The sequence below is a fragment of the Acanthaster planci genome, linkage group LG05 (assembly GCF_054643075.1).
Source record: "Acanthaster planci isolate LZ-2023a linkage group LG05, COTS_SCS, whole genome shotgun sequence".
Classification (NCBI taxonomy): domain Eukaryota; kingdom Metazoa; phylum Echinodermata; class Asteroidea; order Valvatida; family Acanthasteridae; genus Acanthaster; species Acanthaster planci.
The window spans coordinates 1,867,580-1,979,889 of NC_141781.1; the positions used below are offsets into that span (position 1 = coordinate 1,867,580).

General features: G+C 40.7%; 7 protein-coding genes and 1 long non-coding RNA gene across 9 annotated transcripts; 5 read left to right on the plus strand and 3 right to left on the minus strand.

The window, feature by feature from the left end:
- Positions 1 to 1,077: 1,077 nt before the first annotated feature.
- LOC110985889 (RNA-binding protein 8A-like) lies at positions 1,078 to 9,385 on the plus strand. Its single transcript, XM_022247328.2, has 6 exons — positions 1,078 to 1,262; positions 3,522 to 3,581; positions 4,719 to 4,796; positions 5,664 to 5,800; positions 6,568 to 6,707; positions 8,382 to 9,385. The coding sequence occupies exons 1-6, from the start codon at positions 1,187 to 1,189 to the stop codon at positions 8,398 to 8,400; spliced, it is 510 nt and encodes a 169-aa protein (XP_022103020.1). The 5' UTR covers positions 1,078 to 1,186; the 3' UTR covers positions 8,401 to 9,385.
- A 1,635-nt stretch (positions 9,386 to 11,020) lies between these two features.
- Positions 11,021 to 13,406, plus strand: LOC147798988 (uncharacterized). Its single transcript, XR_015425253.1, has 2 exons — positions 11,021 to 11,579; positions 11,896 to 13,406. It is a non-coding gene; the product is annotated as an uncharacterized LOC147798988 (long non-coding RNA).
- On the minus strand, positions 13,212 to 30,514 carry LOC110985896 (uncharacterized). The gene is made up of 4 exons (XM_022247341.2): positions 30,151 to 30,514; positions 25,503 to 25,708; positions 23,313 to 23,435; positions 13,212 to 17,623 (listed from the first exon to the last, which is right to left on the minus strand). Exons 1-4 carry the CDS (start codon positions 30,354 to 30,356, stop codon positions 17,055 to 17,057), a joined length of 1,104 nt encoding a protein of 367 aa, XP_022103033.1. The 5' UTR covers positions 30,357 to 30,514; the 3' UTR covers positions 13,212 to 17,054.
- Positions 30,515 to 35,099: 4,585 nt separating this feature from the next.
- LOC110985865 (sorting nexin-2-like) lies at positions 35,100 to 56,026 on the plus strand. Its single transcript, XM_022247292.2, has 14 exons — positions 35,100 to 35,256; positions 36,534 to 36,591; positions 39,555 to 39,766; positions 41,011 to 41,122; positions 41,529 to 41,572; positions 42,021 to 42,162; positions 43,301 to 43,461; positions 44,468 to 44,581; positions 44,977 to 45,070; positions 46,570 to 46,775; positions 47,511 to 47,654; positions 49,085 to 49,165; positions 51,766 to 51,837; positions 53,148 to 56,026. The coding sequence occupies exons 1-14, from the start codon at positions 35,182 to 35,184 to the stop codon at positions 53,196 to 53,198; spliced, it is 1,566 nt and encodes a 521-aa protein (XP_022102984.2). The 5' UTR covers positions 35,100 to 35,181; the 3' UTR covers positions 53,199 to 56,026.
- Positions 55,005 to 63,396, minus strand: pggt1b (protein geranylgeranyltransferase type I subunit beta). The gene is made up of 9 exons (XM_022247293.2): positions 63,231 to 63,396; positions 60,520 to 60,650; positions 60,215 to 60,282; positions 59,022 to 59,176; positions 58,412 to 58,544; positions 58,268 to 58,313; positions 57,802 to 57,986; positions 57,260 to 57,368; positions 55,005 to 56,772 (listed from the first exon to the last, which is right to left on the minus strand). The coding sequence occupies exons 1-9, from the start codon at positions 63,368 to 63,370 to the stop codon at positions 56,621 to 56,623; spliced, it is 1,119 nt and encodes a 372-aa protein (XP_022102985.2). The 5' UTR covers positions 63,371 to 63,396; the 3' UTR covers positions 55,005 to 56,620.
- Positions 63,397 to 63,547: 151 nt separating this feature from the next.
- Positions 63,548 to 73,402, plus strand: pigo (phosphatidylinositol glycan anchor biosynthesis class O). Its single transcript, XM_022247284.2, has 5 exons — positions 63,548 to 64,411; positions 65,095 to 65,254; positions 66,978 to 68,823; positions 69,192 to 69,568; positions 70,540 to 73,402. The coding sequence occupies exons 1-5, from the start codon at positions 63,648 to 63,650 to the stop codon at positions 70,735 to 70,737; spliced, it is 3,345 nt and encodes a 1,114-aa protein (XP_022102976.2). The 5' UTR covers positions 63,548 to 63,647; the 3' UTR covers positions 70,738 to 73,402.
- Positions 70,781 to 97,125, plus strand: LOC110985862 (semaphorin-2A-like). 2 transcript variants are annotated; one of them, XM_087137206.1, is made up of 18 exons: positions 70,781 to 74,011; positions 77,873 to 78,028; positions 78,818 to 78,963; positions 79,323 to 79,367; positions 79,963 to 80,070; positions 81,769 to 81,865; positions 82,350 to 82,505; positions 85,397 to 85,530; positions 85,633 to 85,750; positions 86,420 to 86,468; positions 89,620 to 89,770; positions 90,694 to 90,907; positions 91,130 to 91,218; positions 92,055 to 92,236; positions 92,837 to 92,874; positions 93,881 to 93,934; positions 94,319 to 94,419; positions 95,106 to 97,125. In XM_087137206.1, exons 2-18 carry the CDS (start codon positions 77,890 to 77,892, stop codon positions 95,145 to 95,147), a joined length of 1,863 nt encoding a protein of 620 aa, XP_086993332.1. In that variant the 5' UTR covers positions 70,781 to 74,011; positions 77,873 to 77,889; the 3' UTR covers positions 95,148 to 97,125. The 2 variants fall into 2 exon arrangements, with proteins under 2 accessions (XP_086993332.1, XP_022102979.2); XM_022247287.2 differs by having other exon boundaries at positions 70,784 to 74,011; positions 93,605 to 93,934.
- Positions 97,126 to 97,970: 845 nt separating this feature from the next.
- On the minus strand, positions 97,971 to 99,284 carry LOC110985863 (muscarinic acetylcholine receptor M4-like). The gene has a single exon (XM_022247290.2). It carries the CDS (start codon positions 99,282 to 99,284, stop codon positions 97,971 to 97,973), a length of 1,314 nt encoding a protein of 437 aa, XP_022102982.2.
- Between the last annotated feature and the right edge of the window lie 13,026 nt (positions 99,285 to 112,310).

Below are 112,310 nucleotides of genomic sequence, written 5' to 3' on the forward strand. Positions count from 1 at the left end.
CCAGTTTAGCTGCACAAGATAAATCTCAAATCCTGGGTATGTAGAAATGTGAAATGGAAAATTATGAATAAATGAAATTTGTGACCACTTATTGATGATGAGAATGCCAAACAAAGACATATTTATGTCAGCGCTGTCTTTGTGGGTTTCCACATCCTCCGTGTTTTCCAGAAAACAACTCTCTGCAACCACACAGAACGGGAGTGGATTCCTCATTGAATCACACAATAGAGGCAATGCAATGGGAGATCATACCTAAGTACTTTGTATGAATATTGAGGCAACTGTACTCAGATTAAATTTCACGTCAAAAAATACAAGAGGGACGACAGTGATTTAAATTTGAAAGCTGGGGCATTCGCAGCTCGGGAAATTAATTTTTATACAAACAGGAATATTTTTTAGTGTGAGTAACCGTGTTTCATAAATTTCTCGTACCTATGGTAATTCTTGCCTAGTTTTTGACAATCCCCGCAAGAAATTTTACGTGCAGTGTACATACCTCCTTGCCTTTTAAAATATCATTCTCTCTTTCTTCATCCTTCTCATTTTGTTGCCTTTCCCGGGAATGATTTAAAATAGATGAGTGACATATTCCCACCCCAGGATCTGCGCTAGTTGAGTTCCATCACAACGCCTGACATGGGGCCGGCTTTTCCCACTGCAAGTGGCTGCTAAAACTGTAGTTGGTCATCGGTATAAAAGTAAAGAATAAGTTACAAAGTGTTAAAAATCCATGGCCGCTGTGAGAACACCAGATAATAATGCACGTACTGCTTCAAACTAAATGACTACAATCCTATTCAAAATTGTGACAAATGTCCATTTTGAACGAACTTGAGGTAAAATCGAAAAGCAACCAAAAGCTTTTCTGCCAACTCTGATAACCGGCCGTACAAGTCGTAGGCAAGATGAGCGTGGTCTTACTTAGCCACGCTTCCTTCATCAGAACCACTACCCGCCAATCGACAGCGGGCGTCCTTCTAAGAAGATGGAGTGTCGAATGTAAAATGCTGGGTACCAGTTAAACATAGGGACGTCACGCGTGTGACTTCAACCTCGTACAAATTTCTGTGGTTAACGTGTCAATTCAATTGTCATTGACATTGAGGCCCGGGAATGAGAGTAAAGACGTAAACCTCGAGTATTTTGAGGGCTGAATTTTGTTGGGAAGTTATCGTTAAAAATGGATGACCTTTTGGAGCTAGATGTGCACGAAGCTGAGGAGGACGAAGAGTTCAAAGTAGATGAAGAATCTGACCGTATGTAACCAAGTTGAGCAAATGATTAGGAAAACATGTTGCATGCTGACTCAAGTTCAGCAGTTGTGTACAAAGCCTATGGGGAGTGAAGAGAATTTTCTAAGTACTTCCCAACAACGTGTGTAAATGTTTCTCAGTCCAGAATTCGTGTCTTTCCAGCATTTCTTTGATGACTGACTTTTATTGAGATGATATATGATGAGAAAAGTGGAGTCAGGATGCAACATTTTTCCCAGTGGAATGATTAATTTATGAACGTAAACTTTAAGCCCTTGCTCAGCGGCATCAGGCCAGGAGAATTCCGAAGGCAGATATTTTGAGGCTGAGGGTAACATTATGTGGTACAGTACTAGTACTTTCACATTTCATGTGCACAAGCAAAGAACAGGGTCTTGCTACACAGTGTCAGCAAGCGTCAACAGTTTACACTCACTTTGCCCCATCCCCACATCGCCCCATCCCCACTTTGCCCCATTTCCACTTTGCCGCCCATGCTTGAGTCAAGTGTGTTACAAGCCTCTCCAAAAAATGTTAAAGAGGGGAGTTCCCTAAACGGCATGTAGATGTTATAGAAAACTTTACGGCATTAAATTAATGCAGACTGCGTTGTTCATCATTGTGAATTAATAGTACATATGGTTGGACTAGCATTGGGGTTATTTCTCATCACAGACATGCATGGTCGCCGGGCATGCATAGACTGGTTGCCACACTCCATCACGCATTCTCTTACACGGGTGCGGCGCGGCGGGAACCAGCGCTTTGCTCACTCAAACGTTGAATTTTTTACTTGTGGCATCTAGTCCTAGGCGTCTGTTACTAAAGAACAGAATGAAAGATAATCTATTGGGTGAAGTGGAAATGGAGCGAAGTTGGGATGGGACGAAGTGGAAATAGGGCGAAGTGACCGACACTTGCGTCAACGAGTGTCAACAAAGCGTCAACAAGTTATTCAAGAATATTTATGCAAAGATGTTTATATTAAATGTTAATTTGGATCCCACATATTGGTAATTCCATATGAACTCAACCAGAGGTCCTATGGTGACCCCTTCAGATTAAGCTCTTTTTTTGGGGGGGGAGACATCTACATGTACACGAACGAACGTATGCAAAATTTTAGGCTTCTATTCCTGACGGATCTTGAGATACACCCTCCCAAAAGTTCTGGCCACGCGCACTTTTTACACTCGCGAACCATAAATGTTAAATTGCTAGGGATTTTGGAGACCAATTTCTTAAAAACGAATAGGAATTACTGGCTGAATGAATGTATCCTGGGTAATTAGTGCCCAGACTTTCAGAATCAGAAATAGCTTATCTTGTATGGTTTCAGAGTTTTTGGCCCCTGAACTTTTAAATTATTGAAAATCGGGAAATAAAAAATTTTATTTTTGAGTGGCGCCTTTAGTCTGGCATGTGTTTTCTAGGGCTTATAATGCTGTATTCCTTTTATTTGGGGACATATCTGCTGGTAAAAAGAAAATTGACAACACAGAAGATTTATTTTAGAAGTTATGAGCCCTTGAAAAGTCTCCCAGTTGTAAAATGGGGACATTTTACCTATTTTCGGCTGGTAAATTCACCCTGTGGGCAATTACCCATGGAATTAAAATTTTTGCCACTTCAGTAAAGTCAAGAATTTTCTGCTTTCTGAAAGTCAAATTCTGCTTTCTTCCACTTTCTAAATTTTGTGTACAAAAACTGTATGTAACTTTACCTATATGTATGTACTGTAGGCCTGCATGTACATTTACCGTACAAATAGGGCCTACATGCACCATGCCACTGTGATCTTGGACTGGTCCCGTCCCTATTGATTTATTCATAAGCTGTGAAACATCTGGGCACTCATGCTGTTTTGGTGCCTTGTTAGGGGTACCAGACATGCCAAAAAAGTGGGAGGTCCTATTTTTACCGGTGAAAAAAAGGATGTCTGCTTTCAGAAATGGAATGTACCGGTAGGCGTAACTTCAAAATTACTCAAAGGAAGGGACCTCACCTATGCTTGATCCTAGCCTGAGTGACTAGGACTCTACAGACACCACCTGACGACTTGCCTCTTTTAACATGTTTAACATTTGGACATGGTCGGTGATAAAAAGAGACGATTCGTAGAGTCTTACCGGTACTTAGTAGTTACTCAGACTAAGCTATACTTACATGTAACTGATAAAAGGCTCTTGTTTTGAAAATCTTGTTATTCCTTTGCCCTGTTGTGATGGAGTGTTTCTTCATGCATTGTATTTTTACTTGCAGAGAATATCCAGAAACTGAAACAAAATGCCAGGAAGCGGAAAGGAAGAGGCTTTGTGGCAGGTCAGTGATAGCTTTGTGTTGAATGTCATTTCTTGAGAAGGTGGTATTTGCCGAACTGCCTGCCAGTGAACTGCATCGCTGACAAGAGTTCTACATGTACATGTACTGTAACTGAATGTTTGGCCCTTCCAAAAGGCAGACGGGCTTCACACTTGGATACAAAATGGTGTGTGAGTGCAAGGGAGACCCCCCCTCAAAGTCTCCAAAATTTGAGTCCTCACACTCCACTCAGATTTTGGGGTACAATATCAGCCCAAATACTACCCACTGAGTACCCAGTGGCCCTAAACATCTAAAGGCCCATTTACGCAGACAAACGATAATAGGAAGTGATGACTAAAAGTCGTGTATAGTACCAAAGTGAATACATGTATGTCACCTGCACAATTACGCATGTACAGGGGTTTCGATAATTTTCTTCAATACCCACTTCCTTGCTTAGAGGAGAGTACTGTTTGGCCCTTTGTGTTGTTTGGTATGGTACCCTTCTTCATCAGAGGGAGAGTACTGCACTCTCTAAGAGCTGGTTCCTCCAGCGAGTACCTGTATTATGCAAGTTAGCCCTTTTGCCTTAAAAATATAATAATACTTGTTATTTCTCTTAAAAAACCACAGTAAAAAAACAAAGAGCGCTTAGTGGTAACCATGAACTCATGACACCATAGACAAAATCACATCAGTCCCTATCCACCTGTGTACAGCGGCACGTGTGAGGCGGCACTTGTAAGGCTACCGCGTGTGAATGTCATGTTGTCTGTGTGCCAGTGGCATACATGTAACCATGGGGGGCCGCGGGGGGGGGGGCATGTGCCTCCTAGGTGCCCTCCCCTACTAAAAAACAGATGAAAGGATAACAAGGCTAACACAAGCTTGCCTCCAAAAAACCACAATCGCTGAAAGCTTTGTAAGATCGTTAGATTTCTGAATGCTGATCAAACAATTTATGCACACGCAGTGTCAACAGCCCCCTAGGAATCCACCCTGTTCTGCTTGATCGTTTCTCACAGCAGGGACCACCATTATCACCCATTAGTGTGAACGGGCCATAAGTAGTGCTTATTAGCCATTCAGAGAGTAAGAAATCTTTGGCAGTTAACTGACCAGCTATTCCGCCCTCCTTTCTGGTTTTTTTTTCAGATACTGCTGGTATTCGGACTGCGGATACCGACTTTGAAGCCATGGATATCGACACAGGAGAGAGTGGACCCCAACGATGTATGTAGGAATCATGATTAGTCAGGTTTATTAGACGTGTATATCCCAAGCTCTGAGTTAAGTTAGATCCATCAAAGCTTAATTTTATTTGCGAGAAGTCCCTGTTGAAGCTTGGAGAGTCTTCTGGATAAGCTCCCAAGATGTGTAAAACACAGTTCCATGCAGAAACTCTCTCTGTGACTCTGCATCAGCAAATAATGAAGGTCCATCTCAGTCTTAAAAGTTCAGGAACTTCAGAAACTGCGTAGATCAAGAGACAAAGTGAAAAATATGGCTGTTCTCTGGTGAAGAAATTTATGAAATGGATTTTTCTGGGCTGAGAAGTATTGAATAGGTTCCGTAGGTTTAAACGTGAGGAATTCTTAGTAGCTACATTCTTCCATTTTCCAAGGAATTTGCTGTGCCCTACCCTTGATAATTATCGTACATGTACATAACCATTGCGGACAGATATTTATGTCATGATGTGTCTGGCAGAAGGGCATGCAGGCATTTCTTTTTTAAACCTGACCCGTGTTGTAACAGCTTTCCTGATACGCCGTGTCCCAGGTAGGAGATGATGTGCAAAATAAGGCTTTGTGCATGTCACAGAGCTGGCAAAGTGGGTTGCACGGACTGTACACCAGTTGTGCCAGTAGCCGTGTCCAAACAGGTTTCCAGAGCTAGGTTTGTGTCTGTTATCAGCAGGTCCCTGTGTACTTGTACACATTTCCAGTTGGCAAAGATCTAGACCCAGGTCCTGACATCGGATTCAGATGCAGCCCTATGCATGAGGTTCAGTACCCCTTAAGCTCATTCAACTGTATAGCACTGTTTGTAGAAGGCGCACTGATTTGATACCGGTGGGTTTTTTGTTTTCTGTTGCAGCGGTGGAAGGCTGGATTCTGTTTGTTACAGGCGTCCACGAAGAGGGATCCGAGGAAGAAATCCGAGACAAGTTTGAGGAGTATGGCATTATCAAGAACATTCATGTCAATCTGGACAGGCGAACAGGCTATCTGAAGGTGATGTGAATCATGTGGCCCATTAACTTGGCATCAAAATAATGAAATTGGATGAAACTTGGCTTAAAATTGTCTAAATAAACATTGTAATCTGAAATCATGGATTGTCTTTGCAGATTGTTTTGTGAGATTCATTTTGGTTTGAGAAGACTACAGTGTCAGCCTTAGTTGACTATCTCCGTCGAATTTAAACTGAGAATTTCTGTATTGTTACTCTTTTGGCTTTGTTTGATAAGTGGATGAAATGAAGACAGATTGTAGGTTCAACGTTTTATTTGTGGAACTTTGCTTTTTTTCACTTTAGCATCAGTCGCACTGGTGAAAGTACTTTGATACTCATTTCTTTTAGTGGATCCATGAGAAATTAACCCGGAACGTTAAACTTAAAAAGCTTCACACCCGCAGCCTCATTCAGTTGACAAATAACGACTTGAACACTGAGATTATCAGGCTCTTCTGCTGGTTAAGATAAGATTTAGCAGCGTGAATGCAGTCAGTGATGGATAAGACATGTCTGTATCTAGATGATTCACAGGAAACAGAGGTTGGCCCCATCTGTTGGCCAGAATGGAAATCTTTGCACATTTCCAAGAACTCATGTGAAACAGACTTCTTGAAAATTTCTAAGTGCTTGGAAAGTAATGATGCTGCCCGCGCATCAAAGCAAACGGAAGCAAATTCTGTGCCCCTTGATTTGGTTCCCATAGTAACCGTGTTAGACTGACCCCTGCCCTTTTTCCTGTTCCCCGTCTTTGTCCACACCTCAGGGCTATGCTTTGGTGGAGTTTGAGACCTTCAAGGAGGCTCAGAAGGCGATGGATGCCCTCAACGGCAGCGAGATTCTGGGCCAGGAGATCACCGTGGACTGGGCCTTCGTCAAAGGACCCCACAAGGACCCCAAGAAGAGGTATGTTGGGGTACAAACCACAAAGACATACATGTAATTTGCAACGACTTATCTTTTGAGGGAAAGTCCCTGAAACGCTGAACCATTTCCCAGCCTGTTGGGACTGCCTTAAATTTTCAACAGCCCCTCAAGAAATCAAATTTAGTGTGTGTGTGATAGATCGTGTAAAAAAAATAGTAATGGACAGTGAATGTTTTCTGGGGCACAAGCAAAAATAGAGAGCATTTGACAGGATTTGATCTTTACAGCGGCCACTGCCACGATGCCCGAGTGAATTGCTGTGATGCCCTTTAAAAATCGTGCGTACCTTTCAGCCACTTGGCTGCCGTGCCCCTCTTCAATGATCAGTAGGCTTACACAACTTTCAAGTTACCGTTTAGCGCTAGCATTTCTGTCAAGGGCTGGCCAACCGCACTGCGCTGACCGAGCACTATTTTTTTCCCAGACTGGTTTTTGCATCGCCCCCGTAGACAACATGGTGTGGCAACCATATCAACTTGGTTGACTCGTGTTACTTTAAAAAGTGGCACCAGACTACTTTTATAAATAGACTTGTTTCAAGTCGCGGGAGAGAATTACACGATTGGATTCTGTACACAGCACATTGAGACCGAGTCACTATTATTTTGGGATCACGGATTGGAGTACGACCCAGTCTATTTTTTCCCTCGCTTTTTTATATTTTTATTTTATTTTTAAAAAATATTATTATTTTTATATTTTATATTCAAGCTGGTGCTGGGCATGTTCGTTACCCAGTGACTGACTTGCTTGAATTGCATTGTTTGTATTTACATTGATTTTCGAACTGCAGTGTTGCCTTTATGGCATCATGAAAAGAAATAAGACAAAAAACCAAATGGTAAATTAAAAGTTAGGACAGTATTATTTATTTTTATGTCTCTTTTTACCATTCAAGCAGACTGTTCAGCATGTCACAGTGATCAGAAACAATGAAATTTGTTGGTGGAAGGTTATAACACCATGTTGAAATTGAAGGAAAGTCTTTGAAAGTCACCAACAAGCATGATAAATAAAAGTTTCAAAGTGGCCCTGGTGCCCTTTCAGTTGGCCTTGGTGCCCATTGGTTTTTGGGAGCACTCAAGGCCAAGTGGCCTTGACCCCCCTTTCCCATCTTTGTGGGCATTCACAACACTCATGCTGGGATCCTCACTGAGTTCCGTAGTTTTCGCCATGTTCTCAACAACTGAGGAAGACTCCATGATTGCACTCTAGAAGAGAGTATTGACAATGACAGTCCACAAATCAATTGAAATAGATAAAATTTGTAACATATTCCTATAGAGGAATGCATATATTAAAAACGACATGTCTGGAGCAGGTGCATTTAGGAGGAATGTGGCCAAATACCATGACATGCAGAAGAGCATGAATAATTCTGAGCATGTCAGAATTTAATTGATGTAGTATTCTCTTTGTTATGTAAATGAGGTGAAACCAAAGCCTTTAGTCATTTATACCTGACAGCTAAAAGTATCTAATTATGCCCCAAATATTATTTGCCCACCTTTCATTCTTTAGAAAAACCCCCCAAAAACTAAAACTTACAAGGGGTATGAATAATTTTGTTGTTAACTATTTCCCGTTGTGAAATGATGTTTTGTGTCCTTAACTTTGTGATTTGGGTGAAATCTCTCTTGCCATTTCTTACAGGAGTGGTCGCAGAAGATGAGAAGGCTTAGTCCATTAGTTGTTAAAATCACGGTTCATCCTGTCCAAGATTTCAAGTCGCTGCCTCTCTCATGAAGGAGAGTCCTGAGTATTGGAAAACATACCCACGAGTGTCGGTGCACCAAAGCCATATTGTAGGATGTAACATTTGAAAGAGAACTTTTTTCCCCTTTTCTGCAAAGTTTGGTAGCATGTAGGTTTGCATTATAAGGTCGAATTACCAGTACACGCAATTTGTACCTAAAGAAAACACATGTAGCTGAAGTGAAGGTTTACTTGAAATGAAATGAAAGATGTTTTAAGATTATTCTTTCAAATCGCGGTAGGCCCTAATTCGGCCAAACAAGTATGTTGTCCCTGTTTGTACAAAGCGGTCTCATAACTCATAACAGAATGCCATGTACTCCAGTCTTCGAATCTGCAGTGCATCAGTTCCCGTATGTTGTGACACGTAAAAGTGTGCTCAGTTTTAAGCCCCAAAGTCAATAACATGAAAATGCCGAGCGTTTTCGAAGCGAGCGGCTTCGGCTTAGACTTCGGTTTCGCTGGTTCCAGTCAGAGCTTGAACATGTGGTTTTGAACGCTGCTTCAAGAAGGCTGGAGCAGCATAACCAAAGTCCACACGCCAAAAACGCTCTATGATTCACTCTGGCCTCCACCAGTTGATTGTTTGCACTTCAACCATTCTGTCACGGATAGGAATCTTGAAGGGGGTACTTAATGTCATCAGGACCATTGCTTATACATGTCTGAAGCTTCTTATTTTTCCTAGTTGGAATGTGTTTTAGTCTGTTGTTTTATGTTCCTCAAGTAGCAAGTTTGTTCTGGCACCCTAAGTTATACAATCTAAGAGCCATTTTCATGGAATTAGAAATCATTCTCTGGTTCTAGTTCGGAGTTTGAAAGGGGTTTTTGGAGAACTGTATTTGGGCAAATAGCTATGTAAATGTGGTCCGTTTTTATTAAAATCGTTGTTTGGACCAAAATTTCTGTGAAATTCTGCGTGTTTTTTTTTCGTCCAAGTCATATTTTCTGGCTTCTAGCAGCGCCCAGCCCAGGGAAATTATACGGAGCTTCGTGTCTAGCTGGGTGGAACATTTTCAACAGCGCCCCGATCTTGAAATCTGTGAAACGCAGGATTTATTTGTTTTTTGTTAGTAGTCAAGTACACACTGGGCCCAAATGACATGCGCCGATCAAAACACAACTTGCACCCTCAAATTTTCTGCTCTTAGTGCATTTTTGGTCAGTTGAGTGGATGGTTTGTTCCAAAGAGGGATGGGTATTTCTGAAAGAATCTGGACAAAAAGCCTTGCAAAAGTGACTTAAGTTTTTGATGAAGTGTAAAGGTATCAATTTTAAAGATCTTTTGGATTAAAAGTATGCATTATTTATGAAACGGGCAGCGTTATAAACGGAAGGAGTGCTGAATTTGAAAATCTCAATACAGAAACGAAGTATCTATGAACAAACTGCAGTAACCAAATGTAGACGTGTTAAATTTTATAGCGAGTTTATTCTGCGTATGTTGTGTTTTGAACTGGGATAGTGAGATAAGCACTATTTCATAATGCCAAATCTATGTATTACATAAGATCGACCTCACGCCCATTCGGATTTCATTTTTGTTTCATACAATCACCTCGTGCTCTTGGATTTTACAGCGCTTTAATATGAAACATTGACACGATGAAACATGGACCCGTGGCTGTCTTGCGCATGCCCATGGTGAACAAAATGAGAACCACTACCTTTCAGTCAGTCGTTCAACAACATTTATTTCCATAATGCCATATAGAAGAATAATATAAATTAATTATCATGAGATATATTTAGAACAATATTACTAGTATTTACACACAGAGAAAACTTGACAGGGGTATATACATAGATGGAATGAAGATGGCTATATGGGGGCATCTTAAGAAGCTGGAAGCTTATATATAAGATGCCCTGACAAAACAAAACAAGATCCAATCGACAAACTAATAGATTGACAAAAAAACACTCGGACTAAGACATACACGTGGGATGAATGTTAAAATAAAACGATGAATACGTTAAATGTTTCAAGATATGAGCGACAGAGTCCATGTAAAAGGAAGACTAGATATCATGGGGTCCCAGATTTCACGTGACACCGCACATAGATGGTACATGTTCATTGCATCAATTTTATACTTCGTCTTTTTTTGGCAGTGCATGGTCTTGGCGTTAATTAGGCCTATGTTCTGATGACGTCACTATTTATTTACACATGCATTTTTCTATGGAACTAGTGGGGCCCACAGTCCACTGCGTGCCTTAGGAAAGCACAAATATAAAGTGTGCCATCATCAGTACAGAGTGTACGGGCAAGGAGGCGATCACTTGCAACACTTTGAAGTTCAACGATCGCGACGACACGCAGTTTTGTGACATCCCGACCATCAGACCAATTCATATTTGCAAATACGATGAAACAACTTGGACCTCAAGAACGAGATGTTAAAATTTATCTTCAGGATAAAGCTGAAAGTCAATGGTAGATTCAGAGCAATATGAGCCGCTGGAGCTGGCCAGCTGTGGAACGTGCGCACACACGCAATGCAAAAACAGGAAAAACGCACGTGACTCACGTCAACCTGAGATCTGTTCGAGTTGGATGAGATTCAGAAGCACTCATCGGGTTTACTGACGACAAAAGTGAATTACTGATGACGAATCCAGACGCCATAACTGAGGTTGCATTGCATTCTTAGGCACGTTTTTCAGCTTGACGCGTGCGTGCATGTGGCAGATCGCGACACCCTATTGATCGAAGAGGCATGTAACGCGCGTACCACCCGTCCGTGAGTGTTGTGACGGCAAAGTATGGAGGTTTTTCACCTGACGTAACTTGACAGGCAAAAGCATTTCAGGGAGCGTACCATGTCCGTGAAGGCGCATGCATTTTGGAATCTGCGTATTTCCATTGGCAGTTTCATGTACGCCATAATGTTGAGAGTCTTGTCTTCGAAGCCGCGTGTTTCTGCGCACATCCGTGTAAATTGAACGCTAACCGTCAAAAATTACGTATTATAAATTTATATTCCTGTAATTCTGGTTATCGAATCATACTATAGTGAGACGTGTAACATCATTATTTTTTTGTTGAAGAGCTACGGGCCGCCTGCCCCCAACCGCCCTGTAGGCCCAGTGGTAAGGGCAAATCCTTTTTTTTCCATACCGAGGACGCAGTTTCAAGGCAGGGGAAACAAACGTGGTCGCAAGAGTTTATAATCACATCAGTTGAGCTCGAGAATGTTCGCATTATGCCCTGATTGAGGCATGGACATCAGACATGAGAGCATATTGAGTGGGGTGTTCGTGTCAAAGACCCCTCTTTTTCATCAAGTCTTTTTTTAGTCCCCGCAGCGGGGTTCGGGTAGGGGTGTCGGGGTGGGGATATAATTAACCCCTGTCTTCTCGCTCTAATCCATCGGGAGTGATCCCGGATCTTGTACTCCTTCCACAGGTGAAAACCAGCCAGCATTTGAATACACAACGGCCTGCCATTCTGCCATTCCCGTCATTGTTTGTAATCCCTCGCGCCAGCGGGTACCACCCCCTCCGATTTATTGGAGACCACCGCCAGCCCTGGCCGATGACTGACGCCGTGTCGGGGGACCAAGACATTGCCGGGAGTTCCCAGGCAAAGGAGTTCAAGTAACTAGGTCAGGACGGAAAACATGACAGGCTGTACACACGCACATGAGTCCACCGACTTCCATCCTTCGTCACTTCCGCGTCGCTGTGTGGTCACCGACGACAAGACGGCCCCCCAATGATGAACGCGCTGCGCATTCTCGTCAAATTACACCTCGTGTGCTACTGACAGACGAGATCTGAAGGGCGGTCAGTTCACAAAAAGTGCAATCTCGGCGTGTTGAGAGAGAAGATAAACTGGAATAATAAATAAAATTCAATATTTCACCCATGTCCGGCATTAAATTCCGATGGTGATGGAGAAACTGTTTTTCTAAAAGTTTCGTGAAGCGCAGGAAACCAGTTTTTCATTAAAAAAAAAAGTTTTCAGGTTATCGTTTAACATTCAAGGGCGGCTGTAGCGGTAAAGGAATCATATAATCCTACTTTGATGACATGAATACAATGAAGTAGGCCTACAACTTTATTCACGTGACGATAACTTTCCATCTATGAAGCAGTAAAAAGGGAGACTTGGTACTACGATCATGTCATACCATCAGTCGTTCTGGAATTGAAATTATTTGTCAACGGTTGAAGTGCGTTTTCAGTTTGTGTCTTCGTATAAGTTCTAAAACACCATGTCTGCTGAACGTGAAAAATCAGACTGATTCTCCTCCAAAATGGTTTCTAACTGAGACGTCAAGAGAGTGCTTTAGAGCAAACACGTGCGACCAATATATTTTAACCGACACGCCGATGCGCCGAGTCTGTGCCACTTTCCGTCCAGGAACGGAGCGAGACATTCGTCGTTTGGATTAAATTTGAGACCTTCGGTGAGGACAAAAAACGCAGAGCTCACGAGAGAGGTATGACAAAACTTGCTGTGAAGAGGCTGATCCGGGTTTTTTTGAAAGTTCGATTTTTTTCGATTGGGGGGGTTAATTAAATTTGTCGCCATTGTTGAAGCCATTTATTCTCTTTGTTTTGTTCTTAACCCAGCACTTAAACAAGGATCTGCACCTGCTTAGATATATGATATGGTGTTTTAACACCCCCAGGGACGCCACAATATAGCCAATAATTGTTAAATCTTACCTGCGCCAAATTCTGCCATCATAACAAATACACCAACCAACATCTGGGTGACTTGTGCATATCTTATTCAAGGTAACTTTATTCATTATAATACAGTTGTTTTGTACAAACATTACATAGTATCAAGATACTATACTTCATTCACAGTACGTTGTTTAGCTATATGGCTTACTTAAGTTATTTATACAACTTTGCAAAAATTTGGTCCCTTTATAAATTATGCAAAGGAGGTTTGAAACTCTTTGACATTTGCACAAAGTGGGACTTATTTTATTCGGAGCTTATAAGCAAAGTACGCAGATACAAAAATCATGAAAAATGTCAAAAACGTGACTTGAATTCTTCAAAATTTTAAGCTCTATCGAGTTAAATAAGGCAAAGCAAAAGCATATTTATTTTTGATCCAGCATTCATAGCACGGTCAAATCTGACCTCAAGAATATCTAAGAGCCGAACAATCGTGTCTTAGGCCTAAACACGACTGAGATTGTAACAATGACTGTTTTTTTGCTTGATTTCCTTTGAGGGTTTTCGTGATATAACGGGGGGGGGGTTTCATTAAAAAAAGAGGTATACTCATTTCCCGCGCCCTCGGGCACGTCCTTTCACAAAAATTCATCGAATGTAAGTTTTCCAAGCAACAAGTCAGTTGTGTTGCAGTTTTGACCTAATGCATGCGAGGCTCCGGTTACAACTTAACTTCACTCAGGTCAGAGGGTGGCTTTATTCAATGCGATCACTGGATCAAAAGTTGACATTCTCAGACCTGGAAGGGAGTCGGGAAACCAGTTCACCGACGGAGGAGTTCCAATTAGCTATATCCGTTTTTTCTTTGTCTAAACAGAGATCGGTGTTTGGCCGGGGACGGATTCCTCTGACGAATGTGCATTCTGTTGGTTTGGAAAGTTTAGTCTGGTCATGTGCGTCTTCCATCATTCGTTTGTGGTTATTATGAGGTCAGGCGGTAGACTCGTTAATAGCCTGACAAGGAACCGCAATTCCTCATTCGCTACTTTTGATCTCGGAATAGCGCACTCATAAACGAACGGTCGTCATGAAACAAAAAAACGAAACAATTAACGTGATCCAGTATGGCGCTCCATCACGAACTAACCACTTAGTCGCGCCTCGAGGCGCCAAATGGCATTCCTGGCACAACCGACGAGCACAGACCACGAGACAAACGTATAAGCAAGTCCGGTTTGTTTTTACATAAATCTGGCCTTAATGAACCCATCGGTGCAACCAGGGCGGGCGAAATGCATTCATTAAAACTTGCACGCACTCGACCCGTTCAGTGTCTCATTGCGTCAAACACTCCTACTCATTCAGAAATGTTATGCTTACATCCTCTCCCGCTGGCGTCATTTGGAGTAAGCCTTCATTAAACCGTCTAGCTGGAAGCTCAACAAGCCAATTTGTCAATTTCTGTATAATTATAACTTTGAAAAGCAGCATTTGTTTAGACACATTTAGCAAATTCTACAGTAATATATACAATGCTGTAATTTACATTTTGTTCATTTTACGAAATGCAATTTGGGACGCTTTTTGTCCAACTGACTACAAATGTCCATTCATTAGAAAAAAAATGGATTGTCTTTCAGTAAAAATAGAACATAAAAATTTCACTTCCCCAAACCGCAATTGTTAACTCTTAGCGAGGAGAATCGCTTTACCAATCAATGAAATAATATTTACACACAATCATATTCAACCAATCTACTCCATGTGGTTATAATTATGTGGATCAGAGAACAACTTCAAGTTACAAGTTATAAATAACTCCAGGTTTCGAATAATTTGTTCCAGCTGATGTTAATTTCATTTTCCCCCAACAAGACAAGCTACATCGGCATGCCCATTAATTTTGCAGCAGGCCGATTTCAAACGACTGGTTACGGGGGCTTCGAACATTACTCTTTATACTTAAAATTTTCAACTCCTTCCCCCGACAAACAAGGGGTTAGGATAGGAAATATTTCTCCCGTGTTAGGCATAATGGCTCCGCTTAGTTTGACATTTAATATTTGTCCTTTGCACACAGCAATAACTAAACGTCGATGGTCAATACTGGCCCGCCTTTTCAGAGAGGGAGGGTGGGGCGTGGTCTATCTTCAAAACTTTATTATGGACCAGGCCCTAAGAATCAAGTGATCCTACAGCGTTCGAACACTTCAGCATTTTTCCGCGGCTGAAATGCCACAACCACAAAACATCCCCGGAACACAAACTGGGCAACGGTTGTCATGTGACATTTTGAATTGTGACTCATTTGAACTCAATTCCCTTCTTCTAATACGGACCAGCCCCTGTCAATTCCCTACCCGCGCCTGGTTCCCGGCTCGCATTACAACATGATCTGGCCAGCCATGTTATCCGGAATCACACAAGAAGGATGTTCTTAATCACTGTCATGTGCATGTTCCGATTCTGCGGTCCCACACGAGACCCACAATCCAACTGCCCACATTTCCATAGCTGGAAACAAATGGCAGACAGCTAGGAATCTAGAAAATCTATTAATAGACTTGTTGCGGTTACGTAGAGGAGAAATTTGGAAAATATCACAGCCTTTTCCCTATCTTTTCAAATGCCTGCTTTAACTGGGCCGTGCTCTTTCCATGTTGCCAGACGCCTCTTGGTGTAAATACGAAATCATTCCATGGAATTCGGAAACAATAAATCTAATGCCAATGGCTATAATGATCTGTTAATAAATCAAGCAATCCTACGCTTCTGCAAAGGGATTGACCAAACGTGCCAGTTAATTTGCACTCTCGTGTAAAACCTGATCGGTTATGTCCGTTTCTCAACTGCCATTTTAGTAATGACGTTGTCAAGAAATAATACAAACTTTCGCTTGAAGTCGAAGCAATGCTGTAATTGGTGCCAAAACCAATAAAAATGCAAAAATCCTTTACCATTCAATTTCATAGCCCCCATTTGTAAATTGAAAGAAAATTTAGAAGTAATTTTCTCTAAAATGCATCGTTTGTATGAACTCATTAACTGTATACTCCTCTTTTTTCGGGGGTTGGACTTTATTTACGGTATACTGAAATGTTTGAATGTTTTCACGGGATTACAATCTTCAGGGTTCAAATCATTTTGCATCCAAAGGGCGTATACAGGTTCTACATTGTTATTGTCTGTAGGTTCCATTATGTTTTTAACACACTTTGACGTAAAGAACGACCAAACTACATCTATATAAATTCTCACTTATAATTAATAAATACCTTAGTGCCAGCAACCGAGCCAGACCAATAACCATTATGCTGTCTGCATAATTTTACAATCTTAAATGTGCTTAAAAATGTTCCAGATTTCGAATTAAAACTTCTTCATAAACCTCACAAAAGAAAGGACAGTACGCCCAGCTTGTCTCAGTTCTTAAATGCCTTTAAGCACCGCCAAGAAGTCTCTTTAATCCACTGTATCTTTCCGTTATAAAACGTATATATTAAGATTATTCGTTCGCCCAGTCACAACACCTTAAAATATGCGTAATCCATTCCAGTCAATTTGCAACCGATTAAAAAAAAGGATACCGCGGTAACTGTATAAATTCCAGTGTAATATAACCGTGCAGTGCTCATTAGCCCTAAAGGAAATTCGTGAAAGATACACTGACAACATTTTGTACTGTATAAAAGCTAAATGCAGTCAGAATTATCAAAATGGTCGGTGATACTGTTGTACAAAAAGATGAATGGAATTCTATACAAGTTGTAGAAATACACAATGTATCTTGTCCTACGATGTAAAGCAATCACTGCGTTTGTTTATTCTGTAAAAAAAACAATGAATACATTTCTCTTTCAGAAATGTCAAATTTTCAGTATGCTTACAACCTCCGCTGTGTTTATGTCCATCGAATTTATGAAGTCATTCAGTTTTCTTTTTAGCGACGTAAATCAGATTAAACTTATCTTTAGATGGCGTCATGGTGACGTCGGTAAAACCGACCTCTTCGAGCATTTTCACGGCCATTTCACGACCCCACATCGTGCCCAGTCCCGCCCCATCCTCGAAGCTCAGCGACACGGGCATGCAATGCATGAGGCTGATGACGTAACCGTCGATGGCTCGCGGGTTCCCGACGTTCTTGGAAGGGTGACTGTGCACGTTGAGCTCAAGCATGCAGTAGATACCGCCGGGTGCCAGTGCCCGGTGGGCCCCGTTCAGCACTATCCGTGGATGCGCCATGTCGTGCATGGCGTCGAAGCAGGTGATGAACCCGAATTGTTCCACCCACTGTCCCGGCAGTGACGCAGCATCTTTGATGATGAAGTGACAGTTGGACAGACTGAGTCGCTGGGCCTCGTTCCGGGCAAATGCAATGGCTTCATCCGAGATGTCAATGCCATAGAAGATACTTCGAGGGAACCTTTGTGCGAGAAGAAGTATCGCTCTTCCCCGACCACACCCAACGTCTAGGCATTCACACCCAGATTCTGAAAATGAAGGAAATTAACGATTAGCAAAAGGCCCTTCTGAAAATCCCCTCATCTGTGAGTAGTGTACATCGGTTGAACGGAGGCCTATCTCTTTATGTGCCCCGTCAGGCTTTTGAATAGCACTTTTGGTGCACGTAAACAATCCATACCCTTTTCCAACAAGGGACTTTGACAGCGTTGTTGTGGTGTCATTGGAACCTAACATCAACCAATCCAGCAACAAAATCCCGCGCTCTTTGAACTGTGTTCACAGTGATATTGGGTTATTAACAGGTATATCGCAAGCAGTATGATACATTGGCTAAATTATTATACACAAACTTATATTATCCAGAGTGGCGTCCTGCGCGCTCCCAGAATGCAACGCGGCGAGCAATGGTACATAAACTACAGGGCCGAAAAGGGTACACAAGAGAACTGTGCAAAACACCGGTTGGCTGAAGGCGCGAGCACGCCGTGGCCCTACTGCATTTTCTTGGCAGAGATGTGTCCCTTATTTTCTGTCACCCCTTTACACACTTCTCCTGTACCAGTTTGATTACACGGCACATTAAGTGCCTATGGCGTCAGGTCCAAACTAGGGCGTGACAGGCTTGACCATCAAGGTCGTTTGAGCTGGCAACCGTGCTAAGTAGGCTATGAACTGGACACATTTTAATACTTCACGCGTTGAACCGATGGAGCTCGGTCAACTACATCCAAAACACAGCTGGTTTTGCCATTTAGACTCAGCGTATTTTGTGAAAATTGTAAGTCTTTCGAGCGCGTATAGCATTTTGACTGGGTTATGTCAACAGCGCGCGTGCCTTCGGAATTGCACGCGATGGATTCATGGAATATACATCCTTCTCAACCCCACTCAATTTATTCAGAAAACTCACGGTGGAACAAATGTGGACCAAACTGGAGAAAATTAAAAAAAAAAAAACATGGTAGGAAATCAAGGAAAGAGGCTTTAAACCCTGCCGATAGAGCAAAGAAACCATAAAACAAAAACAGACGGTTTTAATTTCAATTTAAAGAAAAGAAGACACGACAATAGAAAACAGCTGGCATGAAAGGGTACGGACCTCTTTTCTTCTAGCACGTTACCTACCACTCTGTATAGGCAGGGGCAGGTAAACTCTTCGGTTTTTTTGTTTTTGTGTTTAAACACCCTGCGAATTATTCTTTTGATTTTTGTACTGACGGACAACCATGGTTGTCAAACGCTTTCAATTTGATTGGTGAATCGATCGCAAAAAGTTGTCATTTGTCATAAATACAGGCCCATAGGCCGAGTTTGCAGTCCATAGTTTCAAGAATTACTCCAAGAATTGTTGATAATCTGAAAAAGTTTACCCGTGGGTATCTGCAGACTACTGAGTTGAAATAAATTTAGTTCATAAAGGGAAAATGATCAAACCATTTTCTGAATGCTTTCGCAAACTCATGGCAGACAAATATGATTAAAAACGTGTATACATGTACAAACTTTTGTAATCAGCGGTAATGTAGGTGTGGATGCCACAAATCCTGACTCATGTGCATTTTGAACTTTTTATTAAACAAAAAAGCAAAGATGAGTCTAGTCTTAACCCCAGCATGCTAAGAAATTACCGTCTTATTACAAAACAGTACCTCAAGTATAAAACAAAACAATTTCGCGGTATAAAATTTCTGGGCTGATTGCCCCCAAGACTGCTTGTCCTACAACAGAAACCTATCGCAGTCCCACATTATAATGAAAACCACATATCTGATTCAGTAGCAGTGTTATACATTTCGGTTTTTACTGCTGAGGGCAGGATTTATTTGATTATTAAACATTGGAAAACGACAGTAAAACGCACAATCCAGGTCCCTAATTTCCAGCTTAACTTTCTAGCAAAAAATCATGCCCAGGACAAATGTTTAGCACTGATATCAAACATTCCGCAACGACGATCTCAAGAAAAAAAGTGTTATATTCTCGTGTTTCTTGACGTCCAGAGTTGGCAAGGAACTCGATAACTTAACATTTTTGAAATGTGCCGATGGCACTCCCAAGTTCTCGTCTAGAAACATGCCGATAAGCGTGACTACATGAAAAACATAACCGATATCACAGGGCCAATTCGGGACCGAAGTAGGTCGGTTCCAGAGACGAGACAAACCCAGTTTGAAAACATTAATTCCACTCCTCTTTCTTTGGAAAATGTTCAAATGTGATCAAGAGGAGATAAAAACGAAGAAAATGCCACCTTCAAAAAGAAAGTAGGTGGCAACGAACTGCTAAAGGTTCTTCAACTTTGAAGATCATAACAGCATCTCCGAGACAAAAGAAATGTATCTAAAACCACTCAAATTTTCACATTTATATGGCATCAATCCATAATCATATTTTCGACGAATACAAGCAGATGCCATTCGACTTCCGCTAATCAACTTTAATCTTTGCAGATAAATAAACCATGGATGTTTTCAAGGACGCTCTTGCCAAATTTCAAATCTCAGTAAAATCAACCTCTTATTCCATGGCTGGGGTTTGAGGGGACAGAATTACGGCTGTGAGATTGGTCATGTGCCCGGAGACGCACATCACACACAAGCAGAACTTACAAAAGAGGAAATATGTTACATGCCGGTAATAATGCTGGGAAGAATTATATTGCTTTGGAGTTTTGCTTCTCGTTTGAACTTGAATACCTTTCTTAAAAAAAAAACCCGAGAAAAATCACCTTAAAATAATTTCCCTGGCGCGATATTTAGATCACCAATGTGAGGCCAAAACAAGATAAGGGTTACAAACAAGGTCATTATGGCTAGTAATATGAGAACACTGTACAAAATTTATTACATAAAGGGAGAAGTCCTCGCTTACCGACACGTCCTCAACTGTCGGTGCAACTCAAAGTACGGATATAGAGGTGGGGGAAGAGGAGCCCATACCTCCCCTCCAATAAAAGAGCCAAAACTTTCTTTTTGAGAAATGGTGAGAGAAGGCGAATTTTTTAGTCTATCTCATGTCACTTCTTTTAAAAAGCGTGTAAAAAGCTTCTTAAGCAGCCTTTCCGCCTCATAAAGACCACAAAAAGCTAAACGGCTCCCCCAAACAAGTTTGGCCTTTCCCCAAAGTCTGGTTTTTGATGAGTGCTTGGAAGGCACAACCAAGTGAGGGAGCGACCATAGTTACCTTGGTAAGCCCCTGGGTTTTGGCCTTAAATAGACGAGTCCCGCAAGATTTTTTTAAAGAATGTCATGTTCCTTGAGGCCCAACCTCTGGGCAGTTTTCGCTCAGTAGTTTTCCATTCGCTCAACACAATTTGACGCTGACAAAACCCATTAATACGCAGAACGAAAAGTCTTAGCGATCATTTTTTCTAACTTTTGTGCAACCTTGTATACTCTTCTTCTTTGTATCTAAAATTATTCGTGCTTTTCTGTACAGCTGAGGGCGCTTTTGCTTTGATATCAGTTTGCGAAGACACTGTTCATTTTTAGGTTCTTCTTTCAGAATTGTGAATCAAAATTGCAATATTGCAAAATATTGGGAAAAATTCCAGCTTTTCATATTTGCACAAATCAGTGAACATGGACGTTTTCGTCCTGAATGACATCATCACATCGTTTCTCATCCCAATGTTTAAAATAGGAAGACAAAAATTGAACATAAGGTTAATTTGGAATCAGATGCATTTTCAAGAGTTGTATTAACCAAAGTACATTGCAAAGACCCTTTAAGGAGCGACCCTTCCACCACCGGTTCAAAGGGCCAACCCCTTCACCACATGATGTAAATTCAACATTACGAATTTTCGAGTGTAATTATTTCTTCCACAAATGACACCGGGCCCCGCACTAGCTTTGCCTGTAAGCAAGCTTGCCAACTACGCGGGGCAACTTTGCAGCAAAGACAGCCAGAAGACCCACTCGATTGATGTTGGACTGCTGGCATGCGGACGTTTACGTGCATTTCATTCTCACGAAATGATTTCACATCATGCAGCTCCATTTGCCGACCTCACAGGGCCTCATGTCATAGAGAATGGTTTCTTGCTAATAACGTATAAAGATACTTAATTTTTGAAGTTAGTCCATTTTTGATTAATTCGGTGTGTAATGTAATAACTACCACCATTATACACAGCATCCCGGATTTTTTCAGCTTTGATAATATATGTTTACCCCCAATATTTAGAACAGTTCTGAGTACTTTTGGAAATTATGGCTCAAGATAGACTTATCTCCACAGAAGAACTACCGTTGGTTCCGTGTTTGCAGCTTGGCAGAAGTTTTGTTTCCTTTTCAAACTTTTATTTCGAAATTTAAGATTAAATCCTTCAAAATGGTGCCAAACCCATCAACCCCATGCCAAGAAGGCAAGGGTTCTGATATTCTGTACTAATTTTTGAGCTGTAATTTTTTGGTAATTTAAACAGATTCCTAGTACTTAACGCTCATAAAGATCAGAAACAAACAATCGGAATTCCAGTGTTTGCTTTGCTCGTGTGCGATAATCCCAGAGTTATCTGTGAAGTTTTTCTGCCGACTTGGCCTCGTTCGTGGATACCGGGTCACAGTGTACCGTTCCCTCAGTAACAGCGCGCATGCATCTCTCTGACGTTCTGTCTGTGTGTGGCACACACCGACAGTCAGACACGTTCATCGGCACTTTATTTCTCAACCACTTAGATCGATTGCAGCTTCCGATGACAAACGGGGTCCAGCGTCAGCGCGTGTTGCCGAGCTTGTTAAGGTCGTCATTAGTTCCCCAACCGTGAATTACGGCTCGCCTGAAGCCGTACGACACGGACCATCTTTCACCAGAACCATCAGTTTGTATGCGAACACCCTCTACCGAAGCAAAACAAAGCGACGTGATTTGTATATAATTACCGACGTCAATGGGAGCTGTTAACCAGATTGATTTTATTTTGTCGATGTCCCGCGGGTGTCGTTCGTTAACAAGCCTGGCGTTTTCTACTGGCCGGTCACGCCTACTCCAGTTTATTGCCGACGTCCCCAAAACCCACACGCGAAAAACCTCAAATTGTGACGCGTTCAATTTTTCTTTGTACTTGTGCGTATGCCACAACGACTGTACATGTACATCGATCGTGCCGGGATAGTCGAAACGGGTTGGGTATACATGTACTTCAATGTAATTGGCCAGGGTTATAATTCTTCCGCAACAATTTCATTTTATGGAATGCTCACAAGTCCCCCTTTTTTCCATCTGGTTCAGGTCTACGTTGCAAACAGACGCCGATTAAAAAAATAGTTCAACTTAACTAGGTAAGATCAGGACAAACTGCAACTTTTTTTTCACTCAAAATTGTTCCACTCATAGTTGAATTTTCTTTCAAAATAACGTCGGGAAAGAATGCAAAATAAATGAAGCTACAACTCACTATGCGTCAATATTACGACACTTCTTATTTTCAAAACGTTTAATTAAATGCCTTACGACTAGTGCATGCTATACAAAAAAGGAAACCGAAATTAATTAATCTGTTTCTTGAACGTGACGAATTATTTTTGTAAATGGTATTTATAATGTGTTCAGTATGATGTCGTCTTTCGTACGACACCGAGAAATCTAAATTTCTGTCATTACAGGACTGAGTACAAAGGGGTTTAAGGGAAATGGCTTCGCACTAAATAGCTGTCGGGTGTTAAAATTCATACTGTCCAGAGATGGTGACAAATCAAGTGACATACTCACCGAGCTTTGGCATTAGACCTGGGATGGAGGGTACAACGTCAGGGATGAGCGTGGTATTGTGAAGCATGTTTGACATGTGATCCATAAACTGGTGAAATTTACCGTACTTGCTGTAGCTCACACCTGCGTGTATAAAGGACAGAAAACATATTAGGGACTGGATCGGCGGTGTCCGAAAAATTGGGCAAAATGTTGAGGTTGGAAAATCCGCGGTCAGAATTGTATTTTCTTGGTGTGAAAAGTTGGAAATGTCTCCTTATCATGCACGTGTACTTTCTTTTCAAACTGTCTTGACCTATGGTAAGAACCATTGGTGTCGTCAGCTTTCTCTTCTGGGGCAGGAGTTTTACCAGGGGGATGGGGCTGGGCAAAGCACTTATCAGCAGTAAATTGATGGTGATACATCAGTAACGATGGCAGGTGTCAATTCCCAGGTATTTTCAAACATACTGCTGGTACACGTATTCATTACAATTCTTATTTTTTCATTTCTGTCGCTTTTCTTTCTTTCTTTTTTTTTTTTTTAAATCTTTTGCTCCCGGGCCACCGGCGACGCCCGCAGCAGGAACTCATATCACTGACAGAAAAGAAAAATGATTCAATGAACAAAGACTCCGTAAATTGAAACCCAATTTTTCAGTTTTGAGACGTTCGACTTGTTCAATCAACCAAACTAAGATGGGTTCGGTTTGTTTGTTAAAACTGCATAAGTTGACCATTAAATCACAATAAAAGTTATGAGCCATTACTGATGAGCCACCCTGGTACAAACTTTGGAATACCCCAACAACAACAAAAATCGCCACGTTCTCATTTACTCTCGGCAAGGAAGTGGAATTTAAATCAATGCATGTTGCCTAATTAAGGACATAAACTCGCTATAACAGATTGCACCGGATGGAATTAAAACCAGACCCTGCTCTACAAACCACACACAAAAAGTAGAGTTACAGACAATGATTTTGAGTTTGACACATCGGAGCGTACGACAAAACCCGTAACGACGAAGTCTTCCCATCGACTCGTGCAGAAACAAACACGGACTATCACGGAAAAGGCCGTGCTTCTGTATTAAATTCCAGTCAAATTTCAAAAATAATTTGTTAAACAGGGATGTGTTCCTTGAGATTTCAATGGTTTGGCATCTGGAGTTCTGCTGACAAGCTGGGGAGGTCCATCTAAATTCCTCCCCCCCAAAAAATGCAGAAATAAAGCAACTTTACCGCGAATTTCGTTGAAAGGTACCACGGTGGGCTCTGCTGGCGCATTGTACTGTAAGCGCCCACCATGGAGGCGGACCCTCTTAATCCTCCGTCGACCCTCGGGGATGCGGAGGGTCTTAGTGGGGCGGACCAGGCTAATTCCGGGGGTTTATGTTCCCAATATTCGGCATCTGTTTGGAGGCTTTGTGCGAGTTGCACTATAGAAACCGCAGCAGGTCCCGCGGGGCCCTGGACCAAGGGTGTTGGGGATTGGCAGTAAGAGCGTTTGTCATCGGGCACGATGGTGTGGTAGGGTACGAATCAGGGCTGCGGGCGTTGCGCTGTGCTACTCCCAATAGCACAAACGTCGGCGAGTTTCTATATAAGTTGTTTACTAACACAAGTCTTTTATTCGCTCGTTGGTCTCCTGGTTTTCAATGCTAGAAGTGCAGCCACCCTCCATAATAACACAAAATTGTTGACTTAGAAAAATTGGGTTCTTTTCAGTCTGGACCATGCTTGAAAGAGCCATATTCAAGACAAGGATTTGGCGGTTGAGTCACCTGAGAATGTCCGCCCCGTGTTGTGGGATAGGGTGCCTTAATGAGGCGTGTAATGTGATCGGTCGGGATCAAGCTGGCTGGTTTAGGGGAAGTGAAACGCTTTGTGGCCGGCAATTGTAAGCATGCCGTGTGCGGTGTAAATACACCAGCTTAGTGTCCAGCGTTTAGTTCAGGTTAATAAGGTCAACAGGTGGATGACCGCTATTTAAAGCAAAGGCAGTCAAATTTCTTTCAAGCCTTACCGCCTTAAATTTTCAAATCATTCCCTGTTTCCTCCTATTTCCTTCTATTTCGATTCTTTCTTTTATGTTGAGTGGTTTTCGGAGATTCTGTCATAGAGAGACTTTTATTTTTCATGAATGTTCATTAAGGTTTTATTATTTTTGCCGCAATTACGATTGACGTTACGAAGAGGTCACACTTACCTGCGGGTCCGTCTCTTCGGAAACAGTCGGCAACGTCATCGTAGGCTTCGCACAACATCGGAATCAGTCGACTGAAGGCGACGACATTCATTGGGCCATCCACCAGAAAGGGACGTCGCTCTGGCGGTACATAGTACGTGTTCTCAGTTGGGTCAACATCCACAATGCGGCCGACGACCATCGCCCCTAACCACTCACGTACGTACCTGAGTGTGAAATCACATGGGCAAGGCATTATCAACACTCAACATTTTTCTGCACATGGGAATGATGTGACGTCCTACAAGGATGAAGGAACGGAGACGCTTCCTTCCATGAAGATTCGAACTTCTCCCAAGTGGCAAGATGCCAGGCTCGAGGAAATGACATGTCCAGCTACCCCACCCTATTTAGCTCTGAAAGCACCGTGCAAACAGGTCATTCATTTCCCCGTATAGGCACGGTTGTTGCCATTATATGCAAGCACAGGTAATTGGTTGTGACTTTAATGCATGATAAGGGGATGTTATACTAAAAACATATGTCCCAAAAGACAGCCCCATTAATGATCAACAGGATGGCCTATACATGTACATCACGTTTCTTTCTTCTTAGAGTGGGTGGGATGGGGGTAATTACGTATAACCTTGTGGGGTTATGGAGTAACAACCAACATGCTTCGTTTAGGTACCGTATAAAACAATGTCATGAATGGCTACCACCAAGTAAACATAACTGTTTTACCAAAGTACAGATTTGACATTCTGGCTAAACTTGCCGACTGCAGACGAAATTTAGGTCGATTTCATTTTGCTCATTTGCTAAAACTGTTCTGTACAAAATGAAACGACGCCCGGTGCAATTTTCAAGAAAGTGGAACTCCAACTGCCAACGTGAAAAGCAGATCGCCCCAGATACATGAATTCGCTATTGTACGTTTTGGTCATCGTGTATCAAAGCCATCTTAATAAAATAACGTACTGCTGTTTGGTTAAAAAAAATAATATGAACACCTCCAGCGTAACTCCCTTCTGCTGGCGGGGGAGGGGTACTCCCGCCCCCAGCCTGCGCCCTTGTAGAGGGGAGTGAAGACATTTTTTTCTAATCGGATTCATTATAGGCAGACCTCAAAAGGGAACATTAAGAACGCAACAGTATGACAATTTTGCCGAAAAAAGACAATTTAGCAAAAGATTTTTGACGTCACATTGTTTTGAAGTGGCACTCACCCGTTCAGACTTTCACGTATATCATAATATGGACGACATTTCTATGACGTCATAATCATCACGTCTTTCTTAACTGACTGACAGTACAATGAACCAGTAACGTATAACCAAGAATCAGCTCACCCGCTGCTGTCTTTTGTCAACAGGATTACATTAATCATAGATTTCCCTAAAACAATCGTCAAAGAACATTAACACCCGCCGTCAACTCTGTTAGCAAGGAGACTAGGACAAGGAGGGTGGATATCCGTATACTTTGCTTTGTTTGTTTTCTGTTTTTCTTTTTCCTGTCTCGTTTTCACGTTTTATGGATGTATAAGGTTAACTAAGAGAGAGATTCTTATTGGTGAAATTTCTACAATGAAGGTCGGAATACATGTTCTACTTCACTTAACACATTTTTCTTTGGTGGAGCTCTTGATCTCAGTTTCTTATTCCCACTATTATTTAAAAATCTTTCGGCGAGGTTCAACCAAGCGTTTTTATCCAGGTTGAGTCCGGTTCAAGTAGAGCTATAGTTTTCATCGGAAAAGCCGGCTTGTAATCGCGTTACATGCACTGCACGTTGCCCTACCTTCTTCGGGTGGTTGCAAGTGTAAGCGTTAAATCGGTCACCGAAACCTGATAGCCTGTTCGTGTTTATTACATCTGCACCGCGAAACCTGCATTACACTCTGTTTTTTTCGATTTGCACATAGAAAACTAAATATTAGTTCCATTCCCAAACCATCCTACAGACCTTCCACCGTTATCAACAGCGGCGGAACGGTTTTAAAAATGGGGGGGGGAGGCCCGGCTATTAGACCGAAAAAATATAATTATAAAGTTGGAAATGTACCTCCAATGGCAGGTAGGCCAATGGAGGGATAACTACCTTTCAAAGTTGGGGGAGGGGAACGGCACCCAGCCCCCCCGTTCCGCCGCTGTCGGTCATTATAAGTGTCCAGCGGCGTGGACCAGGGCTGGACTCGATACAGTTCGTATGGTCCGGTCCGTACGCCGGGGGGGGGGCTCACCCGCAATCCGTCCAGCCTGGTTTCCAAGATCGCTTATACCGTGTAGCGCGCCTGCCCCCGAGTCGGTAATGTGACGTGGTGGGCGTCTTGGTTTAAAGAATAGCTGATTGCTAAAATTACGGGAATTGACCGGAGACTCGAGTTCTCACTGACATGAAAAATGGTCGGACGGTCAAAATGATTTTAATTTGGGAAACCTTTGAATTAAAAGCAAACTAAGGGGGTAGTTTGTTCTCAGAGCGGATGCTTATTTTGCAGATTTTGGGCGATAATCGCCTGACTGGAAAGCATTGTTAAGTTTATGGTCAGAGATCAATATACAAGACATTCCGGTCATACAACATCAGCGCACCGTTTCTTTAGCATTTTGAATATTCACACATTACCTGTGTAATCATCGGTATTTAAAGTCATTACATTTTTATTCCAAGTTGCGTTTTCAGTGTTGAAAATGATGATTTATCATTTTCAAGAACTGGTTCTTGCACGATATACGTAAAATGGCTTCAGTGATAAATTGAGAGAACTGTGGAATCGTTAAGAATCCTGCAACACGCGTCGTATATTGTAATCAGAAGTTCAGACAGTGCCAGCAATAACCGAAGTGTCCTCCGCCACCCTCAAAATAGAACGAGGGCGAATCAAAAACCACATTTCAGGTTGGGGGTTAACCTGTTTTAGCCTTTCAGGTTGTTGAGGGTACATTTCTGTGCTTTTTAAATGGTTTTGGAAGGAAGGGAAAGGAAATACAACAAAACAAAATCGTCTTTCTCTCGTTGGTTAAAAAGGATTTAATCGTGGCCATTACTGTTCCGGAGTCGACCTTGGAAGGAAATATGGCTAAAACACCGCAGGTCAGATCGTTAACCTTTGTAGGTGTTCTTTGTTACGTCACTGTAGTCAGTATAGCAGTTTCAGAAGTTTTTGTATTATACATTTTGCTCATCTCGCGAAACATGAACAGAAAACGAAACGAACCTAAGAAACTATAGGTCTATTTTTTCATCGGTATACTGTGAAAAACTGTAAAATTAAAAGTCACAATCAAACAATTTTAATTTTTCGTGCTAAAACAACTAGCATCACAGAGAGTCATTCACAATTAGGGGTATCTATCTTTCTCGTGTCCCCGCTGCCAAACTTTGAAGATGTTCAAGAGAGAAGTTCAAGCTCACCGGTTTAAAAATCAAATTCTGACGAATTAAAACTCTAATGTAACTTGAAATACGCAGAAGGTATAGGCTGCAAAGGTTGCATAGGCTGCCTTCATTGTTTTGTCTTTCTTCAAACACCCTGAATATTGGAACAAAACGTCTCCATATAAATCAGACTTGCCTTTAGCTGTTACAAGTGATTAAGGATAAATTAATTGGGTCAACTCACGCTAAATCAATTTTGTATTGTTTCATTCCAATTCAGTTCAATGCTATTTGCGATATTTCTTGAATGCTAATGGTCTGCTTCACACGAACACACAAAGAAGGAATGTGATTCACCGCCCAACCACTCAAGTCTAATTTATTTCAGTGTTTGTTTAGACAATGAAGCCACGGATGTTTTGACTCAATCGCGAATTTATTTCTTTGCTTCGACATTTTGATCCGGTAACGAGAAGCGCTGCTAACTCCCGAAAATTGAGAACACAATAACAACAAACATTCGACGAAACAACAGAATTTATCACATTCGTAAAGGCCCCGAATGCCGATGGAGGTATTCGACGAACCGCGACCACAGTCTTCCCACCATGTCAAATATTTTCGTATTGGTGAATTGCAAAAATTTTTCGTTATGTCATTCAACGACAGTTTCGTTCTCGGCTGATTATTCACTCCATAATTTTTTCAGGCATCTTGCGATGCGGTCACTGCAGAATTACGGAAGTGCCTCACAACCAAACACCTTGACCTGTTGGTCAGGCAGATATAAAAAGATGCCTGAAGCAAATGTGTACTGTTATGTACCACCTCCTATGAAAAAACTCATAAAACAACCCAACTGCAAGCTGTTCCACCTTGCTTTGTTGAAGGATAGTACCGTAAATTCTTTGGCCGAGAGCGAAACTTCAAAGCTTGCGGAAAGACAGGAAGAAAGTGTCACCAACTGATGCAAACTCCCGACATTTGCGCCCTAAATGAGTATTTACATAACGTGCATTAATTTTAGCATCTCTTTAGGGTCTAATGTCTTGCAATACCGACCTAACTGTTCTGGCTTATTCGATACCCCCTTTTAATCTTTTTCTCACAGTTTGGAAGCAAAGACTGTTTCTCCACAATGACAGAAATTTTGTTTACCACTGACGGCGATCAGCGGCTTGACTAGGACAGAGCGAGACAGCAGTATGAAGTTGTTTAAAAGCAGGCGAATCTTACTGCACGCTCGATTCAACAACGCTGGGAAATAAAGACTTGAACTTTTTACCTTTCTTTGAGTCCTGCCATCTGCGCGATCTGTGAACTTGTCGAAGGTTCCTGTAAACCTCCCATGATCTTGAGTAAGCCTGTCTCAACCCCTAGGCTGAGGGCTACAGTCATGGTCGCCGAATTGATCATCTTCATGATCCTGTGGGCGAATTCCTGGGGACTCTCGAGTCCTTGATCGATCGTCTTACCCTTCAGGATGTCCATGGCAACTCCCCCGAAACAGGGACGATGTCTTTATCACCCAAGGATGGAAAGAGTTGTGGCGGTCCAGTGTTGCATCGGGTCCTTTTATAGGGTGGGCATGACAACTTTCGAAAGGAATTTCGGAGATTTCTTTATCCGGGGAAGTGTGACTTTGACTTTTGTAGAAGTGATTCCGGGCAGGCTTAATTATCCACTGGAAGAGAGACCTAGACTGTTTCATTGGTCTTGCTGGGTAAGACTCAGAACCGCTCAGTTACTTGGAGTTGCTTCTTTTATGTTCTTGAAGTGCTTTTTATTGTAGGTTTTTTCTCGAAGTGTTTTTCTTGTTCTAAGCAGGGTATTCGATGAGAAAAAAAATAAGTTCCATTTTAGCGGAAATTTTAATGCCTTGGTCTTGAGAGTGACGATTGTCTTGCCCTCCACCCCTCTCGCTTCAATGGAATCTTCTTAGAGTCACTCCCGTATACCGTGTGACGTAGCATTTGGCGCGTAACTTTGTGTCCCAGGATACACCTTGACATAGCTTCATGCGTAGCGCTAGAGTCATTATGGTCGCTCGCGCTGTTAATGAGATTGCCTGCAAGGCGTGTCATTCCGTCGTGCCGCTGTCGTTACTGGACCGTGACACTGCCTCTTCTGACCCGACGCACAGTGAGCGCCACCCGGCGTGTGGGAGGCACGCGTAGTGAAAAACACTCCTGGTACAGAACTTTGAATAATTCAAGCAGATAATTTACGATGAGTATTGCCCTTCACAGGCTGTCACGGCTGGCTAAGGAGTCAATCATAACCTCCAACTATCCCCTCCCGAAGTTCCAGTTCAAAATATCTCTCCCAGGGATTCCATTTCCCCTTTTTCTCAGACTGCCAGTTTGAAGTTAATTTCTCTGCACTGCAAAATTTTGAAGTTAAACCAAACAAAAGCTGATGTGCTGAACCAGTGCTCTTCTACATGTATAGTGTAGTGCATTTACACCATGCAGAGGTTTGAAATTGTGGATTTTAGTAAAATGGGCTATCCTGTCTATATTTTGGAGGACAATGTTATGATAGAAAGTTGAACAGGAAATAAGGACTGCACACTTTAACAGAAGAAAGGCGAAAAACCCTAAGGCGTGAAAATCACCAAGTTATGTGTTTCTGAGGGTTGTGCCTTGGTTGTGTCTTTGCCTAACGATCTTTTTAAAGACGTCATTGGTCTGTAGCTTTGCAAGGGGGCAATCAGTTCGAGCGGCTGGGATATCGTCACGTGGTCCTACTTCTTAATTTAATCTGGAGTTCATCGAATTCAGGTCCAGACAGTCTTATTATGATACATGAGTGCGACCGCCCAGCAAGGCTTTATCAGCAACTACAATACCCACATGATGACTTATAAAGATAAAAATGAACATGAAACAGTTCATGGGAATAAGTATGCTTGCCAACGATCGCCCCATGCGCAAAAGCATTCCTACATAATGGTTGAATAAGGCGACACAAAACGTGACTCGTGGAAAACGTGTTCACACTTTCGGGGGGGGAAGAGGACATGTTTTCGATTGATGGGGTGGGGGAATGGAACTTACCGATTTCATTTTGGATTAAACCAGGGATGCGTCAAGATTAAGTTTGAATGATTTCTGCACTTTCAAGATATGAACGTTGGCTGAGTCATTCGAGGAGGAATGGCGGGAAAGGATGAGTCAAAATAGGATGGAGTCATCAACTCTGATGATCACTGATGAGCTTCATGTTATCAACTCTCATGGGATGGAGGAGAAAATTGCCAGGCGTAGTGTGGCAGTTCATAAATTGTATTCTGTCTGCGGGGATTCACTCACAATTAACAGTGGTTTATTCGTGAAATCGTTTAATATCCTGTCCTCAAATTATTTGCAAAATTACACATTACATGCTCGATTTCATCGTTTGTATTTTGCGACAATCGTATTCAGAATGTAAAATTTATTTTTGACATTTATGATTGGAAGGTTTTGTACAGTGGACGCGGCAACGAGACGAAGGTTTGCGGTCGTATCATGTAAACATCTCTACTGTGGGTGAGTGACGTTGAAAGCGAACCAGTAGACAATTCAGGTAGTATTACCGCTGGACTGAGAAGGCATACCAACCGATCCTCCCGGTTTTAATTACTAATTTAGAAAAATATATGCAGGGTGATACCGCAAATCTTTGTCTCATTTTTCATTAGGTTTCTCGAAAGGCGTTCATTCTTCTCAAAATACCTATGCAATTTGAAATTTTCTTTCCAGCGTCGCTTCGCTGATAAATCGCTGCCACGGCAGGGTTTAACTTATCTGAGTTAATTAATGCAATAACGCACCATTGGGGAGGCTAACACGTTAATTGCCCCGAGCTCCGGATGAACTGAAGTGTGCTGTGGGAGTTCGACTTTCCTCGTGATGGACCAGCGTGACGTATTCACTTGTCAATTCATTATCAGTCATTTGTGCACATCTCAAGGTTTCTGTTTTGAGGTATTGACTTATGGGACTCAAATGTTAAATGTTTTCCATGAGTGGGTTTGGCGGGTCGGGTGCGTTGACTGCAAAATTGACCCTGCATGGCCTTGACTGAGGAAATGTTTCAGCGCAGTCAAGTGTCTTTTCTCCAATCAAATTTCATCCCAAACGTAGTTCGGGCAAGGGCATTGCTCTTTATGACTTAGTTCATCATATGTCAATACACCTGTAATGATATGAACACCTCCGCGCGCGGATAAGATATGAAGCTTTGAAGCTTTTCATGATGGTGGTAGCAAGTAAACTAGATAGGTTTGCGGTAGCACCGTGGATACTTCTGAGTATGTGGGGTTCTGAAAAGAACCGGTGGTACTCAACGTTTCGGGCAGTATGCTCTGTCCTGGCAGTCTCGATCTTGACGATGGACACAGCATACTGTCCGAAACGTTGAGTACCACCGGTTCTTTTCAGAACCCCACATCATGACTCAAAAAAAAAAATCTATCTATCTCCATGGTGCTACCGCAAACCTATCTAGTTTACTCAACGTACCTCTGCTATCCAGCAATGCGTTTCGTTGCGGTTACTTTATAGTTCCCCCTCCACACGCATCGGTTTGTGCATTGAGCATGCGTGGCCAAAAAGTGAACATTTTTGCCTATATCTTGGAAAAACTGAAATATGTTGCCGTAGCGATATGTCCATTTTTCATGAAATCAATGTCAACATAAACTCCTCTTGGCTCTATACCAACGGTGATTAAAATTCGTCACGATTAATGATATCAGGGAAAAGTTATTTAACAGTGTACATGTGTACGTATTCAAACATCAAATGTTTAACGTGTATAGGGACCGTAAAGGGTTCGCCACTGGATGTGAGTCCATGATTGGGAAAACCCGTTTACAAGTCCTACAAGTTCTTCAAAAAAGTTAAAGTCCAACAATAGGAGCTCATACCCTTTTTTAAAGGAGGAAGCAAAACTACGCCCACATCCTATAATTTCCTGCAGTCACAATGCATGTCATGGTTGAGTTTAACAGCGCTCAGAACTTGAATCCCTTTAATAGTCTTCGAGAAACCATGAATTATATAAAGAGAAAAGTGTACGATAAGTAGGTAGTTAGATGCCGAGCATTTTATATGTATATTATTTGTTTTTCAACCTAAGGATAAAATTGCTACTCACATCTTGATCACAAAGGCCTACATTTCCCCCTGAATTAGGGGCCTAAGTGACCTCCAACGGCGACATTTATCGGGGGGGGGGTGGTACGATCGCGAGGTGAATCCATGGATCCACTGCCATTACGCTAGCATCATGTAAATGGATTCCCTCTCTTACACTCGTCTCTGTTCCAGTTAGTCCGCTGAGGCATGCAGAAAACAGCCACTAAGTTCACATTTTCCAGCCCTAATTCCCTTGGCCTGCTCTACCTGCTTTCAAGTACTGAATGCCTCAACTCGAAAATTCAAAGGGTATCGGACAAATTTACAGACTAGAGCAATGGCTTCTTAGGCAGTGGCGTGGCAACGGGGGGGGGGGGCTGGGGCACTGATCTTAGTCTTACATGGTCTTACAGGCCAACTATTTTTCTCATGGGGCATAAAGCAGACCTTGAATTTAAAACTACATGATTTGATTTGCCCGATAACCAGAACTTGAAAACAGTCACTATCCTTGTTATAATTATTGCTGTCTGTAATGTTGCAAAAAATACATGGGATTATGGGTGCACTGAACTAATTCAAGCTCCATTGAAAATAGTGTAAAATCAACCAAGTTTGGAGCCCCATGGCAGGCAACTGAAGTCCCTGAGGCCTCTCAAACAAAAATCAATGTGTTGTTTGGTCCTTCAGATTTCATTTGATTTTCAATTTTTAGTAGGTTAACCCATGAATTTTTTAATTATCCGCCCAAAACAAACTCACCCCCCAAAAAGTGAATGTTGCCAAGCCCTCCCAGCGGACATTTTTCAAATGACATCCCTCACCTTCCTGAGCTCTTCTGACTAATTTTCAATCCCATTTTTGTCTGCTTTGCCCCCAGATGGGTGCCCCTGAATCTACAGAGTTGATTCTGGGCCATACTGACACAATTCCACCATTTCCTGGCCCAAACAGACCCCTATTTTTGAAACAATCTCTGGGGGGTACTTTTTCTGCGCCTCGGCCTGGCGGAGAATTTTCCTTGAATTGGAACACTGCACCCTTTAGCTCTCTGTCACTGATGTAGCGCCCTCAACATAGGAAAAGCATCAGTCTTTTTTCAGCCTCGCAAACATTCGTCTACCCATATCACATCAACGTGGCCCCTGCCGGCCGGATGTCAGACTAATTGAGAATCTCACGTGAACAAAATGGCTGACCGGGAGCCTCCGCCTCTTTTTGACGACGACGATCAAGATGAAATCCAAATCGACGACAAACCGGTGGTACGAACTGGGCCTTTTTTGAAGTTGTTAAAGATTGATACTCAGCCTCCACGTGTGGCTACTGTTTACTGAGATATTAGTTTTGTTCATAAATATACCACGTAGGCATGGTAGGCGTAGGCCCCGAATGTCTATGAAATCTGGATTGCTTCAGTTAGGGCTTAGTTGTCCAGATTTCGGACAATCAAGCCCAGCCCCATCACATGTGGCTTGGGCCACATGCTGTGTGATGTGTAGGTACGGGCAAAGAATCAAGTTGGCCAGGGGAAAAGTTTGTAAGGGGGCAAATTGGTAAGTTGCAAGTTTGTAGGGGTTGGATCAGGCCCACTTGTGTGGCACGGACTCTCTCTCCTGCTTCAGCCACACATCCTTATAAATATGCAATTTTGTGTCAGCTTACTGAAATCTTCGGTGTACCCTTTTATCATCGTGGCCGCAATTATTTTGCACACAGAGATGATCCTTAGCCTCTCCGCTTTGTTAGCGCCATTTATTGAATGATTTTACTCACATTGTTCTGGTATTTTCCAGTCTTTTTGACTTCACCCATTCAGTCTCACAGGCTCGCTCTCACAGTCGCCATCTTTAAAATAAGATCATTGAACGTTACGTCACTTGACCCCTCATCATCTTGAAAGCTGTTCCGTGTCAAGATATATCTAATACACGGACTGAGCGATAAGATACTACATGTGCCAATGGGCTCTTCCAAAACTTTGGCAGCAGTTTAGATTCTTGACATGGAACAGCTCCTTTTTCCTTCCCACAATGCCTTTCTACCATTGTGCGAAATCACCCATGCAGTTTTTGCAATAAGGCTTATTGGGTGGGGTAGAGGGAAGGTAAGCTTACAAGTTTCCTTAGCTTTCGAAGCTTGACACCCCCCCAAAAAAAATGGCTTCAGCTTCAGGTTTCCCAGCAGACCCAAATTTTGTAGCACAACCTTAAAACTTTGATCTGCAAGTTAGAAAAAAAAATCAGAAAAAAATTAAACAAAAATCACTCATTTTGATGTCAATTTTGTGTTACAATTGTTTCATGAAAGAATGGTATGCATGTGGACCATCTTACACTGTGAATATTGGTTCTTGTTACAAGTGATTCATGGAACAGCTGTTGGAGTTCACATTTTGCCATCAGAGGAGAAATACTGAGAAACTGGAAGAGAGACTAGCTCCCTTAATGCAATCATGTGCTCTGCCTGTAGTATCTGTCAGTCACTCAGCACGGTGTATATACGCGTACTGTGAACCTGTCTTTATCTTGGTTGTATTTAGGATAAACCTGACACGAAGACAGCTCCTGCAGAAGAGGAAGACGATGATCTGTTTGCAGGTATGCTTTCTGTAATTGGATCCAAAGTTGCAGCTGGAAAAATTTTTGTCAGCTGAACACACATTTTGGAATCATTGACTTTAGCATGCAGTGTTGAATACTTAGTAAAATGTTTTCTTGCTAGCTACTCAAGATAACAGCAAAAAGTTGTAAACATTTGCTATTTGGAAACAACATTGGCTGACAACTGGAAGCCAGTGTCCCTTGATTATTGTCTTTAATCACTTCAATTTTAGGGCGCCATCTAAACTAACCCTGACTCATTGTACTGCTGGGCAACCCTGTTATTCTTCCTTCAAATATCCATTCAGCTGAAGAGTTCCTGCCTGAAATCTTTCTGGAAGACAAGATTCTGCTCTTCCAAAACTGGGCAATTCCATGGAAATGTCAACCTGATGGCCAAAAATTGGTCAGTTTAAATAATTTACTATTCGAATATTTGACTGTCAATTGGATCAAATATTTGAATATTCAGTACTCACTGGCTGATTGTTGATGAACAATGCATATATGGATTTATACAAAATCAGTTTCAATAACATGCACAATTTAACATTATTATCATTATAATAGCTTCTTACGTCTAGGAATATCTCCAGCCTTGATTTAGCAAGATTTAGAGACAACCAGTACTTCTTGTAATTTGAAATATTTTGATAAATAATTTTTGAATTTTCATAAGATTTCTGTCACTTTCCTTTTGAATTTCTATTTGAATCTGCTTGAAACAAGCCTCCACAGTGCAATTTTCCCCATATAAAACAAAAGAAAATTCTCCCTTCATTTTCATGAATTTTGCATTCAAATATTCAAATTGGAAACTAGTATTCAAATATTCGATGCTCGATTGAATATCCAGATATTTGGCACAGCCCTAATTGCCTACCATTTTGAAGCTTATTAGCTGCAGATTTTAAAAATAATATTCAATTCAATACAAATGTGTTACAAGAAACATAGTAAAAAAAACAGTTATTGGTGGTTAAGCAAATTCTGCATAAATTGCCATTTCAGTGATATTTTACCTATTAATTAAAAGAATTTCGGAAAATTTATATTGAAATTCTTGAACAAAAAGCCTTGCTTTCAATAGCATTCTAATATTGAAAAATTTTAGCCCTCAACTCAAAATCCTGCTGGTTTCAAATTTTGCTGAAATGATGTGCCAATCGATTACCGAAATATCGGAAAACTTTTTCTGTGCCATTTGAATTCTGTAGATTCAATTTCTCTTTTTGGATTCTCTGTTGTCACCAGTCATTGAAAAAATATGGAAAACAGAATTTACACACCTGTTTTTATTTTTTAAATTAACCATGGTAACAGACTGACATAAATTAACCATGGTAACAGACTGACATAAATTAACCATGGTAACAGACTGACATAAATTAACCATGGTAACAGACTGACATAAATTAACCATGGTAACAGACTGACATAAATTAACCATGGTAACAGACTGACATAAATTAACCATGGTAACAGACTGACATACAAGTCTGTGGCTGTAAATGCAAAGTATTCTGGATAAAGTGTATGGTTCAGCTGTAATCCCAGATTCATTAATATATGGTACAAGCAATCTTTAGTTGACTAGAAATTCATCCAGACACCCTTTCCACCTTCAGACAATTATGGAGGTGCTATATCAACTTTTGGGGCAAATAAGCTATATTTTTTGCACATTTTCCGCCAAAGTTGATTTGTGCATGTAATTTCCCTTCTGCAGCACAAAGTGGTGTTGGTGTTTTAAAACACCAAAAGCTCAAGAATGCCATTCACACTGCCTCAACATAATGACAGGAATTGATGAAGGATGTTGAAGGATTGAGCCAGTAGGCACACCTCCAAGTAACATTTTCAAGAAAGTTTGGAGGATTTTGGAGGATCGAGGGACAATGCAATAATTTCACCCCCGAAATTGGAGGATTTTGGAGGATTGAGGCAGGTCCATAGCAAAAAGGGCCTAGGGGGTTAGGGTTAAGGATCAGAACTTGACGAAGAGTCTTGCATGTTTTAGGTTATGGATGCATGATGCACATAAATTAAGAGACGTCAGTCTGTTACAGAGCATATTTTTGTTCCTTCTATTTTACCCAATATTGATTGAGGGAAACCATCACCATGTATATGTACAGGAAGGACTTACCTTTATAATGTCTATAATGCATACCATTGCTTCGGATGCATCTTATGTGCAGACTTCAGAGAGTTTTGCCATTTAGCACTAATCTAATAAAAGCCAGGTTGTGAAAGTGTCAGTCTGTTACCATGGCAACACATAACCTAACATGACTTCTGGAAAAGACACATTTTGAGAGAGAAACTGCAGAATGTAGAGCTACTTGTGATGGATCCCAAAAAGTCACTTTACAGAAGGGAAACATTGTGGAAACCTCTATCAAGGTGTCAGTATGTTACCCATGGAATTGCCCCTCTATCTTTTAAAACTGATAGGTTTGGAATCTCAGAGTCCCAAGTTCTTTGTGAAGTCCATTAGTATACATGACTAAAGATGTGGTTCCATTCTCCCACAACGCCTTTGCGGAAACTTACTTCAACTCTTGGTAAACATTCCTGTGCTTAAATTGTCCATGCACTCCCTCTTGGGTTTTCTTTCACACTGTGGAATGCTCATTCTCCATGGGAGTTTGGCCATATGGGGTACACGGCTTGTATATTTGTGTGCCCCTGTAAAACAAAGGACAATACATCAGTCGTGTTGTGCTCAAAGCAAGTAAACTCGCAGAAACAAAACATTTGTCCAAAATTTCACAGACTACACTCAAAAAGTGTGACTGTCTGTAAATTTATTATTGATTGAAATGTGTACCAAGTTGGGAACATTTTCAGTTGGGCCAGGAAAGAAAAATTCCTAATCCACCTTTAACCCATTTTCATTTTAGCATGAATTGCTTTAAAGCGATCCTAATTTATGCATCATCCTCCAATAATTGTAGGGGGAGGAACTGAAGTTTCACTGGATGATGACAATCTGAAGGAGGCGGAGCCTGCTGAGGCCCCTCCTCCCAAGTCCGAACCTCCCAAATCGGAGCCACCTAAGGAAGATGCGCCTGCCGAGTTGGAGACGGAGCCAACATCGCCCGTGGCAACAGCACCCGCTGTGTCGGAGACAGTCACTCCGAAGAGTGTTGCCAAATCCAGGGTCACAGTAAGTATTACTCAGTCACAATCTTAAAGGTAGTGACTTTGTTGGCAAAGGAAAGGATGGGAGAGATGCCTGAATGCGGTCACTGCCATTGTTGTCATGGTCATCACTCGCCCAAGAAATCCCCTTTGTCTGTCATTCGTCATTCAGTCTTCACCTACTGGTTGTCATGTTACTTGCGACTGGACTTGTAAAACGTCTTGTGATGGGCTTGACCCAGTCCGTTTGAGTTGATCCCAAAGACAAGCTGTCAATAGACATAAGACAAAATGATGTCGCGTTTTGCTTAGACATTCACTTTCCAACAGCAGTCAAATGATGGCAAGATCCACCTATCTCCCATGAAAAAGTGTACATAAAAACAAAGCATGGTGTCAGTTTGTCTTTTAATGTAGTCTTGTCCAGGTTATTTGGTGAAACCGTAGAGGTTGAGCACAAAGAAATTAGGAGTCATGTGCCAGATGTGAGCAGTGAGAGTTTATTTGAGTTCTGCGCCAAATTTTGGCAGATCTAAAAACTTTCGTTGGTGATATGCTATTAACCACTTCGTGCCGAGGCATTTTCCAATGTTGATGATGCTGGGCCGGCATGACTATCATTTATTCCGTTTTCAAAATCCTTCAAAAATTCATCATTTCATTTAACGGTCGTTTATAGCCGCACGAAGTAATCTTCAGGCACTATTCTAAGTTGATAGGTGACCTTCATTGACGCCCGAGTATTTCAGCCAGGCCTGCAGCCTTGTAAACAGAGCCCAGATTGTGCGGTGTTATATAACTGTCTTTTGTTCACGAACCTGGCTCAGTGCACTGCTGACTTCTTTTCAATAGGGGCCAGATTAGCGTGCAGCGGTGCTGTGTGGCTCAACGGCAGCGATGGTGGAGCGCTTTTGTCCCCGGTGGTAATCTGCTTGCTCTCAATGCCCCAAACCCTGGTATAGGGTTTCAAAACAAGGCTGGATTATCACCACTTTTGAGAGTGAAAAATTCCAGTAATGCCCAGCAGCCTGGTCTTGTGTTCGGAGTACGGTCTTTTGTTACAGGGCCCTGTTTCCTTTGTCCGAGTTCGGAGACCCCGGCCACGGATATAAAGCATACGTCTCCGATCCCGGAGTCCCCGGCAGGAAGTGGTTAATGTGTAAGACTGAAAAAATTCTTTCTTAAATGCCAGTGTTTGTTAGATGTGATCTGTGTAACGTTTTGTTAACCTGCCAAGATTTACTTTTGCTTTTTCTGGTTTCGGTGAAGGACGAGCAGGACGAGGTGAATGAGAAAAAGGAAGCAGAGGTAGAAGAAGAAGAGGAGGAAGAGACTGATACCTTTGACATGGAGATCATGATTACAGAGCCCATCAAAAAAGGTAGCCATGATGTAAAATCGTCAACATTGTAAAATCTGTGGAGAGATTTCGGTACGATGTGGTGCTAGAGATGTTGACGGTTTGCTTCAACAAGATGGGGTCAGGGTCTACATTTAACAAGCTGTGGGGTCTTGTTGGGCCACACACAATATCTGGACTGGGTGGTCTGTAGTTGTCACAGAGTAAGTATCAGAGATTTTCATCAGAATGGGTACAAAACCGTGAGGTCATTGAGAAGGCACAGGGTACACTAATGGTGCATTGATGTGTCAACCCAGTCAGTGTCATTGATAAGTGAGTACTCGTTTAGGAAGACGACAGTGATATTTAAATTCAGATAGAGTTTCAGTTGCTAAGACATCACAATGCTAAGAATTGACTTATTGAATGTATTTTTGTTGTCCAGGGGAAGGAATGAGTGCCTACATGGCGTACAAAGTGTCTACCAAGGTACATGTATGTCTACAGTTGATTAATGTAAACTTTTCATGCCGGATGAAAAGTGAAGTTCACAAAGTGAAGTTCAATAAGCTTATTGAACTTCACTTTGTCTGATCCTTCAAAATCCACCAGGAGGGTTGGAAATGAAGGTGTATAATCAGTATTTAATATTCAGGAATCTCGTTAGTTCACTGCCAAGAACCTCACCAGTTTCGAAATATGTTCCTCAGCTTTTTTTGTTCTGTCCAGCTGACAAGACTTGTTAGACTCTAATTAAAACTTCACTAATTTTCCAAATTCTCACAGATCACCAAGCCACCATGTGTAATGTTGGTTTATCTTTTCTCTGTCTTTAATTTCTCACAGTTTGACTCCCTCGTCCAGAAAAAACATTTTGATAGAGTGCCTCTGTGTTTCTCCCAACTCAGCTAAAATTTCTCTCACCCTGATTTTTCAGACAAGCAACCCAGCCTTCAAGAAACCTGAGACGACGGTGTTCCGGCGGTTCAGTGACTTTCTAGGCTTGCATCAAAAACTTGTGGACAACCATACGGTGAAGGGCTTCATTGTACCACCAGCACCGGAGAAGAGTGTAGTAGGTAGGTAGATGGTGGGGTTAGGAGTCAGGGGTGGGGCACGGGGGAAGTGGGGGTGGGGACGTCACACCCTCTTTTGGAAAGGAGAGCTTTAGAGCTGTGAACAGTTAACATAAGCGGGGTTTGCCATGTTGATCTTCATTGAATCTGTAAAATTTATCAAAGGATTTCTTCACTCATTGGCTTTTACTTCATTTCTTATTGTGGAACAACTTTCAGACCTTTCATGTCCAGACCAAATGATAACACCTTATGTTTAGCTTTGTTGCTTAAGTTTTAACCCTAACGTTCCCCATCCGATCAATTTACAACAACAGAGTTTGTAGAAATTTGATGGGTTGAGTTCTGTGAACATATGAAACTTTACTATATGAAGTGTTGGGTTATGTCGGGATGAATAGTGTACAGATGCAGTAACAGTGTTGGGTTTTGACTGAGTGGGTACGGTTGGTATTTCCCAGTAGTTGCTGCAGGATGTTTTGATGAATAATGCTGCTGGCATGTATGTGCCTATAAACAGTGGTGGTCATTTGGTCATGTCCTTATACTTAAGGAGTAGAATAAATTGCTCCAGTTGTGTTCGGTGACCTTGCTTTTTAAGAGAAGTCAAAGATAAAAGCAAAGAAATCTGAGCCCCCCCCAAAAAAAAATTTGTATAGCCCTGCAGTCGTTGGATCTTGAAGGGATGAGTTCTACATAGTGTCCCCATTCCTTATACATAGTATATGACCAAGTATCTCCACCCAGCCAAAACTCAACAATTTACCGCTTGTTGGAGTTTGTTGGGCTCATGGGCTGAGTACCGACACAGCAAGTGGACTGTTGGAATCCGGGGGGGGGGTTGAGTACATACCTCCCACCCAGCAGCCACAGGGTGTTGGAATTTGACAGGATTAGTCAACCTTCAAGAAGAAGTGCTGAGGGGGTTGGGTTAATGATGCTGATGCTTTGGAAAATACCTGATCATAACTTGAATGTGTCAGGTAATTCATCAGCATATTGTCTGATCAGGTAACTGTAACGTCACTGCACTTGTGTTCCAAACCAACTTGTAGTTCAACCTCCTGGGATAATGGGCGAGGTGAGACTGGCCGTGAATTTTATGAAAATTATGACTGGTCTGTTTACTCTGTGCTTGAAGGAATGACCAAGGTGAAGATGTCCAAAGGTCAGGAGGAGCCCAACTCCATGGACTTTGTGGAGAAGCGCCGAGCAGCCATGGAGCGATACCTCAACCGGACGGCTGCCCATCCCCAGCTCCAAAAAGACCCAAGCTTCATCGAGTTCCTGGAGAAAGATGAGGTACAGTGCGATGAAAGCTCTAGAAGTGCCTCAAGAATACGATTTCCTGTTATGGGTTACCAAATTCTAGCAGGTGCCAACGTGACTTCAGCTTACCATGCACCCTTAGCTTATTCTATATGGAGTCATTTCTTTCCAGGACAGTTAGCATATCTTGCAGATTTACGTAAAATTTAATTCTGACAGCAAAGCTTGGGAAAGGACTTAATCCTTAACCCTAACCCTACATTATACTACAAATTACTACTTTTAGTAAAATGTAGTACTGAGTGCTGTCGCTTGTAAGAGGACATGACTTTATTGTTCTCTGAAGCCATAAGATACAATAGAAAAGACAATGTACCATACAGTGCTGTGGCACTATGAATGCATGGCTTTATTGTTCTCTGTACAAGTAACAATGGAAGTAACCTAGCCAGAAGTAGTAATCTGTAGTGTTAGGTCCTTCAGGCTCAGACTATTACTTAGTATTTTGTAGTAATGTGTAGCGTAAGCCAAACAATATGCTTGGCAGTTAGGGTTAAAGGGTCCATTTTTTCAAACGTCTTATTTTGTGGAAGGGAGTCTTTGCTGTCTGAAGACGAGTATGTTTGACCCTTAACTCATCTTTCATCACAACCTTTACAGTTTTCTCTGTGTAGAGTTTCAATGGAACCTTCTTGTGGTCATCTTTTTATGATTATTCATATGTCATGCTTTCATGCTTGTCGGCCTGTGCTTAAGAACATGTCAATGGGATGGTTAACATGTTGGGCGAGTCTGTCTTTAAAAAAGAGGCATTTTGTGAGAATGGTATGTCCAGTTTTTGTAAAATTGGTGTAAAATGTTGTGTCAAAATACATCACTTGAAAAACTCCTGAAGGTTTGCGACAACATCAGAGAAAATGAAAACTTTACAGTCCTGTCAAGTAACGTGCCTCCTACAGGAGATATCCGCATCGAGTACACAGCTAGTGATGACTGGTGAGTGCGATTCATGGATTTCTTTCTCGTTTTCCCTGCCCAGCTTCCCAAGGCAACCAGTACCTCGGCCATGAGTGGGGCGGCCGTGAAGCGGGCCTTCTCTGGCATTGTGGACTCGGCTAAGAAGATGACGTCAAAGTTACACGAGTCTGATCAGGTCAGTGTTACCAAACTTGACCAAATCCCTCTGTGGGTCGCAAGAACGATTCGCTGCTGTTCCTACAAACAGACTGATTTTGTAGCTTTTCATGGGAAAAATGGTTGACAATTGGAAAAACCGTTCCAAGTAAGGAATGGCTGTTTTTGCTTTTTACAAAACGGGTAAGATTTCAGTCTAGTTTCAGTTTAAGTTGAAAGCACAAGAAACTGCTTTCTTAACTTGCATGGTGAGGGAGAAGAAGATTGTTAAACATTGTAGCCATGGAGAAAATGTCGGCCCACTGGGTGTGAGGATAGGAAGGTTTGAAGAGAAAGTATGCCACAGTGTTAAGATTATGAAATGACCCCGAAGGGAAAACATAAGGTTGCTTGTATTTGTGGTTTGTTTATTAGTGGTTTGAGGAGAAACATCAGCAGATTGACAATTTGGATTTACAGTTGAAGAAGCTTCACATCAGTGTGGAGAGCATGGTTGGACACAGGAGAGGTAAGTTGACTACTTTTCAGTCATTACCGGCACCAAGTAATGGCCGTTTTCCAATACTCAACTTCGGCTCCGTTTCAGGCTTCAGCTGTTTTTTTACAACCTGACTTTGAAGCGCAATAATTAGTCTAATAGTGCCACAAAACATCAAATATGATGCAAGAGTTCCAAAAATTACAGAAATCCAATTTTATTTAAACACCTCAGGCCCACAATCGGGGATTGGTTTTGGGGACGAAGCTTGAGATTGAGACAAACTTGAGTATTGGAAAATGGCCCTGGTCATTAGGACAACCCATGATAATTTCTGATTTGGAGGTTTTTGACAAGCATGTCGGAGGGTTTATTGTGTTTGCCAAATGAGCTGAAATAGTTCCCAAAAGATACAATCAAACGGCACCTGAAATGTACTATAATGTACAATTGTCATGACATTGTTTTTGAGACTGAGAACTGGTCTTGTGTCATCAGAGCAGTACGCTGTTAAGCATTTTTTCAAAGCAAAGATCACATTTGACCTTTAGGCCACATTTCTGGATATTACGGAGAGTGAAGTTTCATTTCATACCAAAGAGCTTGGGATCAACTGGTGTGATATTAGTACGCAAACAGTACTAAAAGTCAGTGTAACCCTTTTTTTAGTGATCAGATGCAGTACTTCACTCACACCATGAATTTACACAGGTTGGCACTTCAGCATGTGCCTTCCACACCAATTTTATTGAAATGCATAATTTTGGTTTTCACTAACTGTACAGAGCACTTGGTGCGTGCCTTCACTGCATACGTGTTTTCTCAAAGGTGATTTTTTTTCTAAGAATACCCAAGTTGAAAGGTCCGAAGGTATAATTTTCCTTAACCCCACAGGTAAATGGATGGATTAAATTCACATTAAACCCTTGAAAGCATTTGTCTCTAAAAGGTAAATTGTATATCTGCTGTTCACTTGTGTGTCAGATCATGAAAGCAAAATGATTCCTCAATTCATCAGTGTGAGCAGTGCATACGCACAGCCAGATGTCAGTTCATGAAACCATTCAAACCAACATTGTTTATTTTACAGTTTTCGCACAGTGTCTGCACCCAGTGCTTGCATTTTCAGTTTGTCAAAACGGCAATGAATAGTAAGGCCAGTCAAACTTGGCCTTTGTAAAAGTTACATTTTAATTTGGATGTCATTTAGTACATTTGTTATTATGCTTCAACGTAAATGAAAGAGGACATTTTTCAGGGGTGTGAGCATTCAGCTTTTTAGCTGATGTCAGCTTTTGTTCATATGTTGACCCTATATTTCAGGTTTTTTATACACCTGTTTCTACTAATGTATGGGAACTTTTTACATCTCAGCTTTTTGCTAGCTGTTGTTAGCTTTAATTTTAAGTGACCACTCACACCTCTGATTTTTGTTAAATGGAATGCATGTTTCTGTAGTTTCCATTGTATTCCATCTAAGAGTTTGTCGATTACTATCCAAGAAATATTTCCTTTTGGTGTCTGGAAAGATCTTGGAGGTGCTACAGCCATCTTTGCCAAGAGTGCAGCCATGTTGGGCAACTCGGAGGAGCACACCGCCCTCTCGAGGGCCCTATCACAACTTGCCGAAACTGAGGAGAAGATCGACCAGATTCACGTGGAGCAGGCCAACACGGACTTCTACGTCTTGTCGGAGTTGCTGAAAGATTACATTGGACTTATAGGTGCTGTCAGGGTAAGGCTGTGGCTGTCCAAAGTTGCTGCATTTTTTCCCCCAAGTGTAGAAACCAAAGAAACATTTCTCATCTCAGAAGCTCTTTAAAAAAAAAGCAAGGAAGATCCGTTTACAAAACTTGCCTCACATCTGATCTTTTCTGCCTCTGTTTTTCTCTGAAGTTTTTCTCCACAATCATAAATGCAAATGGAGCTTACCAAATGCTTTTTATGCCTTTGAAAAGTTTATCAACCATAGCAGAACAAGTAGGTTTTTCTAATTCTGCACTGTTATGTGCATTTTGTCCACATTGGATCACTTTTTGTGTACTTCCCCACAATAGGTAGGGACTTTCGGAGTTGTTTGGATTTGACCAAAATGATAACCATCTCACCACAGAAATCTAGATATCAAAATAACTGATCAATTTGCTTCTCTTCGACGATTTGTTCTAGGATGAATAGCTTTGAATGACAACATAACTAGAAAAAAATTCTATTAATTGCTATTGACATACAAGGCTCAAGAATTGTTCTAAGTAAACTGGAGATGGGTATATTTGGTGCATGAAAGAAATAACGTGTTGTAGAATCCTGCATGAGTATTACTGTGTAATCCATTGGAACCTAAAAAGGGCAGAAATCACTTTTACAGAGGCCTGATAGTGAAAACGTGTGGTGAAATGTTGTTCCGAGTGATGATTTTATCATCTAGCGAATGAAAGATGGCTTTGATGACTTGTTGCTATGCCAACAGGAGGCATTCCGCGAACGAGAGAAGAAATTTGGCCTGTGGCAGTCAGCGCAGGCCACGTTGGCCAAGAAGAGAGAGCAGGAGGCTAAACTGAAGGTCAGCGGCAAGCCCGACAAGCTAGCTCAATGCCAGGAAGAAATCAAAGACGTAAGAAGGGAACTTGCTTCATATTGTCATTAACTAGATTCGGTGATGTAACCAAGGATTACTCATAGGCGTCCTCAGCACTGTAGCTCACAAGCACCGAGCAATCTATAGAAAGAAGAAATGCCAGTTTCAGACGTGGAAGGAAAACCCCAGGAGAATGTTTTGTTTGAAAACTGACAGAGTCAGGTTGGGCATGAAACCCAATCCAGCACAATCCAATTTAGTATGAACTTTCCAGCCATTACAAATTGGAATACAATACAGAGATATTTAAGTGAAGGAAATAGATAATATTTAACCGCCAATAACAAAATTATGGATTAATCCTAACGATCTCCAACCAGCCAAAGTCCCAACACCAAGGTTAGTTGGCATCTGTTAGGATGAATACTGCACTGGTAAACTGGCTGTGTATCATGTGGGATTAGGCAGACCACAAATTGAGTCCAACCGTATATGTGCACAGTTTACTATATGGTGTTGGGATTTGCAAAGATGAGGAAGGTTCAAGTAAATCACTCTATGGAGTTAAGGTTAAGGTTAATTAAATATTAAATAAAGGAATATATGTGTGCTTGGCTGGTCTTAAAGGTGTGTTTAAGCCTGGCTCAGGAGAATGGATGCGACTAATGTCCGAGCCACTGTTATCAGCATTAAGTCTCACATATTTATTCCCATTTTTAGTCAGTGAGTCAAAAGAAGTCAATATATGATGGATTTCCAACGATTTTGTTCTGGAATTTTCCTTTCATTTTCCTAAACACCCCCGTCCATTTTAGAGTATATTCCTTTTGCAAGTTGTCCAATACAACCTCCTCATATATGGACTTGGTACGTGCATGGCGAGCCACGTGCACACAAACTCTTAACCAATCAGAATCGATTAAACTCTCTGGTATCCAGGTTCCAGGGCGTGATTAACGCAGCAGGCATTAGCACTTCTCAGCGGTCATTATCAAATGTTAATAAACAGTCAAGTTGCACGTTGTTGAATAGGGAGACGGTCTGAGGTATTTATGAATGTAGGTTAACAGATGGATTAATAGACAGGGAAATAACAAAAAGAGGTGTGAATTTGGAGAGTATAATCAACTTGCAACCACAGTAGGGATTGGAACCCGAGCCATAAATGTGAAAGGTGAGGAGGGAACTACCGCATCCATCATTTCTTATCTTCAAATAGAAAATGTCCAGTTCTGCAAAAAAGGAAGCCCCTTTAAAGTGTTTAATGTTCTCTGTAATCCTTTGGTTTGTTGAACTACTAACTATCTACTTCAAAATTTTATGTATCAACAGATGCCTTTTATACAGTAGTGCATAATGTTTGGTAAAACTCTAGTGCAGTTTAGCAAGGTGTCCTGCTTGCCAAGGTGGCTGTGTTGCATTTAAACACTTTAATTGATCTCTGGTTTGCTTTGATTGTCTCACAGTGGGAGGACAAAGAGGCCAAAGGTCAGAAGGACTTTGAAAAAATCTCCAAGACCATCCGCAAAGAATACGGCCGATTTGAGGTGAGTTTGTCGCATGATGACTGGATTTCAGACAGTAATCAAACATCTCCAAGACGATTTGTGTACCCTCAGTTTGCTCAAGCACAATGAACAGTGATGGATTTGGGATAATTAGGAAAGATGTCAGCAAAAATGTGACAGCAGGGTTGAAACAAAACTGTCACAGATTGATATTAGTTTTGTTGAAGGGTTTAAGCTATGCAGGGTTTTAATACAACCCCTGAAATGCACCTGTCTGTCTCCAGTAATCTTTTTATCAGTTTCTGTTGTGCTATTTTTAAGGATGGACTGGTGCTTTTTTGGATTTTTAGGCCATAATCCATATTTCTTTCAACAAGTTGTGATGTCATCCCAAGGGGAATATCACAATAGTACATTTATTTGTGCACCCAAAAAACAAAGCCTCAAAGCTGGCATTTTTCCTATTTTGCTGACCTAAATTTCCTTTTTTTTGGTGATTGTTGTTTAAGTGCATAGCAGTAAACCGATAAGTAATCCTTTCTCAGCAATATTTCATTGGGAAAGCTTGTAAACTGACTACATCTTCCCTGCTTGACATCACGCTAGTAATGGCCTTAAAAACAATGGATGATTTGAAATGTTCCCAAAAGGTGCACTTTTCAATGCACTCACGCACCCAAGAGGGAGAAGAGAGGTAGAATGTTGCACAAGAATAATGTGCCAGAAAAGTTTGTCCCTCGGACTGTTTAACCTTTTTGTGCATCCGGGTTTGAGGGCATAGTCATTATACACGAAGCCAGGGAGCCTGAAGCCGGACAAAGAGTTTTGCCTTGTAACAAAAGATCGTACTTGGAACAAAAGACTGAGCTTCTGGGAATTGCCAACATTTTTTCAGTTGTCTATAGCGAAGGAAATCCGTCCTTGTTTTGAAAGATTATACCTCTGTTTGTGGCATTCAGCGCGAGCGAATTACCACCGGGGACAAAAGCGCTTCAGTGATGAGCGATACAATACCGCTGCAAGCTAATCTGGCCCCAATTGACAAGACGCCAGCAGTACACAGGAACAAAAGAAACGTACATAACACCGCACAATCTGGGCTCTTTTTCCAAGGCTGTAGGCGTGGCTGAAATACTCCTGCATCAATAGATGTTGTCTGTCAGATCAGAGTAGCACCAGAGAGTCATTCGTGTGGGTGTAAAAGTCCAGTATTTAAATTAAGTTATGAATTTTTAAAGAATTTTGAAAACAGAAAAAAATAGAAAACTACCCGGCCCAGCAGAATCAACATGGATAAATGGGCCCAGCGCAAAACGGTTAAGTGTCTGTGGTAGCCCAGGAGTTGTTAGGCAACATCCATCATGAAACAATTATTACATTATTGGTGAGCCTCAGTTGGAATGCACCGGCAAGTTGGAAATAATACGGTTAGAATCACTGAACATCTGAAACTTTGTTGCAACTCCTTATGATCAATATCTTGCTGTCTGGGTCCACTTTTCGCTGGAACTACAACTTCAGCAGGCGACTTCTAGAAATGTGGCATAACTTTGAATGCCGTGTAAACCTTGCACCGCAAATTTCTGCCATAGCTGTGCAGTGTGCTTACCTTTGATTTTGCAAAAATGTACGTACCTGCATTATTTCTTAATACAGGTAGTAATTTCTTGGAGGACTGTAATGGCTTCTATGATGGCTGTTACTTTCCAATATCACAAGTCATCAAACAGTCATTGAATCACATCCACCTGCCATGTTGAAAAAGTTTTTGTCTTTTCTTCGTCAGAACCGGACAGAAAATCTCGCAGTTTTTTCACAACCAAACAAGTTTTTCATTACCTTCTACAACAAAATTGTACGTTTGTCGTTCAAACTTTGTTGCTCAACCGAACATGCACAGCAAGTCATATTGTTAATTTTCGCTCTGTTTGGCGCTACTTGCGCCACCTAAAATTATTGCATAAGTTACGCCATAATTTGTTGCACGAGTCACAGACTTACGCCTTACTTAAGTTTTGTGAAAGCGCTCTTAATTTGTAGTGCAACTTATGCAATAAAATGTGGTGTGAGGTTATGTCACTGTGTAAAGTTTAGTGAAATCGCTGGCTGAAGTTAAGTTTCGTGAAATTGGCTGCTGAAGCTAGCCAGTTACCAGGTTTGTTGTAACCTATCAAATCTCTAGTCAGCCCGAGCTCGGTGCAAATGTAACTCTTGGTAGAAATCTCCCAGAATCCTCCAAATCCTCCACTTTGCTGGAAACGTATCTGTATGGCACATTCCTTGTACTGAAACCTTTCAAGGGTTATCAAGCCTGATGTAAAAAAGTAGTAGGTGGACTTCAGCTCCCTCAATCCTGCACAGTCAATTGCAATCCCCTGGTGGGTTGGAAGAATCTGTGGGAGTTTTAAGGTTGATGCAATGATAGGAAAGACTCAAAGGGCCTGTTTGTTTCGCATGGATCTAGATCTGGATTAGTGAACCCAACGCTGGTTAGCGCCATCCATAATTGGTAGGTTCTGGTGCCAGTGAACCAATGCCGGATCTCTAATTGAGGTCAGGATCCATGTGGAGCAAACATTCCCTGTGATTCAGTGCCCATGTTAAGGCCTGACACTTGAAAGTGGCTCTTGTCTTGACAGATGAATCGTGTGCGAGACTTCCGCTCAGTTATTATCAAGTATTTGGAGGCATTAATGAACCACCAACAACAGGTAAGACGGTGCTTGTCTTTGAATACAGCCCATTAATGTTTTGGACTGCAAAATGACCAAATAGATGCTGTTAGGTCACACAAAGATAACTTACCAGTTCTTTTGAGTATTGTGTTTTTGGTTGAAGATCCTGGCCTATTGAAATGCAATTTGGGGCTTCTTCTCTTCCTTTTATTTTGACTGCAAACTTCGAGATCAGACCAAATCAAATGGTCATTGCTATCCCAGTCCAGGAGAAAATAGGTTTGAATTGACAAATGGTCAGCAAGGGTAATGCTCTGTGATCAATATGGATGAGGCAGGAAAATGAAAAACTGAAAAGGAAACGGTTAAACGAATGAATAAAATGAAATGTAAAAATAATAAAATGAATAGACAATGAAATGTGAATACAGGAAATAACAAGTCTTTGGATTTCCTGTAATAAACATACAGTTAGTTTCCTGCTGTGTGTGGGAAGTCGGTGCTACTTGACCTACACATAATTTTTGTATAATGCACCTGCTGCGTGGTCCGTACTGAGGAAAGATATGCAGTTTTTAAGGTACTACGGTACACTGCCACTACTAATGCACTACCATGCAATATGTACATTGCATGTTTTATTGTTTTTTCCATGATTTCCCTGGAAAACAAAGCCTCAGCGCTGTGGCCATGTTTTCACAATAAATCCACACTTCTAGACTTATCCAAGGAGATGCCTAAAATCACAGTGACAATCCAATCACCTGTGTGTGCTTGACGTGAGGTGCACATGCATCTAGCCAAGTTACACTACTCTCCTGCATGGCAGTGATGTAGTCGAGTACTTTTTGAGAACCAAGTTCTCTACCAAATATTTAACTAGTTAGGAGGGAACAAAGCTGAAGTACATCGGCATTTCACGGTACATGCATAAAGGTAAGATTACAAAGCAACAAAATGACTTCAGACCATCACTGTTTGATTAAAATTAACTTTTAAGGACAAAAGTACTTGGCCGAGTACTTTCCGAGTACTTTTCTCCTTAAAACTTAAATTTTACACAACTGGGAGTGTCTGAAGTCTAACATTTATTTTGTAATCTTACCTTTGCACATTTACCATCAAATGCCTGTGCACTCTGGCTTTATTCCCTCTTACCCAGTTCAGTATTTTGCGGAGAACGTTGGTACTCGGAAAGTAATTGACTACAACACTGCTGCATGGAGGCATTGTGTTGTCGTAATGGTTTCTAATTTTGGTGTCGGATTAGCCTACTGTGCATTGTTACGCAGTCCACAAAGTCAACTACTTGCTTCAAATACTATTCTGTTATCCTCATTTCTCAGGTCATTCAGTGTTGGGAGGGATTTCTTCCGGAGGCCAAGGCCATAGCCTAAACCCCCCCCCATAAAATTGAGCCACTGCACCAATCTGCCTGGTGTCATCGTTGCAGTCACCATCTCTTCACCTGCAGCCTAGCCGCGTCCAGAGACCACTTATCAAGGCAGTAACATTCCAGACACATCATGCAGGTGTAAGACATGCTTCAGGAGAAAATGCCCAAGTCAAGTTTATCTTTCCCAAGATCAAAAATGAGAACTAACAGTCAGTTCAAGTAGTAGAAATTCTGCAATGATGTACACGCACAGAAAACTGCTAACGTGTCTTCTGCAACTTTTCTTTTTTTTTTAATCCCAGATTCCCTGAATCTAGCCAAATTCCAATTCCCAGCACTACTGAATTCTGAGAGATTGAACACTGTTGGGTGTTAGATTGTCAAGATATGTTGGCACAGGCAAACCGAGCCCACACTTATATTGATCAATCTTCAGAACTAGTGCAACATGCATGATCTGGGATTTTGACAGATTCAAGAAAAGACCTTGGTTTTAAAAAGTCTTGGGAGTTAGGGTTATATTCTCTATTGTCTCAGTGTCCTTGTGAGTTGTCTTGTGTAACCATTGAATACACATGTGTTTGGTATTAGTTTTTTTTTTACCGTTATCATTCCCCATTTGGTCGCATGTCAGTCTTTCTTAACACCAATTTTCCATTTCGCATATACATTTATTATGTTTTTACATCTGCTCTCTCAGAGATAAATCTTCACAAATTTAATGTTTTTATATTTTTGTTCACTCCAAATTTCATTTCATGATGCAAATTCACTTTGGCTGTTTATCTCCATGTTTGTATGTTATCTAGTCAAGACTTGGTATGTAACCTAACCAAGAAAGAAAAGAATTTTTGGTTACAAGTCACGGTTAGTATACATGTTGCGGCAATTACCTAAAAATATATCATTTCAAATGCAGTTGAAATGAAAAGATTGCCGGGTGTTTTAGTGCGTAGGGTAGAGGACAGAGGATCAATAGGTGCAGCGTAGGTTGTTAGCACAAGAACGTTGGAAGGTTCCATACAGTTGCTGATCTTCAGGATGGGCATTTATTTGAAGACCTGCTTGGGAAAAAAAATCACTGTGCTTGCTTCTTGTACATTTGCTGAATTAGAATGAATAAAAAACTTTATCAGTTCATTTGCAAAATAGTATCATTAAAAATTCCTGCATTGTAGGCGTATGACTATCTCTGGGTCAGTCATAAATTTCTTTTAAATTCCATTCATGAGGATTTATTGGATTTAAAAAAAGCCTCACACCTTGGGTAAAAATGATACCATGAAAGGATGTGTAAATGATTATTTTGATGACAAAAAAGACGAGTGTGTAGCTGAGATATATATGAGTATAAGTTACCCATTAGATGTAGCGAGTTATAACAATTATGTAGCCATGGTCTGGCGCCTTTAATTTAGCATCAGCTTGTCTTGCACTGAAGATTAGAGATAAATCTGTTATTTTTTTTCAGCAATCTTTTGTAAACCAGTTTACTTAAAGCATTACATGTATTACTATTCTTTTTCTGGGCCAGCTTTAAAATTCAATTTTTCAGAGTCTTATGTCAACTTCAGGCTTGCACTGTAAAGTTTAGCTTTTTTCCCTTGCTGCATTATAGCGTTTGTTTGCCATAACGTGTGCTTTTCTTTATTGAAAGGTGTGCGAAAAAACTGATGGGCATTGTTCAAATTAAAATACTTCAGAAATTTGAACATTGGTTCATAACAGGACCTACCAATCTATTCAAGCAGAAAGTATCAGAAAAATTCATTTCCCAAACAGCTGTTAAAATTACAACATGGCAACATTTCAATTCAAACAAACATTACTAATCTTTAATAAAAGCTACACATGGCTTTGTAGACATGAAAACAGACTCCAGAGCCCTGGGGTCTCATGAACAATTTATTTACAAAACTGTGTAAACAACACCTTCATATGTCTTTTAAGGAGTCTTATAGTCTTGATTCAAGCCACCTGTGGGGCACACATTTATGTTCTGTATTGTTAGTGGAATGTAATAATAATGTTATCTTGAATCAAGACTAGAACTGTGCTTGACATATGACAAGCTTTTACTAATATTAAAGAATAAGTATACCTACTGCTCATTTCTGCCACACATGAACATAGGTTGTTGGATGGAAACATGGCCGCCGACAGCAGATGTTTCTTCTCCATAAATGCCAAAGGAAGATTTCTTGTTTTCTTGGAGTTTAATACGATGACGCTTCACAGTGCGGAAATGTTACAATGATACAATGTGAACTGTGCCTTTTAAGTTGGCTTTATTCTAATTGCATTCATATTTGAACCTACTTTGGAGCAAGTGTGAAACTGACCGTCCAAACCGCTGGTCTGTAGTAATGTCTTGGCTTGCTTCCTAACCATCTCGTTGAAGATTCTTACGACTAGAACTTTAGACCACTAACGCAAACCAAATGCAGTGAATGTGTTCGTAATGTTATTCTTCCACAAGAATGGTGGTGATGTTATGCTAATAAAACCATTTCAATACGGACAATTAAAGTTTTCCTTTTTTTTACTGGAGCTGCAAATGTTTCAAAGACCTCTTTTTCAAAGTCTGGTTTTTTTGGGGTGGGGATTTAATCCCGAGTTGTCAAACTTATCTCAAACTTGACACGGGAAAATATTCGTCATCAGTAGGTAATTTGAAGAGTGTGTTTACATAATTCCATTTACATTATACAGTGTACCCTTACATTGTATGTAAAGATATTATGTGTCAACTGTGTTAATAAAGAAAACTCTATCATAATGGAATATTTGCTAATAAACACAGAGCTGACGACGTATGCTATCTTAAAAGTGACAGTTCTGTGGTTGCATTGTTATTTGTGAGAGTGGATTGCATACATTATGTAATGATCTTTCCTTGAGCCAATCGCTTGTGTGTTGAGTGCTGTGTAAGAGACAAATGATGTGCATTCTTGTGGTTGAGGCTTGAAGCACCTGCCCTGGATTTCAGTCTACTGCCCTTACACAGGTTTGAAATAAACTCATGTTCTGAGATTCTAAAAGGTGTACGCAATTTTTGTGGTAGAGTCCATCCAAGTCCTTGCAAGGCCATCTGAAGTTGTCCAAATTGAGCCAAGCCTGAAGCTACTCAAACTGTGACAAAAGTATTTTGTTCATTGTTCAGCCTGCCATTCATGACTGAACTGTAGAGGGCCTCGTAACAGACCTGAGTATGCCACTGAAAACGTAAAATTTTCTCACCTAAAATAAAAAAAATGCAAAGTGATGACTTGCTTATGAAACTCACTGCGATCATAGCATCTGACAACAATCATGGCTGTTGACTGTCAAAAGTTCTGTTCATGACCCCCTGGTGTGACCTCTGATCACAATGTCCTCCTGGTGTGACCTCTGATCATGATTACCTCTGGACATGTCCTTTGATCATGTCGCAACCTCAGCCTTCCAGGTGTCGTGTACTCTCTGTAGGTGGTCAGCAGCTCTCTGGCTGATGTTGAGGGAAGGGTTGATGGGTAACAGGCTGGGTTCTCCCATCAGTGAAAGGCCACAGATTCCAAAGTATGCATGCAGAGCGTCTGGAACCGTCAAAACAAAAATGGGACCCCTGTTGTCTTTTTCAGACTCTTTAACCCTCAAAGAGGCAGGTTGGGGCAAAATCTGCCCCCTCAACTTTCCTCCAATGTCGTCGGAAAACATTTTTTCCTGTGCTGAGTGGTCATGAGTTTTTCTAGCAGTGTTGTATTCTTATGTAGCACCAATGGTACGAAAATTAGGCATATCTGTCTTAGGGAACACCTATTTTTCCAAGGTTGGTCAGCCAAAAAGGGTAACCTGGGACAAGTACCTACTTGGGTGAAATTTGCCCGTTTAGGGGGTACAGTTATGGGAGACATCAGCCATTGGATATTGGTACCTCATTCAGGATATGTTCCTTCTTGGGTGGCGACTGCCCAATTAGGGGACTGGCCGTGATGGAGGGTGGGGTTGAGGTCAGGGAGATAGTCACACCCACTGGCATTCCTACGCCCAATGGGGATTTCAGATTTCAAATTGTGTTTGTACCTGGGTGGTAGTCTGCCCATTTGGCGAAGCCACCCACCATCTCATCTTGGGTGGACAGAATGTAGGCTCTGTTGCAAGCAAAGTCCACAAAGTCATAGCCGTTCATCAACTGAATGCAGAATGCAAGCAAAATGAAAAAAAATTGAAATCAAGGAACAATTTCTTGCAATACGTTTTACATAGGACCTGATGCACACAACCAGCAGGTTTATAAATATTGCAATATTGCAATAAGAAAAGATACTGCATGGGGTGGAATGTGAATTGTGACCTCCAGAGCAATTGGCTGCCAAAATCAACTAGTGGTTTCATTTTATACCCATGACTTTGGCTAGGGCATCAACCCCACTATTAATTATCTTATTCCTTTCATGTAAAACAACCTTCCTTTTGACTTCCAGAATGAGCCCTACTTTGCTGAAACATGTAGAATATTGTGCAAATATCATCCGGAAATGAAATGAAAAGTTAAACATGCTTTGCTCTGGCAGAATCATGCCGGTGTGAACATACAAACATATGGAAAACACTGGGTCACGTACCTTAAGGGTAGCCCCGACCCAAAACGAGTAACAAGTGTCCACCGGTTTGTTGGGTCTTCCTTGGAATCCCGAATGTTGTCTCTTGATGCACCAAGCTTTGATTTTCTCTCGCTGTCTCTTACTGAAGGTGGATTCCAGTCTGCCCATCAAGACAAGGGAGGCAATAGCACAGAAAGTCGTGCCCCCTGGGTAGACGATAATCAGGAAAGTGTGGTTTCTATTCAAACATCAAACCAAACTGGGTCGGCATTGCTTTTTTATTTAAATTTAATCTTCATTAAAATGAAACGATCGTACGCATAACCCATGCTATGGTTAAGGGTTTGAAAACCAAAATATATGCAAGATGTGCACGAACTTTTCTCCAAATGAGGAGTTGATGGGATAACTTTGAATGACACTGGGTTAAAAAACTTTCTCTAGTTCATTGCTAAAATTGTGACTGACAATGCAAAAAAATACTGACCATGCCCTTCCTGGTCGGGTCCTTGGCCAAGTCCATAGTCATAGCTCTGAAACAAACAAACAAAAAATTTACATACGAAAGCAATATTGACCCTTTTCAGTTCCATACACTTTACACAAAGTCCTTTTAAACCCATTTACTTACCAAACTTTTGTAGATGAAATCCACAGCTTTCTCCACATCAATGCCGCTCCAGTCTTGCAGCATCGCACTGATGCAGCAGGCACAGTACACAAACCGCATGTCATTCTCACTTCCGTTAAGAGTTGCTGCAAAACTGACTCATGCAGATGACAATTTGGAGAAAAAAAGAGTTGTTAAAATTGTGCTTTACTCGACAGAGGATGCACAGACTATTGTAAAAGATGTCGTCTATTCCACTTTAAAGGGTTAAAAGTAACTAGATTTGTGAAACATTACAACAAATGCACTCATTTTGCATGTATGGCATAGATTTAGGAGTGCACATTTTCATCTGAGTGTGATCAAGCCTGGTGTGTGATCTCACATTCTTGCTGGGATTTCAGGAATAAATCACTAAGACCAACCATCACTTGGACTTCCAGCTTCAAGCTGAGCTACAGGATGTATCCTTATTCTGAAACTCAACCAGACAGACCACCACGAAAACATGCATATTTTGTTTCTGTTTTGGTAGAAATTTGGTTCAACCAAATGTTTGAATATTCCACTAAATGGAAGGTTGAATGTTCAAATATATCCAAACCAACTCTTCCTAAGCCTCGTGATCTACCTTCCGTCTTGTAACTGTAAGGCTTTCAGTCCAGCCACTATGGCAGGCTTATTGACCCGACTGAGGTCATCACCAAGGATAAGTAGGCAAGCCAGCCCGGTGTAGGTCATGGCAATGTGGCCCCAGTCATATGGGTGGCTGTGTGAGGGGGTGTCCTGTGAACAACCAGTGGATGAAACAGTGACAGAAGACAGAGCATATAACTGTGTCAACACCCCACAGTATGTACATGTACCGGTCTAACCCCTACCCCCATTCCCAATAATGCTTTCCCACCCCTTGTCATCTTTGGTCACACTTTCCAATCCCTAGGGTGATCTGAGTTTTCAATGCGATTCAATGCCTTATGTACTGGCAATCGTGGGTTTGGGCAGGATTATATGTTCACTTTTTCCCCGGTGGTAGGGGGGGGTAGTGGAAAGGGAGGGGTGTGACTGACATGGTGCCCCCCCCCCGGAATGGGGATTTAGTCACTATGAAAGTGACTATCCTCACATCTAAGGTATGGTATCTAGACAATATTGGCAGGTCTATTTTTTTAGTGACAATACATATATCCATGTATAATACAAAACATAAACTGATGACAGCTTGTTTTCAACGTGTAACAGTAATGTTTTGGAGGTTTTTAATGTGTTGTATGAGTGTAATTCTTGCAAGCAAGTGAGCTGCGTAACTTTTTTGTTTATGGAGAAATAAAGTTTTGAATTGAATTGAATAGACCGATTGCGCCCGCTCAATCACGTGACCTATAGTGGATATCAACCCCACAGCTGTGTGTTTTGAGTGTTGTTTACAAACAAACCAGCCAAGTTACAGTATGGTACATAGGTAGTCTGAGTATGGTACCTACCGTTGGCTTTATTTTTAGTAAATGATATTTATGAAACACTTTACTTTCGGTGATATTTTGTTGATATTTAATACCCGCTATAGGTCACATGACTAAACGGGTGCAAATGGTCCCCTGAAGCAAGACTTACATGTAGTATAAGGACAAACTAGAAACTAATTAGTTCTCTTAACAAAAAGGGGACATGAACTAAAATCTACCGGGTGAGGCTTTGGAAATCCATAATTAAAATCTTGAAACTCTTTGGAACTACCCCGCAACAGTCACTGTCAACAAAAAATAATTGTCAGGGAATAATAAAGGTGGACACTACTTTGTGGTCTTTGAATTAAGATCTTACCCTGGATGGATTGTAAGCTGTTCCAATAGTGGATGATCCCCTAAAACCACACTGTTTAGATGTTTCCTCTGTAACAAATCATGCACAAATGATAAAAAAGCTCACTGTATGAGCAGGGTGGTAGACAATTGCCAATACAAGTGCCACTGGGTAGCACAGCCTTTTACATGCATTTCAGAATAGGATTTATGCCTCAATGTGTTTTTATTCCTTTGTTAGAGAGAAAAAAGAAGCTACGTGTTTAATTCTTGCCAGCTGTGAAGGGGGTGGGTGGGATGGGATACATAACTTATAAAAATGATTACCATAGTTATTGGGATCTGGAAGAACCTGTAATGAATAGATCCAATCAATGATGTCCTGTCTGTCCTTTTCGATTGTGTCAAGAGCATCAAGCACATCAAGCCCAGATAGGGCAAAGAAGCACACAGTCAACCTGAATGTGGACATTCAAACAAAGGGATAAGAAATGGAGAAATCCTTTTTACAGATTGAACATTCACTGCAGAATTTGACGGGCTCAGGTAGCATAGTCCGCTTGATTCTGTAGAGTAAACTGGTACCAATCTGTGTTGGAGTACTCATACTTGGCACAAATCGAGTTCCGAGTACTAAACTTGGCCCGTACTCTATTTTCAGAACTAAAACAAAGGACTCCACCTTATACTCGCACTTTTTCCACAAAGGACTCTACCTTATACTCGCACTTTTTCACAAAGGACTCTACCTTATACTTGCACTTTTTTCACAAAGGACTCTACCTTATACTCGCACTTTTTTTCACAAAGGACTCTATACTCGCACTTTTTCACAAAGGACTCTACCTTATACTCGCACTTTTTTCACAAAGGACTCTACCTTATACTCGCACTTTTTCACAAAGGACTCTACCTTATACTCGCACTTTTTCACAAAGGACTCTACCTTATACTCGCACTTTTTCACAAAGGACTCTACCTTACACTCGCACTTTTTCACTTCGACTCATCCCGAAACTGGGTATGTTGTATGTGATACTCGAATCCCATACTCGTAAAAATAATACATTGATTTCAATACTAAAACTTCTGAAAACTGGTTTTGACAAACTGCACATTTACCATGTTTACTGGTATCATTTTATTGATTCTCTACTAATCAAATCGATTGTGAATGGAGCATTTATGATGTCACTGCTGGTGTGCATGACTGACTACTGCGGGTTGATTGTGTTGATACAAAAAGTATGGCCAACCATATTATCCAAGATGGCAAGCATTGTGTAAAACTAAAATCCAAACTAGGGAGGCTACTTAACTTTTCAATTTTTTTTTGGTGTTTTATTTTTGAAGTGATCTTGGAGAGGATGTCACAAGAACATTTTGATATACATGTAAATATGCATTCCATCGGATTCTGCAAAGCAAAGAAAAATTGATTTAAAGTGAGAATATTTTGAGATGTTTTTGTACATGTGTAATGCAAAGCAAATTGTGATTTTGTACATAACAAATGTGCATGGATTTTAACTTAAAGGTCAAAATTCATATTTTTGTAAAATCCTTGTTCTAATTTTGTGCGTTATTTCAGGTTGTTCCACTTATTGCACTCACACCTGGGCAAAGGGGCAACTTTCCATTCACTTTGTACAGGGATTTTCATGTTTTCCTTTTTTTGGCAGCAACATGATAAAAATAACTAAAACCTGTTCAGTACAGTGTGGGAAATGTTTATAGCGCATAAATAGTGAAATTTCAGGCACATTAGATGTAAAGGGTGGGAGTTTGAGTCAATAATTCAGATTTTCCCCATTTGCCCCTTTGAGTTTTAAGTGTGAAAGATGGAATAGCCATCATTTGACCAATCTGAGAGAAGAATCAGTGACGTCATCCCGACCTTGAGAATGGGGGCCTCACATTACTAACATTGTTAGTGTCGTCATGGAGGTAGGATTTGTCATTGGCCTAGGCCTAAAGTTCAAGATTTTCTGCAGGATCAACTTAATGGCTGACCAATTTTCCATGGCGTCTATTTCTTTCCAACGTTTTGGGACACAGGTCCAAAGGAGGATCGCGAGCTGTGCCTCGAAACATCCTGGCCATGTGTATCAATGTATTACGCAACATGTTATTTAAAAATGGACCTTCTGAAGAAGCTTATTAACAAGACTTACTAAGCTTGCTTGCAGTAATTAACTGGGTTGAACTCTTACATATATGTTTAGCTCACATTGTAAGGGTGCTTTTTCGTCTGACGGCTAGTCTATTTAATTACTGCATTTTGTACTTTGTGTATTTTATTTGCATTCTTTTTAATTTACTTTTTAATTTATTTTAAACGATTTTCTTAATTGTCTCAGACGTGTTGCGGCACTTTTAAAATTATTTTGTATGGTTTTTAGACTTTATATTATTGCTGTTTCTACAATTCGCACGGTTTCTCTTTTGCTTATGTTTTCCGATTTACTGGTTGTTCCTACCACGTGTCTAAAGTATCTGGAACTTCTCTTATTGGTCTGTTCTATTTATATTTCCGAAATTATTCAGGGGAATTTTTTTTTAAAATTAATTTTGCATGTATTTGTATTCTCTTTCATTATAATATTTTTGTTACCTGAGTTTTGTTCGGATTCAGTTTTCGTTTTTTGGTTATTGTTGTATTTTGATTCCTTTCATAGTTTTTTTTCTGGTTTGTTTTATGTATTTTTATAACATACATGTATTTGGGGATAGCTTTATTTACATATGACTGTTTTGTAATCTTGCTGATTTTTTAATATATAGTTTAATTATATATTTTGACGTTTTCCATTTTCTGTTTTTTTTTTCTGGTTTTTTTTCGTTTGGTAACTTGCCTTTTTCCCGAGAAATCAAATAAATAAATAAATAAAAAAAATAAATTTTCCATCGTGTAGGCCTGAGTACTTGACTACCCCCAAAACTGTGCACGTCACGTCCGCCAGCCGGCCATGCCATGTGCGTGGTACTGATGGTAATGCAAGAGACCAATCGTGCCCTGTTTGAGAGTAGAAACTTACCTGCTTGTGTCAAGTGATGTATAACTTTGGGGAAGAATCTGCAAGCACCTGGAGAAAAATTTGATATGTTTAGCCCTCAGAAACAGTATGTCTTTCTGACGTGTTTGTTCGGTTTGCTGTGAATCGGTGGGCGCGGCCATCTTCGTTTTAAGCTGCCTCGAACATTAATACTAAATTATAAAGAAAGCAATTTCAAAGCTGATATTAATAAGTTTCGCTGAAAAACACAATAAAAATTTTTCTCTCTCTATTATCATTTAGCAGATTTAGAAACACTAATTTACTTTTTAAATAGTTTCAGTAGCCTCCAATAATAAACTTGTTTTTTCAGGACCAAAAAAATGGCAACTTCCATGGACAAGGCATGACCAGTGAGTTTTGTGTTTTGTTTTACCACCAGCCTTTACAGTTGGCAAAATGAGCATCGGAACAAAGTTATTCATGCTTTTACTTTGGATAGGAGCTTTGTTTGGTATTGGCATTACAATATTCAGTCGCGGCTTTTTGTTAAACAGACTGGAAATTCCAGAGAAAAGTTTGTGTGTCGGCGATGAAGATGCAGGGCAGGCGCAAGAGGGCGCTCGACAGTTGTGCGGAGAACACAGGAGGTATTCCAAGGCGATTGTTATTGTCATTGATGCACTTCGCTATGATTTCACACTTTACAACGAATCCCTGGATGATAAATCAGCCCTGCCTTTCCAAAATAAACTTCCATTTATACACAAACTGCGCACAGAGAAACCGCAACAGTCGCTGCTCTACAAATTCTTGGCAGACCCGCCCACAACAACAATGCAGCGATTGAAAGGTCTTACAACAGGGAGTTTGCCGACATTCGTGGATGCAGGCAGCAACTTTGCCAGCACCAAAATCACTGAAGACAGTTTCATCCACCAGTTGCGCCATCTGGGCAAGCGTATTACGTTTATGGGGGATGACACTTGGGAATCGCTCTTTGAAGGATACTTCGTTCGCTCCTACCCCTTTCCGTCATTCAATGTGAAGGATCTCCACACTGTAGATAATGGTGTGATCAACCACCTTGTGCCAGAGATGGCCGAACAGGACTGGGATGTTATCATTGCCCATTTCTTAGGAGTTGATCACTGTGGTCATCGCTTTGGACCTTTTCACTCAGCCATGGGAGAAAAACTTCTGCAAATGGACCAAGTTCTTAGGTTTGTTTTCTGACATGCCTTCCAAAATTTTTTCATACATTGTGCCATAAATTGAGGTTTCTTTATGTTTGGTCTCTAATTAAAAAAAATACCAGGGGATCATCATACACAGCCAGAAATAAAGAGGAACTTTGAGTAATTCACCAAGGAATAACGCGTGGCCTTGCATATCTTTTTCTGCATGCCAAAGTGGTCTCCACAGTCCACAAGCATGTCTTATTCTTTGTAGTAAAACAAATATCACTGATCCATGTACATACGGGGTGTTTGAGTGGTTAAGATTTTTGCACTATTCAAAAAGTAGGAATTATGAGTTAATAGCAAGATGTCACAAAAGCTCTTGGACATCACTCAGCTTGTAGCACTCACCGTGGGGTCATTGAGGGGAACCTACACTAGATATTACAGTTAACATCCTTTCACAACAGCTCCAGCATTGCTTGGTGAAGCTACATGTATATACATAACGGATTTCAGATAAGTAGCAAGCCTTACAGCAATGAACACAACAAGGGATGAGTTGTGCTGTGTTTATCTGAAACCCATTGATGCATATGAAAATTCGGGGTCGAAAGACTGTTAGGGTTGAAGAAATTGAATGTAAAAGTTGCAAGTTTTTTGTCAACTGAGATCACAGTTAACAAAACATCAGCTGTCCTTGACTGCCCTGTTCAATATTTCAGATCAGTGGTGGAGAGGCTGGACGATGACACGGTACTATTTGTGTTGGGAGATCATGGAATGACACGTACTGGTGATCATGGTGGGGATAGTAAGGATGAGATAGCTGCCGCACTTTTTATCTACAGTAATGCTATCCTGCATCAGGAGACTATTGATATGGTAAGTGAATGTTTTGAATTTGAATTTGAAATGGTTTATTAACATAAAACATCATCGTGACCAAAGGCTGAATTAAGACATTTTTTCAGTGATAAATACATGTATGTTATAAATACAAATAATAAGCTCATTAAAAGAAAAAGCAGAAAAAATAAAATATTGACTATTAAAATTACATCAGATAAAATGTGAATATAAGAATAAGGATTCTGTAAAATAATCAAGAAGATGGAATCATAACACTTGACCTTTCCTTTCGCCTAAAAATAGTATGAGTATAATAGTATGTATGAAGGTAATAACCCTAAAAATTGACAATAAAAAATACCATTATTGTAATACAGGTGTAAACATAATTACTAAACAACAATTTAAAGATATTCTTGGTTAAAAACCTAGTGACTCTTAACACTTCAATATTGTATACATTAATCAAATTTGACTGAGTGCAGTCATAAGCAGGACAATGATTAACTTCTGTTTGCATTCATCACTTTGGAGAATGCGCGACAGATAAGGCATAGGGCTGTTGTGAAATCTATTGGTTCTATAGTTATAGGTTTCTCGTTAACGTCCATTCCTCGTATTATATGGTCAATGTCTCTGAGGTGAAAGCAAATGATGCAGTGGACAGGAGGGTAGCTGAAGTGATCATGCAAACATCAAGCACAACTTGGAGCATCTCTCTTCCAATGGACAGAGTCCACATTGTGTCAATGTAGCATCATACCTTGTGTACTGAGCTCCAAGAATGACTTGTAACTCTATGTATGTAGTTCGGGTCAAATTCATATGTGCTCGATCTAGTCAGCTCTTCTCAAGATCTGTAATATGAAACGCTAGTTATTGTTGCAGTTAAAATACATACGTCGTACAAGGAAATGATCTCCTCTAAGTTTACTGGTTACGAACGATACATGCACACCCCCTCCACAACGAAAAAAGTAAAAATGCAGGCTCAATCTACATGTAGGTATGCCAAAATATAGACACACAAACTTAGTGACAGTGGAAAGTGGCAATTTGGGATCAGACAAGGTAAGGCTAGATTTAACTGATATTGGTGGAGATTTCTGATCTGTTCAGTGTTTCAGCCTTAACCCGGGAGGTATCCATGACTTTTATTTCATTTAGATGTAGTTTTGACAATAATGATTGAGAGTGTACGATGTACATGTACATATTGTTCTTACAGGTACATGTATGTTCCTGAAACATAAGAAAAAACATTTCCATTTCTAACTGCCTGCTCAGCAATTAGTAGCTCAAGGAATGTTTGTAAAATTTTCTTTCAAAAGCACACACCATCCATAGGTAGAATTATTTTCATTTTGTTAAATGCCACTGCTGAAAGAGGTTGTCTTCTGTGACTGAGTTTACGGTAGATGACTGATTAAACAGTAACCTTTGTTTTCAACATTTGCAGTGTTAGCTGTCATATCGGTTGCAAAATGACCAGCAGACAACCAAGTTTATGTTTCAGTTGTGTTAAAGCACAATTTGAAGAACTGAAAATGGTTTTATACATGTACATGTGCATGAAGCTGTTACTTGTAGCTGCTACTCCTAAATACAAATGCATATATGTGCAAGTGCATTTAATTACTTCCTAACCAAAGATAATTTGGAATAAGGATCTTCCTGAGATACCAGAGTTGCATCCGCAGATTTTCACATTTTGAAATGGATTTTGCAACTGAGCTCTCTCTGTTTTGATCTCTAGAAAGCTGTCCGAATTGCTTCCCAGATTGACCTGGTGCCTACCTTGAGCCTCCTACTTGGTGTTCCAATTCCATTCTCCAATCTTGGCAGCATCATACCCGAACTCTTTGGCCTGGTTCCTCTCTCAAACCAACCCAAGCTAACCGGTATGAACAACTGGCCTCCGCATTTGCAGTCACTGTATAATAAAGTTGGTGCTTTATGGACAAATGCTCATCAGGTCAAGCGTTACCTTCAAGCTTACTCAAAAGTCTCGGATGAGTTTCCAAGGGGTCAGTTCAACCTGCTTCAGAATTTCTTTCAGGAAGCAGAAATTGCTGTACAAGAGCTGTTGCAAAGTTCTGCCTTCGATGAAAGCCGCACCCTTGCATTGTTGCAGAAGAGTGAGCAGGTGTATTTGGATTATCTGAACCAAGTGAAGGAAATGTGTCGCAGTATGTGGGCACGGTTTGACCTAACCTTAATCATCCTAGGCTTAGCCGTAGTCATTGGAACGTGCCTGATCAGTTATGTGCTTCTGACGCACAACTATAACTTTGGCAATAGGGCTCAGCTTGACTCGGCCCTTGGCACTCTCCTGAAAATAATTGCAGTGAGTATAGTGGCTTGTGTATTGATTGGAGTGACGATGAGTTTAACCATTCCTAGTCTTCATGTGTATTCAGCTGTTTTGGTACTGACTGTACCGGCGGTGGGCTCCCTTCTGAATGCAGTTGTATGGATTGCATTTGTGTCTGCAGAGATGAAGGTCTCCTACTTCTTAAGATTCTGGACTTACCCTCTGAAAACTGTGATGGCGGTGATCTTAACCTTTGCGTATGCAGCCTGCTTAACGTCCAACAGTTTTGTCATCAACGAGGGCTATGTGGCAGCTTTTCTAGTGCACAGTCTTCATTTGGCCTGCGTGTGCTCCGTGGGTTCAGTCTTTGTCCAGAGTAAAAACAGCAAAGAGACCACAAGGAAGAAAACCAAGACTGAAAAGTCGCGAGACATTGGGCATTTTCTCACACATCCGGTGACAGTCTATATCTTGCTAGCCGTCGCGTTTCACCTTTGCATCCGATTCAGCAGCCTATTCCTGGCTTGCCGGGAGGAACAGAACCCTTGTCGGGAGTCTGAACTCCTCAGATCCTTGGGGGCATTCTCTGATGACACAGGAAGCTACAGGAATTACCGATATTTTATGTCGGTTGCTTCTTTAGCTGTCATCCCGGCCTCCTTAACCTTTTGGCTGAATAAACAAGGGAACTTGAACGGAGGAGCTGCCCCAATGCTGAGCGTTGCCTATGCCCTGCCAATTGCTACAGTGTGTATTTGCCTGAATTGGGGTCTCCAGGCTCTACCTCAGAAGATGTTGGACAATCTTCCGGCCTGGCAGCAGGTTCTTTTACCCAGAACGGCCTACATCATGCTGTTTGTAGCATTCATCTCTGTCCTGTGGAATCCACTGTGCATCTTCTTGATCCCGCGAGAGGACCCCAAAAAGAAGACGCTCCAAGTGGAGTACCCTGGAGAGGTGGAATCTGTTGTGCCCAAGATCTTCAACCACCTGAAGACGACATGGAAGCGAAGCAGCCGGCAAGGCAAGCAGCCCTCCGATGAAGACCAAGATGAGAACAGGGAAGCCTCCCCACCTGTTGTGTACGGTCTCGCCACGGTATTCTCAGCGTGTTGGCTGCTGGTAAGCGCTACTGTTGCTCTTCTTGTAGCTCTGCTTCTTGGTGATGGCCTGGCACCTGTTGTGCTAACAATGCTTCTACAAATGGTGGTTTATCTGGAGCTGTACGCCGTCATTCGAAGGCAGCAACTAGTTCCATTGGAAGCTTTACCAGACCTCCACCACATTGGTAAGTCCCTTTAACCATCGGCTGTCATGATCCATAGTGATAGCTTGATTTTGACTTATATGTATTTAAATACTTCAAGTTTGCAGTTGATGACAAATTAACGTTATTTGATTCTAGTAAGGTTAGCCTCAAATTTTGTACATACATGTGTACTGTACATTGCAGATTTCCCAGCTCTTTCAGCTTCTTAAAAGCTATATGCATGTTCTCTCCACTCAATCAGTTTCCTGTCTTTTGATTGGATAAGTCTCGAGATGAAGTCCGTTAGAACTTACCTCACATGATAGCATAAGCACTCCGTTTTCATCTCAGGGGGTTGCTATCCATGGAGGGATGCCTCATCAGTGGTATTTTGGCTTTCCTTTCAGCTACTTACCAGGTTCCTTGGTATGCTATTGCTGCCTGGGGCTTCATGTCCAGTCAGTTTTTCTTCGCCACGGGCCATCACGCCACCATCTCATCAATTCGATTCGATTCGGCATTCATTGGTTTCCATGGTGACTTCCCTTCATATCTGTACTTCATCCCCGGTGCCCTAATCACCATCAACACATTCGCGTCTCAGATCGTCTTTGCCGTGGCATTGCCTCTTCTGCTGATCTGGCCCTTCACCCGAGGGAAGATGTTTGATCGTAAGAAAGATGAAGACCGGAAAGGCGAATTGGGTCTGCACGTCAGTAACCGAGAGCTACGCGTTGCATTTTTTCAAATCATCCTTGCTTATCTATTATACAATGGTATTCAGGTATGTAGATCATTATGTTCATGTTTTTACGATTTCCTATTTTTGTTTCAGAAAAGGTGCATTTTGAAAATTAACAACGTTTTTATGAGTTTGGGCACCAGCTTTTGTAAATATAATCACTTTTTTTATCAGTTTCCTAGAAAAGCCACAAGAACTCAAAATTCCAGACGTAAGTGCAGTTATGTCACACAGAGGGTCTCTTAAAAAAACATTGCTTTGTATGACGTAATCCAGTTTAATAACATTTCAAGGGTGACAAATCTGTAGGGCTGCGCCGAATTTCCTTATATTTTATCGATTATTGAATATTCAAATAATATTTTCCAAATTTGAATATTCAAATGCAAATTCATAAAAAGGAAGGGAGAACTTTATTTTGTTTTAAATGAGACAAATACCGGTAACACTATAGAGGCTTGTGTAAGCAGATTCAAATGAAACGCGACAGAAATCTTACAGTGATTCAAATGGTAAGTTATTCATTGAAAAATCTAAAAAGAAATAGAAATTTTAAACAGGGCAAGAAGTATTGTTCGTGCCGTAAATCGTGGCTGGAGATACTCCTAGACGTGAGAAGCTATTATAGTGATTATAATTTACACTGTGTGTCATTGCAGCTGACATTGTATATGGTTTGTTCATCAACAATCTGCCCGTTGGAACGACCGAATATTCGTATATTCGATAGAATTGAGGGTCAAATATTCGAATAGTGAGTTTTTTGAATTGTGTCAGCCCTCATTAACATGAGATCCATTGGACTACCTTGTCATAATAGGAACCTTGTACTATCAGGAATGTAAATAATGAAAAAAAAAGAGATTAGACTCTAAAAGCTCCACGTTATAGTGGAACCTTGTCTTAACAGTACTCTTATAAACAAGGTTTGACTGTACACGATGCAACAATTTCTCTATTGCTGCAGGTTAACAAGAAATCAACACTCTCTATTTTGTATCCTTCTTTGGCAGTTGGTTGGAGCCATGGTATCTGCTGCCATCCACCGTCGCCATCTCATGGTCTGGAAGATCTTCGGTCCTCGGTTTGTCTTCCAGGGCGTGTCCTTCCTGGTTGTCATGGTGATCCTGATCCTCTTGTACCTCCTCCTCGTTAAAATTGACCGGGCCATTTCCCACTGGCTTCAGGTTTTATTCCAGGATGCTAGCTGAGTCCGTCGGTGGGGTGTGGCGACGGGGGAGGAAGTGGGCTGGGGCAGGTGTTTAGACAGGAGTGCTGGACTGCTCAGCTGTATATATATCAGAGATGTGGGTCAGTTGGCATGTCATCGGGTGTGTCACCCCGCCATCAGTCAGCTGTGTATGCTCAGACTGGTTGATGTCTTTGCAAGACAAGTGTACATAAACATAACCCGAGCAAGTTTGATCAAGACTTGCTGCTAACCACGGTTGATTGGCTCTGATGGCTCTCCTGCTGACTGAGAGAGGGCTGGTTTTTATAGCTGACTAGCCTTACAAGGTTGGTCATCTCGTTGGTTGTAAATAGCCACACAGGTCAGTGTACTGTGGAAAGTTGCATATATTGATACAATTATGCAGGTTAAAGGTATGATTATAGATCATCCACTTGGTAAGGGATAGTTCTTGGGTGTTCATTACCTTTAGCACCCTGTTTCTTGTAGGCTGAATAGGCAACAAATCTTGACTGAGCGGTTGTCTTGCCAAACTCAGGTTAGAAATTTGTGGTTTTCTGGCTGAACTGAGTACAATCTATTGTCAAAATGTACCTAAACTAGGCCTATCAGGATTGCCTAATGGTTCCTTGAGGTCAAAATGTTAGTTTGAGAAAGTGGACTTTGTTTCCCTAGTGTAGGAATAGGGTGCCAAAGGTAGTGAACACCAGTTCTTGGTGATTGGATGTGTCCTGCAACACATGTGTAAGTAGTAATATTTTGCTTCAGGGAACATGTCTGCAGACTTGCAAATCTGTCTAATATCTTGTGGTAAGGGCTCTGGGAATGAATAAAGGAATAAATATGTGCATGGTCTGTCTTACACGTGCTTGTCAAGACCGGCTAAGGAGAATGGATGTGTGTGACTGATGGAGGAGCCGCAGGCATTAGTTTAAGACCGGCCAAGCGCGTACTGTATTAAGTCCCATTCATAAATACCTTTTTAATCAGAGAGTCAAAGGAAATCAATAAATAATAGATTTCCAATGATTTTGTTCTGAAATTTTAATGTCAGTTTCCCAAATACCCCGTCTATTCTATCGTATAGTCCTTTTGCAAGTTGTCCAATAGAATCTCCCTATAAACAGACTTAGCGCGCGCAAGGGAAGTTGTGTGCACACAGACTCTTGACCAATCAGAATCAATAAAAATAGTGATTTATGCAGTAGGCATTATCACATCTCTGCGGACATTATCAAATGTTAATTAATACACGTTGTTGAATATGGAGGCTGTGGTATTTATGAATTGGAGTTCTCACCCTGATAATGTAAAGCACTGTTCATTGAAAAAGTACAGTTGTGGTCGGTGCTTGGACAGTAAGCTAATCTTTAGTACGAAATTATCAGCAATTCAATCAGAACGTCTGTTGCACTTTAATACTTCATTTACAGGTTTGTGCAAAAATAATAAACAAATGTTTCGGCTGATGAGGTACAGAAAAAAAGAACAATTGGAAGCTCGATGAGAATGGGCACAGTCTTTTACAGTTGTAATCAAACACCTTCAGTCCAAGTGTGTATGAACTTGCGACCATAGCTGTTGGGCCAAATTTGTCCATCAATTTCCAATCAGAGCGTCATATCATCGAACGAACCGTATTTCATCGAGTATGAACCCATTGAGCCCAATCAGAATGGGCGTGTGTTGAAGGATTTTTTTCTCTTCGCTTTGCCCACCCAGATAGATTTGGAAGACCCCCATGTTCTGGTTCTTGACAGAAGTAAGGAAGAACGGATCAGGGCCAAAATATGGACACATTGAGCAGTCTGTTTTGTGTGTGTGTTCAGTACCTTTGAAATATTAAATCTTTCTTTAGAAATGAGAAAACGAAAGATGCACATGAATCTTTGAATAATTGAGACTTGGAGAATGCAGTTCTTGTACCGTTGGAAAGCCTTTTTTTCATTTTCATTTCTTTTAAAGTATTTGTATGAAATCAGGATAAGGATATAAAATTTATTTAGCACTATTTCCATGCATCAGGCGCATTTTATCTGGAGTTTGCACCTGTCTAATTCTGCAAGCAAATGCTTTTGTAAAATTGTAGTTTATTTTTTTTCCTGAACATAATTTCCTTTATATGAAATGGACTACAATCGCACAATCAACAGTGTTTCTTGTTTTTTCTACGCTGTCACGTTTTCCGCGTTGCTTTCATATAATCGTCATAATTCCACATTAAACGAACATTGTTTCTTTGGATGCATTGTCATACATAGAGATATTTCTCAGGAAAAGAGTAAATATTTTGTGCTGTCATTCAGAAGAAATAGAACAGAACTCCAATCAAAGGGTAAATTATTTCCTAGTTAAGTAATTTGACATAAAACTGGTTGTGTATAAGTTGGATATACAAAGTTAAAATACGACTGACTCCGAAGATTTGTGCGACCGAATCATCACAGATTCTTCTGTGGTGAATGTTTTTAGCGTTCAAAGGCTAGCAAGAAAAGGTCGTAGAGTTGGCAAACTCATTATAATACATGTTCACGTGACTGTTATTCTGTAAGAGGATCAAGCAAATTGTCAACAGGGCAACTGAATGAATGAGTAAAATAGAATAGTCATGTTAAAGCAATGGATTGAAACACATACTCTGGAGACCCTGACAATAAAGTGATGAATGTATGTGTTCCTTCTTATCTTTTGACTAGCTGTTGACGACCGTGTTCGACCTCTCAGGTGTCGATTGACTGTCAATGGTATTTACCCAACCAATCATTAAAATGCTTGAGTTGAAACGTTTCAGTGATGCTATATCGACGTCTCGGAATTATTTGCGGCGGAAAACTCTGAACGAGCCATAGTGCAAAATAACAAGCTTCCAATATATTGACTCCTCAACTGAGAAATTAGTCTGAAGTGCAGTCAGCATTCGGGTTACCTTCAAATATAATTATAGTCATGCGCAGTGACTTATTGGCGGCATCATCACAATGATATTCCCTCTCCTTCCCTCACGGGTTCGAAAAAGGAAACTGTTATGGACTTATTTTTAGGAACTAAATGTTCAACCGCTGTTGTCGCACGCATGGATGCTTCACAACAGTCGTCGTCGTGAGAAATAAGCCTTTGGAGGCAGTGTCGGGCAGGTGTAGCTTGTAGGAATATTCGCCCATAACACTTCCGTGTGATAAATTTTTGGGTAGTTGCCCCGACAGTGCTTGGATTCAGGATCAAATCTGCAACTAGACTTATTTTTTTGGAATTACGACTTCAGTTTGGAGGCTTGCTTACTCTTATTTTACTTGGTAAGTACACGTACAAGCATGTCTAAATCCTTTTATGTTCAGATCCACAAAACATGAGACGTTATCACCATTGTAACTGCCGATGACAAGGTCAATGGTTGAGGTTCCCTGCTCAGTCGATTGGAGGTGCTGTTTCCTTTTTTTCAAGCAGACAAAATGAGTGTTAGATAGTTGTCTTTACCTTATTATGATATGCGAGAGATGTTTATCTATCAAACTTGACAATAAACCAAATCGGCATTTATTTAGAAATACCTTGGCTCCATGAAGTGATTCTGTTTTTAACTTCCTGTGGCATTCCCTTGTAGATATCTAAACAGAAATAGATCTTGAAAGTTCAAACCTTTCGAATGACAATGAGAATTCTTTGCGCAGTGTCTTGATCCTTACCATGTCGTTCCTGTCCAGACTATTGCCAGGGTCTTTGAAGGTTTAAAGCATTTAATATAATAAAAGGGTTTTGCTGGTATATTCATTTTTAGATTATGAGCCCACACGTGTTAGCTCGTGTGTACTGAGCATGTAAATGGAAAGAATCTTTCACATATTTTAGTTGACCATGGCATTTCGTGGTCAGATACGTCTGATTTTCATAAAACTGGTGTAGACATGATTTTGAGACATTTTGGAAAACTTCTGAAGGATTAATTAGTACAGAAATTGTTTTTTGAAAGATATCTGAGGAAAAGTTAATATGGTGGCTTCCACTCCCGTGGCTTGGGCAGAGTAGGGCCTGCAAAATACTTGCACGAGACCCGCATGAACACTTCACATAGGAGCCGGACCAGAGCCATAAATGACAATAAGAACTAAATCTATCATGTACATACGTGGAAAGTGTTCAAGTACGTACATGTACGTGAAAGAAAATTTTGTGTGTGGCGGTAATACGCTCCGTACATATGTTCATAGTTGCGGAGAGTGAATGAAGTCGTGCAGAAGTGAAACACGGCAAACAGATGCGAATGCGAAGCAGACCAAAACCGGCGGCCACAAAATCATACCTTCCGACAGAGACCAAGCAATGATACAAGCAGTACAGGTAACAGTCATGCACAGTGACATATTTCGACGTTATTTCATGGCTGTGGTTTCCCTCCCACATAGTAAATAGAAAAATGCTCCTAATTGTGCATTCATGCAAATGTGCCTGAACGCCAAATATTCACTTTAGCTGTGTTGCGCCTGGATGCTTCACTAATGTCGTTGTCGTGAGAAATAAGCCGGTCTAGTCAGGCAGGTGCAGCATTGTTTGAATATTCGCCTGTTATACTTCCGTGTGGGAAATGTTTGTGCGGTTACTAAAGTGATCATAAGCCCAGACGTAGGATTTTAGTTCGAATCTTTACCCTCACTACTCATTTTAGATTTTTTTCAAGTCAGTTTTACAGCTTGTATTTCATGTAAGATTATAACCAAAAGGGGTGTCAAAATATAGTTTCATACATTTTGTTTGTAAGAAGACATAGGAAATTGCACTTTCTTCCTACGATAGAAATTTAATTTTTTTTCTATATGTACCTCAGCAAACAAAATAAAAACAACTTAACGGAAGATTTGTTGGATTGGTCAAGTGCGGAAACTTTAATTTAGTTTAATTAATTAATTACGAGAATGTCCGTACAGTATTAGGGTAGAATTAATCAATTAATCAATTAGAATAACTTAACGCTCTATGCCTCCAAAACACTTCTGGGAATCGAATCATTCCCTTTTGAAAACTCTTAAAGCAATATTCGATTTAAAGATAAGTTATGTTTAAAACACCAATTGATTTTGTAAGCCAAGGGATTTTATGGGAATAAGATAACTTTGATGGGATGGTTGCATATAGATATTTCGGGATCTTTTCGACTTCCATCTCCCATGTCGGGAAAATAATTTTGGGGAAATATGGGCATTACTTGCCGCCTATTCTCCGCCCTCACTGAGGCTGTGAAGACCATCGTGGGAAATATCAGGTACAAACGGACACAAGGCTTGAAGGACTATTTCCTGTGTTCTGGTGTAGCTTAATGGATGCTTGGTTGAAACGATTCCCCTTTTTGAGCAGGTTAATCGCCGGTTGAGAGGTGAATTGCAGTCTACAGGATGACCAAGTGTGTTTATGTATCGCTGGGCGATTGCCACTGGACAGGTTGCAAGTTTTGGCAATAGTTACCTAATGGGAGCCTTGCCTGATTTGATCAGTTTTGGATTTGGATAAATGGATTATGAGGCTGTCGTGTTTAAAGGTACAATCCCTACACGTTGAAGATTGAGCTAATGTCGTCGAATCTGAGGAAACCAGAAAAAATGATAATGCAAATAAATAATATACACAGGTCAGCTAGAGTTGCGGAGACGTGGCCGTAATGCTTGACAAGCTCCTGCAAGGTTGTCTGCCATGATGGGCTTTTCCTAACAGTAGGTGAAGCGTGGTTACGCGGATAGCCTCGAAGAGCAGTTTTAAATAACGGGTACCCGGTAATCGGTAGGTGAGGGTAGTCCAGCCAGATCACTTGCCCATTTGACTGTAGCTGCAAGACGTCCGCTGCTGTTTTAGTACCCGATGAGCCTATGGACAAGTGAGATAGGTTCAGACAAAGATGATAGGTTGTGCATCTGCGCCTGCTTCCTACCGATTCCACACTGCCTTTTACTTAGCTGTCGTAGAGTCTGCCTTGGCCGAAATTAGAAGTGTAGGTAGCACGTCGCTGACAAGATGAGACAAGTAAGGATTTTCCAAATCCCTTCCTTTTTGATTCCATGCTTACGTCCAAAAGGAAAAAAAGAGAGAAAAAGACCAAGTAAAACCAGCATCAAGCTGTGCAAATGCAATACGCTAACATCCAGCTAAATTCGATCCTTGTATAACATAACCACTAACCTATGACCCACAAATAGGCCATTTATCCTGGTATTGTGAGTAAGACCGACCCACCCAGCCAACCCAACCCAACCCAAGACAACCCAACCCAAACCTAAACCTGTTTATTTCCAAAACGATGTCTCATTTTCAAAGGTTGCATGTTTATAATTAACGCAAAGACCCGTGAATAATGGGCATGGTTGGAAGAATGTTGCATGTTTGTTTTTTCTCTCACTCTTTAAACGATTACGAGACGTTTTTCAAGCTAAAAGGAAGATAAAGTTCGAAAACTATTTCATTTGAAATGTTCATGAAAACTGGTTCTCCCATCTACGAGAAATTGGTTGTCTGTAAATATTTTTAAGTGGACAATAATAAACTTATGCATAAGACGCAGATGTTTTGATATCTAAAAATGGTAGGTCGCCCAAGTGCTCCATCATCTAAAGAGAACGACTTTTAAAGAATATATCACAATTTATTGAGTTTATAATTGGAATGGTACTACACTTTCTTCAAAGGCTAGTTCAGCACCAATGTTATTGAATATATCTCATCTTGCTCTTCAGCAGAGTAGCTCTACGAGGAAGCTTTACATTTCTCATGCGTTTCCCTCAAAAGATATAGTCACTGGCTTGCACTTTACTTTGTAAGAAAGGCATATCAACACATGGGTGTAAATCCCGAGGAAGATAAAATATACCCAACCCCCCCACTTTCTGAGATAGGGCGATGGGCTACCAATAAAAATCCACTTTTATGCCATTTTAGTGTAAGATTCTGCTTGAATGTACCGTAATATGCATTACAAATGTACATCAACATCGTGACCATCGACCTTTTTCGTTTGGTATCCGATCCCTCAAACCACTTTTCAATTTTCTATGGCCAGTCGAGTCATTCCCCGCCTCTTCCTATCCTCGACCCCAATTCCCAGTACAAATTTACACCATGGGTGAGTTGCACGTTTTAATTGTAAAGTGATTTTGTATGTTTCCTTTCTGCAATAGCGTCATTTCCTGGTATCATGCCTACGTCCCTTGGACACTGCGCATATTGGCTGGTACTCAGCGTACTTCTCGTCACGCTGCCCGCTTGCCACTCACAGAATGAACGAGTTGTGCGCCAAGTTCAACCACCCTACCCGCACAGCAGATACTTTACTGGTATGTTTGCTGATGTTACTTTTCACCTTTGCAAAAAAGGCTCTTAAAAGAAGCAATGGGCTTCTGGCTTTAAAAAGCGAGATGAACTAGCCTCTCGTGTACTTTGTTCATTTTAAGTCAGAGCGTTGAAAACAATAGCAAAATATGCCCCAACAATGGCGTGAATGAATTGACTCTGATTCGACTTGAGCCGACAATTTCATCAGAACATACAATTTGACTTAAAGTTTATAAGAGTCGATTCCCAAAAATAAAGGCGAACGTCTTTTAAAAAAATACTTGCAATAACTTACAGTGCCAGTTTGTAATGTTTATGCTACGCGTTCTTATCGTCGAGTCTAGTCGGATGTGGTGTTACCCTATGTAGTAAAGCAGAGATAAATTTCAAAATGCTGTAATAGTACATATATAATGTTAAAATATGAATCGAATTGACCCGAGCAAAATACTTGAATCGACTCGCATTTTAGAGCTTAAAATTCATTCAACGTAGCATTTGTCAAACAGACAAGATTATGCCGTCCATATCCTCCAAATATTTGGATCTTATTAGATGCGAGAGGTACCGGTAACTATCCTGAAAATATGAAAATACTTTGTTTCAAAATTAAAAATCAAGTCTATAACGTAATGCCTAACAGATATTGATGCAAACAATTAAGGTGTCTTCAAAATGAGTTATTAGTCAGAATTTGCTCAAATACGTCATAAAGTTCGAAGTTCAACATAGAACAGCACACTAATCTGCAGTAAATTTATCCGGTGACATCATGTTTATAATCCATGCAGATTTATCCCGCTTATTCATGACGCCTGGACCCAATGCTTCAATTAGCGAAGGCAAATATTACCGGACCCTGACGTTATTCAACGGCCGACTATTCGTGGGAGGAAAAGACCAATTGTTTTCTCTAAATCCCGCCGATCTTTCATTGGTAAAACATTTCAAACCTAAGAAATGTATCAATTATTAGAATGTCGATATCAATTTTACCATTTTGTGATTACATTCTATTTAGAAATCAGGTTAAAGTCGTTTTCATTTTCAGATTATGTTCACTTTTTACATAACATGAAGAAAAATCAGAAGAAAACCCTACAACACGCACGTGATTTGGACAAATCCTGGAATTGATATGTACTAGGGTGTACAATTTCTTAAGAGGTCAAGTCATTGATCTTCTAGTTATCGGCCCCAATGATTCTCATTATGCCGATCATGTTGATACGATGTTACATGTATGCTGAGCACAGCAACTTTAACTTACAAGGTAAAGTATTTTTTTCTTTGCAGATTGATAGCGCTGCAGACACAGGATCGTGCAACGGCGCAAGTGATGTATGGAAATAATCTTTCAGTTGCGCTACTTTTGATACCTAAGCTCAGTATCGAATGCTGGTGGATATGTTTGCTGAAAAACGGTTTTTAAACAGTTAATTTACTCTAAAAATGCATAATAATAGAACGCGGAGGCGTTTTTCTTTTCCATATTAGACCCTCACATAGAAAAGAAGCATCGTGGGGAAAGAAGGCTTGCCCCTTGGAAAAATGGAAAAAAAACTAGGGTATAGTGAGTAAGGCGGATGATAGTGTGGAGGGGAGAAGAAAGAAACTGAAAAGAAGGAGACGAGGAGGATGGAAATCACTAATTTGCTTGAAATTACTCCGAATCAAACCTTTCCACTGTTCATGGGTGTCATGTTGCTGCTGTTGAGTTCTTTGTTTCCTTAGCTTAAGGCTTTACAATAGATTTGCCCTCTTTCCCGGCGACGCTCATAGATAAACCACTGCCTTATTTTAAGACAATTAGTCGTTTGTCCTGAAGATGTATCATCAATTCTATTACATGGACCAGTTATTGACCAGTCGAATCAGGAAATTAACACTAATGTCTCAATTTGTTTTGGCAAATCCGTTCTTGTTCATTTAACAGTGTAGTAACTACATCCGCGTGATTCAACCACTTCCTACATTGAACAATACTTTGCTGGAGTGTGGTACAAATAATGGAAATCCCTATTGCCAACAAAGGAGTCAAGATGTAAGTCAGATTTGTGCTAGAGCTGCAAACAAACTAAATCAATTGTACCAAACATCAGTGCATTTAATCGAGTATCGAGAATCGATCAGTAGAAATATAGGGCCAACTTTACGTAAAAGAGCAGCAGCGGTACAAAACACAGGTTAGTTGAGGGAACGACAACTGGGAATGTTCTATGACACAAAAAGAACGTTGCAGTAGGGATCTCCAAAAAGTTGGACGACTCTGAGGATGCAATAGAGAGCAATAATATTCCCAAATACAAGCTTTTACCCAAAGGACCTCAAGGCAAAAGAGCAGGTCCATTTTGGAGGAGATATACCGCCGATTATAAAGACTGATTTACCTTCCCTTTTTAGTTGAGCCTGCAAAAAATACACCTTAACAACAACATTGTCGGCAAAACGAGTATGACTGAATGAACATTAATCGAGGACTTTAAAGTATGTCCCAACAGTGGAAACAAACTATAACGGCATGCAAGACCTGGAATATGCTACCAACATAGATAATATAAGATACAATCAGAAAGATAAGCCTGATCACTTTTAAATGAGATGTCAAACGTCAAATCGGATATTGTTTATCAGAGTTACGACTTATTTTCCCAGAGAAGTAAAATTGACCATTGGAACAAGTTTTTAATTTTGGGGCATCGGGCCAAAGGTGGCCTGATTGCCTATTTGTGGGTGATTATCTGGCGTACGAAAATATGTTCAATGAGAACGCACAGTTCAAAACCTTTTTTTTGCTTTCATTGGAAACACACTTAACATTTTTAACATGATGAAGGATAGTGTCTAGACGTTGAAAATGTGCAAATGTGTACTGTCAACTCCGTTACTCGTCAGATCACTGTTTGTATTCAGCTAACTACCGAGTTCTTTTGGTGTTTTGGAGTACGTCCGCACGCACTGGAAGAGTGAAATGGTGTTTATGATGTATTTATGGAGCGATTCGCAGATCGTGCATAGAATGGGCTTTAATACTAAGGGAGTTGTAATCACTCTTTATGGTCTGAAAGCGTGGTATGTTTCCCTCACCATACTAATACAGGGGCGTAGCAGAGGCATTATCTTTGAGGAGGGGGTGTGCCAGAGTCAATTTGTCGACTTGTAACTTGGTCGCCAATCTCGTGTCGTGTAAAATTCACAAAGTGATCCGTGGTAGTACGCTGTGGCTTAGAGAAAATGCTGACGGCCAATGTATATCGTGTACTATATGGTGTATATGTACTAATTTTGGATTTTATTTGCCGACTGAAATTGATTGGGGGGACTGAAATTGATTATGGGGGGTGCCGCATCCCCCGCACCCCCTCCGTTAGCTACTTCCATATAAATACAATCAACAAGCAATACAGGCAATTGCCAAGTAGAATCGAACTCTCTCGTCTTTAGGTCTGTAACTTTGCAGGTCAACCACGCGTCAACCTTACGTGTTTTCATCCTAGGCGGGCTGCATGTATGAGCAATAGGATAAGCCCAACTCATAGGAAGATGAACGCCACTATTTATTCAATCATTTTATGAGGATTGTTTAGCAATTTTGAGAATTTAATTAAATTTAAATTGCGTTCGATAGTTGATCTCAATTTGTAAAGTGAATAATCTCAGTTTGAGTGTAAGTGTTCCTTAGCAATCTACCCAACGAAAATTTATCCATTTACTTCAAAAGACGAACTTTGTTTCCGTACAGCTTTCAGAAATTGGGTCTCTGGTTTCACTCGGTACCTCAGAGACAATTGTGCCTCTTGCCCCTACTCTGAATTCTACAGGTTGGCTTCTTACTGACGGTAAGACAACCGCTCATGACTTTAGCCGGCCTGGCCTAGCATGGATAGCTTTTCACGCATCAAAAATTCAAACATTCATCCTGAAATTCCGCCTTTAAAGTAGGTTACACAACAGCCATATACAGCAGACATCCTACAGGATGGGTCACAGAACCATTTTTTATTAAAAAAAGAGAAAGTGAGGGGGGGAGTCATAAGAAGGGGAGAGGGATTGGAGCCATTGCGAAATTTTAAATCGTTTTTGTGAATTGCCTGCAGAAAGAGGCCCAAATTCAGTATTGTGCACGTCAACATAAACGTAATTATTTCGTCTAAAATTAACACCTGCATTTTATAGAATCGAACCTACCTCCCTCCCTTTGGGAACTTTGGAGGCTGAACCTTCTTCTCATCCTCCAGTAAAGCCTGTTCGTTGATATGCACAAACAGGCGAAAGTCTGGTCAGGTTAAAGTGCGTAATTATGGTCTTGATGCATTCTCACAGGTAATGAAATATATGTTGGAACCTATTTGACGCTATCAGCCGGTAATCCAGCACGACCAGCTATCTCCAAGTCAGTGTTGCAACTGGACTCATCTCTCAATGTGGTTGGCATAAATGTTTCACTAGCCACTAAGGACGACACTAACGTATTAGATGGTAGGTTTAGGCATCAGCCTTAAACATATAATAAAATTAAAACAATTAAAAATGCGAAGAAAATCGGAAAATATATATACTTGGGAACATGTTTCGTTAACCTCCTGTACACCTCTTGAATGTGTAACTATCTGACATTTCTTTTTGGCCCAAATTGCACACATTTTCCATGCCTTTCCCTTGGAACAGAGTCCGCTGTTGCTGTGACGTCATTATGGTTTTTCTAAACTTTGAACCCAGAATTTGCTTATTCAAAAATATATGTCAGAAAGCTTTACTCACTGGTCTCAACAAATAACCAACGTCAATGGAAGTTAAGAGAGCAAAAAGTCTAAAATTAGGTCAAATTTTCGTGAAGAGAGAGCTGTAGAGCTTAACTATTTGCCTAGGCTGGTATCACGCTTTTGTTCGTAAATATGTCTGAGTTTTTACGAGTTGTAAATTTGGCCAAAATTATCATTATGGGTCAAAGTGTGTTCAAATCAATGAAATCAGAAAAAGTCAATGAGGCATGTACATGTCGTGAAAATTTACAACTTCTCACGTCTTGAAATATTTTCAGGGAGCTCACTATACTTTCAAGAAGTGCAAAGGGAACCAGTGATGTAGTTGAGTACCAAAATTCAAGTGCCGAGTTTTCCGAGTATACACAGTGTCGAGCATGGGCCAAGTCCGAGTAAAGATAATCGAGTACTTACAAGTACACCGTAAGACTAAACCATTATGGAAATTTGCACCTTTAATTAAAAAAAAACCCAGCGATACTGTGAGCGATGCCAAGTGCCCACACTTATTCACGAACACTCGATTTAGAGTCCATAAAAATACTGCGTGACTTGTAACGTGTACCTTACACTTTTTTCAAGGTTCAGTATCGAAAAATTAGTATCAAAATTAGTATCGAGTTAACCGAGTGAAATGTTTCGAGTTTAGGGACGAGTTCGGGTACAAAATTACACGTACGTGCCGAGTACTTGTTGGTTTAGAGTACTTACAATCGAGTACGAGCCGAATACTTGTTGGTACTCGAGTTGTATTCGAGTTAGATTACGAATACTCCAACACAGAATTAAACTTCTTTTCTCACGTGTGCACATGTGTTAAACTGCCGTACTTATGGTACTGGTAACAAACTATTACTTATTTTGAGCACAAAGTGAAAACGGCGTCCCATTCTGCGTGTTTTGAGTCTACATCTAAGACGTTTCTGTGATGTGTCAGGCTTTTAAGATTATTACAGACGCAGGACAAAGTTAGCTTTTCACAACCTGACGACTCTTCTCACCATGCTTTCTTGGCCTGATAGTTACAAAGGTTGTCAACAGTATACGTATTTTTTAAATGTCAGCCACACGAACAAACAATAGTAACTCAACTACGTCCAGCCCATCATTCTGGTAAGGTTGAATGAATGACTTCTGAAATGTTTGGGATTTCGTAGCCCAAGCAAAATAACATCCTGGCAACTAAAGTAGGACCACATGTAATGTGTTTGTGTTGATAAATTTAAGAGTAATTTCGATCAAACATCACAATGTGACCTTTGTGTACACCCAATCTATGCCAGCAAAAACTGAATGCACATTGCTCAGTGAGGGGGTAAAAAATCCAAAAGTAATTAGTTAAATGGAAACTTGAAATTAAATTAAAAAGTTGCGTGTGGCAAGCTTACCATGACAATAGTGGGTCGCTAAAGAGAGTTGATGATGAAGTGGATGATGTGAAGATTTCAATATTAAAGGTTTCAGCAGCTTATCAGCATGTTACGTACTTTAAGGATACGGTTGTGTACAAAGTGTCACAAACAAAATCACTAAAACATTTTCTACAAAAATCTTACCTTAACGTTTGAAAACTGCGTTTCTTTCAGTAGTATGATTTCGTTTAATATGATAAAGGTAATAACCAAAATGAATTTACGGATGCTAATGCAAAGTTTCTGCAGAAATGTGTCTTATTCAAGGCGTAGCGTAATGTTAGGGGATAATGTTAAATGAAAGATACTAAGTACATTGTTACATATACTCTGCATCAATGCTTTGTCATAATAATAATTCTTATTTACCCAGACTGCCACAGGAATCCAAATCTAGTTAAGATAAAATGGGTCTAAACTTCAGAATAATTACTAATTATGTATTGAACATCCAATGTATCTTCCCTATCCACTTCATCAACTCTCTTTAGTGACCCATTATCGTCATGCCACAGAAATACTGTTAAAGTATTTTTGCTAAATATTGATAGCTGTCATTATAGCAGAACAAATTAAGTTGGAATTTTATGCAGATTTGATAAATTTGAATTGAAATTTGAATAGAAGTTTGATTTATAATCAGCCGAATATAATGAATTGCTTTAACACATATAACACACATTTAACACATGATTTTACTTCCTCTAAGTATAAATCGCAGTAGTAAGTATTACTGCTGCGTATTCTCAGTAATAGCTCATAAAACAGAGTCGGGTTAATTAGTTAATCTTATTAAATTAATGGAAGTTTGTTGATTTTAATCGTAACTTAATAATGAGTCTTCTTCACGTACATTTACTTTTCAAGATGAGCCTCAAAATATCAAGAAATGGAATATAAACCTTGCCAGCTCCACATTTCATTAAACAAAAATTGCCTGAAATTGTTGACTAATGAGTATTTATTGCATGAGTGCAAATTTAAGTATCAAAAGTTGTAATATATGCTTTTCTGATGGATTTTTTCACAGACTTTAGACTTCTTCGGAAATTTCAAGTCAATAATTCAAAGGCTTTCAATTTTAATTAGGCTGATTTTTTTATGCTTGCTTTTTAACATTATAACTACAAATGGTGTGTGATCTTCCAGGATCTCTGTCCACTCTGAGATCAGTTATGATATTCTTCATTAACAGCAAATCAACCACAGCCACAGTTTGTTGGCGACCCAATCAGCTACAACGGACGGATCTATTTCTTTTATCGTGGGGTTGCTGCTGAGTTTGTCGAACGAAAAGCCGTGCATTCAAGAGTTGCAGTCGTATGCGAGGTAGGATCGGCGGATACACCGTTCCCCTTAATTCTGTCCACCTGTTTGCTCTCGTTTTTTGCAGTTCATATAGTGTGAGATGATTCTCTTTTCTCTTAACAGAATGACCGAGGGGGTCGAAAATTCGAGGCTTATACACCTAAAGACATAGTAACCTTTGCCAAGATGCAGCTGGAATGCTCCACAGGCACAACGTTTCCTTACCACTACAATGAAATACGTAAGTCTCTCGTGACCGTTCCATCATGACAACCTACAAATTATCACATTCGATATGCAGTTCTAGCAGTTAGTTAGACTTTATCTCCCTTTACAAATAGGGGAAGGTTCAACAGAAACACAACATACGCCACCTCCGCAAAAATAGAACATTAAATAGTATGGCTATCCAGGTGCTCCCGAAGTTTGCTCGTCATACAACCAGTGTTTCCGTACATCACATTGCAGTGCCCTTTTGCGGACCCGAGGGAGTACATAGGGCCCTTAGTTTCTTTGTTTTGTTTGTGATTTTCGTAGATTGCTCATTTACTCATTTTTGTCTGTTTGAAAAATCATAATGACGCTTTTGGTAATTTTGCTCCTCCTTAAAATGTGCAAAATGCCTCAAAATTAGCCTCACATTCGAGGAAGCCTACGTTAGGAAAGATATCCTTTATAAAACCAGACCACTGGAAAATATGGTTCTATGATCCACCTCTGTAACAATTACTGTAATTTAATTTCCATGATATGAGTCTTATATGTCTTCTGAAACAAAGGAATATAGCAAGTTTGCCCTCAACTATATAACCACACCAAGTTACGTTTTCCCAGCAGTTTGATTTGAGTGTCCAAATTTAATAGCATGATTGTTGATAACAGAATTATTTTATTATTTTTTTGTCGACAGGAGATATTTATCACTCCAACGGCACAGTGTTTGCAGCTTTTGCAACGCCGTAAGTGACTTTTAATCTTTATAATGTGTGTCTATTTAGACGGTTTCATTTTGGTATTTATTGGAACTCTTCTTTCTATTCATGAATGCCTCTCAACACTGCCAAAGATACGGATGAACTATGCGTTGTGGTCCTAATACTTGGTGGCCCTTTAATCGTTTTTACTTTGTTCAGAAGCATAATGGTGATTACTCGCTTCTGGACAAGTGACATGTCTGGCTAGCGTGCAAGCTTGACTAATGGCCGAAAAGATGTTGTGGCAAATAAAAAAAATCTCCTTTTTGTGATATGTTTATTGTACTGTGCAAAAAGTAGGCTACCTGTAAAATTTTGTACGCAGGTTTTAGCTGCTTTGATATATATAGCGATAGCACCATAGGCCTGCGTCTCATTTGTAAATGGGTGAGATTCTGAAAAGCCGGTGTACTAAATGTTTCAAGCAGCATTGTGGCAGGAAAACTGAAACCTTTTGTGGTGGAACCGGCTTGATCCAAGATGGACTGGACCTGGCCTAACCCCACAAACATATTTATTTAACCCTACGCAAGAATGAGCAGCTACCCTGACGCCTGGGGGGATACCAGTTAATGAACAGTGGACTACGCCTTAGGGGCTGTTCGTTTGGTGGAAGTTTACCGCTGGTCTATAATTAAGTAATTGATTCCAATGTCAATAAAGGTTACAATAAATGCCAATACAAGTGACAAGGGACCGGACGAAATCTCACGGTGAATATAGTGATTTTCATGTTATAATGTTTATATGTTACATATATAATACACACACACCCACAAAAGTGTGTATTTGCCTGCAACTGGGGACCCCCTATTGTTCCTCTTTTGTTTGTACTTAAAAGACCACCCATTTGTTTTGTACACAGTTGTCATTCGGGCACCCTCTGTCAATCGGGGACCTTATTGTCCTCTATTGTTCAGGGTTCCCAATTGAATGCAAAAAAGAAACTCACACACACTTGTGTACAAACTGATCCTCACGGGTAGGTAGTCCTACGTAGTGTACTTCACAACAAACGTAATTAATTAGAAAGTGTGTTATCCCATAGGGCCTAGAGCTGGGTTGTAGCTCTATGGTTATCCTCAACCTAATTCAGAGTAACTGTCACAGTGACCAGGGTATCCCTCAGAGTAACCAGGGTAACCCTCAATAACCGAGGTAACACTCAATGATCAGGTAATCCTCAAATATAAATAATATACCGTAGGCTTATAACTGATGAGTCTTGATTACGCACGCAAAGGCGACTTTCTACAACAGGGCAGACTTATACAACAATAATCTTTACTGCCTTAAGCAACACAGTTGCCAAACTGCTGCAGGGTTCAAGGTGGCTTACGTAACCCTCACCCACTTCAAGCTGTTATTAAATAACAGGGGTCAGTTGATTAAGGAGGTGATTATGGTAGTCCTCACTGAACTCTAACGGCAACTTGACCCGGTAAACCTCAACGAGGAAAGCAAGCTCTCGGACCAGGGCTGCAATTAACTGTACCTGCGCCAACAAGCATGGAACAAAGGCATGCAATCCCTCCAGTCTGAGCTTCGCTAATCCCCCAATTAACTGGTTCACAAGAGTTCCCAAGCCCTATATTCCAACACGTCTTAAATAAACTGGACTGTGTTAACAATCCCCCAATTTTCGATGAGATCTTTAGTAATTGGCAGCTCCTCAACTAAAAACGAGTAACTAACCGATCACACCAAGCGCACTTGAGGGTGAGGTAGATCAAGCCCCCAACCCCAAGCGGTTGTACGTCAGTCTTGATATCACTCAAATCTCAATGGACGTCGCGACTCCGCAGAGCTATGGCTCTGGTCAGCACGCTGCCGTCTTATGAAGTCCTTCCAAATGCATAGTGCATACCTTAGGCACATTATATTAATAATCTAAACCATAATTCGCGTATGTTCATTCCCTTCACTTATTGGTGCGCATGCGCACTGAATCCCACTACAGCGCCAGAGTTAAAAATGGCTTTTGAATCTGACAGGTGGACTCCAAAGCAATAGATCAACATCAAGCTCATATAAAGTTGTTTGCCCTTCATTTCAATACTAATTACAATTTAAACACTCAAAGTCCCTTTTGCTTACTTACACACTTCAAAAATCAATTTTCTGCCACATTTTTGCCCGTCTTTATTACGTACCTCCAAAGTAACAGAGTCAGAAGTTGGAAGTGATGCCAACATTTTAGAGGGAATTCTTTTCAGTTTTGCCGGGTTTTCCCTGACATGTCTCTACTTGTGCATGGTGAATAATATCATGAATGCTCTAATTTCATTTTTACGACCTTCTCATGAACCCAGTTTCCTCCTTAATTGACCACGACCTTCCCCTTCATAACTTGTGGTTCCTTACTCAGACTTGCTTCATGACAGAAGGTAAACCCGGCAAAATTGTGAAAATAAGCAAAAAAATTAGGTAAAAAATGATATTTTCTTCATAATTATCCCTTGTCGTAAAATTGTTATTTTCCACTTCTTTGACTTTTCCGAAGATCGTTCTTACCAGAAGCTTTTAAATATTACCATTTGATAGATTCTTGGCAAGTTACTCACACACGAGGTCTTCATGGGAAATGGCAGTACAAATCCCTCAAATGGGTCACCACTGATAAGTGTCCTCTGCTCAAATTATTTTCAGGCCGACGGCAATATGTCACTGATGCGCATGCGCGAATACACAACTAAACTCACGCACAGTCTATCCGGTTCGTCACAAAGGCGAACGCGCCACGATTTGCAAGCTCCCATTAGACAATCGCTGAAGTTGCGTGTTAATTTCCGGTTCCATGGTTCCATGTAAACGGTGATCAATGCATGTAACTCTATGTGCAGTGAATGTGCAGTGGGCGTGGTTTAAACTGAAGTGACGTCACACTTACGAATCCGATGGGGACTGAACAGACGTGTATAACGAGTCCCTACAACTACCCTGTTTTGCCACAGTATTATCCGTCTGTCGTCGACGAAAACATGCATCGATGCATACAAACTGAGCCTTAAAAACCCTATAGTGATATTCAAAAGGCAGACAAGGTAATATCTTCAGGCCAATGTATTACTCGCTCGACATTTTATTTGTAATTTTCATTTGTCTTTTCTTGTTCAATTTTTTGACATAATCACAGGCCCGGAGTGGCAGGTTCCGCAGTCTGTGCCTACCGGTTGGATGAAATCGAGGCTCTGTTTCTCAGTACGAGTAAATTCAGGGCGCAGTTTAGTGATGGCGAACTCTGGAGGGAGGTAGACACAGAACCTGTGACTCCAAGACCAGCACAGGTTGACCTCAAATACATGATTCTTTATTACATTTTGTTCAATATTTAAGAAGCCTGAGTAATTAGGGAGTACATCAAAATAAAGCAGGGGTGGATACTGCCAAGGGCGTCAGTCGTCATTTTTTTCGGGGGAAGATGTCAATTCTAAGGCATTTCAATAAATTGGTGATTTTGTATATCCTTTTCCCGCGCTTTCTCTTCACAACGTCCAATGTACATTGTAAAGCGAGAGTATTATTCCCTACCATATTCTTTTATCACATTTTTGTTTATCACTTCAACAAGATTATATAAAATTTGGTTTATCGCTTTTTATACATTCGTTCCATAGAAATGACTTTGGTGCCCTGCTAAACATTAAGACACGTAGAATATTATTATTAAAAAGAAAATAAAGTAGGTAATCAAATTAAAAGAAATTACACAAAGATGGCTTATTCCAAAACGAATACTAGCTGGAACACTATTATAATAAAAACGTTTACATAATAGATAACAACGAAAATATCTGATCTCATGACACGCAGTGACCAATCACTGTGTCCATTTCAGTTCTTAATACTTCGGCTGAATAGACGCCTTTTTCTGCCGTTTTACATAATACATAGATGGCAGAGTTGAGTTGTAACATGGTTTCTTCAGAAAAATTAATTGGGATTAAGTGATAGTTTTTTGAATGTTCGACAGCGTATCCAGCTTTTGGTGTTGGGGATTCAAAAGCGAATGCGGCATTTGGCTCATTTAATATGATGTTGGGGGAAAAAAAATCAAAAGTCCAACTTGTGTTCCCGACATCCTTGCTGTTAGGTGTTTTCTTTCCTACTAACCTATTCTTTATAAATAGGTTGCCCCCTTCCCCGCTGGATACGCCATTGTGAATGTCCCAATTTTTATAACACCTATTCATTTTTAACCGTTATTCAGTGTCCAAATACTACCAGTTATGCCGATGCCCAGTACTCAGCCATACTTGGTAGGGCGCAGCTTATGTTTGATACAGCTGCCAACAAGCTTCACTATGAGAGCCCAGGTGGCGCTAGAAGCAACCCTCTGCTCATGATAGATGGAGAACGTTTCACACAGATCGTTGTGGATGAAAACGTCATTAACGATATTGATGTCATGTTCATCGGTACAGGTGAGGACATGCGAGTCCCTTAATTTAAAATAAAATTGAGAGGTTCTAATTAATTGAAATTATAATTGATCACTCCGCGTTGTTCTGTCCATAACAGAATGAGCCAGCTAATGAAAATAGTTTTTAGCTTTTAGCTTCTGGGTGAAGTTGTCATAAGGATGACCCGCTTTGGAGTATGCGCCTAATCAAATCTTCATTGTTGTCTTTGATGATTTTTGACAGAGGCCGGAACAGTGCTAAAGACTTATTTGAGCGAGGACCGATCAGAAGCCAAAGTCGCGGAGGAGCTTAGCTTAAACACAAGAGGACTAGTAAGCCTTTGGATTATCTTCTGGTAGAATTAAATGCTGATGATGCGGTTCCCATAATGTATTGTTTAAACCCGAACATCGCCTCAACCTGTTCAGTTATCAGGTGTAAGCAATTCTCATTTCCAACCAGTTACCAGCTTACTTTCACAAAAGACGATCAATTTTCCAAACACCTCCAACTATACATGAGTTAAATTACTGAAGTTGTTCACATTAAACGCTTTAAATACAACAGGGCAGTATTAATGTATAAAAGCACTCGTGACTTGGCACCCCATTACCTTGTTCAACCCTCAATTTAACTAGGCGTATAACCAATCAAGTCCATGGTTACTACACCAGACTTCCCTAGCTCAAACAACTCACTTGTTGTTCCCTATTATAAGATTGAGTGCTTTAAACATAGCCCACGGTTCAGTGGCATGACAGTATGGAATAACATGGATCAATCTAATAAGTCTGCATCATCACTTTCACTTTTCAAGAGATTGTGAAAAAACACATTTGGCAAGCCTATACATGTCATTGGATTTCAATGATTTTGTTTTATTTTTTTCTATATTTCTGAATTTAAATTAAATTTATGTTTTTATACTGTTTCCATTGTTTGATTTTATACACTGACTTTGCCGTACATTTCGTATACATCTTTTTTTTTTAATTTTCTTTGACTTTTTGAACTACATCATTTTCATTTCCTGTTATTTGTTTTACCAATGTGTTTATACGATGCTCTCAGTGCCCCATGCATGAAGGACCACTTTCGGGTGAATGGGTAACCCTGGGTTAAGAACAGATATAATAATGATAAGTTTTCCTGTCACAATATTTCACAGAATCATACCGCTGTCTTGACCATGCTGAAGAGTGATGCTGATCAAGCCATGTTCGTTGGAACCGACCGAGGTGTTTACAAAGTTCCATTCCAACATTGCAGTGACTATACAACCTGCGGAAGCTGTGTTGGAGATCCGTACTGCTGCTGGAAGAATGGAAGTTGTTTGCATTTGAGGAAAGGGTGAGTTCCAGTGGAGTAATTGAGGTGAAGTTTGTGAGGGAGGGGGAACTTATGGGCCTTGTGGGGGAACAGGGTGTCCCACGCTCCCCGAGTGCACATTAGTAAAAAGTAATGAAGCGTGACGTCATTTCAGCCAGGGCACGTAAAGCAAACGAAAGGAATGTTAATTCACGCGATGGTTCTCACCCATAAGGGGTCGTCCACAAAGTACGTCACGGCTGTTTCGGACGTTGTAAAAAGCAAAGTACGGTTGTGCACATGCCCGGCATTTGCAGCCAGGTCAAGCAAAATGCATAATTCATGAGCAATGAAACCGGCGAAGAAGATTTCAAAAATCTGGAATTTTTTATATGAATATTCACACTTGGGCGGTTACTTTCGGAGAAGTTTATTTACAAGAGTTCTCATGATGTAATGGATCCTCGAAAAAATATCGGTATGGCAGGTGTAAAAGTAGTTTTCACAAACTCAAGCACTACGTCATGTAAAAGAGCAGGTTATAATCTTTTCAACTCATGTATTTTCATAATGTCAAACCTCACAAAAGAGGAATTCCAGAATTGAAACAAACGTTGAACTTGTGCTTTATTTTCCTTGCAGATTGCAGGGTTCGGAAAATACCTGCCCCCCGTGCCCTGGTGAGTATGTTTGCTCTTTTCCAGACAGGGCATAGCTTTTGAGCCAAATTGAATAATTATGTGGGATGCTTTCAAACCAAGGTAACATCCCCTGAAGGCTGACAGGTTCGACAGAGAAGTTGATAAAACGACGGTCAAAGTCTAGAAGTAGGGTCTGCAGAGGAAGCAGGCAGACTGGTTGGCAAAGGCTTACAGGGTATAGTGGATGTTAGGTGGAAGGAAGCATGGAAAAACGTCGAGTGGCAGGCCGGTTCTGAAAGGTTTGCAAGATTGCTTAATGTTGCTCAATGGATGGGTGGTCAGCGTAGGGCACTTAGGACCAGCTTCGATAGACCACAAAGATTATGGGCAGAGGTTGGAAAGACTGCCTTGAAAAGCTTGGAGTTTGGCTGGCTAAGGCTTGAAGGAAGGGCAAGATGGCAGGATGGCAAGTAAAGGCTTTTAGGATATCCGGCATTTGAAGGACGGCTGGTAAAGGTCAGCAGAATGGCTTGCATAGATAAGTCAACTAATAAGCAAAAGTTTCCCCTATGGTGAGCTTCCTTTTGAATCAGCACCATGATAATGACAATTACGACTATAAATGATGATTTCCTCAGAAAGTTTACCATTTGTTTTCTAATGAATTCGAACTTTCCCTGAAGCACAGATACGTGCATACCCTGATCAACTTCTATGCAACGAATCATTTCGATAACAAACCACATTTGTACGTTTCTTGTTCTATGAGACAACAAAATCATCATCCACAATTGTCCAAGTGGGCAGGCCAGTCACGTTCGACGCTTGAATGTCCCCAACCACCCCCTGAACCTGTATGTAATGGCTGAAGCCGCGGAGAATGACAACCTTATTATCGTGGACAATGAAATTCGTTGCCCTCCGTGCGCCAATTTGCCTTACACCGAGAGCAGATCTGAAGGTTCGGGCAGGGAGTTTCTGGTCTTACACATCAATGGATCGTCCACGGAAAATGCGAACTGTTCTTGTTCTGTGGTCCTTGCAGTGAAATCCGGCGAGTCGAAGACAATCAATTTCACAATCACCGTGGATGACTCCTGTAAGTCTGATTTATTTCTGGGTGTTTCTTGTGTATGAAGGACGCGTGTGCAAAGGAAAATGACTTTGGAATAATTTTGACGGAGTGTTATAGCCTAACACTGCCTCTAGTCTCAAGAGTGTCAAGTATTTGACCTGACAAGAGAAGTCAATTTTCTTTCTAAAATCATGGCTTCACTTATGCACACTTATTCTGCCTGTGAAATATCACGAAAATTATTATCAAAATAGCAGACGTCGACACCATAAACCCTTCACAACCAATTTGACATCTACCTCTAGCTTGTGTTTTGGATAGGAACAAAGGCACCACATTTAGGTTTTTCCGATGCACCATTACACTCAAAGTACACTAAATAATGAAGTTTTACATCTTTTTCAACAGCGCGAGAACTCTTGTCCCCAGAGAGTCTGGACGAATTGTCGAGGTTTGACTGGGACATTTCGCAGTATAAATTCGACCTCAACAACTGGATCGGGGAAGTGGTATGATCTTCAGCTGAAATGAAATCCTTTCGTACAATGCGCTTGCTTTTGGTCTTTATGTCTAGGGTTTATTTTTAGTTTGAGGGGTTGTCTTGAAGATATTAATTTATGATCTTGGACTGCCTGTGATTACACGTGTTGTGGATGACTTTAGTTTGTATTTATGGCTACATTCTGTTTAATATATGCAAAAGTCATTTCCAGCCGATCATTAAACACTCATCTTTTTCCAAAGAACTCCCACGGGGTAATAGTTATTCCTGCGCTCCATATTGTTGAAATTTACTGCACATGATGTAATTGCATCAGTTGGTGATTTACTTAAAATTATAGAAATTTAAAAATCTGCAAATAGTTTTCCCTTTCTTCCTCAAGAAACGGAAATAAATGTCCAGTTGGCATTCTACATTGGTATTTAAATCTTTCCCTGAGAGAGGAGAAATTTGAAGAGAATTTTGATGATTACCCAGACTTACATATTTTCAATAACAGATTTTGTAAAGTGCCTCTGAAGTTCAACATATTGGTCCATGGCTTCCTATCTTTCCAATCAAAATGCCAATGTTTGACTGCCTAATTATTATTGTCTGACAATAACGTTCTGAAACCGACTAAAGAACTTGAAGGAAAAATTAATCAAGTTGTAGATCTTTACTCCTATTTATTCTATGCATTATATTTTGTAGGCCTCTTCCTGTAATCTGCAGACTTGCAAACGTCATCCGTGATCCAGCGCGATGTGTGATTTCTACATTCCTCAGAAATGCATTTTAATGATTGCTGAGTCAAGGTTTCGTGCTTATCTATTAAATAAGATGTTTGAAGTGTTGTAGTTTAGCTTGTAAATTAGTATCTGCAACTATTTGTAGTTACCATCGATCATGTAAGGTAAGTCCTTCCCTTAGTTAAAGCATTTATTCGTGGAGGGGTTTAAAATTGATTTGCTTCATAACCTCATTGCGCATGTCTCAGAGGACGATGTGTCTTTAAGATGTTAAAATTCTCGGTATAGCTTGGTAGTCAAGGTAAGGTAGATGAGACGGAGGCTGTTGTTAGGTCAGCTATAGGCGCACAAACCCACAGGCAAGAGCGTTACTACGCATATCGCCTGTACTGTATCAATTTAGAAGCTAGAGTAAGAAGCCATTACTGCAGCTGGATGAGCAAATTAACACTCATTGATAGGTGACACTTGCACGTTACATGCCTCCTCGACCAAGCCACCTTGAGCAGAGGAGCCCGTATCGGTTGATAAGAGCCATTTTGGTCGGAAGTGTTCTTTAGGTCGGCAGAGACGTGATCGCAAAAGGCATGCATTCTATAGACGTTCGTAGACCTGCGAAGTGCAGTTTCCACCTTGTTACTACTAAAATTGCGCCTTCTCTTGGTCCAGCTCGGGCCCCATCGGTTCTGTGACTTCTAAAATGCGCGCGTGGCAAGCCTAAGAACGCCCCCTCCTATTTAATAACTTTGAATCGTTGACAAAGATTTTCCGTATATCTTAAGTTGAGGGTCAGAGAAGTATTAGATTTAAACGAATTTTGGAATTAAAGTTTGAATAAAGATCCGTTGAGATTTTCTACGGTTTAACAAATATTTTCTATTTTTTTATGAAATAAATAATAGCGAAAACTAACTTGACATAATCAAAACGTTAACCAAATAGCTATCGGTTTTTGTTCAATTTTTGTCCATTTAATTGAAAAAAATTAGGATGCACTTGAGTAGAGTCACGTTTACCAATAGGCCTAGTGTTACTAGTGTGAATAAGTAAAGAGTTAATTTTGTTTATTTGATTAAGAAAGGCATTCAGGAATATGAATGTTTGAAAAATCACTTAAAGACTACTGACTGACGACTGATGTGTACATCCTTTTATCTAGATAGCAGTATACTTAATCTATCACCCATGTTACTAAAACACAAAAATGCATTGTATTGTACAAGGTAACACAAATTGCCGAGACATAATTTAAGTAATATGTGACGAATATGGATAAACTAAATTCTCCCATTTTATGTTTTCTTTGAAAAACCCGCTTAATCTTTAATTTTTTATCATTTTAAATTATTTACAGCAATGAAAGGGGATATCATTAAATAAAAAAAATTCAAAAATATGAATTTGATATTTTTTGCTCAGTAGGGGAGGGTGGGACAAGTGGGTCATCATGGCAACTGGTCCACTCTTAGACCAAATTAAATTAAAAGCTTTTGAACTGACCAGTTGTGATTAAACAACTGTATTTTTTCAGAGATTAAGCTGAATAATTGTTTGAGGCCCATGTGCAAAATACAAGTAAACTTGAAAAATAAACTTCAAATCATGATTTAGGATAATAAAAATGCCCAAATCAAAAACTCAATACGTAGCTTAACATTCCAAAGACCAGAAAGTATATGACTGCAGGAAAGGCACAAGAATTTTCTACTTATTATTTTAATTTGAACTCTGGTGCTTCTGAGATAATTACAAATGCCAATTTTAGTGTTTTATGATCAATTTACTCATTCCAATATTCATTTTTTTTACTCTTTTGGTGGCAGGTTTAAAGGTTTTATGAAGTGGTCCACTTGTCCCAGATGTGGGGCTATTGGTCCACTTTTGGATTAATTTCAATGAGTTAATATCTATATGTTTTATTATCGTAATTAATTTCACCTGTTTACAATAAACAAACAAGTGGTTTGGTCATGTAATAAGAATAGTTTTATTCTTTTCCTGGATTACTGAAAATGGTTAAAATCAAGAGTATGCTTAAGTTGCCAGTAGCCTACCTTCCCTTACCACTGTATAACTCCACTTCACACATTATTCGATTCTATTATCTTGTAGCTGGAAGGACAGATGTTACACGGGATTTGTTCTTGCACGTTAAGAAAGTTCCACTACTTTTGGTGCGTTGGACTATTCAGTCTATTTGTGTGTAAGGGGCTCGTTGATTGCTCGCCATTACGTTTGACCTCACATAAATTACATCTTCCATTTTCAGTCAAAATAGATGCCCCAAACTCCCCAAAACACAAATCAATTCTAATTTCAAATGTATGGCAAGTTCATAAACTGTGGAACAAATGGTTAATATATTTCACTTTGGACAATTGGCGAGCATGCTGGGTTTTCGCTGTCCATTTTTCACTTAAGTCCAATGCTGTTGTTATCTGCACCGATAAAACGTTCCACATCTACTGCGGTTTGCTAAACCAACGTGAGTGCGCACTGCGTAGTGTAAAGACGTTACGACCACGAAAAGTCATCGATATACTGACGCCGTTCACTCAAAACCTGGCCAATACATCTCTCCCGAATCAACCACTAGTTATCTAAACGGTCCCTTATCAAACTTGTACAGCTGAGGAACATTTGAAGCTTTCCAATCTTCAAAAGTGCTTATTTTCCTTGATATCTAAAGAGTACTAAATTCAATGTTTGTAAGTCTTTGTAGAACTGGTGGAACAAGAATTTTTGATTTTTCAGAGATTTCGATTAAGATTTATAGTGACAGATTTTCACTTACAGTTCGCAATGCCAACACAACCGTTATCTATGATCATTTCTTGCGTGATCTCAGTCCCAAACAGCGTACAAAATTCTGGCGGAATTGCACCACGAGAAGCGCATACACAAACGGATTGATAGTCGAGTTACACCACAACAGATAGTTTACTACTATCCAGGCGAGATGAGAAACACATTCCTCGCATATGGCAGCAAGGAGTGACGCCACGTAGAAAGGCAACCACATTGCTATGAAGACGCTTACCACAACCGACAGTGTCACTGCTGCCTTCCTGTGCCGCTTGAATTCTTTACGTGTGCCTCTGTGAACTTGGTCGGGTCTACTGTTCCGCCTCGTTGTCCCGCCGCGTTTCTTAGTTTCCTTGAAGGCAGCTATTGCACCTCCTGCATTGTCGGTAAATCCAGTGTCAGCCGGCATGTGGCTTTGGTATGACTGAAGACGGATGGTTATGTCTTCAAGTTTCCCATCAAACCCGGTGTTAGTATGACACTCTTCTTGCCTCGATACATGCTTTTTCTCGGATGGGCAATGGTCATACTCAACGTTTCTCAGTTGTTCATCTCTCGACTGCTCTTGTGTGTTGTTCCTCTCGCAAATTCTCGTGCTGGCGCTTGGGCCTCCGGACGACAATTTGCGAGACTGTCGAGGCTTTTGAAATATACCCTGTGATCTGCGCTTGATCTTGATGTATACTCGAGCATTAAAGTAGATTATGATCAGCAACGGAATGAAAAACTTGGAGACTATTTCAATAGCCTGAAAGGACAGACTGTCCAAAGATTCAAGTTCACAATTGCTGTCATAATCGATTTTATCACCGCCTGCCAACGGACCCCACAGAAAAGTAACTGCAGAGTAAAACAGGAAGTTGATAAGCCATGATGCAGTAATCATGCTGGCTGCGCGTTTGTGCGTCTGGAAGGTAGCATAGGCGAGTTTTTTGGTCAGCAGCCAGTATCGATCAAGGCTAATGAAAATGATCGTAAAGACGGCAACATGGACTACGGTGTAGTCCAGAGCGAGCCATATCTGACAGGGGATCTTCCCGAAGGGCCAGTAGCCCAGGACGATCCATATTGAGTTCAAGGGTAGTGAGACAGCACCGACTATCAAATCGCAAACAGACAGACTCAGTATAAATGAATTGGCCACGGTAGAGCTGATGCGTCTGTCTTTGATGTAAGCAACAATTATAAAAATATTACCTACGATTGTCACTATGGAGACAATACCGAGTACGATGGAAATAGCTACCGTTCTGGTGAAACAAAACACCGGTGTTTCTTCAGTGCAGGTGTCGTTGTCATTCACCATCCCGATGGATTCATTACCAAGGAAATCCATATTTACTATAAGCACTGGCTGTCAAACATGCAACTGCACAACTACACAACCTGTATTCGTTATGTGACGCTCTGTCTTGCTCATTTACTGCCTAACTGACGCATACCTTCTATAGCTAGTGATATGCGCCTACCTAGGGTTTATCAACTGACTCCATGCTTACTTATTAGACAAAAATGACGAAGGAAGCATAATGTGACTGGGCTAACAATACCAGGCAATGACTAATTCATTTCTTACACCAGCCAATTTATTTAAATAAAATATGTGACGCGCAATGAATTTTTCCGCGGAGTTTTTGTCAATTTATTCTAACGTTCAAGCTGTCATCTTCGCTGGAATGAGAAGCAACATTGACAAAAAATCCCTAATTAAGCGAAATGAAATGGAATGTAATGGAAGTATAATTCCGCCGAGACATCGTCACGCGAGTTGAAGGACTTAGTTGAGATTGCACCTGCCACTGGTATCCTGCCGTCACGATTGAGAGATCTTATTATAATAACAAAGAGAGCATTGCTACATAACGGAGCCCCGGCACGTACGCCTTCAGGGCACTCAAATTTGAAATATGGGACATCAACTGTTTGCAGTCAGCGAATTAGCAGCAGGAGGGTATCGGAATTTTACGTTTGTCGGCAGAAATCTGGGGGGAAGTAAGTCTTTTGTGCTAGTGATGTATCGATAGAGTTATAATTACACTTCAATTACATTTCATTTCGTTTAGTTAGGGAATTCTAAGTCGCATCAAATAGCACCTAGTTTACTTGAGATGTTTATAGCCTTTTGGACTACAAACAGAATCGAGTACCAGCGTTGATTAAGAACCCAAGACTTTCAGTAAGGGTAGTTCTGGCTTTCACATTGTCAGCGCATTCTTTGTCCGTTCGCCTTACAAGTAACGAGTCATCTATGTAGTCACATGATCCGTGACCCATTTGTCTCAGTTACGCTATCATAGGCTTCATGACCTTTGTGAACACCCGGGGGGGGGCACAAGCTAAGCCAAAAGGGAGGCAGGTAAACTCGTAAACTTTGTCTTGCCAGGTGAATTGCAGGCATTTGCGGTGCTCTTGGGCAATTGAGACTAAAAAGTAAGCACCTTTTAGATCAATGGATGCTATGTAGTCCTTTGGCCGAAGTAGTTGAATGGTATTCCACTTTCCTGTAAGATGTTTGGACAATAGCCCCCTTTTGCAGCATTTCCGCAACCTCATTAGTAATCATGCATAAATTCATGCTCCGAAAAGCATATTTCTTTTGGCAAATGCGCTTGCGCTGGGAGGGTGGCAAATTCCATGTGGTGGTGTTGGACAGCGTCCAGACCCCATTGGTCCAACGTAATTTCACGCCATTTGGCGACAAAGTTACCGAGTCTACGTGCCACAGGCATTGGCATATCTGCCACTGAATTTTGAGCGATAAAAAATCACATTGGTGCTCACTCACCCTGAGGTTGCTAGGGTTTACTTGGTCACAGCTGACCGTCGCCCATCCGTCTGTTTCTTTCTCTGCCACGTTCACGGGCGCGAGTAGTTTAAATAACCCTGTCGAATCTGACCTGATGGGTGGGGTGATTTTACATCCCAGTCTGTAGTGCTGTTTTCAGTGACTTTGCTTTGGATTAGTGCCCGCTTGCCAAATTTTTGACCTAGACTAGGTATTCGTCTATTGAATGTCTTTGCATTGTTGAGGGAGGTTATCACCGAACAGCAGACGAGTTATGGGCGTCTGTACTGTTTTCTGCGTCTGCGTCTGTGTCTTTGTCCACAAAAGCTGGCAAACTGGTGATTCAGGTCAGGCTTAATGAATTCTCAGCGACTTCTTAGCTCGTGTCTTTTGTAGCACATTAGGTCCAGCGAGTCACACAGTTTTGTGATGAGAGCCATTCGATCGCCGTTGGCATTTCCATCAGGGTTTGCATGCTTTGAACAATGCTTGTACTACTTTCTGTAGTTTTATGTTTGTGGATCCGATCCTTGGCTGCAAAGTGTTCCCGATCTCTGGATTAACTCGCGTGCATTCGTGTTCCTCCATGGTCATTTCAAAATATTTAATTTTTTAATGAACAATATCATAATACAAGAATGTAGGACTCGCATATCTGATCAGGAGCAATGGAAGTTTACAAGACTTCAGTGCCAGAGCTTGGGTCCCACTTTCTATCGAGGAACTGACACAAATTTCACAGCGCTGGTAAACGCGCAGGAGCCTGTGTAAAGCTTGAAGCTTTCCCAAAATCAAAAACTTTGAAAGAGACAATAAAACTGATCAACGTTTATCTCATCACTGCATGTGTGTTTGTTGGTTGTGCGTTTAAACCATTGTAGTCTTTTCTTAAGTTCGACAATTTTTGCCGACCCCTGAAGGTTTTGTCCGGGCATCTATTGGAATAACCCGATGGTGGAGATGGTTGACAGGTAAAATTCATCCCCCTTGTCTGGAAGGGGCGGGGATAGGGGAGATGCAAACTAACTAACACCGTGCAGCTTCCAAAATATTGACGACTCCTTTACCGCGAAATTAGTCGTCTGAAGTGCAGTCAACATGCAAATATAGTAACTAACAGTGAGGCGTATGTATCAGACCGTATCCCAATGTAATTACAGCCATGCGCAGTGACATATTGGCAGCATTTCAAAATAAGGATATTTCCCCTTTCCTTCCTACCCACAGTTTAGAAAATAAAAGCTTTTGTGTACTTATTTTAGGAACCACAAAGTTCATCCGCCGTCGTCGCACGCATGAATGCTTCACAACCGTCGCTGTGAGAAAACAGTCTTTGTAGTCGGTGTCAGGCAGGTGAAGCGTTGTTGGAATATTCGCCTATAATCATACTTCCGTGTTGTACATTTTGTGAGGTTGCCACAGTGATCGTACATCTAGACATTGGATTTGGGATTGAATCTGTTACTGGACTTCTTTAGCTCTGGGAGTTACGACTTCAGCCTGGAGGCTTGCATACATTTTACCAGGTGAGTACAGGTGCATGTGTGTTTAAACTATGTTTAGATCAACTTAACATGAAACGTTATCACCCCAGTCAATGTAGGCAACAGGTTCATTGATTGTAGCTCCCGATTTTTCCTTGGAAGAGCTGTTTTATTTCTCTGCACCAAAATGAGTGCGTCATGGGGAGATGATAACGGATGATAAATAACGCACACTGTCAAACGTGAGATTGAGCGGAGGAGTCGTTGCGGGTGGACTCACACCTACACAATTTCGAGTTCCTCAGGAGTTTTGAGTTCTATTAAACTACTTGTCTAGATGTTATTCTGTAGCTACAGAGCGACTTCTCCTCCTCTCCTGTTGGTGCGAGGCTTGCTGAAAATAGTGTAGCCTGGAATTGAGAAGTAGGACGGGTCAACAATATCTGGGAACCAGGTTTCAGAAATTGCAGCAATCTGAATGTCGCTGAGGTTTAACATTAACTTGAGCTCATTCATGCGCCGTACAAGAGATCTGGCGTTAAGTAACATTGAATGGAAATGGAAAAAACATTTTTGGCTGACCTGTCCAAGAAAACAAACAGGCGTTTTGTAAGACTGTCAACACAATTGTGAGACATTACAAAAGAAAGTCTGAAGATTTAGTACGAAGATAACCAACAGAAAAGTATCAGAGAAAAAGTCAATGAGGCGGATTTCGCTCCTGTGGCTTAGTCAGAGAGTCCCGAGTAAAGCATACGAAACACTGTACATGAAACCCGCTGGAACACCTCATTGCAGTATTTTTCAAGGTTAACCTCAACATTTATTTCTATATTGTAAATTATATTTGTTGTATTATATAGGTTAATAAACGAATCACTAATAATAATTAGGCTCCAGACACAATTGAGAAAAATGGGCAATAAGAATGCATGTTCAGAGAAGAAAGTCTCATACAGAAATACCTTATTAATAAAAAAATACACAAACAAAAGTAACAACAATTCATGCTGAAAAGACAGAACAAAGGAAAAAAGAACAATCAGACTGAAATAAACTGAAAAGTGGAAGTATTGAATTTGGTGCCAGATCAAGACGGTACCAGACGTTTTCCTTTTAAAGCAGATTTCTCAACAGAGCCCCCCACCCCCATCAAGCATGTTTTGCAATCATGACACAAACTATGAGGTATCGGTCCCTGTGTAAGGGCTCTCAAGCGCCCCCAAGACACATAGGACCTACACATGAGCAAAACGTATCAAAACCTTTATTTTTAAACGTTTTTCTCTGAATTGGCGATGCTTCTTCACCTCTTTGTAAAACTTGGCAACATATTACATGGATGGCTCCATTTTGAAGTCGTGTCTGAATCCGGAGCAGCGCTTCGAAGCACTTGTGCCCAGTAGAACCTTTACAAAACACTGGTGCGTATCCGCCGTGAGTAGAAGCATCCCCTCATCGATTTAAAAGAGCTGCGTTGGTCGGGAGTGTTCAACAAGCCTTTTGTGAGTTCAATTTGAATAACATCTGGTGCATTAAGTTCTTAAAATTCACATGAAAATGAACATAACAATTTGACTTCTCCATTCTAAAGACACTCTTACCATTTCTCTTGATTCAGGGCAAGGTTTTACTTAGTTACGTAAGAAATGCTTTGCACAAAACATCGTTTTTAATGGATAAAAAGGGCACAACCAATCCATTCCAGAGATGGTGGTCGCTCTGGAAAAGCTTGCGCCAAATCACGAGGTATAGCAAAAGTGTCTTTAATCTGGGGATTCAAATTATCATGTTTATGTGGAATCAGATAACTTAGTGCACCTGCTTTTATTCAAATTTAACTCGCGAAAGGCTTATTTGCAGGTAAGCGATACGACCTTGAGGCGTGTATTTACTAATCGTTCTTGAACCAGCGAAGTTCACTTCGGACCAAAGAAGCCTCGATTGCTAAGAAAACAGAACTCTCCAGGTCCAGCTCCAAGGCCCATGCGGAACATTTATAAGGAGTCTTTCCGCGTGTGTTTTCAGAGTGCATCAAGTCCATATGCATAGTTTCAGAGAGCGAACGAAGTCGTGCAGGAGTGAAATGCGGCAAACGGATACTGATGAGGAACAGACCAAAAAGGCCTCCACATTCATATGTATCGATATAAAGTAGCAGAGATCGGTATCTTCTATAGCAGCTCGCCTTTTCACCCTTTTCTCCTCAAAGCATCGATGCCTCATCGACTTAAACCCCCGATACCTCATCGACCTTTTTCAAAAACCCCCAAAACACCAACTTTCTAAAGACCACGTTTTATTTTCGTAAAAACCCCTCCTATACCTCATCGACGGTTTTCACAATTTTAAAAACCGGGGTAAAAAAGCAACAGAAAAACACTTTCACCCTCTTTTCCACTTCCCAGACCAGCAGGGACTTTCCTTAGAACTCCAGATGTCCAAAACGTGACTTCCTCGTGATTTCCACGTGAAGTCCCAAACACAAAAGGGAAATTCCCTCGGGGACTTTCCACTTTCGGAAAAAGTAGCTCGGGAGAAAATGAAGAAAAATGAAATAAATTTTAAATGAAGATTAAACGATACGTACATTTAATCTAGTTTATGGCGCGCAATCGCCGAAGTTTTGCCGGGCCGTCCCTTCACCGTGGTCAAATTGTAAAAGTAAATAATAAACAAGACGGTCCCTTACCATGCGTGAGACACCTGGAGGCGGATATCTTTCACTGGCTGCAACGATTCTGTCACGCGTCGAAAGGCATGCGTTTGGCCGAAAGTTGTTAACGTAACAGCATGCGGTTTTTCTTCATCTAGTGGTGCCTCGCTGGCACGCACATGGTCACACTGCAAATCAGCAGACTTTTTCCTGCAGTCTGTCGAAGAAAAACCTTTCCCTTTCACCTCCCCTTGCAACCACCAAGTAAGGACTTGCTGGTTCTGTCTGTTGAGTTCAGGATTTCTTCCGGGAGGGGGCGTATCAGCCCCAACGAAACGAGGCTACAGATTTGAACAATCGAGTCATTTATGTCATTTTGGGGTTAGCATGCGTGAGTTCTCAGTAATGTTAAGGGTTAAAACATTTAAGCTGTCGTGCCACATGGTCGTTGCTGATCTTATGTTTTGTTATTAATGGAAGTTTGAGATAAATAATGTAATAGTTACATTAAAGATTAAAGTTAACAAACAGGCAGCGCCCCAAAGGTTTTTGACAAACAAGATTAATTAATCAGTTAATGTTATCGATGTTTACTTAATAGATCTTCGTGAACAATTAATACATTCTCTAATATGTAAAAGTAGAAATAAATTTGTCGTTCAGAATTGTTCCGAGACCTTGAATACAAAGAAATTAACCAAAGATTTTATTATAATTTTTTTTAACAAGTAACAGAATAAAAAAAAAGAACTCCCGAACCCCTGATACATTACGCTATTGTTACCGGCGGGCGTATTTGAAAACTTTCGCCAAGTTTGTAAAAACCAGTACAGTCTTGACCCAGCAAATTATTACACCTCGCCGGGGCTGTCGTGGGACGCGCTTTTAAAACGCTCTGGCATCGGACTGGAGCTTTTGACAAATATAGATAAACATCTGTTTTTCGAAAGAGCCAAAAGAGGCGGCATTTATAGCGTAGGGGCTAAGCACTACGCTAAAGCGAATAATTCCGAATTAAAACACTACGATCCAAATAAGCCAACGTCACACATCATGTTTTTAGCTGCAAATAATTTATACGGCTGGGCCATGAGCCAGCGTTTGCCTTTTAAACATTTTCGATGGGTCCAAGAGGTAACCAAATTTACCCCGAGTACATTTCGAAAATTTCCCCAAGGGCGTCTAAAGGCTACGTTCTCGAAGTGACTTTGGACTATCCGCAGCACTTGCACAACAAACACAACGATTTTCCTTTGGCACCTGAAAATATTTCCATCCCAAATGACTGGTTCTCAGAATATCAAAAAGACTTGATAGCAAACGGTGAGCGAGTTACTTCGATAGACAAGCTCGTATTTACTTTGAGCGTCAAGCACAATATGAAGTGCACTATCGCACTTTACAGAAATATCGGGAACTCGGTCTGGAGTTAAAACGAGTACAACGAGCAATGTCGTTTAAACAAGCGCCTTGGATGAAAAGTTACATGACAAAAATATCGAGCTGCGTAAATTAGCCAAGTCTGATTTCGAAAAGGACTTTTTCAAATTGATGAATAATTCGGTCTTTGGCAAGACGATGGAAAACATGGGATTTCGCATAGACGGGCATTTACTGAGAGACTTACACGACGCTGACATATATATTGAGCTAACTTTTAAACCAAACTATAAAGCAACTACGGAGTTTAAGGAATGTGATGTTTCATTCGTCGAAACGTATCGCATAAAAACAAAGTTTAATGTACGATGTCTATTACAATACGTTAAAAGCAGATTTTGGTTCAGACGGTGTCTATTATACACAGACACGGCAGCCTGCTCGTTCAGATTAAAACTGACGATTTAACCAAGTACCTGCGCAAAAAGCGCAAGTTGTTTGATTTTAGGAATTATCCACAGGATCATAAACTTTACGACCCAAAAAATAAAAGGGTCATTGGTAAAATGAAGGACGAATTTGGAGGCAAAACAATTTCGGAAGTCGTCTGCATCAGGCCAAAATGTACTCGATTTAAACCAATAGACAAAGGAGTTACAAAAGTCGTACCTCAAAAACGGTTAACCCACGAGGCTTAGAAAAGCACCGTATTTGAAGAAATGCAGCATTTTAACAAACAGCAGCTATGCAGATCGGATAAACATTTGCTTTTTACAGTGTCCCAGAATAAGTAAGTCTTTCGCCCTTGGACACAAAGCGTTATTCATTATCAGACGGAATTGGCACTTTAGCATACGGTCATTATAAAGCAGTTCAAGCTGGCGGTAATTCTGTGTCGTCTGGTATCACTTGAAGTTCTTTCTTGCCGAAATTCCGCTTTGGCCCGTTTAATAAATAATATAAAGTGGGACCCGTTTTTACACGCTTTCCGTTTACCCATTTAAATTAGCTCGTGCGTTTCTCAACTTGGTGAGCGTCTACAGACCAGACGGGATCTGTAGCCCTTTTAATGGTTCCACCTACCTGCTCACCGGCGTGGTATAAATATTTTACCAACACGTCTGAAGCGAGTTCTTTTTGGCGAACTTCGCTTTTATCGAGTGCTTGTTTCACTTGATCCAATATGACAGCGTTTACTGGTTCTTTGTCAATCAACCGAGTCTTTTCTTCGTTTAACCATTTAAACACTTAAGGCAGACGGGCAATCTTTTGTAAATTTGTTTGACAGCTTCAGATGTCTGTTCAGCCGTTTTACTAGTCAAAGGCTAAGCCTCTTTGAATCTTGACTACTACGATTAAAGCGTATTTAAAAATTTTACGATTTACTTGATCCCAGGGCAAGTATAACACGTCCGATTGATGCGCGTCGGTCGTTTTGACAAGCTCGTTTGCAACATTGTAGGTCTTGGCACGTAGTCGGGCGCGGGCAAATAAATTTGCCAAATTGCCTGCTTTTTTAACCAGGATCTAACAGCCGACTTGTCTGCACCTGTCCTTTGACTCAAGTGATTTACGGCACTTTCACCTCACCAGCAGCCTTGGGGACTGAAAAACAATTTTGAAAATTCCTTTTCCATTTAAATAAACCTAACTAAACTGATACACTATAAAACCGACCAAGGCCTTTCCACTTATAATCCATATAAATTCACGAACCTTTTGATCTTCAGAAGGTTCATAAAAATCGGATAATTTGGGTTCTGGAGGCAATGGTAACACCTGTTTACCTGTCATGTCGGCATAGGCGCGTATCGCCTCGTTCACGTTTACAAAAGTCTGCTGACTTGCACGTTCCTGCCGCATACGCTCGTTTAAAAAGTCTAATATGTGCACGCTATTTTGTTCCCAGTCTTGTTTAGCTTGTGCCAATTGTTCCAACGCGAGGTCGTGTCGTTTACGTTCCTCGTCTTCTTTGTTTTTTTTTCAGACTGTTTAATAAAAAAAAATTGAGCCTGTAAATGCCAGAGCGTTGACTATCGCTCCACCGATCATCATTAAAGCACTCGCCATTTTAAAATACATAAATTAAAAACATGAATCGAGAAATTAATGACCAATTGGCAGGAATTCAAGCCAATCAAACAAACATGCTCGGCGACATGCAAGCAGATTTGAGCCATCACAGAGACATGCTCTTAAACATCCAAAATATATTTGCCGACACGGAAGCTGAACGTTTCGCAAGCGAAATCACTTAACTAATACGAATATCTATTTTTCGCAGCCGGTGTCTAAGATTTTGATAGTTGATTTTTAAAAACCTCAATTATAAAATAGTATATATTAAGAAATATGTCACAACAGTACCATAAAAAATTAAACCCAAGTTTCCGATTAAAAGTGCCTCGCGCCATCAAAGGCAAAAGACGCGAAGTCACAATCACACATAATTGCAATCGCAGCAGGTCAAACATTAAACGTAAAATTCCGTAGAATAAAAAACAAAGATCAGCAAAATCTGTAGCGACGCTATTAAAATTACCATTGGCCGCTGGTTGAGCAGCTCTAAACAGAACGATAAGAAATATGATCGATATGAACCCAAAAAATTATTGAAAGAGAATTTCTCCGGGAATTAATCGACGAGGATGAATATTGCTATTATAACGACTGTAATGTTAAAATACAGTTTATTGAGCGCAAGGACAATCAGGCCACGATCAAAAGGCTTGACACGTCCATTGGACATGTGAAATGGAATTGCGTAATTTGCTGTCTGAAATGCAATTTAATGAAAAAGTGTGACATGATTGACGAGTCTACAAATTTATAGGAAGATAATAGGTATTCATAATTGCTTAAAATTTGGTGTAGCCGGGCTTTTAATAGTCTGGCTACACTAAATGTTTATTTCGTTATAATTAAACATTAACAATGCTCAATTAATCCAAATAGTTATCGAGCTAATTATAGCAGTTAATTTAACGTATTATACCCTGGGATATTTACGCGTAAAATACACGTTTAACAAATTTAAAGATTGTATATTACAATCACGATATCAAAACAATCCTCAGCGAGTCAAGAGTCGAATCCGCAAAATCAGTCGAAAATAAGCCCAACGTAAAAGACCGTTTATGCTTGGTCATAGCCTCTGGCGAGTCCAAAAAATATTTGGGTAATGAATATTTAATCAAAGAAATCGAATTTTTAACTCAGGCAGACCAGGAAAAATTATTTAATTTATAAGAGCCGCGTTTTGGCAAAGAGATTGTAAATACAGTGTCACTTGGAAATGCGATTTGATACGCGCCTTTTACACATTGCTACACCGGTAGAATTGTTAGGTTTCAACGTTGATTTGAAATCTGAAGAAGATTTATCCAAAGATTTAAACAACGACCCCATCATTAGCCAAATGATGAGTCACTTTTTAAGCGAGCTTTGTTATAAATACGGGATTTACCTTTCACCCTTGGTGGCCACTTTAATAACGACGAAGCATTTAGCCATTAATAAAAACACGGTAAATCCTGTACTCGGTTGCCAGTTTTGCGGAGCCAGAAGGGAATTTCCCCCCTTTTTTTCTCCTTAATGGTTTTAGGGGGGTTTTCGCCCTTCTTAGAATGGCAAAGTCACCGACGTAGGTGGTTTGTTTGGCGTGAATTTCATTCAGGGACCGCAAATTGACCTCGGTTTAAAGGCACTGTATTCTTATTTACGACACTTATGGGAATGTGCCGGAAGGAAAGGCTGATCCCTTCCTTTGTCGGGGGAGTCACTAGATTATTAAGGGCCAAATTAAGAAAAGCCATTTCGTACTCACTAATTTCTGCCGTTTGACATAAATAGCTGTAAGTGGTTGTTGCAAATGCTCATTAGTTGCCCATTATTCCAGCAACCCAGTGTAAGCCCAAGTCGGGCCGCACCTCGTGGAAATTGGTGTCCGATCCCAGCGTTTGATGGCTAGCCCAAAGTTATTGTATGCTGGAGTAAATCCTTGCTAATTTGTTCATGAAAGTTGGGTAATTTTGCATTCTGCCAGTTGTAATTGCTGTTTGAATTTGCATATCGAAGGCTTTGTACCGAGCAGGTACATTCCAGTATTAATTTACCGCTCCATGTGCTTTGGGCGGAAACAAATGCTGATATGATAATTGCTTTCATACATTTTGCTGATGGCTCTATGTATTTGCTGATATGAGTTGCTGTTCCGCGTCACCAGGCTCGGGCGGGAACAATTGCTGACATTTGCTGATTGTCATAGTACCGGTACTTTTGCTGATATGTGCTGCTGTTCCGCGTCACCAGGCTCGGGCGGGAACAATCTCTGTAATTTTTGCTGAATAGCTACACTTTGCTTGAAACGCAATGTAAGATATACTTGCAGTTCCGCGTCACCAGGCTCGGGCGGGAACAATCTCTGTAATTTTTGCTGAATAGCTACACTTTGCTTGAAACGCAATGTAAGATATGCTTGCAGTTCCGCGTCACCAGCTTCGGGCGGGAACAACCTGAACTGTGTCAAGTTCAATAAACGGCTGCTCAGGCCAATCGACACAAAAGTTGGAATGCGAGTGTCCACCTGTCCCTGAGTTCAGTTCTCTGGTCCTGTGCATGCGGGGATAAAAGAACATGGACACGGAACAAGAGAAAACGACAGCACCGAACCAGCCCCGAGCCCGGTAAAGAGTCAGGTACAGATTGTGACTAAAGTTAAAAATCCCAAAAGGGTCGAACAGAGTAAAAGACTGGCCAAACACAACAAAAAAGATGAAACAGTAATTGGCCAAAATGAAATTAGACGAGCCCGGAGCCGAAATAAAGTCAGGAAATAAAATTTATAAAAGCGTTTCCGAAAATTTAATTTTATCTGGCTTGGCAATTGCAACACTCGCGTGTTTAAATTTTTGAAAACTAAGTCAACGCCCTCAAAAGTTTAAACTCTTCAAGCACCGCAAAAAGTTAAAACGACTGTACCAGCACCCGAAATCCTATACATGGAATAATTTTTAAAGCAGGTAAATTTAAAAAATCAAGTTTTAAAAACCGTATATATTAACCCTAACATTCCCCAGTCCTCCAACAGGTAAAGGATTGAGGACTGTTAGGGTTAAGAATGAGTAACGCTAAAGCTATAGACGTAAACGGCATTGCCAATACGGTTTATCACGGCGTCGTTGTCAGTGTAATTTCCATGGTATGCGCCATGCTGATCAATAAGCTATTTAAAATTAAACCACCTGATTTAAAGAAGATATCAGACAAGAACACAATACAATTGACCGCAGTGTCAATCGGTGCATTGGCTACAAAGGGCTGGCTCGTGTCACAGGGCATTTTGCCCGCAAGTTTACCCACCGCTTAAAGTTAAAAATAAGAATTGTTTTTTTTATAAAGTAAAATGGCAGATGGTGGATTTGACCCTGAAGTAATACCCCTACTGAACAGAGGGGAAGCAAATTTAGCATACGACGAAAATCAAAATTTTGAAGACTCTTTTCGCACTGTAGAAATTGACAGTAAACTCGATACAACGTCTTTTATTTACGGCTCGGTCAGGCCAAAATTAACCGTTGATCCTAGGCCAGACACATTAGACCTGAGTACGCGGGCATTTCAAACCAGTCCAAGGGTTAAGAGCTTTTACGCCTATTACAGGGATCGATCGGACGTGCCAAAATTGCCCCAGCACGAAATTTTTGAATATCGAGAAAATAGAGGCTTCTTTTTTCACGGGCGGATGAATATCCTAAGAAATACTACTAACGAGTAAAAAGAGCCCCGGCACTTTAGTAAATTTGGAAAACTATAGCCAACCCTGCCAGGGCTGATGGGTATTCGGGAACGGCATTTGTGAGGGACATTTTGGGATTTAAAGATTATGGCTGGCCAAAGTTTAAAAACGACTAGACCAGAAACAATAGCCGCGGAAGAATTACATGACACGGTTGAGCAAGTGAGCAAAATCGTTCAAGACGTTACAGAAAACACACCAGTACAGACTGACCCAGAAGGATTAAATTTGCCAGAATTGAAAGCTCTAAATAAATTGTT

Bases quoted from the DNA above. Each gene is read 5' to 3' on its own strand.
- pggt1b (XM_022247293.2), bottom strand. From the start codon at position 63,370: ATGGCCGCGCCCACCGATTCACAGCAAACCGAACAAACACGTCAGAAA. The intron at 58,314-58,411 runs GTAAGTAAATGG...TGTTTGTTTCAG, and splicing joins ATTTCATCTACAAAAGTTTG to AGCTATGACTATGGACTTGG. The intron at 57,369-57,801 runs GTACGTGACCCA...TTCTGCATTCAG, and splicing joins GGGTCGGGGCTACCCTTAAG to TTGATGAACGGCTATGACTT.
- LOC110985896 (XM_022247341.2), bottom strand. From the start codon at position 30,356: ATGGACATCCTGAAGGGTAAGACGATCGATCAAGGACTCGAGAGTCCC. The intron at 23,436-25,502 runs GTAAGTGTGACC...TTATACACGCAG, and splicing joins CCGAAGAGACGGACCCGCAG to GTGTGAGCTACAGCAAGTAC. The intron at 17,624-23,312 runs GTGAGTATGTCA...CTTCATTTTCAG, and splicing joins AGGTCTAATGCCAAAGCTCG to AATCTGGGTGTGAATGCCTA.
- LOC110985865 (XM_022247292.2), top strand. From the start codon at position 35,182: ATGGCTGACCGGGAGCCTCCGCCTCTTTTTGACGACGACGATCAAGAT. The intron at 43,462-44,467 runs GTACAGTGCGAT...TTCCCTGCCCAG, and splicing joins AGTTCCTGGAGAAAGATGAG to CTTCCCAAGGCAACCAGTAC. The intron at 45,071-46,569 runs GTAAGTTGACTA...GTGTCTGGAAAG, and splicing joins CATGGTTGGACACAGGAGAG to ATCTTGGAGGTGCTACAGCC.
- LOC110985862 (XM_022247287.2), top strand. From the start codon at position 77,890: ATGCCTACGTCCCTTGGACACTGCGCATATTGGCTGGTACTCAGCGTA. The intron at 92,875-93,604 runs GTGAGTATGTTT...TTGTTCTATGAG, and splicing joins TACCTGCCCCCCGTGCCCTG to ACAACAAAATCATCATCCAC. The intron at 93,935-94,318 runs GTAAGTCTGATT...CTTTTTCAACAG, and splicing joins AATCACCGTGGATGACTCCT to CGCGAGAACTCTTGTCCCCA.
- LOC110985863 (XM_022247290.2), bottom strand. From the start codon at position 99,284: ATGGATTTCCTTGGTAATGAATCCATCGGGATGGTGAATGACAACGAC.
- pigo (XM_022247284.2), top strand. From the start codon at position 63,648: ATGAGCATCGGAACAAAGTTATTCATGCTTTTACTTTGGATAGGAGCT. The intron at 64,412-65,094 runs GTTTGTTTTCTG...TCAATATTTCAG, and splicing joins CAAATGGACCAAGTTCTTAG to ATCAGTGGTGGAGAGGCTGG. The intron at 65,255-66,977 runs GTAAGTGAATGT...TTTGATCTCTAG, and splicing joins ATCAGGAGACTATTGATATG to AAAGCTGTCCGAATTGCTTC.
- LOC110985889 (XM_022247328.2), top strand. From the start codon at position 1,187: ATGGATGACCTTTTGGAGCTAGATGTGCACGAAGCTGAGGAGGACGAA. The intron at 1,263-3,521 runs GTATGTAACCAA...TTTTACTTGCAG, and splicing joins AGTAGATGAAGAATCTGACC to AGAATATCCAGAAACTGAAA. The intron at 4,797-5,663 runs GTATGTAGGAAT...TTTCTGTTGCAG, and splicing joins AGAGAGTGGACCCCAACGAT to CGGTGGAAGGCTGGATTCTG.